The sequence below is a fragment of the Molossus molossus genome, unplaced genomic scaffold (assembly GCF_014108415.1).
Source record: "Molossus molossus isolate mMolMol1 unplaced genomic scaffold, mMolMol1.p scaffold_m16_p_2, whole genome shotgun sequence".
NCBI lineage: Eukaryota > Metazoa > Chordata > Mammalia > Chiroptera > Molossidae > Molossus > Molossus molossus.
This window is the reverse complement of record NW_023425355.1, coordinates 62,686,691-62,813,086: the sequence shown is the minus strand read 5'-3', so window position 1 is coordinate 62,813,086 and position 126,396 is coordinate 62,686,691. Positions and strand designations below refer to the sequence as shown.

The 126,396-nt window shown below is 41.5% G+C and overlaps 1 protein-coding gene across 1 annotated transcript; it reads right to left on the bottom strand.

Moving 5' to 3' along the window:
* Positions 1–49,340: 49,340 nt before the first annotated feature.
* Positions 49,341–124,992, bottom strand: OCRL (OCRL inositol polyphosphate-5-phosphatase). The gene is made up of 24 exons (XM_036270070.1): positions 124,988–124,992; positions 124,018–124,104; positions 118,840–118,919; positions 116,208–116,246; positions 109,467–109,577; positions 108,433–108,522; positions 107,324–107,444; positions 107,076–107,237; positions 104,769–104,870; positions 104,124–104,238; positions 100,789–100,905; positions 100,497–100,684; positions 97,865–97,976; positions 96,065–96,174; positions 85,672–85,807; positions 72,407–72,517; positions 71,587–71,752; positions 71,088–71,323; positions 56,844–56,867; positions 53,791–53,907; positions 52,329–52,413; positions 51,467–51,594; positions 50,597–50,708; positions 49,341–50,420 (listed from the first exon to the last, which is right to left on the bottom strand). Exons 1-24 carry the CDS (start codon positions 124,990–124,992, stop codon positions 50,296–50,298), a joined length of 2,679 nt encoding a protein of 892 aa, XP_036125963.1. The 3' UTR covers positions 49,341–50,295.
* Between the last annotated feature and the right edge of the window lie 1,404 nt (positions 124,993–126,396).

Here is a 126,396-nt window from a genome sequence, read left to right as displayed (position 1 = left end):
CATAATAGTTGTTAACAATCTTTTGTATTTCTGTGGTGTCAGTTGTTACTTCTCTTTCATTTCTGATTTTGTGTAATTGGGTTCTCTCTCTTTGTTTCTTGGTGAGTCTAGCTAAGTGTCCATCAATCTTGTTTATCCTTTCAAAGAACTAGCTCTTTGTTTCATCGATCCTTTGAATTCTTTTTTTTTTGGACTTGGTGTTATTTATTTCTGCTCTGATCTTTACTATTTCCTTCCTTCTACTTGCTCTGTGGTTTTCTTTCTGTTTGCTTTCTAGTTCTTTACTTTTTGAGGTTAGATAGCCTATTAGAGATTTTTCTTGTTTCTTGAGGTAGGCCTGTAGTGCTATGAACTTTCCTCTCAGAACTGCTTTCGCTGCATCCCATAGATTTTGTGTTGTTGTGTGTTCATTTTCATTGGTTTCTAGGAAGTTTTTAATCTCTTCCGTGATCTCCTCAACCCATTTGTTGTTTAATAACATGCAATGTAGCCTCCATGTGTGCAAATGTCTTTGCATGTTCTTCTTGCAATTGATTTCTAGTTTTACGCCATTGTGATCTGAGAAGATGCTTGATATGATTTCAATCTTTTTGAACTTACAGAGACTTAGATTGTGTCCTAACATGTGGTCTATCTTTGAGAATGTCCCATGTGAACTGGGGAAGAATGTTAATTCTGCAGTTTTGCAGTGTACTTCTTTATAAATATCTATGAAATTCATAGTGTTTCATTTATGGTCTCTGTTTCCTTGCTGATTTTTTGTCTAGAGGATCTATCCAGTGATGTCAGCAGGGTGTTGAAGTCCCCTGCTATGATTGTATTGCAATCAATTTCTCCTTTCAAGTCTTCCAGAAGATTTTTAATATATTTTGGTGTGCCTGTATTGGGTGCATATATGTTTATCAAGGTTATATCTTCCTGTTGGATAGATCCTTTCAATATTATTTACTGGCCTTCTTTGTCTCTAGTTATGGCCTTCATTTTGAAATCTATTTTATCAGATATGAGTATTGCTACCCCACCTTTTTTTTGCTTTCCATTTTCTTGGAAGATTTTTTTCCATCCCTTCACTTTCAACCTATGTGAGTCTTTTGTTGTGAGGTGGATCTCTTGTAAACAACATATAGATGAGTCATGCTTTCTTATCCAATCAGCTACTCTGTGCCTTTTTATCAGAGCATTCAATCCATTTACATTTAAGGTGATTATTGATATGTGCTTATTTATTGCCATTTTTGTTTAGTATAGTTATATTTTTCTTCCTATTTCTTCTACTAATTACAGCAGTTCTTTCAACATTTCTTGCAGTGCTGGTTTGGTGGTAATGTATTCCCTTCGCCTTTTTTTTTTTGTCTGGGAAGTTCTTTATTTGACCTTCTGTTTTGAATGATAGCCTTCCTGGGTAGAGTAGTCTTGGATTCAGATCCTTGTTATTCATGACCTGATTAACTCATGCCGTTCCCTTCTGGCCTGTAGTGTTTCTGTTGAGACGTCAGTGGAGAGCCTTATGGGGGTTCCTTTGTAGGTAACCTGTTGCTTATCTCTTGCTGCTTTTAGGATTCTCTCTTTGTCTTGAATTTTTGGCATTTTGATTACTATGTGTCTTGGTATGGGTCTGTTTAGGTTCTTCTTCCTTGGGACTCTCTGTGCTTCTTGACCTTGAATACCTTCTTCCTTCACCAAATTAGGAAAGTTTTCTGTCACTATTTCTTCAAATATATTCTCTATCGCTTACTCTTTTTCTTCTTTTTTGGTGACTCCTATGATGCGAATATTAGTATGTTTCTAGTCATCCCATAGTTCTCTTGAGCTGTCTTCCTGTTTTTTAATTGTTTTTCCTTTTGGTTTTCTGATTGGTTGTTTTTCTACCCTGTCTTCTAATTCACTTATCCGGTCCTCCACTTCCTCTACTTTGCTCTTTAGACCTTCCAATGTGTTCTTTATTTCTGATATGTCATTCTTAATTTCTTCTTGGTGGTTTTTAATTTCCAACTGGTTGATTTTCAACATTTCTATGTCTTTTCTCATGGTGCTCATGTCCTTACACATGCTGTTGAGCTTCCTCAAGATCATGGCTCTGAATTCTAGTTCTGTTAACTTGCTTAACAGCACCTCATTTATCTCATCTTTGGTAGAGGTTTCTTGTTCTTTCATTTTGCTTTTGTTTCTGTGTTTCACGATTTTGGCTCTCACAGTGGGCTTTGGAGTCTGCCAAATTTTCCCTGTGGGTGTCGGTGTTCTGCTGTTTGTGGCTCCCTCTCCTGGGTTTGGATGAGGGAGGGAGGACCCACATTAAACACCACTGTCAAGTCTTCTTTTCATGGTTAGAGTTGCTAGCCCAGGAATGGTAAAGTTATCCTCTAGGTTTTTGCCTGGAGGCTATCAGTAGTGGTTACTTGAAGAGCCTTGGCTTCTCAGTTGAATGAAAAACTCCCTCAGGTGTTCAGCATAAGGGGATTTCCCGAGGGTGGGGCAGATGCTGGTTGTTAATAGGCCTAAATTTGCATTTCAATGGCCACCAGGTGGGATTGAATCTCTGAGGGAGGGATCACCGCCTCTCCCCTGTTCCCTGGGAAGGAGTAAGATGACCACTGTCCTGTGTGGCTGCAACTCAGTAAAAGGTCTGAGGGCCCTCCTAATCCCTAGTGTCCCCAGACAGTTCCAGTCCAGTCTGCCCTCCCTCTGCTGGAGCCCAAGGTGAGTGGCTGTGGCTATTTTAGAGTCTGTCCTGGCTCTGTGCTATGGATCCACTTGGGAGTTTAACTTGAGGGCAGTGCTCACAGCTAAGGCCACTGCTATCTGTGGGCTCCCAGTCCCCATCTCGCATCTCTGCAATCCTACCAGGATTGAGTCAGTGTCCCTGGTTATATGTCCTCCAAACTGCTTTTCTGTTGCTTTTTCCTGATTATTTGTCTTTATTTTCATTGTAATTCCAGTTTGGTCCTGGGCGATGGTCTGTGTAGCTTCTATTCACACCGCCGCCATTTTGGAATCCAAATATTGCTGACTTTTAAACCCACTCTATGGGAGAGCGTAATTGCCAATGATATATCAGATATATCCCTCAATATAGAGAGAGTGCTTACACAACTCAACAAAAAGGACAAAGAACCCAATTAAAAAATGGGCAGAGGAAGTAAATAGACACCTCTCCAGATAGAACATACAAATGGCTAAAAGACATATGAAGAAATGCTCATCATCACTAATCATCAGAGAGACGCAAATTAAAACAACAATGAGTTATCACCTCACACCTGTCAGAATGGCTGCCATCAACAAATCATCAAACAACAAGTGTTGGCGAGGGTGTGGAGAAAAGAGGACTCTAGTACACGGCTGGTGGGAATGCAGACTGCTGCAGCCACTGTGGAAAACACTATGGTATTACCTCAAAAAATTAAAAATTGACTTGCCATTTGACCCAGTGATCCCACTTCTAGGAATATACCCTAAGAAGCCTGAAATACCAATCAGAAAGAATATATGTGCCCCCATGTTCATAGCAGCAGTATTTACAATAGCTAAGATCTGGAAACAGCCCATGTGGCAATCAGTAGATAAATAGATAAAAAAGCTGTGGTACATATACACAGTGGAGTACTATGCAGCTGTAAGAAAGATCTCTTGTCATTTGAGGTGACATGGAGGGACCTGGAAAGTATTATCCTAAGTGAAACAAGCCAAGCAGAAATAAACAAATACCACATGATCTCACTTATTTGTGGAATATAATGAACATAACAGTCTGAGGAATATGGTAGACCCAGAGATGCGGAAGTAGGGTACAGACTAACAACCCTGAAAAGAGGGGGTGGGGGGAAGGAAGGGATAAACCACAGAACTTATATGCATATATGCATTACCAATGGACTCGGACAACAAAACTGGGGATGGTGTGGGGGGGAATGTAGAGGAGGGTGTCAATGAAGAAAAAAAGGAGAAACATCTGTAACAAAAATAAAATAATGAATGAATAAATAAATAAATAAATAAATAAATAAATAAATAAAAGATCTCTTATACTTTGAGACAACATGGAGGGACCTGGAGAGTATTATGCTAAGTGAAACAAGCCAATCAGAGTAAGACAAATACCACATGATTCCACTTATTTGTGGAATATAATGAATAACATAAGCTGATGGACAAAATAGACCCAGAGACATAGAAAGGAGTAGGGTTCAGACTGACAATTCTCAGAGGAAGGGGTTGGGGAGGCAGGGAAGAGATAAACCAAAGTAGTTACATGCATATATGCACAACCAATGGACACATACAACAATGCTGTGGAGTGGGGATGTCTAGGGGGGGGAAGTAGAAACATCTGTGACAAAAATAAATTAATTAATTAAAAAAAATAAAGCCCTGGCTGGTTTGGCTCAGCAGCTAGAGTGTCGGCCCATGGACCAGAGTCCCTGGTTTGGTTCCCACTAAGGGCATGTATCTCAGTTGTAGTTTGTCCCTATCCCTGGTTGGGGTCGTGTGGGTGGCAATCACTCGATGTGTCTCTTTCACATCAATGTTTCTCTCTCCCTTTCTCCCTCCCACTCTATCTGAAGATAAATGCAAAAATGTCCTTGGGTGAGGATAAAAAAAAAATTAAAGACTCTCTGGAACAGCATTGGAAAAGACCTTACCTTATCAGGTGTCTAACCACAAATGGACATCTACCCCGTCTCTGACACTCTCCTCCATATACAGTAGAGATCAAAGACTTTCAAGGATAAGAAGCTGCCAACCAGAGAGGCAGACAGCTATCTCAAGATGTCAATGTTCACAAATTAATGCTGTTGAAACCTTGTTCTTATATCACCTAATTGTTATTAATTGAATATACATAAAATCATTTTTATATTGTTATTATCCTCCTTATGGTTTCCTAATGGAACCAATCTGTCTCCCCATACCCCTTCCATTATTAGATCCTAATCAGTGTTACTGATTTAATACTGTTGCTTTTGTTCCTGGTATGTAAATATTATACTAGATGCAAAAAAATCAAACTTAAGTTAAGCTGCAAAAAAAAAAAACTTGGATCATGGTAGCTGAATTTAGAAATGATCCAGAATATTTTTAAATAAGATATAGGATCTGGCTGCCTCCCATTCACCTGCCTTGTTATTTTGAATAATAACAATTTAACCTTGAATGCCATCTAAGGTTATGGTCTTGCCCCATCCCCAGTTGTCCATCCTGTTCAACAAAACACTAACACTGAGCCTTCCTAGAAATGAGCTTTCCTAGCACCATGGGGCCTTGTTATCCAACCAAAAGGTTGGTCATTAATGCATCCTTTGGATTGATTTATGACCAAAAAGGGGGCGTGTGTATGAAAAGGGACCACATACTACACCTGACAAGCTCAGGGGAGGCCTGCATGGAGGCCTTACAAACTCAGAGACCTAAAATAACCACAAAGGATGGTCTGAAATTAAAACTCTTTAACTAAAATCAGATTATGGTGGGTCATCATGTCCTAGGCTGGTATTTTATCTGACAAAGGTCAACTTTCACCTTAATTGAGCCTATTGTCTTTTTGCATCTACCTTTGGAATGTCAGGGTAACTTCTCTTTTCCCAGACCCCTCAAGGCACAACCAATGCTCCAGGGCAGAGACCACAAATCCCTCATTGTTACTATTATCATGTTAACTACCCTGTACCCATCTATGTAAAAGAAGCATGTGTCTATCATTTTACTTTTTATCTAATTACAGAGCCCACCCCTCTGCTTTGCTTTCTCCTGCCTCCCTAATCTATCACCAATGGATTTCATGTAACCCACTTATTTCTCCTCTTTTGACTGTAATGTATAAAATAAGGTGCAAAACTGCCATTCTCTGGAGCATTATCTCAATCACTGAGATTTTGTTTCCCAACAATTGTCATCAATTTTAGCTCAAATAACTCACAAAAATTCTTCAGTTTTGAATGTTTTTACGTTGACAATCCCAAAGGTGTTCGGGAAGATTTGTAACCAACAGTCATATAGAATCCCAGGGTTAAGCTATCATTAGATAATGCAAGCTGATATTTATTGAGCATTTATATGCTAGGTAGTGCTCTAAGTGCTCTACATGTTAAACTCATTTAATCCCCACAACAATCCCCTGGGGTAGAAACTCTTATCATCCCCATTTTACACACAAGGAAACCAAAGCTAAATAAACTTAAGTGAATTGCCCAAAGTCACATAACTAGTCAATTGAGCCAAGATTTAAAGCCCAGAGGTCTGGCTTTAGAACCTGTGCTCTTAACCATTGTGCTCTATGGTCTCTACACAATGCTCACTAAGCAGTTGTTTTGTCTCTGCTTGCATACCTTCAGTGATGGGGAACTGATTAGTTCCCAGGGTAGCCTGTCTTCTTCCATGTCTGGCCAAGCCTTTGGTGATTCAGACCACACAATGATCCCAATTCCCTGAAGACTTAAGCAGGGTGTAGGCTAAAAACAGGAGACTATAGAAAGCAACCATTTTCCCAGTACTACTGTCCACACACAGACCCTCTGATCCCATTCCCTTTGGCATTTCAACATCTTCTCAAATGGAGATTGAATCAGGAAGTAAGATACCCCCCTACCTCATTACTCCTCTTTCAACTGAGGCTAGTGAGTGAGCAGTGGTTCCTATAGTTAGAACCTAGGGCATACACAGCCTTCATTGTATTAATAAGTGCTCAATAAATGCTGAATGAATGAATAAATGAATGAATGGACAAGTGAATGAAGGGCAGGCTCACAGCCTCCTTTCCAGCAGCCTCAATCTCCTGGAGAAGTTAGTTTTGTGCTGTGCTTTTAGATACTTAAAAGCAGTATTTCCATGGTAACGAGGCATAGCTCTGCCACTGCAGGGACAAATTCTTTCCTGTCACACTGACTCTGAGCTCGTTCCAGAAAAGATCCCAACCTACCTTGAATGTCCGAGGAGTGGGACACTGTGCATTGAAAGGCCTGTAGATTGGGCACTGTGATGGGCAGAGCCCCCAGAGCATATCTCCTCAGGGAAGTTCCTAGGCTGAACCATCTTGCTGGGGTTTCCATGGTAACGACACTAGGCTAATGAGTTGCCAGGGTGATGGTGTGCTACTGCACCAATTGCAGGGGACCAGACCACACAAGGCCACTGAGTTAAAAAGATACTAATAACACCTTTCTGAGTCTCCATGGCAACAATACTCAAGCACTTGGTAGGATTTGTCCCAAGTGCAGATTAGATCCCCAACCTTCACACTCAGCAAGAATGCTCTGGGAGGTGAGCAATGGGACAAGTGTCCTGGGGGCTTGGCTTCTACCATTCCCTTCTAAGGGGAAAAGCCAGACAGGACTTGTTCCTCATCTGAGGCCTCCTCTCTTCCCCAGGCTCCCTCACCATACTGCTTCTGAGGTGTTTGGCCAAAGTAGCTGGGTTTGGGCATTTGGGACTATTAGGGAGAAGTGCTGGGGCAGGAAGGGAGCTCAAGTGGGTTGGCATGGGAGAAAATGGAGTTTGGGAAACCTTTTAGGTAGGGGGCATCTCTTGGTGTTGCTCCTCCCAGGCTGTGGGGCTCATGCACTCAGGCTGAGGAAGCAGCCAAGGCAACATCTTCCTCTAGCAAAGTCAGTGGCATGGGGCTAGAGTTATCTGTTTTTTTTTTTTTTTTTTTTCTTTTTTTTAAATTAATTTTTGTTACAGATGTTTCTCCTGTTCCCCCCACTGATTCCTCCCTCCCCCTCCCTCCCTGACCTGTGCCCAGCTTTGTTGTCCATGTCCACTGTTGATGCATACATGCATATAAGTTCTGTGGTTTATCTCTCCCCCACCATCCCCTCTTCTGGGGATTGTCAACCTGTACCCCACTTCCACGTCTCTGGGACTACCCCATTCCTCAGACTGTTATGTTCATTATACTCCACAAATAAGTGATATCATATGATACTTGTCTTTCTCTGTTTGGCTTCTTTCACTTAGGATGATACTTTCCAGGTCCCTCCATGTCCTCTCAAAGGATAAGAGATCTTTCCTTCTCACAGCTGCGTAGTACTCAACTATGTGTATGTACCACGGCTTTGTTATCCATTTGTCTACTGATGGACACTTGGGCCGTTTCCAGATCTAAGCTATTGTAAATAGTGCTGCTACAAACATGGGGGTACATATATTCTTTTCGATTGGTGTTTCAGGCTTCTTAGTGTATATTCCTAGAAGTGGGATCACTGGGTCAAATGGAAGTTCAATTTTTAATTTTTTTTTTTTTTATCCTCACCCGAGGACATTTTTCCATTTTTTGTTCAGGTAGAGTGGGAGGGTGAGAGAGGAACAGAGAGAGAGAGAGAAACATCGACGTGAAAGGAACACATCGAGTGGCTGCCACCCGCACGACCGACCAGGGCTGGGGACAAACTGCAACCGAGGTACGCGCCCTTAGCGGGAACCGAACCCAGGTCTCTCAGGACTGCAGGCCGACGCTCTAACCGCTGAGCCAAACCGGCGAGGGACAATTTTTAATTTTTTGAGGTAACACCATATTGTTTTCCATAGTGGCTGCACCAGTCTGCATTCCCACCAGCAGTGTACTAGAGTCCCCTTTTCTTCACACCCTCGCCAACACTTTTTGTTTGATGATTTGTTGATGGTGTCCATTCTGACAGGTGTGAGGTGATACCTCATTGTTGTTTTAATTTGCATCTCTCTGATGATTAGTGATGTTGAGCATTTCTTCATATGTCTCTTAGCCATTTGTATGTCCTGTTTGGAGAGGTATCTATTTAGATTCTCTGCCCATTTTTTAATTGGGTTCTTTGTCTTCCTTTTGTGGAGTTGTATGAGCACTCTCTATATATTAGAAATTAACCCCTTATCTGATATATCATTCGCAATTATGCTCTCCCATACAGTGGGTATCCTTTCCGTTTGGATGATTGTATCTTTCGCTGTGCAGAAGCTTTTGAGTTTGATGTAGTCCCATGTGTTCATTTTCTTCTTTGTTTCTCTTGCCTTAGGTGATGTATCAGTGAAAATTCTACTGCGTATGATGTCTGAAATTTTGATGCCTACAGTTTCTTCTAGGATTTTTATAGATTCATGAGTTACATTTAAGTCTTTATCTATGACGTTTATTTCTGCTCTGATCTTTACTATTTCCTTCTTTCTACTTGCTCTGGGGTTTTCTTTTTGTTTGCTTTCTAGTTCTTTAAGTTGTGAAGTTAGATAGTCTATTAGAGATTTTTCTGGTTTTTTTGAGGTAGGCCTGTTGTGCTATGAACTTCCCTCTCAGAACTGCTTTTGCTGCATCCCATAGATTTTGTGTAGTTGTGTCTTCATTTTCATTGGTTTCTAGGAAGTTTTTAATTTCTTCCTTGATCTCCTCGGTAACCCATTCATGGTTTTATGACATGCTATTTAGCTTCCATGTGTTCAAATGTCTTTGTGTGTTCTTCTTGCAATTGATTTTTAGTTTTATGCCTTTGTGATCTGAGAAGATGCTTGATATGATTTCAGCCTTCTTTAACTTGTAGAGACTTAGTTTGTGCCCTAACATGTGGTCTATCTATGAGAATGTCCCATGTGCACTTGAGAAGAATGTGTATTCTGTAGTTTTGGGGTGCAATTCTCTGTAGATATCTATTAAATCCATTTGGTCTAGTGCTTCATTTAGAGTCTCTGTTTCCTTGCTAATTTTTTGTCTAAAGGATCTATCCAGTGATGTCAGCGGGGTGTTGAAGTCCTCTGCTATAATTGTATTGCTATCGATTTCTCCATTGAAGTCCTCCAGAAGATTTTTAATATATGTTGGTGCTTCCACATTGGGTGCATATATGTTTATCAAGGTTATATCTTCCTGTTGGATAGATCCTTTCAATATTATGTAGTGGCCTTCTTTGTCTCTAGTTATGGCCTTCATTTTGAAATCTATTTTATCAGATATGAGTATTGCTACCCCAGCTTTTTTCCTTTCCGTTTGCTTGGAAGATTTTTTTTCCATCCCTTCACTTTCAACCTATGTGAGTCTTTTGTTGTGAAGTGGGTCTCTTGTAAACAACATGTAGATGAGTCATGCTTTCTCATCCAATCAGCTACTTTGTGTCTTTTTATTGGCGCATTTGATCCAGTTACATTTAAGGTTATTATTGACATGTATTTATTTATTGCAATTTTTGTTTAGTGTGGTTCTATTTTTCTTCCTATTTCTCCTGCTAGTTACAGCAGTCCTTTTAACATTTTTTGCAGTGCTGGTTTGGTGGTAATGTATTTTCTTAGCCTTTCTTTTTGTCTGGGAAGCTCTTTTTTTGACCTTCTATTTTGAATGATAGCCTTGCTGGATAGAGTAGTTTTGGATTCAGATCTTTGTTTTACATGACCTTGATTACCTCATGCCATTCCCTTCTGGCCTGTAGTGTTTCTGTTAGAAGTTGGGTGAGAGCCTTATGGGGTTTCCTTTGTAAGTAATCTGTTGCTTCTCTCTTGCTGCTTTTAGGATTTTCTCTTTGTCTTGAATTTTCGGTATTTTGATTACTATGTGTCTTGGTGTGGGCTTGTTTGGGTTCTTCTTACTTTGGGCTCTCTGTGCTTCTTGAACTTGAATACCTTCTTCCTTCACCAAATTAGGGAATTTTCTGTCACTATTTCTTCAAATATATTCTCTATCCCATGCTCATTTTCTTCTTCTTCGGGGACTCCTATGATGTGAATGTTATTAAGTTTCCAGTTGTCCCACAGTTCTCTTAAGCTGTCTTCCTGTTTTTATTGTTTTTTCCTTTTGGTTTTCTGATTCGTTGATTTTTTCTGCCCTGTCTTCTAATTCATTGATCTGGTCCTCAGCTTCCTCTACTCTGCTATTTAGACTTTCCAATGTGTTTTTTATTTATGATATATCATTCCTCATTTCTTCTTGGTGGTTTTTAATTTCCAACTGGTTGATTTTCAACATTTCTATGTCTTTACTCATGGTGCTCATGTCTTACACATGCTGTTGAGCTTCCTCAAGATCATGGCTCTGAATTCTAGTTCTGTTAACTTGCTTAACTGCACCTCATTTATCTCTTCTTCGTTATAGGTCTCTTGTTCTTTCATTTGGCTTTTACTTCTGTTTTTCACCATTTTGGCTATCGTAGTGGGCTTTGGAGTCTGCCAAATTTTCCCTGTGGGTGTTGGTGTTCTGCTGTTTGTGGCTCCCTCTCCTGGGTTTGGATGAGGCAGGGAGGACCCACTTTATTTTTTAATCCTCACCCGAGGACATTTTTCCATTTCTTATACAGATAGAGTGGGAGGGAGAGAGAGGAAGAGAGACAGAGAGAGAGAGAAACATCAACGTGAAAGGGACACATCGAGTGGTTGCCACCTGCACGACCAACCAGGGCCGGGGACAAACTGCAACTGAAGTACATGCCCCTAACGGGAATCGAACCCGGGTCTCTCCGGACCGCAGGTCGACGCTCTAACCGCTGAGCCAAACCGGCCAGGGCAGGAGGACCCACTTTAAACACCACTGTCAAGTCTTAACTTTCCTGGTTAGAGTTGCTAGCCCAGGGAATGGTAGTTATCTTCTAGCTTTTTTGCCTGGAGGCTATTAGTAGAGGTCATGGAAGAACCTTGGTTTCTGAGTTGACTGAAAAACTCCCTCAGGTGCTCAGTGTAAGAGGATTTCCAGAGGGTGGGACAGACACTGGTTGTTAAAGGGTCTCAATTAGCATTTCAATGGCCACTGGGAGGGGTTGAATATCTGAGGGAGGGGCTGCCACCTCTCCCCAGGGTCCTGGGAAGGAGTAAGATGACTACAGTCCTGCATGGCTGCACTCAGCAAAAGCTCTGAGCACCCTCCAAATCTAGAGTGTCCCCACACAGTCCCAGTTCCGTCTGCCCTCCCTCTGCCGGAGCAGAAGGTGAGTGGCTGCTGCCAATTTAGCCTCTGTCCAGGCTCTGCGCAGTGGAGCCGCCTGGGACTCTAACCCGAGGGCGCTGCTCCTAGCTAAGGGTGGCTAAGGTTGCGGCAGCTCCTAGCCAAGGGTGTAGCACCCAGCTGAGGTTGCAGGACCCAGCCGAGGCAGCCACAGGTCCCAGCCGAGGGCGCAGCTTCCAGCCGAAGCTGCTGGTCCCAGCCTAGGCCACTGCAGATCGTGGGCTCCTGGCCCCTTCTCATGTCCTCGCAAGCCTACCAGGATTGAGTCAGTGTCCCTGGTTATGTGGTCCTCTAAGCTGCCTTTCGGTTGCCCCTTCCTGACGATTTGTCTTTATTTTCATTGTAATTTCAGTTTGGTTCTGGGAGATGGTCTGTGTAGCTTCCATTCACTCTGCGGCCATTTTTTCTCTCTCTAGAGTTTTCAAATGACTTTTACAGTTGTGGCAAATATGAAGTCCATCAAAACAAGACTGGAGTCATCCATAGCCTCACCTATTCAGTCTTATCCCCCTTCGTACCACAAGTGTACCCCAAAGACCTAGGCTTCTGTGAAACATAATCTGAAAAATCTCTGGCCTAAGCCAGTCTCTCGTAGTCTACATGGAGAGGCTAACTGGGAACCAGAGAGGGAAGGTAACTTGCCCAAGGCCCTACAGGCAGTCATTAGTATAGCCAGGACTAAAACTCAGGACTCTCATGCTGGTATGGCCATTCCCAATAAACCAGGGTGACCTCTAAATTGGGCTCTTGAACTCCCAAGGACCTGCTGGGGCTTCTGTTACAACGAGGATCTGGAGAAGAGAGAAGTTTCCATTGTGGGGGTAGGCAAAAATGTTTAGAATGGATCTTCCAAGATTGACATTTTTGAGCACCTACTATGTGCTACACATTTTGCTAGAACATGTTTTCTGTGCTAGATGTCACCTTATTTATTCTTTATAACAAGCTATTTAGATAGGCATCATTATCTTTCTTTAGCACATGAGAAACTGGAGGCTTTGGGGACTGACTAAAGCTTGGATCTATTAAAGACTGAGCATCTCTTCAGCAGGGATGCCTCTGAATTAGCTCCAGAGGGGATTATGGGATAAATGATAGACCCATGGCCTATCTTTAGTGACATTGAGCTCAGGCAGATTGATGCATTCAAAGTATTATAAATCCTTTATCACCTGCACCCCCACAATTAATATTCACATCTAACTCTGACCATCTGGGATGACTGGAGCATACATTCAGTCTTGAAGGGTGGGTGCATGCTATTTCTTTACAGCTCCACAGAGCTGCTGGCCACAATAGGCAGAACATCTTATCTTGTGAGTTGGGATGGGAGGTGGTAGTGATAGTGATTCCCAGTTGCTATGGAGTCTCAGGGGCAGATGTCATGAACATCAAGTCTGTCAAGTGAAAGGTTTGGGGAAGCAGCAAGCAGATTTGCCTCCCAAGTTGGTGGGCCTGGTGGGTATGGCTCTCCTTTGGCTGCTGCAGGAACTGCCAAGTGTATGGGCTGCTGCCAAAAGCTTTCCTGGGACCTCATTGGAGGTCAAAGGGGACTGAACTCTCTCAGGTTGTACCACTTCCACTGGACACTTGTCCCCTCCTTTGGATTCCATGTCTTGTAGGATCACTTTTCCTCCAACCATACCTGCCTCACATTTCTCCTTCATTGCAAAACTCCCTTCCCTCATTGGAGCTTGTTTGCATTTGCTCTTATAGAAGTGTTAAGCACACTGGACCAGGAGTCTGAGCGCTGACTCTGGGTCCCAGCTCTCTGACTCACTGACTGTGTATTCCTAGGCAAATCATTTGATCTTTCTGGGGCTCAGTTTCCCTCTCTGGAAACTGGTCTGTGGTGAGAATCAAACAAGAACTCATTCAAAAGTGTCAGTTCTCAAGGAGTATTTCCCTGGCACAGTGGACTGAGTTTGGACTAGACCTAGGTTTGTTCCCTCCTTGGTGCCCCGACAGCCCTCTCACTGTCCCTCCTACTGGCCCTGTCACACTACAGTGTGAAGGCTAGTTGCTCTCCCTCTCCAGATTGTGAGCTCTCTGACTGCACGGATAGGCTTCTCTGGCCCATTGCTGTAGCCTCAGCTCCCATGTACAGGCACACAGTAGGTGTTTAATAAGTGTTAAGTGAATAGAAAGAAAGACAGGCTGCCCTGTACATTCTTTCTCCTTTACTTTTCCAACATTCCTGCCATGGCACAGTCTCTTTAGAGCCCTGCTGATCTTACAGAACTCTGAGAGACTTATGTCAAAACCTTCATTAATACCAATGGCTTAACAGGTCCTTCATTCAAGCACTTCAGGCCCCATGACATGAAGAGGTTGTGTGGAAATGTGTGGAACTTTGGCAACCCCAAATCATGTCCTGTTATGCCACCAGCAGTGGCAGCAACTCCACTACAAACTGCCCTTCTCAGCCAAAAGGCAGTGTAGGCTAGTGGTTAGGTACATGGGCACTAAAAGCCGATAACCACTTATTAGCTGTTTCTTGATCTTTAAAATGGAGGTGATAGTGCCTGCCTCAAAGGGATCGTGTGTGTATGTGTGTGTTTCTCACATTGCTTGGCACCAGGTAAGCACTCAAAAAAATTGAAAGAGAAAACAAGGGGGTGGGGCTCTTCATCCCAAGTAAGGGTGGGGCTTCCCTTCCTCTAACCTTCCCACATTGCCACCACCCAAGTTTCTGATCAGGGTTGGTTCACATGGGAAGAAAGCTCTGACTGGCTATTCCAGTCTCACTGATTTGGACCCAGCAGGACCCAGAGAGGGCAGAGTTTTCTAGCTCTGTGGCCTGGTCCTTCCCCCTGTAGTAACAATCATTTTTATTTATTTTTGATGCTTTTGTTAAGTACCTACTGCATGGCACTTCCAAGCCTTATGCATTGCTTCCATCAACTTCTTTACCTTCTGCTTAGAACTCTTGCCTTATTTGCACAACAGTATTGTCTTCCTTAGTATCCAGTCTCCTTCAAATAATGGCCCTCGCCCTGGCCGGTTTGGCTCAGCGGTTGGAGCGTCGGCCTGCGGTCCTGAGAGACCCAGGTTCGTTTCCCGTTAAGGGCGCATACCTCGGTTGCAGTTTGTCCCCGGCCCTGGTTGGTTGTGCGGGTGGCAGCCACTCGATGTGTCCCTTTCACGTCGATGTTTCTCTCTCCCCCTTCCTCTCTCTCCCTCCCGCTCTATCTGAACAAAAAAAAAAAAAAAGGAAAAATGTCCTCGGGTGAGGATTAAAAAAACAAACAAATAAAAAAAAAACAAATAATGGCTCTCCCCCTTGGCTACTCAGTAGCTTTGTGATCTTGGACCAAACCCTTCCGTGTTCTGTACCTCAATTTTCTTATGTTAAAAATGAGGCTCTGGAAGGTCTCTGAGAACCCTGTAGCTCAGGTGGTTCCAAGTGACATGTTGATTGTCATTGGCTCCTTGTCCCAGGCTCAGGGTGAGTTGTGTGTGTCCTGTGGCTCACAATGGGCAGGGTTTGGGTTCCCTGCCTGTCAGGAGAGACAGCCCCCAGTCTCAAGGTACTCTAGGTCTCATGGGGAAGGCCTAAGGCCATGGTGAGAGACAGGGTGGGGCCTGAGGCAGGGATTCTCTGAAAGGACACCACCATCTCCCCAGTGAGTTTCCAAATGTTGCCCAAAGGGGGTCAGGCTCCAGCTGAAAGGGGAAGACAGGCCATGGTGAGGCTGGATAAGAGCAGCTGCCCAGACCTCACTTGTGCCTTCTAGGGATGGATGGAAACTCTTACATTGGGCTTGTCAGCTGCGTGCAGAGCCAGTGTTGCTGAATGGCTGGGAGAGGAAATCATGGGAACAGCTCTTTCATAGTGAGAGTCAGCCTCCCAGGCTGTGTGTGTTCCCTGACAGGCTTTGCTTGGTCCACATGGACTTGGCAGCTCTCCTGCATACATACCGTCATTGGGCCTAAACAAAGTTCCATGGACTCTGAAGAATATATATCACCATACCACTCTGTAGGGTCTCTCCTACACCTCCTCACATGGACAGCTGGTGTATTTGTTACAGCCCCTTGACCTTCAAGGAATTCTTACTCTTGTCCAGCTATAGTTTGCCCTGCTTTAAACTAAAACTATAGTCCTCCATTTAGTCCCCTCGAGGTGAGGAGAGGTCCTCAACTTCATAGGCACAACGGAGCCAGGTTGGTTCTTGAGCAGTGGAATAGCATGCTGAAAGTGTTGGAGCCTAGTGAGGAACCAGCACTGAACCCGAAACACTGGGAGGTGGAATACCTGAATTCTAGTCCTGGCTCAGACATTGGCTATCTGATCTTGGGAAAGTCACTTTGCTTCTCTGCAACTGTTTCCTCATCTGTAAATGGGGATGATGTTATAACCTGCTTTGACAACCTCACCAGGTTGACACAGGGATCAAATAAGAATGTATATGTAAAAGTGATTTTAACCTACTGTGTGCTATATAAATACTCAGTGGTAGATGACAGGATGCCCTTCCTCCTGTTTTAAGGGTCTGGCTCCACCCTGGCTCCTTCCCCTTGGCCTTCAAATGTGATCCAAGATTCCCTGCCCTTCCAATGACATTCACTTTACTTTCACCACCAAAGTTCTGAGACATATGGTCTCTGCCAGATGCCTTCATTTTCTCAGCCCATAGTCCATCTATCCTCTTATTCCTGCTCTTTGGCAGTCACCCCCTACTCTTCCTCACCCTCCACTCTCCTTGATGTTTCTGCAGGCATTTTATTCCATTGACCTTGTGCCCACCTAAGTCCTCTGGCTTCTGTGGTAGGCAGCCTCTATGAAGATCCCCATGATCCCAGCCTCCTGGTATTCCCTTGTCTAATCTCTCTCCTAGTGCATGGGCTAGACCTATTGACTCGTTTCACACAAATAGAATATGGCAAAGGTGATAGACTGTCATTTCCAAGATTAAATTGTAAGACTGTGACTCCCACCTGTCTCACACTCTCAGCATCTCTCACTTGTGCTGTGGAAGCTGGCTGCCATGTTGTAAGCTGCCCTGTAGAGAGTTCCATGTGGCAAGGAACTGAAAAAGACTGACCACTGGCAAAAAATGAGGCTCTCAGTCCAACAGCCAGTTAGTACCTGAAGGCTTCCGCCAACAGCCTTGTGAGTGAGCTGGAAGCCACCCTCCCCCAATTGAGTCTTAAGGTGCTTGCAGTTCTTGGCAACACCTTGACTGCAGCCTATAAGAAACCCCAAGACAAAGCGTCCACACCCCATTTCTGAGCCATACAAACCATGAGATAAATGCTCATTTTTTAAGCTGTTAAATTTTGGGGTAACTTGAGAAGTACAAATCGTGGCTGTTACTTTCCAGCAGTTTGGGCTATGTGGCTAACCATATATCACCAGGGAGAAAACTGGTTGGGCCCAGCTAGTGAATAGGGCATAATGAAATCAACAGATATGGTTTGTTTCCTATTGTCTGGGAATTAGTAATCCCAGACACACAGGTGGAGGTGAAGAGAAATAATCATTTAGTATCTGTGTGCCTAGCACCAGAAAGCATTGCATCGTACTCCATGGAAGCAGGAATAAACATCCAGAAATCCAAACCACCTAAATCTATTATTAATAGGGGGAATGGCAACATATATTGGGACATAATTATACAATGAAATACTATAGAGTTGAATTAAAAGCACTATATGTCTCAACATGATAAATCTCAAAAACCTAATGTTGAGCAAAAAGAGCAAGCTGCAAAAAAATATGTACATGGTATTATTTATATAAAATTTAAACACTCATAAAGCAATCCTATAAATTGTTTATGCACCATAAAAGGATAGCCCTGGCCAGTGTGGTTAAATGGTTAGAGCATTGGCCTGCACACTAAAGGGTCATGGATTCGATTCCTGGTCAAGGGCATGTACCTGGGTTGCAGGTTTCATCCCTGGCCCCAGTCAGGGTGCATGTGGGAGGCAACCAATTGATGTGTCTCTCTCACATTGATGTTTCTCTCTCTCTCTCTCTCTCTCTCTTTCTCCCCCTCTCTTCCTCCCTTCCACTCTCTCTAAAAATTAATGCAAAAATATCCTTAGGTGAGGATTAACAACAAAAACAACAACAATAACAACAACAACAACAACAAAACCAAAAGCATAAAAACATGCATGGAAAAGGTATAGATCTCTCTCCTGAGTTCCAGACTCATGTACCCAGCTGCCCACACACCCTCCGTTTGGATGTCAGATAATCTCAAACCTACCCTATTCTCTACCTCTCTGCAGTAAATGGCAAGTCTAAAGTGGCTCAGGTGGAGACCTTTTGAGTCATCCTTGATTCTTTTACTTCTTTCACACACACACCCCACCCAATCCATCAACACATTCTGTTGACTCTACCTTCATAATACATCTAGATTCTTCCCATGTCTCACCACATCCACTATTATTACCGTGGCATAAGACACCATCACTTTTCACCTGGATTATTTCAAGAGGCTCCTTAATGGTATCCCTGTGTCTGCCCTTATTGCCCCTATAGTCTGTTGTCAACAGCAGCTGGAATAATCCTTTATAATTTTAAATCAGATCATGTCAGACCTGTGCTCAGAACCCTCTGGAGTTCCCAACTCCCTCATTACAATGACAAATAAGGTCCTACAGGATTTGGCCTTCTTTACAACTCCAGTGTCACCTCCTACTGCTTTTCCTTTGACTCCTCCACTCCAAATACACTGGCCTCCTTGTTATTCCTTGCTCATTCCAGGCATATTCCTACTACAGGGTCTTTGCACTTGCTACTCCCTTGTTCAGAAATGTTCTTCTCCTGGATATTAGCATGGTCTACTCCCTCATATCCTTTAGTATTTGCTTAAATGTCAATTTCTCAGTAAAGTTTTCCCTACCCACATATTTAAAATTTCAAATCTCCTTACTCACTCTTCCTATTTCACCCTTTGTTTTTTTTCCCAAAGTACTTATCACAATGCGTCATAGTATACATTTTACTTGTCTGTTTACTTCTCCTCTTCTCACACTGGAATGTAAACTCTAAGAAAGCAGGGTTTTTGAGCCTGGCACATTATAGGTGGGGGCCGGAGTGTAGGGTGTAGGGACAGCTTCCATCCAGTAAGGTTTGCCTCTTGTCAGGGAAGGCTTTTTGGAAGAGTCTCAGTTCATGCCCACGGCAAAAGTAGCTTCTGTCCCTGCCATACTTGACAGCTTCCCTAGAAGAATGAGTGGGGTGGGAGTGTGTATCTGAGGGCATGTGTGGAATTGTGCAGATTGGGAATAGGGGGTATGTCTGTGTGTGTAACTGGGGTAATTGTGCATAAGCTCAGGAGGGAGAGGGGAAAGATGCCCACCTGGGGCCTTTAGGATGAGCCTGTGAAACAGAGACCTAGTTAACCCCTCAGATTCCGTCTTTGGCCTCCAGCAGGTGAACTTATGGTGTGACAAGCCTAGTCAGACCCACTCAAGCAGTGTCCCTTGAGGGGGCAAGCATCTCTGAGAAGGTGGAGGGAAAGAAGCTTCAGGCATTTTCCTTCATGAGCCAAAGAAATGTCAGAAAAGCCCTGAGAACAATGAAGAGCTAACAGGCCCTCAGTGGACCTGTGACGTGGGGCTGAGGGGGTGCACAGGCTGCCTGCCAGAACCTAGGGCTGGAGAGAGAGGTTGGCGTGGATACAGAGGAGCTGTGGGATCCTTGAAGGAGGAAGCCGGAAGCAGCTGGGGATGACACTGATAGGCATTTCCTGCCTCAGGATGCCCTCCTGCTTTCTTCACTGCCGCTGCAGCTGCAAAAGCAAAAGGTGCAGCTTTCCTCTGGCCCCAAATGGCCGTCCTAGAGGTTGGGAGCTTTAGGGCCCCAGTCAGCCCCCACTCCCAGCCTCCTTTCCTGTCACTGAGGAAGTCAGGCAGCTCCCTCAACCCATAGCAGGGTGCCCCTTGGGCCTAAAGGAAAGCTGGGCTACTGTAAGGTGATTGTCTATAGCTCTTTCCCGGCCTGACCCCAGGCTTATGTTTCCTTTGTCCAAAGAGGGGCTGGTTCTGAGGGCTTTGGGGTCTGGAAGATGTGCTTGGTCTCTTGTCCTTAACTGGGGCCCACCCCAGCACAGTCTTGCTGGCCATTGCTCAGTCTCCATGTCTTCCATCAATCTTTTTTGCACTACAGCACACGCCAAGCCTGCTGCTATTGGCATACTTGAACTGTGATAACTCCCACCCCAAATTTGTAGTTATCATGGCCACATCGATTAGTGAGCCTTAATGTTTGCTCAAGGGTTCCAGATAGGCAACACAGGTGAGGAATCGTGTTATTCCCAGCACAGAAACTGTAACCCTGTGCTTTCTCTCCCATTTAAGAAGGCCTCCTGGAATAAAGGTGACCTTGTTTAGGGGAAATTCTGGTTCCATTCTTATTCATAATAGAAATAATCACTATGGAACACTTCAAATGTGGCTAGTGTGAAACAAGATGCACCATCAATGTAAAACACTAGAATTTAAAAACTTAGTATACGACTTCCGGTCAAGATGGTGGCGTAGGTAAATGCGGTATCGCGTCCTCCCACAACCACATCAAAGTTACAACTAAACTACAGAACAACCATCATTCAAAACCGCCTGAAATCAAGCTGAATGGAAGTCGTACAACTACGGAACTAAGGGGAAAAAAAAAAAAGCAGCTACATCCAGACCGGTAGGACGGGCGGCGGCGCGAGGGGGGTCGGCGGCGCAGCGGCGGCGGAGTGCGCAGCGGCCGAGACGGGCAGGTCCCACACCCAAGCGTGGTGGATAAAAATCAGGAGGATCCCGCGGCTGGGAAGGTCCTTCCTGAGGACTGAGGGGTCCCCGTCCCACACCAGGTGCCCCGCTCAGGGTTCCAGTGCCAGGAAGAGAATCCCCATAACTTCTGGCTGGAAAACCAGCGGAAACTGAGGCTCAGGGAAGCTGAAGCGGCTGGAGCCCCAGGCAGCTCCTTAAAGGGCCCGCGCACGGACTTATCGGACTCTCTCCCTCTAAGCTCGGAGGGGAGGCAGCTCGAGGGGCGCCAGAGACATACAGGGAAGAACTGAGCTGTTTGGCACTGGAGCGAGAGCTGGAGAGGGGGCTTCCTCGGGGACAAACGTGCTGTCAGAGGCCTTTGTTCCTTTGGTGAGCCCTTCCCGGGGGCGGCAGACAGAAGCCATATCTGGGACTCCAGCAACTTGGCTCACACTCGTAGCCCCGCCCTGCTGACTCCCTGAGGCCCCGCCCCGCCCCGCCCCACCCAACTTTCAAGCTGTTGCCACTTGCTTAACCATAGGATTGGCCGGTCTTGGATCCTGCTTCAGGTTTTTCCTAAATTCTTTCAAACGAGCAGCACCGGGTCTCAGCGAGCCCCATACCTCTCATTAAGTAATACACAGAAACAAACACAGGGAGGCAGCCAAAATGAGGAGACAAAGAAACAGGTCCCAAATGAAAGAACAGAACAAAACCCCAATAAAAGAACTAAGCGAAAGGGAGATAAGCAACCTAACAGATACTGAGTTCAAAATACTGCTTATAAGGATGCTCAATGAACTTAGTGAGAACCTCAGTGAACTTAGGGAGGGCATCAAGAGCATAAAAAGGTACCAGTTAGAAATCATGGATACGCAGTTAGAATTAAAGGAGGCATTAACTGAAATAAAGAATAATTTACACAGCTTCAATAATAGAGTATGTAGATCCAAGGAGCAAACCATCGATTTGGAATATAAGGAAGCAAAAACTCCCCAATCAGAAGAGCAAAAAGAAAAAAGAATCCACAAAAATGAGGATAGAGTAAGGAGCCTCTGGGATAACTTCAAGCGTGCCAACATTCGCATCTTGGGGGTGCCCGAAGGAGAAGAGAGAGAACAAGAAATCGAAAACCTGTTTGAAACAATAATGGCAGAAAACTTTCCTAACTTGGTGAAGGAAACAGACATACAAGTCCAGGAAGCACAGAGAGTCCCAAACAAGATGAACCCCAAGAGGCCCCCACCAAGACACATCATCATCAAAATGCAAAAGGTTCAAGACAAAGAGAGAATATTAAAAGCAGCAAGAGAAAGGCAGCTAGTTACCTACAAGGGAGTTCCCATAAGACTGTCAGCTGATTTCTCAAAAGAAACTTTGCAGGCCAGAAGGGAGTGGCAAGAAATATTCAGAGTGATGAAAACCAAGAACCTACAACCAAAATTACTCTATCCTGCAAAGCTGTCATTTAGAATCGATGGACATACAAAAACTTTCCCAGACAAGAAAAAGTTAAAGGAGTTCATCACCACCAAACCGTTATTATATGAAATGATGAAGGGTCTTTTTGAAGAAAAAGATAAAATGTATGAACAAACAAAATGGAAATGAATACATATCTATCAACAATGGAATCTACAAACAAAATGAACAGGAAGAACAGAAACATTCTCATAGATACAGAGAACATTTTGTTGGTTGCCAGTTGGGAGGGGGGTTGGGGGAATGGGTGAAAAAGGTGAAGGGATTAAGAAGCACAAACTCATTGCTAGACTGACAAACCTCAAAGGGAAAGGGGTTGGGGGGGTGGGAAGAAATAAACTAAAGAACTTATATGCATAACCAATGGACACAGACAATAGTGTGGGAAAAGGTGGGAGGGGGGCGGGAGTGGGGAGGAGGGGGTCAATGGGGGAAAAATGTGGAACATCTGTAATACATTTTACATCGAACAATAAAGATTTGGAAAATAAAAAAAAGAAAAAAAAGAAAAAAAAAAAAAACTTAGTATAATAAATGTTAAATAACTCAGTAATTTTCATATTGAATACATATAGAAATGACAATAGTACTTTTACATATTGAGTTAAATAAAATATACTACTAAACATATAATTACAAAGAGACACAAGGACACTTTTGGGGGCAATGGATATGTTCCCTATCTCAATTGTGGGGATGGTTTCACAGGTGTATACATATGTCAAAACTTAAACTGTACACCTTAAACATGTGCAGTTCATTATACCTTAATAATGTTGCTAAAAATTCCTTCAGTAACTCCCCAGTTGCTACCTGAAAGAGGAGCTAAAGAGATGGAGGAAGTCTTTGAGCTGTGTGTGATATGACCCCCAACCCAACACTCCCTCCACCTTCAGTAAAGTCTCCTCTCAAGGAACTGAGGAAGGCTCTAGGTTTGATGCTGTGGTCAGTGTGGTGAAAGCAGAGATCATGCCCAAACCTGCAGGAACCTGGGTGGCACAGGAGGCCATGAGAATATAAATCTCCCCAATTCCTCCACCCCCCCAAAAATTCACAAATACCTTGGACAGGGCTCTTGACTCACATGAGTCATGACACAGGGGTGGAGAGCAGTGTCATTTAGATCTCAAGGGGTATGTAGGACCCTGGTAACTCTGGCATACACTAGTATGATGAAAACTTTAAAAGTTAAGAAGAATATGATCAGAGTAACTGTAGCTTTAGTTCCCTCCTCCCACCCCTTAATTGAGCAATTGAATTAAAAAGAATTAAGAAAGACTCTACTATGTGTAAGGCCAACCCCCACAATACTAGGTGCTGTTAAGTATACAAAAAGCCCACTGCCCTGGCCGGTTTGGCTCAGCTGTTAGAACATCGGTCCATGGACCAAAGAGTTGCAGGTTTGATTCCAGTTAAGGGCACATATCTTGGTTATGGTTCAGTCCCTGGCCCTGGTCAAGGTCATATAGAAGGCAACTAGTAGATGTGTCTCTCTCACATCGATGTTTTTCTCTCTCTGTCTCTCTCTCTCTCTCCCCCTCCCTCCCTCCTTCCCACTCTATCTGAAGATAGATAGACAAATATCCTTGGGAGAGGATTTAAAAAAAAAAAAGCCCACAGAGAAATCATTTCAGTGAGCGATGGCACAAAGAACAAAAATAAGAATAGAGTAGTTAAAGGTACATGGGGGAGCTTGGGGCCACCAAGAAAATAGTTCAGCATCCTGGTAAGGCTCAAGTCCAGCCTCAATAGACAATGGGCCTGACCCAAGAAGGTGCTGGATGTGTCCATAATCCCTGGCCAAGAGGGATAAGAAGGAAGGAAAGTGAGCAGCATCTAGAGGCCTAAAGTTACCAGGAACTGGGTCAGTTGCATGGGAAGGGGAGCAGTAGGTTGTATTTTGAGGAAAGGAAATGTATGGAGTTTGGCTCTGAGTTCCTGATTGATCTAGCCATATTGTAGACTGAGAATCCCAGAATTAGCGTGGGCATAGAGCAGCCCATATGTGGTCCAGGGTACTTCAGGGCTACTGTCAGGAGACAACATGCTTGGTGTATCCCACCACGCTGTCCCCTGTGGACTTGTGCCATAGGCTTGCCCATGCTCATGAGGAAGGCCTGGTCAGGGAGTAGGGGTAGATCTATGTGAGCCAGCCCTAACTGTTTCACACATAATTTGTTGGTGATGGGTCCCTCACCTTCTGGTGGAGAGGCCAACCAGGGCTGAAGAGCAACTGTGCTCTCCCCTTGGGTCCTGTTATCCCCCCTTCTCAACTCCATTCAATCATTTACCAAGGATCTATTGAGCACCTACTAGGTTTAAGGTCCTGTGGAAGTTACAGAAGTGGTCCCAGCCCTCACATAGCTGATACCTATACATACATTGTTATGACACCAAGTAGTTAGTTTCCCAGGACAGATCCAGCTGAAAGGCTATAGGAAGTTAGAGGACAGAAAGAGCATTTCCACTTGGGTGGATCAGAAAGACTTCATGGAGGAGGTAGCATTTGAGCAGAAATTAGAAAGGGGGTAGGATTTGGATGTTAATTCCTAACACTATATAGTGCTTACTATGTACCAGATACTCTTCTAAGTGCACTACAAATAGTAACTTATTTAGGGCTAACCACAATCCTGTGAAGTAAGTGCCTTTATCACACCCATTTAACAGATATGGAAATGGAGGACAGAGAGATTAACTGACTTGTCCAAGGCCATATGGATGGTAAGCAATAGAATCTGGAATCAAACCTAGATAGAATCTATGCCCATAACCACTATACTATACTGCTTCTTGGATGGGCAAAAATGGTGGTAGTGGGCAGAGTGGTCCAAAGGACAGAATAAGCAGAGTCAGGGATACAAGAGAGCATGGCCCCCCCTCATGGAAAGCAGAGATGAGTCTATTATGGCTAGAGTGTTTGGTGCATGAAGAGGAATAATCCAAGATGGGGTACAGAAGGAAGGTGGTTTCAAGCTAAGTTTTCAGGCACCTGGGGGCAATGGGTCTTATGGCACTTTGAAGGAATGCAGTTGCAGCACTCACTCCAGGCCTGACTCAAGAAGGGAGATATGCCCCTCAGGCCCAGCTGAGACAGTGCTGCCCACTTCCAGGGGAGCTTGTGGAGCCCTACTGTCATTCACTAAGCTCTAAGGCGGGTATTCATTTGGGGACAAGAATGGAAAATCCATCATGTTCAAGGCAGGAAATTCCACAGTGAAGGCCCCTTGAGCTGTATCATTACAACAAGAGACATCCCCGTGCAAGGCAGGTCCTGTTCCTGTTTTGTTTGCTTGGAGACTGAATACTGTTATTCCCTGCTCTGCCTGTGTTTACATCAGGGGACATTTGCCATCAAAAAAACAAAGTCCAGGCAGCATTCCCACCAATGAGCTATCACAGATGGAGTCCTTCATGCTGGCATTTCCGGGCTCGATCCCACCTGATGGACTTCTCAATTGAACATCAAAGATCTTCTCTTCTGGCTTCCATCTCATCCTCAAGGGACTGGTGCTAAGAGGAAGTCATTTGATTCTGGAAGAAAAGCAACTTCTACACTTGGCATTTTCACCTATCTCCAGCCTGGGTGAGAAGTGAAACAACCCCTAGCAAACAAGAGCAGGGTACCCAAGGCCTGGCCTCTCATGCCTCCCCTCTGGGACAATCATCTGCAGGAGCCAACAGGGCCAAGGCCTGGGAGAGGAGCCCTTAGGCAGCAGTTCTTACTGAATCAGATTTCAAAATGAATGGAAAGAAGACTTCCAGTAAAGACGGCAGCGTAGGTGAACGCAGTACTTGCCTCCTTTCACAACCACATCAAAATTACTAAAATACAGAACAACCATCATTCAGAACCTCCTGAAACCAAGCTGAATGGAAGTCCTACAACTACAAAATTAAAGAAGAGGCCACATCAAGACGGGTAGGAGGAGCAGAGGCATGGAAGGGCTGGTCCCACACCCACATGTGGCAGATAAAAATCAGCTGGGCAGGTCGTTCCCAAGGAACAAGGGGTGCCTGTCTCACACCAGGCCTCCAAGCTCAGGGTTCCAGTGCCAGGAAGAGAAGTCCCCATAACTTCTGGCTGTAAAAACCAACAGGGATTGAGGCTGAAGGAATCTGAGGCTTCTGGAGCCCCATGCAGTTCCTCTTAAAGGGCCTGCACACAGATTTACTTGGACCCAATCCCTCCATGCTCCAGCATGGGGAAAGCAGCTTGAAAGGCACCAGAGATATACAGGGAAGAACTGAGTTGTTTGGCATCAGGGCGTGAGCTGGAGAGGCTGCAGCTTTCTCCAAGACGGACGTGCTGGCAGAGGCCATTGTTCCTTTGGTAAGTCCTTCCCCCATGGGGTTGGCAGACAGCCACCACATCTGGGACTCCAGAAACCTGGCTCATACTGTTTGCTCTACCCCCGTGAATCCCTGAGGCCCTACCCCACCCAACTTTTGGGCCAACCCAAGCTGTTTCCAGTGGCTTTACCATAGCAAAGGCCTGCCTGGGCTCATGCTTCGAATATTTCGAAAATCTCTCAAACAAGTAGCATCTAGCCTTAGTAAGCCCCATACTTCTCCCTAAATGGCCCCAGGCCTGGCACTAGCAGCAGCTGGCCTTGGTTCACAGCTTGGCTTTTGCTGGACACTTCCAAGCAGAGCACAAGAAGCAGCCATCAGCAGATCAATTTGTAGCTTATGCCTGGTGGCCCTGTGTAGAACACAGGCAGTGGCTGACCTTAGCCTGCACCTCTAAGAAGGCCCCAGAGCCAACACACCCAGTAGACAGCTTCAGACCACATCAAAGCACCACCACCCAACCACCTCCACAAGCAACACACTAAGGAGTGGACTCAGTGGGTACCAGAGCCCTGCTGAACTAAGTCTTGTTTTGTGTAGTGGGACCCTGCACAGTTGATCCTCCAAGGTGGTCAGAGGTCAGTGGTAAGTGGTCACAGCCAGTCCTTGCAGCTGATCAGCCTGAGTAAATCCCTCCCATTGATGTGCCAACAGCAATCAAGACTCAATTACAACTGAAGGGTATACAGTCCACATGGGGAGTGTTCACCTCGAATGCCCAGCTGGGGTGATCAGGGAGGCTGTGCCACTGGACCCTATAGGACACCGGCTATAATAGGCCACCCTACCAAGCTTAGGAGACACAGAAGCTCTATCTAATACATAGAAACAAACACAGGGAGGCAGCCAAAATGGGGATACAAAGAAACATGTCCTAAATGAAAGAACAGAACAAAACTCTAAGAAAAGAACTAAACAAAATGGAGATAAGCAACCTAACAGATGCAGAGTTCAAAACACTTGTTTTAAGGATGCTCAAGGAACTTAGTAAGAACCTCAAGAGCATAATAAAGGACCAGTCAGAAATGAAGGATGTACTAACTGAAATAAAGAATAATTTTGGGGGAATCAGTAATAGAGTATGTGAAGCCAAGAAGCAAACCATTGATTTGGAATATAAGGGCAAAAAACACCCAATCAGAACAGCAAAAAGAAAAACAGAATCCAAAGAAATGAGGATAGTGTAAGGAGCCTCTGGGACAACTTCAAGGGTACCAACATTCACATCATGGGGGTGCCAGAAGGAGAAGAGAGAGAACAAGAAATTGAAAACCTATTTAAAACAATAATGACAGGAAATTTCTCTAACTTGGTGAATGAAACAGACATACAAGTCCAGAAAGCACAGAGAGACCCAAACAAGATGAACCTGAAGAGTTCCACACCAAGACACATGATTATCAAAATGCAAAAGGTTCAAGACAAAGAGAGAATCTTAAAAGCAGCAAGAGAAAAGCAGTTAGTTACCTACAAAAGAGCTCTCATAGACTGTCAGTTGTTTTCTCCAAAGAAACTTTGCAGGCCAGAAGGAAGTGGCAAAAAACATTCAAAGTAATGAAAAGCAAGGACCTACAACCAAGCTTACTCTATCCTGCAAAGCTATCATTTAGAATATAAAGAACTTCCCAAAGAAGAAAAAGCTAAAGGAATTCATCAGCAGCAAACCAGTATTATATAAAATGTTGAAAGGTCTTCTTGAAGAAGATAAAAATATGAACAATAAAATGACAATAAATGCATATCAACAATTGAATCTACAAACCAAATGAACAAGCAGAACAGAAACAGACTCATAAATACAGATAACTTTTTGTTGGTTGCCAGATGGGAGGGGGTTGGAGGGATGGGTGAAAAAGGTGAAGGGATTAAGAAGTGCAAATTGGTTATACTGAGGAACCTCAGAGGTAAGGGGAGTTGGGAAGAGATAAACCAAAGAACATATATGCATATATACATAACTAATAGACACAGAAAATAGTGTGGGGAAAGCAGAAACAGGGTGGGAGTGGGGAGGAGGGGTCAATGCGGGGTATAAAAGGGGCCATCTGTAATACTTTCAACAATAAAGATAAATTTAAAAAATGGAATGGAAAGCAGGAGAGGTGACACCACCAGCCTTTGGTATGAACAGCCTTATTTTGCAGATGAAGTAACTGAGACTTGAAAGGGAGGAGGACCACAGAGAGACCAAAAGAGGGGGATGAGTAGGAGCAGTGAAGTCCAGAAAATGAAAGCTAAAAGGAGAACAGAATGAGGCTTGGAAAAAAAGCCTGTCCATATGGCCTCTGCAACCATCCAGCCAAAGATCCTTTTGTACATTTCTTCTGCTTCCACCTCTGGCCTCCATCTGGGTGTTTTACCTCTTGCCGGGTCTGACCCATATCTCCTTCACTCCTATGGCCTATTGGCCCCTGCTACCAGCCCTCAAACAGCTGACTACTGGTGGATATTGAGTCTGCCCACTGCCAACATAAGAAACAGTCATCCTGTGAAGAATTTTTTGAGACTTTATTTGAGCCAAAACTGTTGACAATTGCCGGGAAGCAAAATCTCAAGGAATTGAGATCATGCTCCAGAGAATGGCAGTTTTGCACCTTATTTTATACATTACAATCAAAAGAGAAGAGGCAAGTGAATTACATAAAATTCATTGGTGATAGATTAGGGAGGTGGGACAAAGCAAAGTGGGGAAACCTCTGGGATTGCATGAAAAGTAAAATGATAGACACATACATCTTTTTCTTTTCTTTTGTTTATCCTCACCTGAGGACATTTTTGCACTTATCTTCAGATAGAGTGGGAGAGAGAGAAGGGGGAAGAGAGAGAGAGAAACATTGATGACACATCGAGTGGTCACCACCCAAAGGACCGGGGCCGGGAACAAACCGCAACCAAGGTACGTGCCCTTAACGAGAACCGAACCAGGACCTCTCCGGTCCACAGGCAGAACCAAACCGGCCAGGCGACACATACATCTTTTACATAGATGGGTACAGGTTAACAGTTAACAATTAACATGATGACAATAACAATGAGAGAATTTATCCTCTCAATCCTGATGCACTGGTTGTGCCCTGCGGGGTCTGGAAAAAGGGAAATTATGCTGATATAGCAAAGGAATGTTCTGTAAATGCAAAAAAGACGCCCTGGCCGGTTTGGCTCAGCGGTTAGAGCATCGACCTGCGGTCTGGAGAGACCCGGGTTCAGTTCCCGCTAAGGGCACGTACCTCGGTTGCAGTTTGTCCCCGGCCCTGGTTGGTCTTGTTGGTGGCAGCCACTCGATGTGTCCTTTCACGTCGATGTTTCTCTCTCTCTCTCTGTTCCTCTCTCTCCCTCCCACTCTACCTGAACAAAAAATGGAAAAATGTCCTCGGGTGAGGATAAAAAATAAATAAATAAAAAAATAAAAAACAAAAAAGACAATAGGCTCAGATAAGGTAAAGATTGACCTTTATCAGGGAAGATGCAGGCTTGGGACATGACTACCTGCCATAAACTGCTTTTTGTCAAAAAGTTTAAATTTCAGATCATCCTTTGTGGTTATTTTAGGTCTTTGAGTTTGCAAGGCCGCCATGCAGGCCTCCCTGAGCTTATCAGGCTAGCATGTGGCCCCTTTTTGTCCACACCACCCCATCCCAATCCTTCCTCTCCTTCAAAGTCCAGCCCCAGTCCCACTTCCTCCACTGTAGTTTTCACTGTTCTTCCCCTCTTCTTTCATGATATAAAGTATAGGCTGCATAGTTTCACACTGGGTTATGTGCCAAATGTCCCTGTGTTTCCTTCCTCTCGTAGGAGATGACACAATCTACCAGTCAGGGCAGAGGCTAAGTCCTTTTTCCTTTTTCTTCTCTTACCCTCCTTCTACCTTCCCCTCTCCTCCTCTTCCCAATAACACCCAACAATAGGCCAATCATGCCCTGTGCACCAGTAAGACATCTAATGAGCTTCCCCATTGACATGAGGGATCCACTGACCACTGAGGCTAGTAGTGACTGAGAACAGGAATTGGAGAGTATGAAATCAGGGAGTGGGCAGGTGGCAAAATGAAAAGGGCAATATAATAGGAAGAGTCTCTGAAGAAGAGAGCAAGCCACTTCCCAAGAAAAGGTAGAGAGTGACGACAAATTGTAAGTGACTGAGATGCTGAGGAGGGGGAACTGAAACAGTGACCCAGTTAAAATCTGCACAGCACTGGCGCCTAACCCCTGGTCCCATGTACAACTGGAAATGCATGCCCTGCTCTGCCAGTGGTCTTGCACTCACACTCAGTTGTGGCTATGGCTGTGGTGGGAGTGGGGAGGATGGGGTGATGGGTGGCGCACCAAGCCAGTGACACTCTCCGGCCTGGACTATGTGGGACCCACACCAGGGGCTTGCACACCCAACTGCAAGGTTTCATGGCTGAGGTAGCTGGACTGAGGACTGGGTGAGGAATGGAGCCAAGTTGGCCTTTGTCTGACTCATTTTGAATTATTTCTCTTAACTTTCCCACACCCAGCACAGTGCCCAGCACACAGGGCTTGCTCAGCTAGTCCTTGCTAATTAACAGGAATACAGTTGCCTTTTATGGAACACCTGTTACGTGCCAGGCTCTGTGCTAGGTGCCTTATAAGGACTATCATTTAATTTTGACAACCTTATGAGGAAGTGCTGCTTTTTAGACTCATTTTACAGAAAATGCATACTCAGAGAGGTTAATCATGACCTGTCTCAGATCATAGAACAAGTATATGGATGGACTAGTACCATAGTCCCCCTTGCCTATGGTTTTGCTTTCCATAGTTTCAGTTACGCATGGTCAACCATAGCCCAAAAATATTAAAGGAAAAGTTCCAGAAATAAACAATTCATGTTTTCAATTTCATACTGTTGTGAGTACCATGATGAAATATTGTACTGTCTTGCTCCATCCTGCCTGGGATGTGAATTATCCCTTTGTTCAGCATATCCATGTTGTATATAATAGCCACCCATTAGTTACTTGGTAGCCAGCTCAGATATCAGATGGTTTATCAGAGAAAGAGAGAGACCACATTCACATAATTTTTATTACAGTATATTGTTATAGTTGTTCTATTTTATTAGTTATTATTATCTCTTACTGTGCCAATTTATAAATTAAATTTTATTATAGGTATGTTTGTACAAGAAAAAACATAGTATATGTAGAGTTCAGTACTATCTGTAGTTTCAGGCATCCACTAGGGGTTGGAACATATTCCCTGCAGATAAGGTGGGACTATTGTACTCAAATTCAAGATGACCTGGTGCTAGAGTCAGGCTTGTAGCCCTATGTTATAGTGTTGAATGGATAGAAGAAACTAGAACCCATGACTACGACCTCATTAGTCCTGTGCTCAAAGCAGACATGAATTGAATAAGTGTGAATGTCTAAGATACAGCTCCCTTTCCAATGCACAAATGTATGCACATACACACGTGCACACACACACATCCAGGGCTTTGGACACATCTTTAGTGTAAATGTTGTAACCCCCAGCAGGAAGGTGACTCTGCAGAGCACAGGATGCTGGGTGTTGGAGGAGGAGGGAGGGTCTATGTCAGGACTGCCTTCACACTAAAAATTCAAAGCCAGAAGGACAGACATCAGCTGAAGGTCTTAGCATAGAACTAATAATGTCTGGACAGGGGCATTGTCTATTTGAAAATTCTGGGGGAGTCTTGCCATTGCCCACCTGTCCCTTCGGTTGCAGGAGGGGCAAAGGGGTGGCATCATTTCAGCATAGCAGCTTCCAGAGCCCTGGCAGTGTGAGCACCTGGGGAATGAGTGGTCTTGGTCTGAAGTGTTTATGCCAAGCCCCAGCCAATAGTTACCAAACACACAAAGCCAAAGAGAGGAGATCCACCTCCTAGGCACTGGCAAGCCAGACCAACCCCCAGGGACTTATGTATACAAGGGCCTCCAGCTAGGCTGTAGGAACACCCTCACCTCCTTCAGATCTTTGCTCAAGAGTCACTTTCTCAGCAAGGCCTACCTCGTCCACCCTACTTCAAGTTGCACCCATTCCAGCTCTTCCTATTCTTCTATGCTTTCTTTTTCTCCAGTAGCATTTATCATCAAATGGCATTTTTTACCTATTAATTTTCTTTATTGTCTGTCTCTCTAACATTGTAAGGACCACAAAAGTAGGGGGTTTAGGCTGGTTTGCTCACTGCAGTAGTCCCAATTCCAAAAATCGTACCTCACAAAGAATTTGTTGAATGAATGAATTCACTAATTTCAATTATTTTGAGCACTGTATAAAATGTGATGATATTTACATTGTTATGTACCCAGCCATTCCTGAGGGAGAGATATATCATTTGGGAACATAGCCATTAAACTAGCCAGTGTGAGAACCTAAAACAAAGAAAAATTCTTATAGCTATGACTTCCCTGCCAAGATCAGTTATTGCAATTGCCACTTTTGAGGTAGGACCTCACTGACTCAGGTTCAAAGCTATTCAATCACATACAAAGTCAATGAGAAAATTCTGCAGTGCTCTGGGCACACATAGGTCTCCTACAGCATTGTTTGTTTATCAGCACTATCAGCAGACAGGATCTAAACTGCAATAGAAGTTGATGTAGCACTTCCTAAGCAACCTAGATCAACAACAACCACAACAAAAACAGAGGAATTCCTTGGTTAGTGACTAATAATAGCTCATTTCACACTCACTGGCTGTGTGACCTTGAGCAACTTACTTGGCCTCTCTGAGCCTCAGTATCCTTGTTCGTAAAAATGGAAAGGAAAATAAAATGGTGCCTACCTCATAGGGCCACTTTGAGGCTTAAATGGGTTAATAAATGTAAGGTGCTTGGAAAAAGGCATGGTATAGAACAAGCACTATAAAAGTATAACATTATTTGTACTGTTATTTCTAGATGGTGAGTGTCTCTGTAGGAGAGGGTCTATATCTCCCCAACCCCATGCCCAGAACAAAATATGTAAGCACAATATGAGTTAACTATTACTACTGCTATCAGTATAATGATGATTGATAACAATGATGAGTAGGAGTAGGTGGTGTAATTACTTGATTTGTGTGTCTTCAACCGGAACTGAAAGCTCCATGAAGGCAGGCAAGGACCCAGGCTGCCTAGAGCCCTAGAACTTAGTGAGTGCTAGACTTACACACAGTAGGTGCTCAACTGAATCTCATGTATGACTCTACCCAGGGCATTAGTAACTCTCCCACTACTTTAGGACTCAAATATTCCTAAACATGAGTCAGCAATGTCCCTCCCTCCTGTAGGACAGATAAAAGATATATAAACCTCAGTCCCTATTTTCCCTGGGGAAAATCACACTCTAGTAGGTCCAGCCGAAAAATCACTTCCAAGCCTTTCAGAAGTAAATAAGTCATCAAAACAGGCAGATGCAGACTGTGATCATTGTTATCAAAGAAATAAATTGGGTGATGACAATGAGTATATGTGTAGGTGGATGGCCAGGGGACTTTATGACTTTATATGGGTAGTCAGACCTGTATGAGGTGGTGGCATTTGGCCTGAGACCTGAAAGGTAAAACGAAAGCAGGCTACAAAGGTTTGGGAGACAGAGGAACAGCAAGTATAGGACAGCACAGAGCTTGGAGTCTCTTAGAACAGAGTGGAGGCCAGTGTGCCTGGGTTGTTAGGCAGAGAGGTGAGGTCAGAGTGGCAGGTGAGCCCTGTAAGCCACAGTAAGGTAGGTTGTTAAAGAGCAATGTCAGATGACCAAGATCTTTTCCTAAAACAACCTGTCAAAACATATTACTTACTCCATTACCTACATGCTATTGAAAGGGAGGAAAGATGTGGCATTGTCATGCATGTTCCCGTCATGGTTATGGACAGTTCAGAACAGCACAACCTCTCTATTGTGAACTTCACTAATTCAAACTTCGAAATGGTCCACATGGAGGGTGGACTGAGATGAACCAGAAATCATCTGTTTAAAAGAACAGACTCCCAGAAAGTTAGAAATCAACCATGGCTGTGCAGCCCACAGGCAGGCTTCTCTAGCTATTAAAGCAGGTTCCTGAAGATTCCAACTTCATAACACTTTGTTAGCCTTGTTCCTATTGATATGTAGTGGAAAATAATTTAAAAAGATTGAAAAAAGAGGTTTTTTGGGGAAAAGAACATTCAATATGTCCATTTTAAAAAATTGAATCAAGAGCCCGGTGTTGCCCAATTTATTTAAATTTCCTGAGCATCTATTGATACCTGTGTAATGAAATATTCGTGCTCATGTCCTGAGACAAGTTTCCTACCTTCCCACCCACACTCCCAAGAATCCTATTCAGAATTAGGTTCCAGGTCTTGACTCCTTGAAACCACCTGATAGACAGCCCCAGGCATGTGTGTGTCCCACCTATTTTTCAGAGCTGTTTATTCTGACCTTGAAGACTTTCCTTCTTCAGCAAGATTCAGCCCAGAAGAGAGTATGTGGCAGAGATTGTGCTCAACAGATATCCATTTCTTTCCCTAGATTTTCCAGCCTCCCTTGCAGTTAAGTTTGGGTCATGTGACTAATTCTGAACAAGAGTTGTCAAAAGTTACGTGCATCATTTTTTTTTTTTTTTTTTGGTACGTTCCCCTAGCAGGAACCGAACCCAGGACTCTCTGGTCTGCAGGCCGATGCTCCAACCGCTGAGCCAAACTGGCCAGGAGACAGTTAAGAGATGGTGAATTGTGTACTCCCCCTCCCCCATCCCCAAATTCATGTGTTGAGACCATGACCTTCAGTGTGGCTGCATTTGGATTAAGGAAGTAGTTAAGATTAAACGAGGTCATGAGAGTGGGACCCTGGTCTGACAGGATTGATCCCCTTACAAGAGGAGACACTAGAGAGTTCTCTCTGCCATGTGAGGACACAGTGAGAAGATGTCTGTCTGCAAGCCAGGAAGAGAGCTCTCACCAGGAACTGAACTGGCTGGCACCTTGATCTTGGCCTTCTCAGCCTCCAGAACTGTGAGAAAAATGACTTTCTGTTGTTTAAGCCACCATGGTTGTTGTATTTTGTCATGGCAGCCCCAGCTGATTAAGATACATGCTTCTCCATTTCTCTCTTCCCTGCTGTGGAAGTCCTGGAGATCACACATTCCAATACCCCAGCTATCTGTTGGTCCAACTTTCATTAGACTTTGTGAGAAAGGCAATAAACCTTTCTGGTGTTCAGCAACTGAGATTTCTGGGTTTCTGTGTTGTTGCAGCATAATCTAGTCAATCCTGACCAATGCACAGTGGCAGAGAAAGGATATGTATATCACATTTGTCCAAACAAGAGCAAAACAGATGGGTACCATTAGCTGTTCTCCTTCTGGCCCTGCTTGCTCCCAAGACTGAGTGTGGACCCAGTAAGCCCTGTGTATTCAAACAGAAGTAAACTTTGCTTCCTGGGTCCTGGAATTCAGCCAAAAATGAAGATGTAAACTGCTCAAGAAATCCATTCAGATTTCAAGTAGGAAAACAAGAGCTCCTGCTGCTCAGGGAGGGATCACAATACCGGGTATCAGGTTATATTACAAAGCCATTGTAATCAAAACAGCCTGGTACTGGCACAAAAACAGGCATATAGATCAACATAACAAAATAGAGAACCCAGAAATTGACCCAAGTCATTGTGCTCTATGAATATTTGACAAAGGTGGCAAGATCTTACAGTGGAGTAAAGCAGCCTCTTCAATAAATGGTGTTGGGAAAATTGGACAGCTACATGCAAAAGAAATGAAACTAGACCACCAACTTACACCATATACAACAATAAACTCGCCCTGGCCAGTATGGCTCAGCAGTTAGAGTGTCGGCCTGAGGACCAGAGAGTCCCAGGTTCGGTTCCCGCTAAGGGCACGTACCTTGGTTCCAGTTTGTCCATCAAAACGGAAAGGCTACTCACTGTATGGGAGAGTAAAATTGCCAATGATACATCAGATAAGGGGTTAATTTCCAAAATATACAGAGCACTCATACAACTCCACAAAAGGAAGACAAAGAACCCAATTAGAAAATGGGCAGATGACCTAAATAGACACTTCTCCAAAGAGGACATACAAATGGCTAAGAGACATATGAAAAAATGCTCAACATCACTAATCATCAGAGATACACATTAAAACAACAATGAGGTATCACCTCACACCTGCCAGAATGGCTGCCATCAACAAATCATCAAACAACAAGTGTTGGCGAGGGTGTGGAGAAAAGGGGACTCTAGTACACTGCTGGTGGGAATGCAGACTGGTGCAGCCACTATGGAAAACCATATGGTGTTACTTTAAAAAATTAAAAATTGAACTGCCATTTAACCCAGTGATCCCACTTCTAGGAATATATCCTAAGAAGCCTGAAATACCAATCAGAAAGAATCTATGTACCCCTATGTTCATAGCAGCATTATTTACAATCACTAAGATCTGAAAACAGCCCAAGTGTCCATCAACAGATAAGTGGATAAAAAAGCTGTGGTACATATACACAATGGAATACTATGCATCTGTAGGAAAGAACGATCTCTTATCCTTTGAGAAGACATGGAGGGACCTGGAGAGTATTATGCTAAGCTAAACAAGCCAAGCAGAGAAAGACAAATATCACATGATCTCACTTATTTGTGGAATATAATGAACAAAACAAGCTGATGAACAAAACAGACCCAGAGACATAGAAGTAGGGTACAGACCGACAAACCTCAGAAGACGGGTTTGGGTGGTGGTGTGGGGGTGGGGGGGGAGATAAACCAAAGAACTTATATACATGTGTGTGTAACCATGGACACAGACAATAATGTGTGTGGGGGGGGGGGGGCGATTGGGAGGAGGGTGTCAGTGGGGGGAAAAGGAGAAACATCTGTAATAACAACAAAAAGTTGGAAAGCCTTGGGAGGTAAGGCATTGTCTCTGGAAAGATTCCACTGAAAGGCATACCAATTCCCTGGAAGGGGTCACAAACATTTATGTACTAACAACCAGAAAGCACATTCTTAAGGATCAATTCTCAGGCCCAGGGCCTCTGGGGGCCACCCTGGGTCAAAAACTGGGGGCAGACCACACAACTTGGTCCAGGGTTAGCCCTCCTTTGCCCTGAGGAGGTTTGAAAATCATAGAGGACAGGAGGGCTATCTCACCACTTCAGTTTCCCTGTGACTTCCCACTGGTATACCTTTCTTGGGCCAGGCAACCTGCATAACCTTCTCTTTAGGCATCCATCAGGGAAGATGGAAGTGAACTTTGGGGCTTTCCTTTTTTTTAATGCTTGGCAAGACTTACCTTACAAGCATCTTCTTCTATCTGACCTTCCAAATTCCTCTCCTCTTTCAAAGTCAAAATCAAGCCTAATCTTCCCCAAGAAACCTTTCCTCACTCCCCCTTCTCTTTGTAATGCCTGCTTATCTCCTAATAACAATAGCCATAACCAACATTGATTGTATACCTCTACCTAGGAGCACTCTGCTAGCTTACATTTCTTATATGCTATCTCATCTGATTTGCTGAGATCCTGAAGGTGTTTTCATCTCTACTTAGTATCTGAAGAAACAAGTTTGGAGAGGGGGAGGGGCTTATCTCATGTTTCACAGCTAGTACCTGGCAGACAATAATTCAGTGACTGTGTAACTCGGAGCAAGTCTCCTAACCTCCCTGTGATTAATCTGTAAGAAACCAAACAATGTTTTTAACTACCTGAAAGCAGGTATTAAATAGAAATGGAAAGGATTTTTAACTAACTGAAAGCAGGGGGCTAGTTTGTATGGTCTCTTAAGGTCCCTTCCTGTTTTGGGTTTCTATGATTTAAAAACAAAACAAAACACCAACAAAAACTCCTTGGAACTGGAGAGAGGAAACAAGTGCCAGGGAGGCATGTTTCTGGACCACTCCCCCAACAAGCCAAAGGAAATTTGGGTTATTCTGCCCTCTGGTGTCCTCTTATGTCAGTGCAGTCACTGCTAGTGGCCCATCTAGGTTTCATTCATGACACACACATTTATTGAGTGCCCCACCGTGGGCCAGGCACTGTGCTGAACACTGTGGGTACAAAGACATATAGCACTAGGGCCCCTCCTTGAAGGGGGCTGGTTTGGTGGAGCAGACAGGCACACAAAGAGATCATTTAGAAAGTGAAATAAAGTGCTATTTTAAAGAGCAAGGAAGGCCCTGGCCTGTTTGGCTCAGCAGTAGAGCATCAGCCTGCGGACCAAAGAGTCTCGGGTTCGATTCTGGTCAAGGGCATGTAGCTCGGTTGCAGTTCGGTCCTTGGCCCTGGTCAGGGTGGTACGAAAGGTAACCAAGCGATGTGTCTTTCTCATGTTGATATTTCTCTTTCTCTCTCTCTCTCTCCCACTCTATCTGAAGATAAATGGAAAAAAGTAAAGAAGCATCCTCGGGTGAGGATTAAAAAAAGAAAACAAAAAGGGTGAACTTGGCTTCGGGAAAACAAAGACATGTTGGGAAGAACTTGGAAAGAAGAGGTGGTTGTTGAGCTTGATGACTGACTTTAAGTTCTTTAGGTGGCTGGGGAAAAAGCCTTCGGGACAGAGGTGTGTGTAAGGGACCCATCTCGTACTCTCTTACCATAGCCATGGTGGCTTAAACAACCCACACTATGCTGGGGCCATACCATGGGTTTGGAATGGCAGTGGAAAATGAAGTTGAGAGCTGGCTGGCTGATGGTCAAGGCATGGAGGGACCTTTGTGCCACGTGGAGGGCTTGGACCTTATACCTGGGTGGTAGGCAATCTTTGAAGGTCTTTGAGTAGGGTTAGTGACATGGCTAGATGTGAATTTCTGTGAGTTCATTCTGGATGCTTTATAGAGAATGGGTTGTAGAATTGTAAGACTAGGGAGATTCTTGGGAGGGTTGCCAGATTTAGAAACAAAAGAAAAAAAAACACACAGAATACCCAATGAAACTGGCATTTCAGATAGAGAACAACTTTTAGTATAAGTGTATCCCAAATATTGTATGGAATGTAATTAAAATTTATTTTTTGTGTATCTGAAATTGAAATTGAATTAGGCATCTACTATCTGGCAACCGTATCTTAGAGCCATCAAGAAGAGATGATGGAGGTTTGGACTAGGGTAGAGGTACAAGTGGGTTTGATAGAAATGGAGAACTTAAAAAGGTATTTGAGATAGAAATGGAAGAACTTAGGGGTGATGTGGATGAGGGAAGGTGAGAGAGAGGTGTCAAACATAACATCCAATCTCCAGTTTAGGCTGCTTGCTCTGCGTTGGGTCCTCTAACTGTGCCTCACCACATACACGGAGGTGAATGATCCTTCCTAAAATACCCCAGAAAACCCCTGAACCCAGGAGCCAATATATCATCCAGAGTTCCACCTGCCTCTTGCCTGGTTCCTCTCCTTTCCTCACCTGCTTGGTTTTGTATTTTGGTCTCACCTCTTGCTTGGTACAGCTAATCAGCCAGAGTCTGATGCCTGGAATCAAGTTCGGGCTCCTTTAGTTGGCTACGCTTTGCCTCTCTGCACTACTCTTTGCAACAGTTGGCATGAGGCGACCTATGCCTTCACAACTAAGATAGTTCCATCATACCATGGAAAAAAACCCCAAACACTGCAGAAAGCCATAGATTTCCCTTGGGGCTTTCTCACCCCTAGAAAGCTTGGACCAGAATGGTGACTTGGCTTTTGGTTCTTCTTGCGACCCAACAGTGCCTCCCAGTGGTCACATACACGCTGCAGGCTGAGGTGAGATGGGAGGTTGGTTTGTAGACCACTGGGAAAGCTTTACTTTCCTCATCTCTCCCTGACAGGGCATAGGGATCCTCCCCCTGCTAGTGACCATCCATCAGGAGTGCTAATGGCACTTCTGAACTCTTAGGGATATGAACAACACATCTGTTCAGTAGACCTGCTGGTAGAGAGGTGACCCAAGATGATATCAGAAGAATTGAACAACTAGGCCCTGAGGCCTCCGTTCTTGGCAGGACTTGGGAAGAAGCTTCAGGTAGAATATGTTAGTCTCCAAATCCCCAGCCTTCCAGTATTTGATAAATACTGCCCTACAAATAAAAGTAGTTGTGTTTGAGTAACCCCTCTCACCTGACTATGGACATCCCCATCCAGAAAAGTGGAGGAGTGGGGTGGTTCTCACAATTGGGTTGCCCACAGTGGGCATGTTGCCAGCCAGACAATGGACCTGGCCCCATAGCGGATGGCTGCCCATCTCTCCAGCATACCACCACCCCCTCTGGGATCACAGCCAGTCAGAAAGAACCTATCAAATGTCTACCCTCTCTCCCCTTGACACCAGAGCCTGTGAGTGTATGGTCAGGGCCAAAGTTCTATGTCCCAAGTAGGGCAGTTAAGAGACATCAGGGCCTCAGATGACCTTGTAAGCTGGAGTGCAAGGCTGGTTTGGAGTAACTAAAAGTCTTCTAAGGAACCAGGCTCAGGAAATGCAGCCCTCTGACTGTAGGCCAGGCTGTAGTGAGAAGGCTGAAGAGATCACTGACCCACTGCTGGTGTCTCTAGCACCATCTAACTGGAGCTGATGAGCCATCCCCTAGATATGTCATGCACTCTGCTTTCCAGCAGGCTTTGGCCATCAGCTTTTGTCACGGCTCCTGGGGGTCCTGGCCCCCATTTTCCTGGGCTCTGGACTTTGGAGAAATATACAACTGATCATGTGCCTCATCTGTAAAATAGTAATAATAATAATACTCACCGCACAGGGTAGTCACTCAGATTACATGAATTAATACATGTAAAGTGCTTGGTTGTTGTTATAATGAATACTTCTCAGAGTCTGAGATTGAGCCTCTGCAAGGATCTACACACCAGCTTGGGTCTGAAGTGCCTCAAGCCCTCTCCCTTTCCCTTCCCCTCAGGATCTCCAGTTGTCTACTTGTCAAACAGGCCTGGGGGTCAGCAAAGGAATTCTGTCCACTTTCTTCCATCATCTCATTTGCTCCAGAGACTCTAGTCTGCTCTCGCTGTTGTAACAAAGTACCACAGACTGGGTAGCTTAAACAACAGAAATTGATCCTGTCACAGTTCTTTTTTTTAAAACAATTATTTATTGATGAGAGACAAGAGAAGGGGGGGAAAGGGGGGAAAGGAAAGGGGGGAGAGAGAGAGAGGGAGAGAGAGAGAGATCAATTTGTTGTCCCACTTATTTATGCATTCATTGGTTGATTCTTCTATGTGCCCTGATCAGGGATGGAACCCTCAACCTTGGCATATCGGGACAATGCTCTACCTGACTGAGCTACTTGGCCAGGGTGATTCTCTCAGTTATTTTTTTAGTGAGAGATAGAAACATCGATGTGAGAGAGATACATCGATTGTCTCCCTCCTGCATTCCCTGCACTGGGGATTGAGCCTGCAATGCAGCATATGCCCTGACTGGGAATTGAACCCAGACCTCTCATTCCATGGGACAATGCTCATTCCACTGAGCTACACAAGCCAGGTCAAACATCCCCTTTTTATAAGGACACTAATCATATGGGTTTAGGCCCACCCTACTGCAATGTGACCTCATCTTACTTAACTACATGTGCAATGACCCTATTTCCAAATGTCATATTCATAGGTACTGGAGATTAGGACTCTAACATATGAATTTTTTTTCAGTGGAGGCACAATTCAACCCATAACAACCCTTTTGGTCTCCTTTCTTTCCACTTCCTCTCCAATCATGTGGCCAGGGATCATTCTGTTTCCTCCCATTCATATCTAGGCCTCCCCCTTCTCCAGGTGTTTCATCAACTCCATCTCTCCTTCCAGTTCACCTCTCCCCAGAGAAGATCTAACTCATCAGCTTTCAGCAGAAAAACTACCTCCTCACCCTATCTGAAAGTTTCTAAATAACTTGGAACATTAAGGGACAGTGAAGGAAGCAAGAGAGGTTTTTAGTGGAAGATAGAGCTAAAACCTCCATGGTCTTTAGACAATTTCAATCTAGTCCTGAAAGAAATGTTTTGTGGTTGTTTTTGTTGACTTTTCAGGCCACAAGTAGACTCAAGGAGACTGGTCAGTCGAATTCCTCAAAATAGAGGGAAATGATCATGAAACCAGAAAAGGGCAGCTTTAAATACCAGTTTTACAGCCGGGAACATCATTTTCCTCTGCCATCTGCTGGCCACAGCTACAATGGGCAAATAATCCTTTTCAGAGTCAGGGCCACTGTTCTGTGACCTTGTGAATGAACATGGCTTAGAATGCCAGGCCCTATGGAGCCCTGAGGCTGCCTGGTGGCCTGATGGTCTGACCTGTCAGAAGATAGAGGAGAGAAGCCTGCAGATGCAAGGAACAGAGCAGGCCTAGGAGCAGGCAGAGTAGGCCTGGCTCTGTGCCCATGAGGCCTTCTCCAGCCACCTCCATGCCTGAGCAGGACACTATGTCCATTCATTCCAACACTGATGTTTCTTTTATTTAATAATATGTTCTTTAATGTTTTTGATATAAAAGTAATGTATGCTCATTATAAAATATTTAGAAAACCAGATAAATATAAAAGTAAAAAAAAATCATTTAGCTTGGCAGCAGAGGGTGGTTTGGGGGCTTTCCATAATCTCCATCAGCATCCCCAAAGTCACTTGAAATATACATGCAATTTAAGGAAATATTCTGCTTGCTTTGTAAAGGCAACTGGCAATTTCAAGACAAAGCCCCTAGCCTCCCTTTGAATGACATTCTGGAGCCACCACAATGCCACCAGCTAGGGGGACTGTTCTTTACAGAATGGAGCATCGACTTCTACCATTTTTGTGCCTAAGTATTATAATTTTAAAATTTTTATTGAGATATAATTAACATAAATTAGTTTCACATGTAAAATATACTATTAATATGTTTATGTAGTGTGAAATAATCACCACAATAAGTCTAGGTAACATCCATCACCACACATACTTACACATGATCCATAAAATTCTATAATATGTTTTCCCACCTTCTGGTTCTGAAGGCTATCAGACTGTTCCGTTTTTTGCTCTAATGAATAACACTGGGATTAACCTTGATGAACTTACACCTTTGTGCTCCTCTAGAATAATTTCCTAGAAGTGGAATTACTACTATAAATGTTTCCAGGTTCTTGTTACATATTGCCATGTTACTTCTGGAAAGGTGACACCTGTTTACCCTTTGACAAGCAGCAGACATGCATGTTCTCGCTTGCCTTTGCCAACACTAGAGTTGTAGATGACACAGATTTTGAGTGCCGGGCATTAGGCGAGGTGCTGTAGTACCATAGTAAGGAAATGTGGTCTATGACTCCGCTGAATTCCTGAGCTGGTGGGAGTGAGTGACCTTGATCAAATAATTAATCTATAATTACAATCTATGATGCAGCTCTGGAGGAGGTGTGAGAAGAATGAAACACATAAGGAGTTGGCTCTGTAGTGAGAAGGAGCAGAAAGCAGTCAGGGACAGAGAGATGTCCCTCGTGGCCGAAGCCAAGAGAATGGGGGTGGCAGGATGTGGGAGGAGGCTGGAGTCAGTGACACTCAGAACTGCTGGGCCTTGTGAGTCCTACAAAAATTCTGGGAAGCCACTGAATGGTTTTAAACAGAGGGATAATGTGATCAAATTTGCCTTTTGAGAATCACTTTTTAAAAAATTAAAAATTTTAAGTTGTGGTAAAAAAAAAAAGTAACATAATTTACCACTGTAAGCATTTTAAAGTGTATATAGTTCAGTAGTGTGTTGCACACTCACATTGTTGAGCAACAGATCCCCAAAACTGTACACCCTTTACACAACTTCCCATTTCCCCCTCCTCCCAGTCGGTGGCAATCACCATTCTTTCTGTGTCTATGAATTTCACTATTCTAAGTACTTCATGTGGAATCATACATACAGTATTTGTCTTTTTGTGACTGGCTGGCTTATTTATCATAATGTCCTTGAGGTTCATTCATATTGTAGCATGCGTCAGAATTTCCTTTTTTTAAGGATGAATAATATTCCATGTTGTGCATATACCACACTTTGTTTCTCCATTCATCCACTGATGGACACCTGGGTTGTTTCCATGTTTTGGCTATTGTGAGTAATGCTCCTATGAACATGGGTGTGCAAATATCTGTTCAAGTCCTTATTTTCAATTCTTTTGGATATATTCCCAGAAGTAGGATTGCTGATCACATGGTAGTTCTATTTTTAATTTTTTGAGGAACCTTGAGAATCACTTTAAAAAGCAAATTCAGCAAGGCTGATTTTGTTGCCTATAAGACAATAGAAAATAGTGTTGGATGGCTGCTAAAAGCTAATCTCTTCTTGGACTACATCAATATAACTTACTAAGTACACACACATGAGTTTCTCTAAAGTTAATAGAGCTCAGTTTGAATAATTAAATGTATACACATTTCAGGAACACCTATTGTATACAAACTTGTGTCTTTTAAGTTCTTTGAGGGACAATATTAACCAAATATTGTTGTTGAGCACTTGCTCTGTGCAAGTCATCATGCAGAAACCCAAAACATGCCCAGCTTGATTTCTACTTTCACGAAGCTTTTAGTCCCAGGTGGGGCAGCAACACCCTTTGGTGTATGGTGTGTTAAAAATGGTGGTACAAAGGAAAGGTTCTAAGTGTTCAGGGGAGATAAGAGTCACAGGGAACGGCTTCCTGGAGGAGGTAACATTTGGGTGTGATAGGGCATGGGCAGGTGGAGTGGTAGGGTCTAGAGGAGTCCAGGTGGCTGGCACACACTGAGCCAAAGTGGAAAGTGTCTGTGAGTTTAGGAAATGGGAGGTCATTAGGAGATTGAGTGGGAGATTCAGAGAGTTGAGTGGAAGAGGCTAAGGAAAGCTCAGATGCTGGGGTGAACTCAAATTTCTGTGGAAAGTAGGGTTAAGGGGCCCAGAAGGGTTTTGATTAGGGGAGTGATGTCAAAGCAGTGCATTGGGAAGATTAGCCTGGCAGTGATATATGTAGGATAGACTAAAAAGGAAAGGTACTGGCAGCTGAGAAATTAGTGAGAAAGGAGTTAAAGGAGATACTCCAATATGCTAAATGAAGTTAGAGAAAGACTTCATTTGATTTCACCATATAATTTCACTTATATGTGGAATCTAAAAAACAAAAATAAAATAGAAACAGACACATAGATACAGGGAACAGACTGATGGTTACTAGAGGGGAGGAAGGTTGGGGGGAAGGGTGAAAAGGTGAAGGGATTAAGAAGTACAGATCGGTAGTTACAGAATAATCATGGGGATATAAAGTACAGCATAGGGAATATAGTCAATAATATTATAATGGCTATGTGTGGGGCCAGATGGGTACTTGAAGTATCGGGGGACCATTTTTTAAAATATGATTATCTAACAATGCAGTACACCTGAAACTAATATGGAATAATATTAAATGTAAACTGTAGTTGAAAATTTTAAAATGGGGGGGATACACCAGGCCTGAGGTAATGAGGGTTTGAATTTGGTGGTGGGCTGTGGCAAGTGAGCAGTGGAAGGAGGGGCCAGATAGAGGACACTGTGAACAACCTGACCTTGGCCCCTTTTCTGTGGGTGCCCCATCATACCTTTTCTCCCCTCCCCTCACTCTTCCTTCCTTCTTCCACCTTAAAAAATATATATTATATATGTCTTATTTTATGATGACCCCTCTTACTCATTTTGGTTTCCTTCAGAACCTTGCATAGTGGTGTACACTTACCAGATGCTTGATAAATATTTGTTGAATTGAAATTGGTGACTGATTAGAAGTGGGACAGGGACCAAAAATAACCAAGGGTTCAAGCCTGGGTGATAGGAAAGAGGATGCCAGGAGAAGCTATCAGGTTCAAAGTCAGGTTGAATTTGAGTTCCTGGAAGGTTATCCAACTGACTTGAAATCTTGGGATGTAGCTAGAAGAGAAAGGACTTTTAAGGAGCATCACCACTTCCACTTCCACTCAAGTTGGGGAGACAGTGGCTGTGTTTAAGGGTTAAATTTTGGTCTGGGGTCATAGTCTGATCTGCCACTAGCCAAGTAGCAAGTTAGGTAGTCTCTCTGAGCCTCACCTAATGAGAGTGGGATAAAGTAGTACTTTATAAGGTAGTTGTCAAAGATGAGTAAAATATATTAGTATACCACCTGGGATAAATGACAGCTATAGTTATTAGTTATTATTACTATGATTAAGGTTAAGGGAAGGAGCATAAATCATGTTACTCATGAGTAAGGCCATCCATGGTTTCCTGTTGCACAAAGAATGAAAGGCAGCCTCCTGCCCTGGGCTCCACTGGCCTGAGTGATCAGGCCCCAGCCCACCTCTCATCCAGCATCCCCTCTCACCCATACCCTATGTTCTGCCTGGCTGTCCCCTAAAAATATCAAGATGCTTTGCTGCCTTAGGACCTTTGCATCCACTCTTTCCTTTGCTTGAAAGGTTCTCCGCAAGATCTTGTATGGCTGGCTATTTTTTGGTGGGGGTGGGAGGGTGGGGGAACGTAGTATATACTGTGTAATCATTCGAATTAAACCTAAGTGATCTAAAATCTTTCATTGTCCCCTCTGAGCCTGACTTTGCCTATCAGAACAATGAAATTGAGTTAGATCATCACTAAGGTTTTCTCTCTAACACCTTGTAAGCCTACCGTGGCAGAGTGTGGCTTGAGATTATTAGGCTATATCAGGAACCAGGCCTTCAATGTACCCTGTAGTCAGAACGGCCCTAATGGTTCTCCTGGACAGCAGCCGGGGATTCAGTTTCTAACCTCTAGAAAGGTGGTCACTGAGGCTGCTCCACCACATTACCTGCTGCTGTGTAAAAAACTGCTGGGTTTCAGTCTCCATCCACTGGAGGGAAATTACACCTCCCCCCAAAACAAAACAAACAAACAAACAAACAACAAAACCCACCTTCTTCTGCTAAGGCTTTGGGTGGAGCTAGAAACACTGTTCATGACAATACTGAATCAGCCCATACATCAGGGTCAAACTCAGTTTAAAGGAACTAGAAGAGGGCCCTAGTTGAGAAGAAACCTCCAGCTGAGACCTCTTCAGTCTCAAAAGGAAATGGAATCAGAATGTGCAGATTCATAATAGAGATGGCAGGAGAATAAAGGTACAATGCTCAAGTTAGGAATTTCCTCCCAAAGTGCTACAGTTCATATTAGAGCCCCCCAAGTATTGCATTTATGAACTTTGTCACCTCAAGAGGTAAAGTTCAAAACCGGTTTTCAAAAGTTTCAAAATGAATTATGTGAAAACAGGCTCTTTAGGAGGCATGTTGAAACTACTGAGGCTATATTCCCAAGGACAATTGGGTTCTCCCAAAACGTGTATGTAGGGGTTTGTCAGATTTCTAGGCCTGGAGTGCTCATGGATCTGACCTGGTGTGACACTTATGTGCATGAAGAATCAACATTTTTTCTCCTAAAAGGGTTATTTCATTGCCTGAATCCCCAGGGTTAAAATAAGGATCCTTGGCTGGCCTCTGAAAGCACTGTGATTTCTTTATTAGCCTCTTAAAATATGCAGCTACTTCTCTCATCCAAGGGCAAATATACTGAGAATTCTTGATATTTCCATGTAAGACAGGAAATGGCAGTACAGGCATAGCCGTGGGGACTGCAGCAGTCAACGGGGACCTAGGGACATAAGCCTCTCTCCTCAGTTCTTCCTCACCAAGATCACATTTAGATTTTTCACACAACATACATTTATTCAGAAAAAAATTGCAATAAATTATAATAAAAAAGATGACATAAAATACAGAACCCCACTAGCAGCTTTGCTTAGTGACCAAGACATTTTTGGGAAATATAACAATTACAGAATAAGAATCAGAAAATAGTGAAAGGGAGACTAATGCAACATTACCACATGAGTTTGAACCGTTTCTTACCTAAAACCATAGATGCACAGTCCTTCGCTATCAGTTGGATCTGAACTCCTTACTTCAGAGGTGTTATGGAGTAGTACATTGGAGATACTTAGGAATTACAGGTTGGGGTGCCAGAGGAGGCCCAATAGGGCGGCAGATCTTTTTCCTCTGGTCTATTTCTTGTCCCTCTTATCTAGAGATTGTCAAACTCTCAGCCCTGTGTACATCCCAGGACCAGAGCTGGAAAAACGGTTGAGGCAATGAACTTAGTGCATTTGCCTTATGAGGAAAGAGCTAGGATGTTGCACACAGTTCCCACTAACCACATCCTTGATCATCCGAAGGTTTCAGGTTGGCAACATACTAGAATAATCTATCAGATCTATAGCTATTTGGCACCAATAACTTGATGCCTAGTTCCATAAGTCCCAGTCAGGAAAGGGTTTAACCAGTCTATTGCAGGGTTTCTTTAAAAAACTTAAGTTATCAGAGATGGCTCAACTGGAGAATCATTCAGCTGTGGTGTTTCTCTTGGTTCTCTCCTTTGATGCACCAGAAGAGTTAGGAGTCAAAGCCCAAGACTGGACACAATGCCTGTTCGTTAGGCTTCTTGGATTTAATGGTAACAGGCAAGAATAAGTTGACTCAGGGTGGTTTTAATAAAGGAAAGCCAAGAGGAAGTCAATTGCATCAGGCAGTTTTGTAGTCAGTGGCTGGTTTGCCAACAAACAGATTAATTTTTTTAAGGCTCTCCTCCAATAGAGCTTGAGTAAATGAAGAGCTCAGAGGGTTGTCTTAGGTGTGAGAGAAAGGTGCTTGGCTGGGAGCCAAGGGGAGCTGGCTGTATAGCCCAGTAAGCCTCGATAAAGGAGGGGATGACATTGGCCCCCTGTACATCAGAAGACCAGAGAGGGGGTTCCAAGGGTTCCCTTCAGTACTCTTGCTGGGGGAAGGAGCAATATCTCTAGAAAGGCCTGGCTGAGGTGCAGACTTATTTATTGATTTTAGAGTGAGAGGGAGAGATAGAAACATTGATGAGAGAGAACATCAATTGGTTGCCTCCTGCATGCCCCCGATGGGGATTTGGCCCACAATCTGGGCATGTGCCCTGACCAGAATTGCACTGGAGACCTCTTGGTGCCACACCGGCTGGGCCAGACTTACTTTTTGACTGTGGTGCAAGTGTTGCTCCAGAGGTGGATTTCTAAGTGGGGGATGGGTCCCATAGATACCCAGGATTAATTCTCATGTAAAATTTAAAAAAGAGAAAGGGATGGTGAGAAGCAGAACCTGTCAAACCTAAATGTTTTCATTTGTGACTACTCAAAGTGCTTCCACTCTGATTATGATTCTCTCACATCAATTGGATGTCATCTCTAATAGTCCCTAGAGTTCTGCTACTAAATGTGGTCTGAGACAAGAGAATATGGTTCCACCCAGTGCAGATTCATGAAACAGCCAATGTTACAGAGATATATGGATAGCACTGTGGTATAAATACATAAATGCATGTAACAAAAACATGTAGAATATTAACTCACTGTTGGGGACGCCCAAGGAATCACTAGCCTCACTCAGACTTCCTTCAACGTGATAGCACTACTGAAGTAGAGTGCAAAGGGGTGATGTGGGGATGGTAGGGCAAAAGTGTCTTAGTGGAAGGACTACACACAAGTCTGAGCTACACCAAGTAGTGCTTGTAGGCCTAGAATGGGAACATCTCAGAATCTAGGTCTAGGGTGCTAAGGACAATCATGACAGCTGGGCAGGGGGCAACAGACACATCCCCTAAAGGAGTGTAAATACAGATCTCTTTGCCTTATAAAGAGAGAACACAAAAACACCAAAATATGGTAACTTTGGCTTGGCAATATAAGTCTAATAGTAGTTTGCTGTGTAGGATATGGTAAAGGAGGGATTAGGAAACTCTTCCCTTTTCATGCCAACAGCCTGGAAATTCTGCAATAGACATTTCCTGTGGCATGACTTTGCAAATATTCTGAAATACTTGGTGTCCAAGATCTTCCACTTCTAGAATCTTGGAGAGTACTTAAGAGAAAAGGGCTTATTAATCTTCATCACTCCCAAGCAGGAAACCCAAAAGGAACTGGATAGCACGCTGGCGGTCACTTGAATTCTGTCTTGCCAACAAGTTAGGTGGAGGCCTTAGGAGAAGACTTGTGAAGAGAGTAGCTAGAGGGCAAGAGAAAGAAAAGGGGAAACCCCGTGTCAGATACAACCTAAGCAAAGCCTCAGGAATGGGGGTGGGGGAGCCAGGGAATGAGAGCAGTGGGAAGTGACTGTCCTTTGCCTGGACATTAAGGACGTCCTGACCAACACCCATTATGACCATTCGTAGGTAGTCTTACCGATCATGTTGGCACTGACATTGTTGTATTCGGAGAATTTTAAGAGTTCTCGAAGGAATGCCATCAAGTAACGGAAAACATTTCTATGGCATCTTGGAAGCTGGGAAATCACCTGTTTTTTTAAAAAAGGGGGTAGTCAGTGAGAACAAGTGGAAGAAGGGAGAAAGAAGAGCTTATGGCTGCCATAAACGTAGTTTATAATCCAACCTTTACAGGACCCATTCATCTGTCACAACCTTCCTTGATTTATTTACTCATAACCAACACAGTACCTGCCCAATGATAGTTTCCAGGTCAGAAATGTTCATAGTGTTTGGCCCCTGTCTACTCAATGACCAGGCCATGCTGTCATCACACATTCTCATGCACACTTCACATCACAAGCAGTTCGGTGTTAATCTGGTCTTTTCTCATTTCCCCAAGATGGGAAAATGGCAGATACCCATGGCATCTGCCAAGCTGAATAGTTTTCTCTGCAATGACATTTAGTATGGATGGGATCTCCTCCCAATACTCACTAGTCTTATTCAGAGATATTCTCGGCTACTGTAACATCAAGAAGACAAAAGGAAGAAAGGCTCACAAGTAATGTCAGCCAGAACCCCATGTAGGATCAGCTTCAGCAATCTTATGCCAGAGTAGAAGTATCCACCCTATTCAATGGGTCAACTGGAAGAGGGTGAAAAATATAATAGGAAATAACACAACCTAAAATTTAAAGGTTCTAACTTTCAATGCTGGTGTCAAGCCATGAAAAACAGATCCAGACCCATCCTAACATGTAGCTGGCTGCCCACTGGCTTTGTAAAATTGATGATTTCTGTATGGGAGAACCTGCCCCAAACACATCCTTAGAGCAATAAAACTTACCTGTCTGCAGACCCGGGGATCCTGAGCAGAGTCAAGGCATCGCTGATACAGCTCATAACAGATGACGGGCTCTGGCAGGGCTTCCAGGAAAATGAGCAGTGCTTCAGCTACAGAGTGATTACTGCCAGCTGAATAGACTAAAGTCAAGGGAAAGGAGCTCCAGGAAAAATAGCACACAGACATCTGATTTACTCCCCATCTCAAGCTCCCTCAGTGACTGTTTTCCCTTCCTCTCTCTCTCTCTCTCTCTTTTTTTTTTTTTTGGTACATGCCCCTAGCAGGAACCGAACCCAGGACTCTCTGGTCCGCAGGCCAACGCTCCAACCGCTGAGCCAAACTGGCCAGGGTTCCCTTCCTCTTATTCACGGCATACTGATCCTAATTGGGGTTTGATTATTTTACTGGTCTGTGTACACTGCAGCTTAGTTGTTATAAAATTGATCCAACTCTTGGGAGGTTTGGCCTAACTTTAGGGTCAGGGGAATATAGCCTGCAGAATGACAGTCCACATTAGATCAGTCCTGGAAGCTAGCCCCATTCTCCTCCTTGTCATAGTGACAGGCCCTGTGGTGGCAGGAGTAATCAATAACCCAAAGCAGAATAGCCTCATTGATGTGGGTCCTATTTTCCATACTTATTAAAAGTCACTGTTACTTACCCTTGATTCTTTTCAGTAAGAGTCTGATACAAAGAAAGGTCAAAATTTCCTAAAAGAAACAGAAACCATTGTATAGTCAATGATTACCTTATAATGAAAGACAGTTATGAAGAAAATATGGAAGCACAAAAATCAAATGTAGGTGGGAAGAAGAGCTTGGCCAAATACTCATCCAGTTTCCTAAGCCTTTGTTCAAAAGGATACGGATTGTCTCAGGAATGCTGGTATCCAGACAGTCTATGATCTGCTGTAACTCTTCCTGCATTCCAGGGGTTTGGAACAGGTCCTCCTAGCAAAGAGGCCACAAGAGATGGAACAAGGCAAGATAAAAAGTCTTAAGGTTCTGAAGACCATCCAGAGATCAGGAAAGCAGCAGGAATTAAAGGGAAGAGTGGTGTGCATATTCATGATTAGGAATGGAAGTGTGACAATGGTGCCTGTTCTCTTTATCATCTCTATAATCTGTGTAAAATCTTATTCCAAAATAGAAGATTATCTTCAAAGGTTTTAGCCTATACTTGATATGGCAGGGGACTAGATAGCTAGATTGGGAGATCAGGTGGTCCCACTTCTAGCATGTTGACAATTTGAAAGCAGAGATTAAAGAGCAGAACTGCATTCAAACACTGATACATGTACCTCCACGTTTTGAAACCTCGTTACACCACTTTGCTTTTATGAAAGACCTACGTTAGTACCTGTTTTTGCTAACCAAAAGCAATCAGAAGAGACTTTTCACTTTTATGAAAAAAGATAAAAAGGAGAAAGAGCATTTAGTGTTTGTTTTGCAGCATACCATTGTACAGGCATCATGCACTGGAGCAGTGAGAGTGGCCCCGCCAAGCTCCTTCCTCCAGGAACCACACTCAGCATCTCTGCATCAAGCCACCACAGTTTTGAACTGTTTGTGAGCATCTGTGCTTCATCTCCATTTATTTTGTGCATTCCTGATTTTACTGAATGTTAATGTTATTTTAGGTTTTGTGTGTTATTTGGTATGATTTGGTAGGTCATTTTTGGGGCCTGGGAACAATATAAAAAATATTTTCATAAAAATTAATGGTAATTACTTCTTCGCTTTACACCATTTTGTTTTATGAAAGGTTTCAAAGGAATGCTCTATGTCAGACAGCAGGGGAGACCTGTATTACAGAATGCTGGGGCAGGAGTAAATGGCATGTCCATAGCAAACCTTGCCCCTCAATTTGGTCCCAAGAAATTTCTCTTTTTGGGGGAAATGGGTTGGGGATGACTAGCATATTAGCTAGCACTTAAAGAAAAATGAAGACCACCTTTAAAAAACAGGATTGAAGTTTGCTTTGAACTTTAACATCTGCAATGCCTATGTGACAGTTAAAGCAAGCATAACAGCAGTGGTCCAGGGAAAAGCATGTGCAGCCAGGAGACAGGCATACTCTGTTCAGGACCCAACTCTGCCACTATACTTATGCCCTGGTCTTAGGTAAACAACTTAGCCTGCAAGCTTTAGCGCTCACATCTGTAAATAGGAATACTTCCATCTGCCCAGGCAATCTGAAAGTGTTGCTGTGTGGAGGTAGCTTGGGAGAGTTAGAAGCTCTATAGTCTGTATTGATGTGAGGGGTTATAATTTCCCACTGGACTCACACACGTTCTGAAGTTGTGGAGCAGGCCCACTCTCACTTACCTGGTGACAGGCGTGTTTGAATAAGTGGTCTACCAGAAGCCAGATCTCCTTGGGGACCTGAAGGGGTCTCTCACTGGTGCCTTCATCCAAGGGAACCATCTGTAGAAAGGATTTCTCCTAAGAGATGAAAAAGGATGAGGGTTTAAAGGGTCTCAATAAAAACTTCTGTCTGTAACTTACTCTCCTTCAAATTTTGTTTATATGGGTACAACTTGACTTTTTTTTCTCACTGGGAACACTCCTGGTCAGGAGGTACTTGATACTGATCCCCCCAGTTAAAGGATCTCCTTTTCTAGATGCTTCACTTAACTATTAAGCATTCCATTTGGGTTTATTAGGTTTATCACTTGGATGCATTGTGTGTTGTAAATCCTTTCAAGGGTGAAACTGAGAAGGAGCACTCCAGCAATTAATCACGGTAGAGTCCACATACTACCGGAGACTTGTGGACCATTAAATCACAATTGTCAACACAGTACTCTCAGAGAGCAGCATCTACTTACGTTTTTGTTGACTTTTAACTTATTCTTCTTTCAGTTTTTACCACAAATATTACAGTTTTCATTGTTGATTTAAATGAGGTTTGCTTGTCTTCATTAAAGACAATTCCCCACATTAGATCCACATGCATGAATTATTTTAGGCTTGACAGGGCTCTTTTTAAAAAAGTGTATTTTATTGTTGAAAAGGTCTAATCTTAAAGCACTGAAAGCCATAAGCCTTAAGATCCAAAAGTAGTAAATGGATACAGCATACCAAGAGCCAGAGATACTAAGAAAAGTCTAGGTTCTGAGTCTAGAAGTTATTCTTTATATCAATAGCTCAGCAAAAATTTATCAGGGCTTTGATTCCTTTCACCTATATTTCTACTATCTGTTAGATTCTCTTGAAAGAATATAAGAGAAAAACCCAGAAGTGACATAAATTGAATCAATAACTAAATCTGAACTTGAAAATGGCCGGGAATAAACTCAATTACCTTATGTTTATATAGTCAAATATAAATTATATCAAAAAGATGTCTGAAATGGGTAAAAAGGCATCTGAAGGCAGCCTTCAGAAAAATACTAGTGGAGAAAACAGTGACCAAATATATTATGTATGTTCAACTTTAGGAAATTCTGTAAATTCCATGTAGAACCCCAGCCATGTAACTTTAAAGGAAAGAAAAGAAGCATTTTACTACTTTCCACTACAGCAGAGCTTAGGGCTCTTTTTAACATTTTGTTCTTCAATAAGCACTGGTGACCTTTTAAGCACTGTGTCTTTCTAAGGGAATGAGAAAAAGAAGGGAGCGTGACAGATGGTTACCGTTTAAAAAATTTATTTTCTTCACATTTATTTTGCTTCCTTTCTTTATTTCCATGGGCTTCTATCACTTGATATTCACATTCCCTAGAGCTGCCAGAACTTTTATCAGGGGCTCATCCTCTAAATTCTTTCCAGTTGCGAGCATTAAATCTAGGCATCTACATGATATCTGAGCCAAAACACCGTTCATAATGCACTCTGCTCACTTTCTGGACCAAATGCAACATATGTACAGATTCTGTAGCAGATGCCACCAAACTTACCATATATAAATTATTCAGCATTGTATTCATGTACTTATTTAAAAAATCTAACATGAGCCCAGCTGGTGTGGCTCAGTGGATTGAGTGTCATCCATGGACTTAGAGGTCCCGGTTTGATTCCTGATCAGGGCACATGCCCAAGTTGCGGGCTCAATCCCCAGTGTGGGGCGTGCAGGAGCAGCCGATTGATGGTTTCTCTCTCACATTGATCTTTCTCTCTCTCTCTCTCCCTCTAAAAAAATCAGTAGAAAACATTTTCAAAAATCTGACATCCAATTGACACTTTTCACATATTAAGGCATTAAGGCAACATAAGGCACTGTCCAAGATGAAAAGATAGAGCATAACCTGCTATTAACAGGAAAAGGCTAGGAAGAAGAACAGTCACAATCCTTAGTGGTTTAAAAAGGTTAATAAAATATCAGTAGGTTAAATAAACCATCCACTATCCATTTTCAAATTCATGTGTGATAATACGAAATGTCATACTTGTGGTATCTGAATACTAAAGAAAGATCATGCACAAGAAACAATACTTTTTTAAAGTCCCACACATTATCCCGAACTCTAATTTTCAAAGGGAAACCAGGCACATTTTGTCTTCTTTAAACGAGACACATTCAGTGCCTGATAAGCTCACACATTGTAACCTTAGCACTAATAACTAAAGCACAAAAATAGTATGCCATCCCCACCATCAAAATGCCTTAACTGAACCAAATGGGGAGGTAATATTAGATACAGTGTGAAAGTGCTTTAAGAATGTTTTATAAGCCAGTTTTTCTCTACTTGATAGCCCTGTGTGGAGCCAAGCACTCTCCAGCTCAAAAAGGCAGAAAGCCGCAAAAGGGGAGCTTTACTAGGTTCCTTCCCTAGGCATTCAGGAAACCTGGGTTCTAGTACTCTCTGCCCCTAGTGAGTTTTTCAGTTGTGCTGGGCCTTAGTTGCCTCATCAGTAGAATGGAGAAAACACCTGACCCCATATGATGTCAGAGAGCTAGACCAGATGATCCCTTATGAACTCATTCAGCTCTATGATTCTATTCTTATGCTCTATTTCTTGACCATATCTGGGTATTCTTTCAGTAATTAATCACTATTACCACTAACCCAAATCACACTTAATGCAAGAGTATTCCAATTCTGGTTTTACTATCATTGGAGATGGAGGACAGCTAAGTGGTGCCTTCCTCTGTCTCATGAGCTTTCATATACATCAGAAAGCTCTTGTTATTTCTCATTTCAAAAATACAAGTCTGGAACCTTGAGTCCAATTGCTTTTATGTCCTTAGTCTCAATGACTTGACCAGAACAGTAAGTATCTTTCTTGTACTTCAGACACACTAAAAGCCAACTTTGGGGGATTTTCTTGGAGTCAGAGGTCTCTGATATGGGAAAGCCTAGGGACAAATTCCAAGGACCACAGTTAAATATTAATCAAGCACAGGGAAATGCATAACCACCAATAGATTGCATTACCTTTTCTAGGAAGCTGTCTTCTTCCTGAGAGCAGAGCAGGAAAAGAAAGTCATTGACAGATAGAAAATTATTAGAATTAATTTACAGAATTAGAAACAGATCAGTATTAGAACTCAACTAGCTTACTAGATATATACACTTCAAACAGTTTTAAATTCTTCAAATAAATCATGATTGTTGAAAAATGGAACACATTCTCATATGGAAAGTTCTTTATTATGCATATTAAAATTTTGTGCAGTTTACTGAGATTATCACTCAAGAAACATTCATGTGCAGTCCTAGACTTATGTGTCTTTTGGCAGCTGCCAGCTGACATGGTCAAATGCCCACTACTGTTTCCTTTTCCTGTGCTGCCCAGAGGCAGTCCCTGCTGCTGCACTGTACAGCTCCTTGCTCCATCCTAATGCTACTTCAATGGAAAAATTTGGTTGTGAGCCTGATGGTGGCCATCCAGAAAGAGATGGCAAATTTCTGTCCTCTCAAATGCCATTCCTCTCACCCTAGCTAGCCACACTCCTTTCCATCTCCCCATACCCACTCCTGTCCTCAAAGGACCCTAGAGTCCCCAAATATAGAGGTCTCTCTGAAATGTCAATTAATTTCATTTCAGATCTTTGCAGGCCAGAACACTCATCTTTATCCCCTGTTGTGCTACCTTATAGGGTATAAGAGAAAAAAATAAAAGCAGGAGAGAGGGAAGAAGCATTAAATTAAAAAGATTTTTAGGTGTCTCTGTCTTTCATGTTACTACTACAATCCAATAACAGCAACAATAACTACACCACTACTGCTTAGGGAGCTTCTGCCATATAGTGGGAACTGTGCAAAGTGCTCATATACAAAGCCATTTAGTCTACATATGTGTATAAAGTAGATATTATTCCCATTTTACAGATGAGGAAACTAAGGCTCTGAGAGGTTAAATTATTTGCCCAAAGTCACACTATTAGGTAATAAGTGGCAAAACCAGAATTAGAACTCAGGTCTCACTCCACGGTAGTTACCACTATGCTCCCTTAGACAACTCCAAAAGGACAATCTGACTGCTTCCTGGACAGAGAGGCAGGGAAAAGTGGTGAGAATGTATTCCACTCCATGGCAGGTTAAAGACAGTGAGAAACCCCAGTTACAAGACAGCGCAGTTAGCAGAAAGAGTACAGGCACTGGTATTAGACTGTCCTGGGTAGAGAGCTGTTCTGCCTCTTATTAATTTTGTGCAGATCTTAAGCAAGTTACTAAACTTTGTAAAGCCTTCATTCCTTCACCTCTAAAACAGGTATAACAATATTTACCTCATAGGGATGGAGAAATAGCCTAAACCCAGGGGTGGTGGGACAGGAGGCCAGCAGAAGGCCTGGGTCTCTCAAACCTCCTCATACCTCCCCAGCAACTCCCAACAGGAATCCTCCCAATCCTGCCATGGCCACCAAGAACTTGTGTATAAATCACACACATCTAAGGTCTGATAATAAAAGGAGAAATCTGATCTTGCTGTCAGAGATGTGCTGGGGGGGTGCTGAGGGAGCAGTGGAGTATGTGTTCTCTGGCACTTTGAGTGGTAATGCTGAGTGCATTTCCCCCAAATGACTATGATATATGGTGGGTAGGTTGTTAGTATTATTAGATACATTAATTAAACATTCTTTTGTGGATTTACCTAGACTTTTAAATACCACATATGAAACAAAATAAAAATAATCAGAATAACAGTGCTTTATAAAGTATACAGTGTTGACAGTATTATAAATCAATACTTTTTAATGTTAAAGTTAATTCTGAGCACCAAACATCTAATTTAACATAATTTTAAAGTGTAACCTTTTTTAAAAATTTAGATTACTTACAAGCAAAATAGAGACAGACTCATAGATAGAGAGCAGGCTGACAGCTGTGTGTGGGGGGAGGGGCTGGATTGGGAGTAAAGGATTGAGCAAAAAAGAAAAAAAAGATAAAACTCATGGACATGGACAACAATGTGGTGACTACCAGGGGGAGGGTATAGGGGGTATAAATGGTGATGGACAGAGACTTGACTTGGGGTGGTGAACACACAATACAGTATACAGATGATGTGTTGTAGAATTGTGCACCTGAAACCTATATAATTTTGTTAACCAGTGTCACCTCAATAAATTCAATAAAACTGAAAAACAATAGACTACTTAGTAATAGAAAATCTACCTCTCTGACAAACTCAATTTTCTCTCCCATGAATACATGCCACATTATATCATGAGTAAAATTAGCAGAGTTTTTATACGTTAACTTGTCAAACTAGGCCCTTAAAGCTTTGAGCAGTGATCACTAGCAGTGCAAGGCACTGTGCTAATGCCTTTAGGGGGTGGGGAGGATGAGAAATGAGGCTAAAAAGGAGAAAGACATGGTCCCTCACTTGGGTTTGCCACTGAGTTGGGGTGAGGAGTCCCAGAATGTATGACCTGATATTGTGATAATTTACAAATATGAGTTCTCAATAAATGGTTAAAAACAATCAACAAACAAAACAGGGTTCAAAGGAAGGATAGACAGCTTTCACCTGGGACTGTCAGGACATTTCACAATGGAGATGGGACCTAACTAGCCCTTAAAACATTCACAGAATTTTAAAGGGTAGCAGTGGCATGAAGACATTACAAGTGGAAGGGGCAGAAATAAACAAAGGTGCAGAGAAGGTAAATCATATGAGGTTAGATTAGGGAGCATTTAATCATCAGGTTTGTGGGGAGTGTGGGGGCATGTTAAGAAAAACAGTGGGAAAGAAAAGGTGTTAGTCAGACTTTGGGGTACCCTGAATGACAGGTAAAGAAATCTGGATTACATTCAGCAGGGATGGGGGAAGTGATAGGCCTCAAAGCTGTATTACAGAAAGATCAAGCTGCCAGCCCTGAAGAGAAAAAAATGAAAGGGTAAGGATACAGAGGCAAAGGAAATGTCAAAAGATTATCAAGGTATGTCAAGAAGAGAGTAAACACCTTAACTAAAAATCAGAAAATAATATATTTTTATTATTATAATTTTTAAAAATTAATCCTCACCCAAGGGTTTTTTTTACATTGATTTTTAGATAGTGTGGAAGGGAGGGGGGTGAGAGAGAGAGAGAGAGAAAAGAGAGCGAGAAAAAAGAGAGAGACATTGATTGGTTGCCACCTGTACGACCTTGATCAGGGCAAAGATAGAACCTGAAACCCAAGTATGTGCTCTTGACCAGAAATCGAACCCATGACCCTTTGGTCCACAGGCCAATCCTCTAACGGTTGAGCCAAACTTGCCAGGGCAATAATATATATATATTAAATGAATGTATACACAAGATAAATCTCTGAAGGAAGAATCAGAAGGATGGGCAGTAGAATTACATTGTGAGTTTACTTCCCTAGCTACAGGCATAATAAAGTAGATGTAAATCACAGTTATTTCAACACTAGACTTAAGTCTGAAAATAGAAGTACCACTTAGTCCCCCCGCCCCCCGATAAACTTTCCTGACCCCAGTATTCACCCTTAGAGGAATTTTCCACTGGTAAATGCAGCTAAATAATGTAAAAGAGTCATTTAGAGGCAGATTCAAATTTAAAAATTAAAGGCAGAAAACTGAATGAATACTAAAGTTTTAGAAAGAATTACTTCATGTGAAATTGAACAGAAGAAACAAAAACCATACACCTAACAGGATAAAAAATGGGTAGTTAGATCAGTAAGACAAAGGAAACACCTACTAGAGAAATCACTGGAGATGAATTAACCACCAAGTTGTTATTCCTATTATTCTATATTTCTTATATTGTTTTCTTAATGGACATGTCCCCAAGAAAGTACCATTTGTCCACCCATCCATCAACTTTTCTCATCTCTGTATTTACAAGCCAAATGTTTAACCAGATCTGGTGTATTCCAATCTGGTCTCCTCCCCATCAGTCTAGTCTACAATTAACACTAATGTTTCTCCCAATGTATCCACTTACAAGCTCATACAACTCATCAAAGCCTCCTGCTGATTCTAGACCTTCTCTGGCTCTAGCATAAACTCATCTGTTAACTTTAAGATTCTCTATACCCTGCCCTCAGCCTACCTAACCACACATTCTTATCCTTAATATCCACTCTAATCAGAGAAATCTTATAATTTCCCCCTTTTTTTTGCAGTAAATTTTTGTTTGTTTATTTATGTTACAGATGTTTCTCCTTTTCCCCCATTGACACTCTCCTCCCCCACCCTCCCCGCCCTGTCCCCAGCTTTGTTGTCCATGTCCATTGGATACACATACATGTGTATAAATTCTGTGGTTTATCTCCCCCCCCCCCCGACCCCTCTTCTGGGGATTGTCAGTCTGTACCCTACTTCCACGTCTCTGGGACTACCCTGTTCTTCAACTGTTACGTTCATTATATTCCACAAATAAGTGAGATCATATGATACTTGTCTTTCTCTGTTTGGCTTGTTTCGCTTAGGATACTTTCCAGGTCCTTCCATGCCATCTCAAAGGATAAGAGCTGCATAATACTCCATTGTGTATATGTACCACTGCTTTTTTATCCATTCGTCTTCTGATGGACATTTGGGCTGTTTCCAGATCTTAGTTATTGTAAATAGTGCTGCTATGAACATGGGGGTACATACGTATATTCTTTCTGATTGGTGTTTCAGGCTTCTTAGGGTACATTCCTAGAAGTGGGATCACTGGGTCAAATGGCAATTCAATTTTTAATTTTTTGAGGAAACACCATATTGTTTTCCATAGTGACTATACCAGTCTGCATTCCCACCAGCAGTGTACTAGAGTCACCTTTTCTCCATACACTTACCAACACTTGTTGTTTGATGATTTGTTGATGGCAGCCATTCTGACAGGTGTGAGGCAATACCTCATTGTTGTTTTAATTTGCATTTCTCTGATGATTAGTGATGTTGAGGGTTTTTTCATATGTATCTTGGCCATTTGTATGTCCTGTCTGGAGAGGCGTCAATTTAGTTTCTCTGCCCATTTTTTAATTGGATTCTTGGTCTTCATTTTGTTGGGATGTATGAGCACTCTATATATTTTGGAAATTAACCCCTTATCTGATGTATCATCGGCTATTATGCTTTCCCATAAAGTGGGTTGCCTTTCCATTTCGGTGGTTGTTTCTTTTGCTGTGCAGAAGATTTGAGTTTGATGTAGTCCCATGTGTTCATTTTCCTCCTTTGTTTCTGTTGCCTTAGGTGATGTATCTGAAAATTCTGCTGTGTATGATGTCTGAAATTTTATTGCCTGCATTTTCTTCTAGGATTTTTATGGATTCATGAGTAACATTTTAGTCTTTTATCCATTTTGAGTTTATTCTTGTGTAAGGTGTACACTGGTGGTCAAGCTTAATTTTTTTGCATGTAGCTGTCCAATATTCCCAGCACCATTTATTAAAGAGGTTGTCTTTACTCCATTGTATGCTCTTGCCCCCTTTGTCGAATATTAATTGAGCATAATGTTTTGGGTCCATTTCTGGGTTCTCTGTTCTATTCCATTGATCTATGTGCCTGTTCTTGTGCCAGTACCAGTCTGTTTTGATTACAGTAGCTTTGTAGTATAACCTGATATCTAGTATTGTGATCCCACCTACTTTGTCCTTCTTTTACAAGATTGCTGTGGCTATTCGGGGTCCTTTTTGGTTCCATATGAACTTTTGAAATATTTGTTCTAGTTCTGTGAAATATGTTGTTGGTATTTTGATGGGGATTGTACGGAATCTATAGATTGCTTTGGGTAGTATGGACATTTTAATGATGTTAATTCTTCCAATCCATGAACAAGGTATGTGCTTCCACTTTTTTATATCTTCCTCTATTTATTTTTTAAATGTCCTATAGTTTTCTGTGAATAGGTCCTTTACTTCTTTGGTTAAGTTTATTCCTAGGTATCTTAATTATTTTGCTGCGATGGTAAATGGGATTTTTTTTTTTTTTTAGCTACTCTTTCTGTGACTTCATCATTGGTGTATAAGAATGCCGACAATTTCTTGACATTAATTTTGTATCCTGCTACTTTGCCAAATTCATTTATTGAGTCTAGTAGATTTTTGATGGAGTCTTTAAAGTTTTCTACATATAGTATCATGTCATCTGCGAATAATGACAGTTTTACTTCCTCCTTTCCAATTTGGATGCCTTTTATTTTTTTTTCCTGTCTGATTGCTGTGGCTAAGACTTCCAGTACTATGTTAAATAAGAGTGGCGAAAGTGGGCATCCTTGTCTTGTTCCTGTTAAGGGAAATGCTTTTAGTTTTTGCCCATTGAGTATGATGTTGTCTATAAGTTTTTCATATATGGCCTTTATTATGTTGAGATACAATCCCTCTATTGTCAGATTGCTGAGGGTTTTTACCAGAAATGGGTGTCGAATTTTGTCGAATGTTTTTTCAGAGTCTACTGATATGATTACATGATTTTTGTCTTTCATTTTGTTTATGTGGTGTATCACATTTATTGATTTGCTAATATTGTACCAGCCCTGCATCCCTGGGATGAATCCCACTTGGTCACGGTGAACAATTTTTTTGATGTGTTGCAGGATTCGATTTGCTAGTATTTTGTTCAGGATTTTGGCATCTATGTTCATCAGGGATATTGGTCTGTAGTTTTCTTTCTTTGTAGTGTCTTTTTCTGGTTTTGGAATTAAGATTATACAGGCCTCAGAAAATAAGTTTGGAAGTCGTCCTTGTTGAATTTTTTGAAATAGTTTTAGGAGAATGAGTATTAGTTCTTCTTTGAATGATCAGTAAAAGTTCCCAGTGAAGCCTTTCAGGGGTGGGCTTTTGTTTGTTGGAGAGTCTTAATTACATTTTTAATTTCCTTTGTTGTTATTGGTCTGTTCAAGTTTTCTATCTCTTCCCGGTTCAGTTTTGGGAGAGTACGTGTTTCTAGAAATTCGTCCATTTCACTTAGATTGTCAAATTTGTTGCTTTATAATTGTTCATAATATCTGTTAACAATCTTTTGTATTTCTGTGGTGTCAGTTATTATTTATCCTCTTTCATTTCTGATTTTGTGTATTTGGGTTCTCTCTCTCTGTTTCTGAGTGAGTCTAGCTAAGGGTCCATCAATCTTGTTTATCTTTTCAAAGAACCAGCTCTTTTTTTCACTGATCCTTTGAATTGTTTATTTGGTCTCCATGTCATTGATTTCTGCTCTGATATTTACTATTTCTTTCATTCTACTTGCTCTGGGGTTTTCTTTCTAGTTCTTTAAGTTGTGAGGTTAGATAGTCAATTAGAAATTTTTCTTGTTTCTTGAGGTGGGCCTGTAGAGCTACGAACTTCCCTCTCAGAACTGCTTTCACTGCACCCCATAGATTTTGTGTTGTGTGCTCATTTTCATTGGTTTCCAGAAAGTTTTTAATTTCTTCCTTGATCTCCATGGTAACCCATTCATTGTTCAAAAACATGCTATTTAGCCTCCATGTTTTCAAATGTCTTTGCATGTTTTTGTTGCAATTGATTTCTAGTTTCATGCCATTGTGATCTGAGAAGATGCCTGATACCATTTCCATCTACTTGAACTTGTAGAGACTTAGTTTGTGTCCTAACATGTGGTCTATCTTTGAGAATGTCCCATGTGCACTTGAGAAGAATGAGAATTCTGTAGTTTTGGGTTGCAATTCTCTGTAGGTATCTTTTAAATCCATTTGGTCTAGTGCTTCATTTATAGTCTGTGTTTCCTTGTTAATTTTTTGTCTAGATTACCTATCCAGTGATGTCAGCGGGGTGTTGAAGTTCCCTGCTATGATTGTATTGCTATTGATTTCTTCTTTGAGATCCTCTGGAAGATTTTTAATATATTTTGGTGTTCCTATATTGGGTGCATATATGTTTACCAAGGTTGTATCTTCCTGTTGGGTAGATCCTTTCAATATTATGTAGTGGCCTTCTTTGTCTCTAGTTATGGCCTTCGTTTTGAAATCTAATTTATCAGATATGAGTATTGCTACCCCAGCCTTTTTTTTTCTTTCTGTTTGCTTTGAAGATTTTTTTCCATTCCTTACTTTCAACCCATGTGAGTCTTTTGTTTTGAGTTGGGTCTCTTGTAAACAATATATATGTGAGTCATGCTTTTTTATCCAGTCAGCTACTCTGTATCTTTTTATCGGAGCATTCAAACCATTTACATTTAAGGTGATTATTGATATATACTTATTTATTGCCATTTTTGTTTAGTGTGGTTCTATTTTTCTTCCTATTTCTTCTACTAATTCCAGCATTCCTTTTAACATATCTTGCAGTGCTGGTTTGGTGCTAATATATTCCTTTAGCCTTTTTTTTTTGTCTGGGAAGCTCTTTATTTGACCTTCTATTTTGAATGATAGCCTTGGTGGATAGAGTAGTCTTCGATTCAGATCCTTGTTTTTCATGACCTTGATTACGTCATGCCACTCCCTTCTGGCCTGTATTGTTTCTGTTGAGAAGTCAGCTGAGAGCCTTATGGGGGTTCCTTTGTAGATAACCTTTTACTTATCTCTTGCTGCCTTTAGGATTCTTTGTCTTTAATTTTTGGCATTTTAATTATTATGTGTCTTGGTGTGGGCCTGTTTGGGTTCTTCTTACTTGGGGCTTTCTGTGCTTCTTGAACTTGAATGCCTTCTTCCTTCACCAAGTTCGGAAAGTTTCCTGTCACTATTTCTTCAAATATATTCTCTAAGACTTGCCCATTTTCTTCTTCTTCGGGGACTCCTATGATGCGAATATTATTACGTTTCCACTTGTCCCACAGTTCTCTTAAGCTATCTTCCTGTTTTTTTAATTGTTTTTTCCTTTTGGTTTTCTGATTCGTTAATTTTTTTCTACCCTGTGTTTTAATTCATTGATCTGGTCTTCAGCTTCCTCTACTCTGCTGGTTAGTCCTTCCAATGTGTTCTTTATTTCTGCTATGTCATTCTTCATTTCCACTTGGTTGGTTTTCAATGTTTCTATATCTTTACTCATGGTGCTGATGTCCTTACTCATGCTGTTGAGCTTCCTCAAGATGATAGCTCTGAACTCTACCTCTGATAATTTGCTTAGCTGCATTTCATTTATCTCATCATCGATAGAGTTCTCTTGTTTTTTCTTTTGCGATTTGTTTCTTTGTTTTACCATTTTGGATATCTCAGTGGGTTTTAGAGCCTGACAAATTTTCCCTGTGTGTGTTGGTGTTCTGCTGTTTGTGGCTCCCTCTACTGCATTTTGATGAGCCTGGGTAGGCCCACATTAAACACCACTGTCAAGTCTTACTTTCCTGGGTAGATTTGCAAGCCCAGGAAAGGTTCAGTTATCCTCTAACTTTTTGCCTGGAGGTTATTAGTCTCAGTTACTCAGGGCCTTGGAATGTAGCTCTGGTGTTCTGAGTAAGAGGATTTTCAGTGGGTGGGACAGATTTAGGTTGTTAATGAGTCGCAATTTGCATTTCTTTCCTCACCTGGAAGGAGCTGAATCTCCAAGGGAGGGGCTGCTGCTTTTCCCCACAAGTCTGGGAAGGAGCAAGCTGGCCACTGTCCTTTGTGGCCGCGACTCAGTAAAAACTCTGAGTGCCCTCCAAATCCCGGCTGTCCCCAAAGAGTCCCAGTCCAGTCTGCCCTTCCTCTGCCTGAGTCCCAGGTGAGTGACTGTAGCCAAACCAGTGCTCTGTTTTGGCCCTCTGCACTGTGGAGCAAGCATAGTCTTTTATCCCCTAGGGCACTGCTCACAGTGCTGCTCTCCGTGGGCTCCCAGCCCAGCACCCTCTAGTGCCTCTGCAGATCCTTCTGGTGTCCCTGATTATATGGTTCTTTCCCGCTGCTTTTCTGTTGCTTTTTTCCGATGATTTGTCTTTATTTTAGTTGTAATTCCCATATGGTCCTGGGAGATCATCTTTGCAGCTTCCATTCACTCCGCCGCTATTTTTGCATTCCTAATTTTTCACTTTTAACCTTAATTCACTATGTCCCTTATGCCTGGAAGAGCTTGCTCGCCTAATATAAGAATACATTTGGACTTGACTCAAAATCCTTCTATAATGAACCCCCAAACACTTTCCTAGTCCACTTTATTCTTATATGCTGAACTAATTTCTAGTTATGTTAATGCTACATGCATTAAATAATCAATAAGTTTTTATAGCATAAAGGGCTTGAGTAAACAGCACAGGAAAGGAATCTATTGTTAACAAAATTACAAGCTCCATAACTCTCATTCTAAATGACATTCCAAAATATTGACTTCTTAAACACACTGGACATTAGCCAGTAAAAGTGGCTAATGTTATCTCTAACTGAACTCCCTATTAACCTTGATTTAGAATTTAGCCATAGTGTACATACAAGTAAATTTTTATTACCATTAAATTACAAAACCCACATAAACTCCATAATAGTTTGTATCCAATATGTAGTGAATAAATATTTATGATTATATGCTAATTATATGCTAGTTTATAAACCAAAAAAAGTCTATCTTAATTCTGGAAAAGAATAAAGATAATTACAAACAGATTCTCCTGTTTGCCTCTTGGGCTAATCCCAAATATTCTAGGAGTAGCAAAATCGTTGTCATTGACACGGGCATGAAGAATGAAAGGACTCGTGCCAAGAGAGTGTGGCACAAGAATCTTTCTGAAATGTTACATGGAAAGTCAACACAGGCACTGAACTCATTTCTGATTTCACTATAAATTTAGAGTAAATAATACAATGACAACAACAAGTACCATTATTAATAGCATTGTTCCATGGGATATGAAATATCATCTTGGGTCTCAGAACAAACTAAGATAGCACTTCAGAAGGGCAAAATCAAGAATGGGGAAGGCATTATGATTAGGACACAGATGTTAGATTTCTTGTTTACTGTCCCACACTAATATGGATAATTTCCTCATCAATGAAATACAGGAATTTAATTAATGCAAAAATGCAACAGGCTGTGAAAAGAATCAGCACCCTAAATCCTATAAAATAAAAGCTTTAAAAGAATAAATGATGACCACACATATACAATTTAGTAAGTACTCAGCAATTTTGTAATGAAAAAATGATCAGGGTTCTATTTTTTTAAACACTGAATCATTTGTGCATAAAAAGAAGGAAAGGGCTTCCTACAGAGCCATTAACTCCACTAAAGATTTTGGCTACTTCCTATTCATGGTCAAACATGGCTGAATTACCTGATAATATTTAAAATAAAATTTTTAAATTTTATGCTTGTTGAGCTCTTTCCAGTCACTTTAATATGGGACAAGTATAGTAAAGGGTATTATAATGCTTTTGCCAACTCGGACCAAAAGTAAAGCTAGATTCCAGTTTATGGGAAATAAGGTGGCAGGAGGGAGTTTCAAGGAATAAGTTTAAAAAATTATCAAGCCCGCCAGTGTGGATCAGTGGATTGAGCATTGTCCCATGGACTGAGAGGTCCCAGTTTGATTCCTGGTCAGGACACATGCTGGGGTTGCTGGCTCAATCCCTAGTAGGGGGTGTGCAGGAGGCAGCCAATGGATGTTTCTCTCTCACATCGATGTTTCTATCTCTCCCTTCCTCTCTCTCTAAAAAAAAATCAATAAAAACATATTTAAAAAAATAAAAATAAAAAATTATCAAGAGGAAACAATCAGACAAATTTAGAAAATACTGGATTCTTGACAGGAAAAGTGTACTGGACTCTTAAAAATTCAATGCCACTAAAGAAAAAAAGGTGAACACTGTTCTATTCCAAAAGAGACTAAAGAGACCTCACCAAATGTACTTACTGTATGAATCCAGACTGGATTTAGGCTTCAAGAAAACTATAAAAAAATTATTGGGACAATTGGAGAAATCTAGATATGGACTGCCTAGTTTTCTTAGGTGTAATAATGGTACTATTGTGCTTATACAGAAGTTGTCCTATTCCTTAAGAGCAGCTGGCTGAAATATTCACTGGTGAAAGTGACATATTACCACTCAATTTCAAATGTACAGCAAAAAATAATCTCTATCTATACAGGAATGGGCAAAAGTATGTTTACAGTTGTGAGTATATGACAGAATTTATTCTTGTATTATTTTTTGTATTTCAACTGTCAACCTACTTTTGCTCACACCTGTATGTATGTAGAGCATGTGGGTGTTCATTGTACTTGTCTTTTTTTTTTTTTTTTTTTTTTTCAGTCCTCACTTGAAAATATTTTTCCATTGATTTTTTTAGATAAAGTGGGAGGGAGGGAGGGAGAGAGACACATTGATTGGTTGCCTCCTGCACGACCCCAACCAGGACCAGGGATCAACCTGCAACTCAGGTACGTGCCCTTGACCAGCAATGAAATCTGAGACCCTGACACTAAATGCTAAGCCAAACCAGCCGGGGTTTTATTTTTTTAATCCTCACCTGAGGATATGTTTTTATTAATTTTAGAAAGAAAGGAAGGGGGAGAGAAAGAGAGAGAGAAACATCAATGAGAGAAACATCAATTGGTTGCCTTGACCGGGGATCGAACCCGCAACCTTTTGGTGTCTGGAACGTCACTCCAACCTACTGAGACACGCATCTGGGGCTATACTGTTCTTTCCATTTTTCTGCACATTTGCCATTTTCATAATATAAATTGGAAAAAAAAAGAAAGCTGGAAAAAATAGTGTTTGGAATGGAGAGAAGAGGGTATGAAAAAAAGAAAAACAACTTCATTTACAATATATTCTAAAAGGTTAAATATTAAATTTGTTGGTAGAAGAAAAAACAAGTATCATGAAAAATAACAGAATGTTAGGATATGAATTTCTGAAGAAAATGGTTCTCTCTTGGACAGAGGTAATACATTTAGTCATAAGGGCCCTAGGGAAACAAGTATAATTCCAAGAAAGAATGCTGGGAGTGGACTCAAGTGTTTTAATCTGCCATCTGAGTCATAGCTAAAACAATTCCATGGCAACAGAACAGATCACAGTCAGACAAGCCAGCAGCAGCCTGCCCACTGACCTAGTCTTCTGGCTAGATGATACAATCACTGCTCTGGCCAGGGCAAAAGGATCAAGTGAATGTAATGGTAGGGATAACGTAAGGTTGTCATATCATCTAAATTTCTTTGGCAAAAGATCAAGGATATACTTTTATAGCCTAAAGAGGTCTGCACACAAATGCAACAATACATTCATTTAGAAGAAAACAACAGGATGAACTTGTTACTAAATCAATTTATGTTACAATAGATAAGCATTTCCTCCATAAGGATACTAATATTACAGTTTAGTGACAGGAAGGGAAATCCTCCTCCTTTCCTTTCTTTTTTTTTTTTAACATCACCTGAGGACATTTTTCCATTTTTTGTTCAGACAGAGTGGGAGGGAGAGAGAGGAAGAGAGAGAGAGTGAGAAAGAAACATCGATGTGAAAGGTACACATCGAGTGGCTGCCACCCGCACGACCAACCAGGGCCTGGGGAAAACTGCAACTGAGGTATGTGCCCTTAGCGGGAACTGAACCCGGGTCTCTCTGGACCACAGGCCGACACTCTAACCACTGAGCCAAACCGGCCAGGGCCTTCCTCTGCTTTCTTAAGGGAGTCACATTAAACATGTATCAAACTTCCATGCACATTATAATCTTCTGGAATGCTGATAAGTGCAGATTCCTGGGACTCACACTCTGAGATTCTGATTCTGTTGCTAGAGGTTGGGGGAGGGATCTGCACTTGCGTAACAAGCCTGGGGCTTCTGAGGCAGGTACTCTGAAGTTCACATATGGGTCTGGGCTGCAATAAGCAGCCAAGTTTGACTTAGATTAGATAAGATATAGTGAGGAGCAGTAGACTGGAAGTCAGAAAATCTAGGTGATAGATTTGTCACTAACTTATTCTACTTTGGGCAAGTTATTGTCTCTGTGCCTCAGTTTTCTCATATGTTTAATGGGCATAATACTGCCTCTCCTATCTACTGTACCTCACATACATGCCTATTTATACAAAAGTGACTTGGAAGTATGAAGAGTGTAACAAACAAGCATTATATCTTTAAGAAGGGAACCTTTAATCTAATTCAGTGAATTTAATATTACCTATTATGTTCCTGACAAGAGCCAATTATAGATTACCCTTTCTTCTTTCCTTTTAGTCTTAGTCCTAATGAAAGTAGTGCTTGAGTAAGTGACAGTCTTATTCTTATCTTTCACATGAAATCCCTCACAGTCCACCTCACCCCCCTCCCGACAAAAAAAGAAAGCAAAGAGACAATGAGGACATCACTTAAGTATTGTAAAAATTATATCTAAAGGAGGTTATATCTTAGGATGTTTCTTACCAAGTCTATAAGTTTGGTAACAGGAACTTCTCGGATTGGCCTTTTCATTCGGCACAAAGCCTCTAAGGATGTGCCAAAACAACTTGGGAGGTAATTTCCACTGATGGTCAAAAAGTAATCTTTGCCTCGATGCAGGTGAAGGACAAGGATATCTTCAATTTTATCTTCCCCCGAGTTCAGGATGGTCACTGAGTCTTTGCTGACATAAACATCAAGGGAAATGTCCACTGCCTCATCTGAAATGTAAGAGATGTACGTGGTAACAGAAACCTCCAATAGGAAAACAAAATGGAGATGAGAACTAACAGACGTGTCCTCTAAGAAAGCATCAAGTGACAAAGCAGATATTGGACACACAAAAGAGGTATTCCCAATGTAATGACAGTGAAGGTAAGAAACATGTGGTTAGAGAACAAGAAGTTAAACAAAGGAAGGTGACATGGGAGTCATGAGGGGATGGTACATTACAAGCAGAGACAATGGTAAAGGAAAAACTCACTTGGCTCCAAGTAGCCCTCAAAAGGTTCAGCCCGAAGCCATGGCTTGCAGTATTGGCTGTCATTAAGTTTAGGGATGAAAGAAAAATGGCAGGGAACCTGTCCATTGTTGGTGATCTGGAACTTCTCCTTTTGTAGTTGCCGAAACTTCACATTCTCAAACACAAACTGGGGAATAACAGACAGACACAAACATGCATCACTAGTAGGGGAAGTAAGTCAGTTGGATTATTCCACAGAAAATATGAATAAAGAATGAGGTCATTATTAACCAGGTGTGCAACTGCCATATAAACTCACCAACCGAGCCAGCTGTACACTATCCCCTTTCATATATTACTATACTCCCACCAGCACAGGAGGACTTAGGCAGTTCTTGCTACTTCTCTAGGCTACTCTGATTTTTCTGGGATCCTAACAAGATAACCCAACCTTGGGTCAGGGCATTCATCTCATGACCAAGTCCTGGTTCTTGAGATATGAATTAGCCAGCAACTCTAAAGTATTAAATAAGAGTAGCTAAAAATCTGAGGACTTAATTTTGTACCAGGCGCTGTTTTAAGAGCTTCACATGTATTGACTTATGTAATCCTCACAACCACTCCTATATTCAGAAAAGTAAATTGTGACTCAGAAAGGGTAAGATACTCGCTTGTGGTCATAAATCTACTAAATGGCAGAGCTGGGATTGGAATAAAGGCAATCTGATTTCAGCAGACATTGCCTTCACCACTTTGCTGTGTTGCCTTCTCTAAGTCACATGGTTTTCCCTGTGCTAACCATGAAGGGTAGCAGAAGAGGGTGTCATGTACTTTTGTTTACCTCTCTCCTGCTGAGTTCTAAGGAAGGAAGAAAGTCATTTTCCATTCTGTCCATGATGCGTACAATATCTTCAAACACTTTCCGATACCTCCTTTCATCGACAACTTTCACCTGACAGAAAACAAACCCTCTTTTCAGTCTTACATGAACTCATCTTCTTTTGAGATTATCTAGCAATTAAAACTTGTCATTACAACAATCATTTAAAATAAACTGTGGTTCAAACAACATCCTCAAACATTTTCTTATATTTCACAAAACTTTTGCATCAGAGAAAACAGATCCTTATTTTAGACTTATGGATTCTTAAATATCTCTAAGAATCTAACAATTTTTAAAAGATCACTAAAGCAAACATAAATTAAACTGAGAGTTAAATAATCACACACTTCAAGATGAAGGTAATGTTAATTGGTTAACTTTCTGTAAAAGTGAAACCTCTGTGCTAAGAAGCTTAGCAATACTAAAAAAAAAGTATTCGAGCCCTGGCCGGTTTGGCTCAGCGGTTAGAGCGTCGACCTGTGGTCCCGAGAGACCTGGGTTCGGTTCCCGCTAGGGGCGCGTACCTCGGTTGCAGTTTGTCCCCGGCCCTGGTCGGTCGTGCGGGTGGTAGCCACTCGATGTGTTCTTTTCACATCGATGTTTCTCTCTCTCTCTCCCCGTCCCTCTCTCTCCCTCCCACTCTAACTGAACAAAAAATGGAAAAATGTCCTCCGGTGAGGATAAAAAAAAAATTAAAAAAAAGTATTCGAAAAGAATTTTTTCTCTTTCCATGGTTATTTGGTGGTGGAGAAAATGTGATGATATTTAAAAAAAATATGTTTTTATTGATTTTCTTTTTACAGTGAGAGGAAGGCAGAAAGAGATAGAAACATAGATGTGAGAAAGATACATTGATCAGCTGCATCCTGCATGCCCCCTACGGGGATCGAGCTGCATGCAATCCAGGCATGTGCCCTGACCAAGAATCGAACTGGGACCTCTCAGTCCATGGGACAATGCTCAATCCACTGACCCACACTGGCCGGGCAACTGTGATGATTTTGTAAAGCAATTTCCTGCACTATAGAAAATGACAGTGTCAAAACATACCAATTATTGTTTCTAAAAATGATCATAAAGTGTTAAAACAGCAGAAAAAATGATTAAAGCATTTAACTCTATTAGCTGCTATGCACGATGCCAAGAATCATAATATCAACAATCAGATTATACATGACAAAAGTATGCTAGTAAATGGAGCTTATGGCCATTTTAGAAAACAGCTGACCCAAAATGCCCAAGATTAGACTAAAAGCATGATAGTAGACAAACAGGTCATCCTGACCAAGAGATCAAAAATCCTCCTATGGAAAAAAGATGGTGACGGGCAGGATCGGAGGGAGGGTGAGTGTGTGAGAGAGTGACAGAGTGTGTGAGAGAGTGTGAGTGGATGTGAAGGTGGACGACCAAACCCAAGCAGTGCAAAGACACGGAGCAGAAAGTTCCTGTGCTGTGGACAGAGCAGCAGGCTACTGAGGTAAGCAGTGCTTTAGGGTGCTTCTCCCTGCGCCTCGGAGAGGTCCCACCATTTTGGAAGATCTTGGGCCTTCCCTGAGAGAAGGCAGTGGGAGCAGCTAGGGCCCAGCAACCAGAGCCCACAAGCACACCTGGCACCATCGGACCAGTGGACACTCTGTGTCAACACAGACCGGTGCACAGTAGTGGAGCTCCCAAGGTGCTGGTCTCGGAAGCCGCAGACAGCCCAGAGCCCAGCACCATCTCTCATAGTAGCAGCCTGATCAGAGTCTAGATATACCCCCAGCAAGAGAGGCTGGGGAGCAGACATCCATCCCCAGGCAACAGAAGCACAGACCGGCAGCTGAGACCCATCTACAAAAACTACAGCAAAAGCTGAGCAGGAGTTGAGCCCCACGGGGCAGCAGCACTCCCCACCTGCCAGCTGTGGGACCTGGGGCTCCAGAGACACCTGTGTGGTCCAGTAGCCCACAAGAACAGTGGGAAGCCGGAGACCCAGAGAGGCCTGTGCAACCCAGCAAGGACTGTGCCATCCAATTACTTGCGGGATGTGCGGGGTGCTGAAACACCAGAGAGCCCTGTTTGAACCAGCAGGCACTGCGCAATCTAGTTACCCATGGGGCCTGTGGGGTGTTGAAGCACCACAGAGGTCTGCGCGACCCAGCAAAGACTGTGCCATCCACTTACCCTTGGGACCTGTGGGGTGCTAAAGCACCAGAGAGGCCTGTGCGACCCAGCAGCCCATAACACAGGCATAGAGCTGGGTCCCCAAAGGGACTGTGTGATCCAGTTACCTGCGGAACCTGCAGGGTGCAGGGGCACCAGAAAGGGCTGTGTGACCCAGTTGCACAAAAGATAGGCATAGAGGATGTGAAAATGGAAGCGGAGTGAACAGAAGCTACACAGAGGATCTCCCAGGACCAAAAGGGAATTACAAAAAAATAAAGACAAATCCTTGGAAATAAGAAACAGGAACACAGCAGGACAGGACAATATAACCAGGGACACTGGGAGGATCTGCAGAGGCGCGAGAGGGTGGCGGGCTGGGAGCCCACGGACAGCAGCAGTCTCAGCTGTGAGAATTGTCCTTGGGGAATACAGACCAAGCCTGCTCCACAGTGCAGAAATCCTGGACAGAGTGCTAAAATAGCCACAGCCACTCATCTGGGAGCTATAGTTGAGGGAGGGCAGACTGGGCTGGAACTTTGTGAGGATGCCGGGAATTTGGAGGGCACTCAGTGTTTGCTGAATTGTAGCCACAAAGGACAGTGCCACTGTGCTCCTTCCCCAAGATATGGGTAAAAGCAGCAGCCCTCCACCTTCAGAGTTTCAGCCTTTCCCAGGTGAGGCAAACAAATGCAAACTGTGGCTCATTAACAACCAGCATCTATCCCACCCTCTGGAAGTCCTCATACAGAACACCAAGGCTACATTCCGAGGCACTGAGTAACTGAGACTACTAGCCACCAAGAAAAAACTAAAGGATACCTGAACCTTTCCTGGGCTTGCAAATCTACCAGGAAAGAAAGACTTGACAGTGGTGTTTAACGTGGGCCCAGCTAGACTCATCCAAACCAAGTAGAGGAAGCCACAAACAGCTGAACACCAACACCCACAGGGAAAATTTGGCAGGCTCCAAAAACCAATGAGATAGTCGAAATGGTGAAACAAAGAAACAAATCCAAAATGAAAGAACAAGAGAACACTATCAAAGATGAGATAAATGAAATGCAGCTAAGCAAATTATCAGAGGTAGAGCCATCATCTGGAGGAAGTTCAACAGCATGAGTAAAGACATCAGCACCATGAGTAAAGATACAGAAACAAAGAAAACCAACCAAGTAGAAAAGAAGAATGACATAGCAGAAATTAGGAACACACTGGAAGGACTAACCAGCAGAGTAGAGGAAGCTGAGGACCCGATCATTGAATTAGAAGAGAGGGTAGAAAAAAATCAACCTATCAGAAAACCAAAAGGAAAAAACAATTAAGAAACAGGAAGACAGCTTAAGAGAACTGTGGGCCACTGGAAACATAATAACATTCGCATCATAGGAGTCCCTGAAGAGGAAGAAAATGGGCAAGGTTTCAAGAATATATTTGAAGAAATAGTGACAGAAAACTTTCCGAACTTGGTGAAGGAAGAAGGCATTCAAGTTCAAGAAGCACAGAGGGCCCCAAGTAAGAAGAATCCAAACAGGCCCACACCAAGACACGTAGTAATTAAAATGCCAAAAATTAAAGACAAAGACAGAATCCTAAAGGCAGCAAGAGATAAGCAGTAGGTTACCTACAAAGGAACCCCCATAAGGCTGTCAGCTGACTTCTCACTAGGAACACAATAGGCCAAAAGGGCTTGAAGTAATCAAGGTCATGAAAAACAAGGATCTGAATCCAAGACTACTCTATCCAGCAAGGCTATCATTCAAAATAGAAGGTCAAATAAAAAGCTCCCCAGACAAAATAAGGCGAAGGGAATATATTACCATCAAACCAGCACTGAAAGATATGCTAAAAGGACTGCTGTAATTAGTAGAAGAAAAAGGAAGAAAAATAGAACCACACTAAACAAAAATGGCAATGAATAAGTAAATATCAATTATCACCTTAAATGTGAATGGTCTCAATGATCCGATAAAAAGACAGAGAGTAGCTAACTGGATAAAAAAGCACTGCTCACATATATATGATTTGCAAGAGACCAACCTCACAACAAAAGACTCACATACGTTGAAAGTGAAAGGATGTAAAAAAATCTCTCAAGCAAACGGAAAGCAAAAAAAAAAGCTGGGGTAGCAATACTCATATATGATAAAGTAGATTTCAACATGAAGGACATAACTAGAGACAAAGAAGGCCACTACGTAATATTGAAAGGATCTATCCAACAGGAAGATACAACCTTGGTAAACATATATGCACCCAATATAGGAGCACCAACATATATTAAAAATCTTCTGGAGGACTTCAAAGGAGAAATCAACAGCTATACAATCATAGCAGGGGACTTTAATACCCCACTGACATCACTGGATAGATATTCTAGACAAAAAATTAACAAGGAAACACAGACTATAAATGAAGCACTAGATCAAATAGATATCTACAGAGAATTACACCCCAAAACTACAGAATTCACATTCTTCTCAAGTGCACATGGGACATTCTCAAAGATAGACCACATGTTAGGACACAAACTAAGTTTCTACAAGTTCAAGAAGACTGAAATCATAGCAAGCATCTTCTCAGATCACAATAACATGAGACTAGAAATCAACTGCAACAAGAACATGCAAAGACATTTGAAAACATGGAGGCTAAATAGCATGTCATTAAACAACAAATGGGTTACTGAGGAGATCAAGTAAGAGATTAAAAACTCCCTGGATACCAATAAAAATGAACACATAATAACACAAAGTCATTGGGATGCAGTGAAAGCAGTTTTGAGAGGGAAATTCATAGCACTACAGGCCTACCTCAAGAAGCAAGAAAAATCTCTAATAAACTATCTAACATCACAACTTAAAAAACTAGAGAGCAAAGAAAAAGAAAACCCCAGAGCAAGTAGAAGGAAGGAAATAGTAAAAATGAAAGCAGAAATAAATGACATGGAGACCAAATAAACAGTTCAAACGATCAATGAAACAAAGAGCTGTTTCTTTGAAAAGATAAACAAGATTGATGGATGCTTAGCTAGACTCACCAAGAAACAAAGACAGAGAATCTAAAAACACAAAATCAGAAATAAAAGAGGAGAAATAATAACTGACAACACATAAATACAAAGGATTGTTAACAAATATGAACAATTATACGGCAAGAAATTCGACAATCTCAGAGAAATGGACAAATTTCTAGAAAGACACAGTCTCCCAAAACTAAACTGGGAAGAGATAGAAAACTTGAACAGACCAATAACAACAAAAGAAATTGAATATGTCATCAAAACTCTCCCAGCAAACAAAAGCCCAGGTCCACATGGCTTCAGGAGGGAATTTTACCAAACATTCAAAGAAGAACTAATACCATTCTTCTCAAACTATTTCAAAAAATTCAAGAAGAAGACTTCCAAATTTGTTTTATAAGGCCGGCATAATTCTAAGTCCAAAACCAGAAAAAGACACTACAAAGAAAGAAAACTACAGACCAATATCTCTGATGAACATAGATGCAAAAAATCCTGAACTAAATACTAGCAAATCGAATCCAGCAACACATTAAAAAAATTATTCACAATGACCAAGTGGGATTCTTCCCAGGGATGCAAGACTGGTACAATATTTGCAAATCAATAAATGTGATATACCACATAAACAAAATGAAACATAAAAACCATATGATTATATCAGTAGACTCTGAAGAAACATTCAACAGAATCCCACACCCATTTCTGACTAAAACGCTCAGCTATCTGGGAATAGAGGGATCATATCTCAACATAATAAAGGCCATATAAGAAAGACCTACAGCCATCATCATACTCAATGGGCAAAAATCAACAGCATTTCCCTTAAGAACAGGAACAAGACAAGGATGCCCATTTTTGTCACTCTTATTTAACATAGTACTGGATGTCTTAGCCACAGCAATCAGAGAGGAAGAAAAAATAAAAGGGATACAAATTGGAAAGGAGGAAATGAAACTGTCATTATTCGCAGATGACATGATACTATACGTAGAAAACTTTAAAGACTCCATCAAAAATCTACTAGACTCAATAAATGAATTTGTGAAAGTAGCAGGATACAAAATTAACGTCAAGAAATCGATGGTGGACTTCCGGTCAAGATGGCGGGGTAGGTAAACGCGGTATCGTGTCCTCCCACAACCACATCAAAGTTACAACTAAACTACAGAACAACTATCATTCAAAACCACCTGGAATCAAGCTGAATGGAAGTCCTACAACTACGGAATTAAAGCAGCAGCCACATCCAGACTGGCAGGAGGGGCGGCTGCAGAGGCGCCGGCGCAATGGGCTGGTTCCCACACCCACGTGTGGCGGATAAAAATCAGGAGGATACCTCGGCTGGGAAGGTCTTTCCTGAGGACTGAGGGGTCCCCGTCCCACACCAGGTGCCCCGCTCAGGGTTCCAGTGCCAGGAAGAGAAGTCCCCATAACTTCTGGCTGGAAAAACCAGCGGGAACTGAGTCTCGGGGAAGCTGAAGTGGCTGGAGCCCCAGGCAGCTCCTTAAAGGGCCCGCGCGCAAAATTATTGGACTCTCTCCCTCTAAGCTTGGAGGGAAGGCAGCTCGAGGGGCACCATAGACATACAGGGAAGAACTGAGCTGTTTGGCACTGGAGCGAGGGCTGGAGAGGGGGCTTTCTCCGGGACAAACGTGCTGTCAGAGGCCTTTGTTCCTTTGGTGAGCCCTTCCCTGGGGTGGCAGACAGCCACCATATCTAGGACTCCAGCAACCTGGCTCACACTGGCAGCCCTGCCCTGGTAACTCCCTGAGGCCCCGCCCCACCCCACCCAACTTTCAGGCCCACGCAAGCTGTTGCCACTTGCTTAACCATAGGATTGACCTGTCTTGGATCCTGCTTCAGGCTTTTCCTAAATTCTTTCCAACAAGCAGCATCGGGTCTCAGCTAGCCCCATACCGCTTGTTAAGTAATACACAGAAACAAACACAGGGAGGCAATCAAAATGAGGAGACAAAGAAACAGGTCCCAAATGAAAGAACAGAACAAAAAGCCAAGAAAAGAACTAAGCGAAATGGAGATAAGCAACCTAACAGATGCTGAGTTCAAAATACTGTTTATAAGGATGCTCAATGAACTTAGTGAGAACCTCAGTGAACTTAGAGAGGGCCTCAAGAGCATAAAAAAGGACCAGTCAGAAATCTTGGATGCACAGTTAGAATTGAAGGAGGCATTAATTGAAATAAAGAATAATTTACACAGCTTCAATAATAGAGTACGTAAATCCAAGGAGCAAACCATCAATTTGGAATATAAGGAAGCAAAAAATGCCCAATCAGAACAGCAAAAAGATAAAAGAATCCAAGAAATGAGGATAGTGTAAGGAGCCTCTGGGACAAATTCATGCGTGCCAACATTCACATCTTGGGGGTTCCAGAAGGAGAAGAGCGAGAACAAGAAATCGAAAACCTGTTTGAAACAATAATGGAAGAAAAGTTTCCTAACTTGGTGAAGGAAACAGACATACAAGTCCAGCAAGCACAGAGAGTCCCAAACAAGATGGACCCCAAGAGGCTCATACCAAGACACATCATCATCAAAATGCAAAAGGTTCAAGACAAAGAGAGAATCTTAAAAGAAGCAAGAGAAAGGCAGATAGTTACGTACAAGGGAGTCCCCATAAGGCTGTCAGCTGATTTCTCAAAAGAAACTTTGCAGGCCAGAAGGGAGTGGCAAGAAATATTCAGAGTGATGAAAAGCAAGAACCTACAACCAAGATTACTCTATACTGCAAAGCTGTTATTTAGAATCGATGACCATATAAAGACTTTCCCAGACAAGAAAAAGTTAAAGGAGTTCATCACCACCAAACCGTTATTATATGAAATGATGAAGGGTGTTTTTAAAGAAAAAGATAAAACATATGAACAAACAAAATGGCAATGAATACATATCTATCAACAATAGAATCTACAAACAAAATGAACAGGTAGAATAGAAACATTCTCATAGATACCGAGAACATTTTGTTGGTCGCCAGTTGGGAGGGGGTTTGGGGGAATGGATGAAAAATGTGAAGAGATTAAGAAGTACAAATGCATTGCTAGACTGACAAACCTCAAAGGGAAAGGGGTTGGGGGGGGGGTGGGAAGAGATAATCCAAATAACTTATATGCATAACCAATGGACACAGACAATAGTGTGGGAAAAGGCGGGAGGGGGGCGGGAGTGGGGAGGAGGGGGTCAATGGGGGAAAAATGTGGAACATCTATAATACATTTTACATTCAACAATAAAGATTTAAAAAAAAAAGAAAAAAAGACAACAGCCAATGTAACAATAAAAAAAAAAGAGAAAAGAAATCTATGGCATTTTTATACACCAATTATGAACACACAGAAAGAGAAACTAAGAAAACAATCCCATTTACAATTGTGGCAAAAAATTAAGATACCTAGGAATAAACTTAACCAAAGAAATAAAGGACCTATTTGCAGAAAACTACAGATCATTGCAAAAAGAAATATAGGAAGATATAAAAAGTGGAAACACATACCTTGTTCATGGATTGGAAGAATTAGCATCATTAAAATGTCCATACTACCTAAAGCAATCTAGAGATTCAATGCAATCCCCATCAAAATACCAACGATATACTTCACAGAACTAGAACAAATACTTCAAAAGTTCATATGGAACCAAAAAAGATCTCGAATAGCCACAGCAATCTTGAAAAAGAACAAAGTTGGAGGGATCACATTACCACATTTCAGGCTATACTACAAAGCCACTGTAATCAAAGCAGCCTGGTACTGGCACAAGAACAGGCATATAGACCAGTGGAACAGAACAGAGATCCCAGAAATGGACCCAAAACATTATGCTCAATTAATAATCGCCAAAGGGGGCAAGAGCATACAGTGGAGCAAAGACAGTCTCTTTAATAAATGGTGTTGGGAAAATTGACACCTACCATTTGATCCAGTGATCCTACTTCTAGGAACATATCCTAAGAAGCCTGAAACACCAATCAGAAAGAATATATGGACCTCTATGTTCACAGCAGCACTATTTACAGTAGCTAAGATTTAGAAACAGCCCAAGTGTCCATCAATGGATGAGTGGATAAAAAAGGTGTGGTACATATACACAATGGAATACTATGCCGCTGTAAGAAAGAAAGATCTCTTATCCTCTGAGACGACATGGAGGGACTTGGAGAGTATTATGTTAAGCAAAACAAGCGAAATAGAGGAAGACAAATATCACATGATCTCACTTATTTGTGGAATACAGTAGTCCCTCACCACTTCGCACTTTGACTTTTACTGCTTCACTATATTTGAAAAACCTGCGATAGAGTGAAGCCACGAAATTGAAGTGCAAAGTGGTGAGGGACGAGTGTATATAAATAAAGAATCCTACTTCGCGGAAATTCATCTATCGTGGTAGAGGTCTGGAACTGATTAACCGCGATAAACGAGGGCCGACTGTATAATGAACAAAACAAGCTGAGGAACAAATAGCCCCAGAGATGGAAGTGGGGTGCAGACAAACCTCAGAAGAGGTGGATGTGGGGGGAGGGAGGAGATAAACCACAGAACTTTTACGCATGTATATGTAAACAAGGACATAGACAATAATGCTGGGGTGGGGCAGGATTGGGAGGAGGGTGTCAATAGGGGAAAAAAGAGAAACATCTGTAACAAAAATAAATAATTAATTAAAAAAATAAATAAGAACATCAAAGGTGAGTAAACATCTTGAAGACTGGGGAGGTTTTTATATATCTGAACTATAACTCTTGAGAACTGAGGAACAAGCAATCACTAGTGTCACTAGGGTCTATATTCCAGTGTCAGGTTAAAAGGAATGTTACACTTTTACAAAACTTTGCAGCTTTTTATTTCAAAAAGTATTTTACATGTGTCATCTTATTTTCACAACAACATGTGAGGCTACCAAAGCAATGATTTTTGTTCTTATAGTTGATAACATCAAGATACAAAAAGATATTCTAAGCTACTCAGTGCCACAGCTAATACCAAAGGTTGATACCTGGACCTCCAGTGTAAGACTCTTTCCAAAACACCAGGTGTGCAACAGGATCAACTCAGGTAGGTCTTAAAAATGCAGATACCTCAGCCTACTAATCAAAATCTCTGGGGCTGGGGTCCATGCATCAGCATTTTTTAAAGCTCTCCAGGCAATTCTTATATCCACCAAAGACTGAGAACCAATGCAACAGATCCCTTTACCAAACGGGAGGGTGGGAACCCTATCTCAGCTTAATCTCAGCCAGCCCACAGCAAGTCTTCTGAAGTTAATTGGCCATTGAGTGCTTGGTCCCTTTGTTAACAGTCATTGATGCCAATGGTGGCAAAAATATGTGGTTTTTAAAGCCTCTAAGCATGCCTAAGAGTCCAAAACGGGATGGTTACTCAATACAAGAAAAGATTCTCATCAGGTTATCATGATCACAGCCTATAATGGCACATTAAGGATAAAGAAGGGGAAAACACCATAGAATTTCACCACCTGAGAAATCCATTTCAAAAAAGGAAATTATTGACAAAATTAGGAATTAAGAAAAAAGTACAATGATCTAGATCTTTATGCAATAACATGGAGAGCTCTCCAAAACATACCATTGCATTAAAAATAAAAGCAATTTGCAGGTCAACACATACAGCATGAGACCATTTATGATATACACACACCGACATGCAAAACAATACTATATTGTCTGTGGGTGAACAAAGCATATGCAAAGGTCTAGAACTGTGCTGTTCAATGTAATAGCCAGTAGCTACATGGGGACCTTTCAATTACTTCAAAGTAAGCAGAATTGAAATTCAGTTCTCTAAGTCACACTAGCCAGACTTCAAGTGATCAATAGCTGCCTGTAGCTAGTAGCTACTGTACTGGACAGGATAGATGTAGAACATTTCCATCATTACCGAAAGACCTGTTGAACAGTGCTGGTCTAGAAAGATAAATTCATAAGGGTAGTTGGCCTAGCTCAGGAGTTGGGGTTTGGTCAAACGGGGAAACGGGATAGAACAGGAATTGAAGATCTTCAGCCTCATCTGTACATTATGCTTAAATATTTTTAATTTCAAAGATAAAGCACTTTATCTTTGTGTTAATTTAAGAAGTATTAAATTAAGTTAAATTAAAAAGTATTAAAAACTACAACGCCCTGGTCGGTTTTGCTCAGTGGTTAGAGCGTCGGCCTGCGGTCCAGCGAGACCCAGGTTCAGGTCCCGCTAAGGGCGCGTACCTCAGTTGTGGTTTGTCCCGGGCCCTGGTTGGTCGTGCAGGTGGCAGCCACTCGATGTGTCCCTTTCACGTCGGTGTTTCTCTCTCTCTCTCTCTCCCTCCCACTCTATCTGAACAAGAAATGGAAAAATGTCCTCAGGTGAGGATAAAAAAAAACACAACAAAAATCTAGAAAGATAGACCTTTATCAAAGATACACTAAAATATACAGGAAGCATGGAAAACATTTAAATATCCTGCTGGGAGCTCTGAATTAATATATATGGAATATTACAAATAGGCCAAGGTTCTGAAAAGAAATACGAACAAAAAAGTCAAACATAACTAATTAAATCAAAAAGTGTTTCAGGAAAGACATCCTTTAAAAAATGGATTAAGAGAACTCAAATAATAAAACAGGGTAGCCTACAAATACAAACTAGAAATTAGGTGGGCTAAAAGTAGTTTCTGAAGGCATATATAGCCAGTAAGTTCTTTAGTACAGAAGTGTTGTGAGATAATGAAAAGAGTATCTATAGGCTTGGGAGTTAAACAGAGGTAAGATTTGAATTTCAACAATCCTTCTAGCCGAATGCTCTTAAAGAAGTTACTTAAATGCATTGGTTCTCCATTTGCTCATCTGTTAAATGAAAAATATTTAACTCAAAGCATTATTACAAGGACTAAATGAGATGTGTGTAAATTGCCTTGCATAGTCCCTGGCACATACTAGCTACTATTTGATGAACATTTACTATTATTATTCATTATTATTTTAAAATTTCAAAATGTACAAAAGTCAAGTCATGATTGCCTCAATAAAATTTAGAATCTATTCTAAGATGAAGAACTAATTTTGTACATAAAAGAAAAGTCTCAAATTCACTTCCCTTTAAGACAGAAGTAGGATAAGACATTAGTGATAGCCTATCTCAGAAGCCCCCCAAATTGACATATACACAGAAGAAAGTAACTATTCTCTTAATAATCCTCATAAGTAGGTACTATTTTATCCCCATCTTGTAGAGGATAAAACTGAGGCGTAGGAATGTAACATAAATTTTCCATGCTTACACAGGAAGTGGTTGAGCTGGGAAGTAAATTTAAGCAGTGAAGCTATAATGTCCATCCTATCAAGCACTGCACTATATAGATTCTGACAGATTACATGACCACAGGTCTGGAAAATCTACGAGAAATAATCTAAATGTACTAGCTGCAATAAATCAAGATGATCACAAGATATAACCTGCATATTAATAACATGCAGCTAGAATATACAATGTGAAAAAAATTTTACTCACAACAGAGACAAAAAGTTAAATAACTGGCCATTAATCCAGCCCAGGGTACAACAGAGTTAAAGAAAAATGTAAAACCTGTGTTCTTGGATGGGAAGACTTCACAGTAGGGTTAACAATATACTTACAGTATATACAAATTTGGTTATATTCTGACCAGTCTGTGCTTTTGCTCCTGCTGTCCCCACCACTCCACCTGGAACTTCTTTGCTAATGCTTCAACTCTACTATTTATCAGAAGAAAAGCTACTCATCTTTTAACACACCTAGCTTCTCTTTTTGATGTATAAGGACTTTAGGAGGCTAAGGTTACTACCCCACCGTTATGCAGAATGAGAAACATCTGTGTCACTAAAAGGCCTGGAGTGTAAGAGCCATATAGACAGCATTTAGGAGGATCGAAGGTACTAAATTCTCAATGCTGCAATGGTTATGAAAACATTTATGGCTCACTGAAATACTGATCTGTCTGTTTCTAAATAATGCTCTAAGAATAGCTACTTAACACACAAACGAATAAATAAACACGTGTTTACCCCAATATGGAAGAGGGCGCTAACAGGCTTGTGGTCACTTGTTTTCAGTTCCATGTGACTCCGGTAATGAAGCTGATTAACATTTGTTCCTCTCCAAAGAATTCGGTCACACCAGGCTGGAACCCGACATTTCCCACTGCAAATATAGAAAGGGATTATAATGAGAACACACCATACAAGAATGTAATACTTACCACATTGGTTCAAAACATGGGTTAGGATACTTCTCCTTAACAACATCAACTATATCACCCCTAATATATTGCAAGCTCTGTTAAGGGACTGTGTCTGCTTGTTTGCCACTGAATTCCCAGCCCCTAGCACAGTATCTGTTGCAAAGTAGGTGCTCAATGAACACTTATCTAATGAATGAATAAACAGTGTTCCTAGATTGGGACTACATCTTCAATAACATTGTCCTGGGGGAAAGTATAATAGTAGCTTCTTAAAATATCCTCACAAGGTCAGGATTATATACAGAACACTTACTGTTTCTTTTCTCTATAAATTGCAATGATACTTCACAACAGATATACAATAAAATCTAAAAATCCAATCCTATAATCCTAGACTGGGTTAAATCTCTGGAGATGAGGAATTGGATTTCTCCTTTAAACCTGGATTTTTATGAACAAGTCTAGTTTCTTCTAATAGAAATGAACTAATATCTAAGGATGTAAGTCTGAACACATAAGAGCCCACAGATTACCAAGGGTAGAGAAAAAGCCCATTCGTCATTCTATTAAAATAAGCAACAACTTGTACACCTGATCCAGAAGGTGACACAAATAAGTTCTTATCAGTAGCTCTTCAGTTGACTCTCAAGTCAGGTGAGTGGAAGAAACAAGGCCAAGTGTACAGATCTTCTGTCAGTGTCACTTTTCACTTTCTGACCAGCTCCTGTGGAGCACAGATTCCTCCCACCCACCCTAGAGCTCTCTGAATATGCCCAGGGAGTCTCTCTTTCAAGCTTCTGGGTTCAGCTAGCTAGGAAACCATAGGAAACAAATAGATAATAAGTAGAAGAGAAACAGTTACCAGACATGTACTGACAATGGCACTTGACTAGAGGTAATTAGGAAATCAAAGGGGCCCCAGACAGTGGGTCTCAGCTTTCTCTGGCAACTGCAGATGTTGGGCCCAGGTATCAGTATGTTTTAAAGTACCCCCAAGAAATGCTAATGTATACTCAGGATGAGGACCATTGTGCTAGAACTTTTAAGGCTCTTTGTTTCATCTTCTGGTATCGTGAGTCAAACAATTAAGAAACAGTTTGGACACTTGGGTCCCCTCCCCACTGTGGGGTGCCCGTCTATTTTTCAAATACACTTTCTTTCACTTACCCTTTGTCCGTGAACCCATTCTTTGATTTTGTGAGACAACGAATCCGAACACAGCTGTGTGGTTTCACCTTTACATAGCTTACCCAACATTGCCTAATATCTCAAAACTGAGATAACAAGAACTTTTTCTTGTGGTTCATTCTGTGGAATTACTATGAAAACCTGGCATTTAGGTGAGAAGGCAGAAGAAATAAAGAGGTGTGAGTGAAGGAGCAGCATGGTCTCTGAGGCATTCTGACTTAGAAATATCCAAGAGGGGGATTCCAAATCGGCAGCGGAGTGAATGGAAGCTACACAGACCATCTCACAAGACCAAACTGGAATTACAACTAAAATAAAAATAAATCGTTGGGAAAAGCAAGAGTAAAGCACCTGGAAAGGACCCATATAACCAGGGACAGGAAAAAAGACACACCGAATCCAGCTGGGTAGGATCTACGGAGGCAAGAGAGGGTGGGATAGAAGCCTACAGACACAGCTGTTTTAGCTATGAGCAGTTCCCTTGGGGTTAAAATCCCAAGCCGGCTCCACAGCTCAGAGGGCCAGGACAGAGCACTAAACTAGTTACAGCCACTCACCCTGGGCTCTAGGAGAGAGAGGACAGACTGGACTGGAACTCTGTGGGGACACTCGGAATTTGGAGGGCGCTGAGAGTTTTTTGCTGAGTCAGGTCATCACAGGACGGTGGCCATATTACTAGGAGAATCCCTTCCGAAAGCCCTAGAGAGAAGCAGCAGTGCCTCCCTCCGAGATTTACCCCACCCAGCTGGGCCAGGGGAATGCAAATTGAGCCTCATTAACAACCAGCATCTGCCCCACCCTCTGGAAATCCTTTTACCCTGAACACCTAAGGGAGTTTTTTTATTCAGTTCAGGGCTACAAACCAAGGCTCATCAAGTAACTGAGACTAACAAGTCCAGGCAAAAAAGCTAGAGGATAACTGAACCTTTCCTAGACTTGCAAATCTACCCAGGAAAGTAAGACTTGACAGTGGTGTATAACACGGGTCCTCCCACACTCATCCCAACCCAATAGAGGGAGCCACAAACAGCAGAACACCAACACCCACAGGGAAAATTTGGCAGGCTCTAAAATCCACCAAGACAGCCAAAATGGTGAAACAAAGAAACAAATCCCAAACGAAAGAACAAGAGAATGCTACTGAAGATGAGATAAATGAAATACAGTTACGCAAGTTATCAGAGATAGAGTTCAGAGCCATGACCTTGAGGAAGCTCAACAGCATGAGTAAGGAGCTCAACTCCATGAGTAAAGATGCAAAAACACTGAAAATCAACCAAGTGGAAATGAAGAACAACATAGCAGAAATAAAGAACACATTAGAAGGAATAAGCAGCAGAGTAGAGGAAACTGAAGACTGGATCAGTGAATTAGAAGAGAGGGTGGAAAAAAACCAACCAATCAGAAAACCAAAAGAAAAAACAGAAAGATAGCTTAAGAAAACTGTGGGACTACGGAAATGTAACAACATTCGCATTATAGAAGTTTCAAAAGAAGAGAAAATGAGCAAGGGTTAGAGAAGATATTTGAAGACATAGTGACAGAAACTTCCCTAACTTGGTGAAGGAAGAAGGAAATCAAGTTCAAGAAGCACAGAGAGCCCCAAGTAAGAAGAACCCAAACAGGCCCACACCAAGACACATAATAATTAAAATGCCAAAACTAAAGACAAAGAGAGAATCCTAAAGGCAGCAAGAGATAAGCAACAGGTTACCTAAAGGAACCCCCATAAGGCTCTCAGCTGACTTCTCAACAGAAACACTACAGGCCAGAAGGGAGTGACATGAAGTAATCAAGGTCATGAGAAACAAGGATCTGAATCCAAGACTACTCTATTCAGCAAGGCTATCATTCAAAATAGAAGGTCAAATAAAGAGCTTCCCAGACAAAAAAAAATTTAAGGAAATATATTAGCACCAAACCAGCACTGCAAGAAATGTTAAAAGGACTGCTGTAATTAGTACAAGACATAGGAAGAAAAACATAACCACAATAAACAAAAATGACAATAAGTAAGTACATACAATAATGACCTTAAATGTAAATGGACTGAACACTTCGATCAAAATCAGAGTAGCTGACTGGATAAGAAAGAATGACTCAAGGACTTCTGGTCAAGAAGACGGCATAGGTAAACACAGTAATGCATCCTCCTACAACCACATCAAAGTTATAACTAAACTACAGAACAATCATTATTCTAAACCGCCTGAAATTAAACTGAATGGAAGTCATACAACTGTGAAATTAAAGAAGCAGCAACATCAAGACTGGTATGAGGCGTGGAGGCATGATGGGATGGTCCCACACCCATATGTGGCGGAAAAAAATTAGAAAGGTACCTCGGCTGGGAAGGTCCTCCCTGAGGACAGAGGGGTCCCCATCTCACACCAAACGCACAGCTTAGGGTTTCAGTTCCAGGAAGAGAAGTCCCCATAATTTCTGGCTGGAAAAACCAGTGGGAACTGAGGCTGAGGGAGGCTGAGGTAGCTGGAGCCCTAGGCAACTCCTCTTTAAGGGCCCACGCACAGACCTACTCGGACTCACACCCTCCAGGCTCCAATGCGGTGGGGGAGGCAGCCTGAAAGGCACTAGAGACATATGGGGAAGAACTGAGTTGTTTGGTATTAGGGCAAGGACTGGAGAGGCGGCTTTCTCCTGGACAGAGGCCTTTGATCCATATCAGAGGCCTTTGATCCTCTGGTGAACCCTCCCCTAGGGGGGCTGACAGCCGCCATATCTGGGACTCCAGCAACCTGGCTCACACTGTTGGCCCTGCCCTGGTGATTCCCTGAGCCCCCACCCCAACCAACTTTCAGGCCCACCCAAGCTGTTGAGGGTTGCTTTACCATAAAATTGGCCTGTCTTGGATCCTGCTTCAGGTTTTCCTAAATTCTTTCAAACAAGCAGCATCTGGTCTCAATTAGTGCCATACCTCTCATTAAGTAATACACAGAAACAAATACAGGGAGGCAGTCAAAATGAGGAGACAAAGAAACAGGTTCCAAATGAAAGAACAGAACAAAACTCCAAGAAAAGAACTAAGCAAAATGGAGAAAAGCAACCTAACAGATGCAGAGTTCAATACACTGCTTATAAGGATGCTTAATAAACTTAGTGAGAACCTCAATGAATTTAGTGAGGACCTCAAGAGCATAAAAAAGGAGAAGTCAGAAATGAAGAATGCACAGTCAGAAATGAAGGAGGAACTAACTGAAATAAAGAACAATTTACAGATTCAATAATAGAGTAGGTAAAGCCAAGAAGCAAACCATCGATTTGGAATATAAGGATGCAAAATACACCCACTCAGAACAGCAAAAAGAAAAAAGAATCCAAAAAAAGGAGGCTAATATAAGGAGCCTCTGGGACGACTTCAAGCGTGCCAACATTCGCATCTTGGGGGTGCCAGAAGGAGAAGAGAGAGAATAAGAAATTGAAAACCTATTTGAAACAATGGCAGAAAACTTCCCTAACTCAGTGAAGGAAACAGACATACAAGTCCAGGAAGCACAGAGAGTCCCAAACAAGATGAACCCCAAGAGGCCCACATCAAGACACATCATCATCAAAATGCAAAAGGTTCAAGACAAAGAGAGAATCTTAAAAGCAGCAAGGGAAAGCAGTTAGTTACCTACAAAGGAGTTCACATAAGACTATAAGCTGATTTCTCGAAAGAAACATTGCAGGCCAGAACAAAGTGGCAAGAAATATTCAGCGTGATGAAAAGCAAGAACCTGCAACCAAGATTACTCTATCCTGCAAAGCTTTCATTTAGAATTGATGGCCATATAGAATTTCCCAGACAAGAAAAAGCTAAAGGAGTTCATCACCACCAAACCATTATATGAAATGTTGAATGGTCTTCTTGAAGAAAAAGATAAAAAATATGAACAAACAAAATGGCAATGAATACATATCTATGTACAATTGAATCTACAAACAAAATGAACAGCCAGAACAGAAGCATTCTCATAGATACAGAGAACATTTTCTTGGTTGCCAGATGGGAGGGGGGTTAGGGGAATGGGTGAAAAAGGTGAAGAGATTAAGAAGTAAAAATTGGTTATTAGACTGACAAACCTCAAAGGGAAGGGGGCTGGGGGTGGGAGGAGATAAACCCCCCAATTTTTTTTTTTTTTAATCCTCACCCGAGGATTTACCCCTTTTGTTCAGGTAGAGTGGGAGGGAGAGACAGGAACAGAGAGAGAGAGAGAGAGAAACATCGACGTGAAAGGGACACATCAAGTGGCTGCCACCCTCACGACCGACCAGGGCCGGGGACAAACTGCAACCGAGGTACGCGCCCCTAGCGGGAACCGAACCCGGGCCTCTCGGGACCGCAGGTCGACGCTCTAACCGCTGAGCCAAACCGGCCAGGGCGATAAACCCAAAAATTTATATGTATATATGCATAACCAATTGACACAGACAGCAGTGTGGGGAAAGGCAGGAGGGGGGCAGGAGTGGGGAAGAGGGGGTCAATAAGGGAAAAATGAGGAATATCTGTAATACATTCAACAATAAAGATAAAAGAAAGCACGCATGACTCATATATATGTTGTGTATAAGAGACCCACCTCACAACAAAAGACTCACATAGGTTGAAAGTGAAGGGATGAAAAAAAATCTTCCATGCAGAGAGAAAAAAATAGTTGGGATAGCAATACACATATCTGATAAAATAGATTTCAAAATGAAGGCCATAACTAAAGACAAAGAGAGCCACTACATAATATTTAAAGGATCTATCTAACAACGAGATATAACCTTGGTAAACATAGATGCATCCAATATCAGAGCACCAAAATACATTTAAAATCTTCTGGAGGACTTCAAAGGAGAAATCGAAAGCAATACAATCAGAGGAGGGGACTTCAACACCCTGCTGACAACACTGGATAGATCCTTTAGACAAAAAATGAACAAGGACACAGAAACTCTAAATGACACACTGGATCAAATGGATTTCATAGATATCTACAAAGAATTACATCCTAAAACTGGAGAATTCACATTCTTCTCAAGTGCACATAGGAAATTCTCAAAGATAGACCACATATAGGAAACAAAGTAAGTCTCTACAAACTCAAGACGATTGAAATCATATCAAGCATCTTCTCAGATCACAATGGCATGCAACTAGAAGTCAATTGCAACAAGAACATGCAAAGACATTTGAAAACATGGAGGCTAAATAGCATGTTATTGAACAATGAATGGGTTACCATGGAGATCAAGGAAGAAATTAAAACCTTCCTGGAAACGAATGAAAATGAACACACAACAACACAAAATCTATGGGATGCAGCAAAGGCAGTTCTGAGAGGGAAGTACATAGCACTACAAGCCTACTTCAAGAAACAAGAAAAATTTCTAATTGACAATCTAACCTCACAATTTAAAGACCTTGGAATTAATCAAACAAACAAAAAACCCCAGAGCAAGGAGAAGGAAAGAAATCTTAAAGATCAGAGCAGAAATAAACAATATAGAGACCAAAAAATGATTCAAAAGATCAATGAAACAAAGAGCTCGTTCTCTGAAAAGAAAACCAAGACTGATGGACCCTTGGCTAGACTCACCAAGAACAAAAGATTGTCAACAAATACTATGAACAATTATACGGCAACAAAATTGAACAATCTAAGTGAAATGGACAAATTTCTAGAAACACATAGTCTTCCAAAACTGAACTGGGAAGAGACAGAAAACTTGAACAGACTAATAACAACTAAGGAAATTGAGATGTCATCAAGACTCTCCCAGCAAAGAAAAGCTCAGGCACAAACGGCTTCACGAGGGAATTTTACCAAACATTCAAAGAAGAACTAACACCCATTCTCCTCATACTATTCCAAAAAAATTCAAGAAGAAGGAAGACTTCGAAACTCGTTTTATGAGGCCAGCATAATTCTAATTCCAAAACCAGAAAAGGACACTACAAAGAAAGAAAACTACAGGCCAATATCCCCGATGAACATAGATGCCAAAATCGTGAACAGAATACTAGCAAATCGAATCCAGCAATACATTAACAAAAATTATTCACCAAGTGGGATACACCCCAGGGATGCAAGGCTGGTATGATATTGGCAAATCAATAAATGCAATGCACCACATAAACAAAATGAAAGTTAAAAACCATATGATCATATCAATAGACACTGAAAAAGCATCTGACAAAATCCCACACCCATTTCTGATAAAAACACTCAGCAATGTGGGAATAGAAGAATCATATCCTGACATAATAAAGGCCATATGTGAAAAACCTATAGCCAACATCATTCTCAATGGGAAAAAACTAAAAGCATTTCCCTTAAGAACAGAAATAAGACAGGGGTGCTCACTTTTGCCACATAGTACAGGAAGTCTTAGCCACAGGAATTAGACATGAAGAAAAAATAAGAGGGATCCAAATGGGAAAGAAGAAAGTGAAAGTGTCATTATTTGCACATGACATGATAGTATACATAGAAAACCCTAAAGACTCCATCAAAAATCTATATTTTTAATAAACAAATTTGGCAAGGTAGCAGATATAAAATTAATGTCAAGAAATCAACAGCATTCTTATACTCCAACAATGAACTCACAGAAAGAGAAACTAAAAAAACAATTCCATTTACCGCTGTGGCAAAAAAATTAAGATACTTAGGAATAAAGTTAACCAAAGAAGTAAAGGACCTATTTCGAGAAAACTACAGGACATTGAAAAAAGAAATAGAGGAAGATATAAAAAAGTGGAAGCACATACCTTGTTCATGGATTGAAAGAATTAACATTAAAGTGTCCATACTGCCCAAAGCAATCTATAGATTCAATGCAATCCCCATCAAAATACCAATGACATATTTCATAGAACTAGAACAAATACTTCAAAAGTTCATATGGAACCAAAAAAAAAAAAAAAAAACCCAAATAGCCACAGCAATCTTGAAAAAGAAGGACAAAGTAGGTGGGATCGCAATACCGGATATCAGGTTATACTACAAAGCCACAGTAATCAAAACAGCCTGGTACTGGCACAAGAACAGGCATATAGATCAATGGAACAGAACAGGAACCCTGGAAACTGACCCAAGATATTATGCTCAATTAATATTTGACAAAGGTGGCAAGAGCATTCCATGGAGTAAAGACAGTGTCTTTAATAAATGGTGCTGGGAAAACTGGACCACTACATTAAAAAAAATGAAACTAGACCATCAACTTACACCATACATAAGAATAAACTCAAAATAAATGAAAGACTTAAATGTGACTCATGAATCCATAAAAATCTTAGAAGAAAAGGCAGGCAACAAAATTTCAGACATCATACGCAGCAGTATTTTTACTGATACATCACCTAAGGCAACAGAAACAAAGGAAAAAATACACGGGACTACATCAAACTAAAAAGCTTCGGCACAGCAAAAGAAATAACCATGAAAATGAAAAGAGAATCCACTATATGGGAGAGCATAACTGCCAATGATACGTCAGATAAGGAGTTAATTTCCAAAATATATATACAGTGCTCATACAACTCAACAAAAAGAAGACAAAGAACCCAATTAAAAAATGGGCAGAGGACCTACGTAGACACCTCTCCAAAAAGAACATACAAATGGCCAAGAGACATATGAAAAAATGCTCAACGTCACTAATCATCAGAGAGATGCAAATTTAAACAACTATGAGATATCACCTCACACCTGCCAGAATGGCTGCCATCAACAAATCATCAAAGAAGAAGTGCTGGCAAGGGTGTGGAGAAAAGGGGACTCTAGTATACTGCTGGTGGGAATGCAGACTGGTGCAGCCACTATGGAAAACAGTATGAGGTTTCCTCAAACAATTAAAAATTGATCTGTCATTTGACCCAATGATCCCACTTCTAGGAATATACCCTGAGAAGCCTGAAAGACCAGTTAGAAAGAATATATATATCCCTATTCATAGCAGCACTATTTACAGTTGCTAGATCTGGAAACAGCCCAAGTGTCCATCAATAGATGAGTGGATAAAAAAGCTATGGTACATATACACAATGGAATACTACGCAACAGTAAGAAAGAAAGATCTTTTATCCTATGAGACGACATGGAGGGACCTCAAGAGTATTATGCTAAGCAAAATAAGCCAATCAGAAAAAGACAAATACCACATGATCTCACTTTGTGGAATATAATGAACAAGGTGGGCTGATGAATGAAATAGACTCAGAGATATAGAAAGGAGTATGGTTCAGACTGAGAAACCTCAGAGGAGGGGGCAGGGTGGATGAATGAAATGAATCAAAGAACTTACATGCATGTATGCATAACCAATGGACATAAACAACAATGCTGGGGGGGATGGGGAGGAGGGTGTCTAGGTGGGGAAAAGGAGAAACATCTGCAATCAAAATAAATTAATAAAGATTGGAAGAAAAAAAAAGAAACAGTTTGGAAAAAAAAGAGAACAGGACAGCCCTGGCTAGTTTGGCTTGGCAGTCAGAGCATCAGCCAAAGAGTTGTGGGTTCGATTTCAATCAGGAGCCTGTACCTCAGTTGCAGTTCAGTCCCTGGTCCTGGTCGGGGTCATGCAGGAGGCAACCGATTGGTGTGTATCTCTCACATTGGCATTTTTCTCTTTCTCTACCCGTCTGTCCCTCCCACTCTATCTGAAAATAAATGGAAAAATAGCCTCGGGTGAGGATTAAAAAAAAAAAAAAAAACAGAGCAGGGCAATAGGTAAGGAAATTGGGGTGAGATGAGGAAGGTCAAAATCTAAGCAAGTCTGCTGGGGTGACAGAAATAAGGTACTGCAGACAGCCCATAAAACTTCAACAGCTCTGATATAGAAGTTATACTTTTGATAGATATACACTCACCTTTGAGTACACATGAATTAAAAACTCTTCTGTAATAGCATTGAGCCACTAGGTCTTTTCTATCTGTTTCTGGCATGACCTAAAAAATCCCTACCCTTTCACCAATATGGAGGGACAGAAAGATCAGGCTTTAAGCTACTCCATGAGGAGGTTCTTGCTACTTTACCTGGAATCCCATCGGTCTGTTTTAGAATCATACTTATAAGTGGGGATAAACTTGATTTCTCCTTCAGTGAAGTCAGCAAAAGCTTTTTTCTGTGTGCGCTGAATATTTAGCTAGAAATAGAAAGAATCATCACATAAGCAGGGTAACACCATCTTAATATAAGTGACAATCGGGTTGATTGGCCATTTCTAAGTAGCTAGTTCCACAGCCTTTGTCACTGTAAGAGTATATAAATAAAATTTCTATACTTTATGAATTAAATTATACCATTTCCATAGTACCCAAACTCACCAACAGATAGGATGTTCATTATGAGCACATCTCTAATTATTTATTGGTAATAGTGGTCAGGTAAAATGGAAAAATGGAATATGAATAATGTTAAATTCCCTGAAGTTGGACAAGAACCATCTATCACAACTTTACACTTTAAAAAAGCACACAAATGTTGAATGGATAATTCCAAAAGTCAAATTCAGTGAATAGCTACAGATAGTTTTGGAAGTTAACCTTACTCAAATATTTAACCAGAATTATACACAACTAAGAATTTATTCCAACTGAACCCCCTTTGGAGGCAGAACAGAGGAAGCCATGCAAAGAAATTAGCCAGCCAACCTCAATGTGAAGGAAGACACAGCCAAGAAAGGCTCACCATAAAAACCATTCTACTGCAAAACACCTGAAATTTGATTATGTAAGAAGGTCAAAAGTCTCACGGAAGGATTTAAAGACATTCAAATCGGGTCGAAACATTTTCTTCCCTTAATAAGAAGCATTCACTTTTAGCATCCAGTATCCATAGCTGAAACAAAAATTCAAGTCATATGCTAGGTTCTGAGGCAAATTTACAGAAAACTAGATTCTGGAATATCAAGTTTTATATAAATGTTATGAATCAAGGGTTTCCCCACAAGTTTTAACAACTGTAATCCAGCTAGCCCCAACTTCTCAATCAGTTTCCATTAAACCACAGTCTGTGTTATTTGTCCCAGACAAACTTCTTTTCTGTGCCTCTCAATACCCTTCCAGGGCCTCCCTCTTTTACCTCCAAACTGTTACTGAGCCTGCCAAATAATCACAGAGCAGCTTTCCCTGTTCCATCTGCCAAACCACATCAACATGGCCGAACGCCCACTTCCTCCAGGAAGTGTTCTCTAATTCATCCCACCCATTCTCCAACTCACTGACACAAATCTCTTCTTGATAAAGACTTAATGAATAACCCTTATATTTACTCTTTGAAAATTTTTTATCTTATTGTCGAGAGTATTACAGATCTCCCCCATTGCCTTCCTCCTCTGGGTTCCCCACCCTGTCCCAGGCCTTCACTACTCTATTGTCTGTGTCCATGGGTAATGCATATATGCATATACATTCTTCAGTTAATCTCTCCCCTCCTGCCATCTAGGTGCTTAATAAAAGCACTATAAACCTTGTGTGTATTCACTGCATCACACTGTAGCCACACTGATTCTCTAGAGCAGTTCTCAACCTGTGGGTCGCTACCCTTTTCGGGGTTGAATGACCCTTTCACAGGGGTCGCCTAAGATATAACCGTAGCAAAATTACAGTTATGAAGTAGCAACAAAAATAATTTTATGGTTGGGGGGGTCACCACAACATGAGGAACTGTATTAAAGGGTTGTGGCATTAGGAAGGTTGACAACCACTGCTCTAAACAATGACACCTTTCCATCTATTCCTAGAGTAAGACACACCTCTCACCGGTCTAATTCATAAACCTAACAATTTTATCTGCTATCTAGGAAAGTACCTATAAAATGAAATTTTACTTACCTGGTCAAATTTCAGGAGTCTCTGAAGGTCATTCTTGTTAATAAGACTCTTCACTTCATTGGCATCAGGCATGCAAAGTCTGTAGTTCAAATCTCCCAGCCAGATGACAACACTGAGGATCAAGAAATATATGAACAGAAGTAGCCATAATTAGCATAAAAATCAATCAGAGAACAGAGGGAAGAAAAATGGGTATTGATAAGGATTTGTTTATCACTATCTGTTAAGGGGCTGAAGCTGTAACTATCCTCTGCAGGCCAGCACTATCAACAACTGAGAGGGACTAGAGATTACAAAATAGGCAGGAGGCCCTGGCTGGTTTGGCTCAGCGGTTAGAGCTTCAGACCATGGACCGAAGAGTCACGGATTCGATTCCAGTCAAGGGCACATACCTCAGTTGTGGTTTGTCCCCGGCCCTGGTCAGGGTCATGTGGGAGGCAGCAAATCAATGTGTCTCTCTCACATCGATGTTGCTTTCTCTCTCTCTCTTCCCCTCTCCCACTCTACCTGAAGATACATGGAAAAATATCCTTGGGTGAGGATTAAAACAAATAAACAAAAAATAAGCAGGAGGATAGGCCCGCCAAACATGAAGAACAAAGACAGGCAAATAATACAGTGCATATATGGGATTCAGAAGCCCAGGAGTTAACTGCCTGAGAGGCATGTAGTTTATTTGCTGGACTAGCTTCAAAATTTTGCTTGGCTGCTTGCCAGGTCTCTAGGGGAGGAGAATCTGAACGTTTTCTACCTCTATGAGCCTTGACATTGCGCAGGCTCTCCGCTAAAGTTTGCATGGTCTGAATGATACCTATCCCAGTCAGGGCTCACTAGGAAAAGTGGGCCCAGGGCTCTTTGCTGCAGCCAATCTATCTATCCATGCCCTAGATTCACACTCCAAAGGAAGAAAATAGAATGGAATATGTTGGGATCCATATGCTCCCATGAGATCCTGAGGCTCCCAATCACATAAACAGGCCCCTAGATGTGCTGAGAACCCCACAGGTGGGACCTTGAAATTACCATACTAAAATGGATTCTCCTGTGAACTATCTCAAGCACTGAATGAATCTCTTTGCCAATCTTAAGTGCAACACAAAATTTCTTGAATCTTGGGAAAATAATTTCATGGAACTTCAGGGCAACTTTATGACCATTAATGTCAAGGCCTTGACTTTATCACCGTGAAACAGAATTTCATATGATCCTAATTGTTTTTAATTTTTATTCCTCACCTGAGGATATTTTTCTACTTATTATCAGATAGAGTGGGAGGGAGGGAGAGAGAGAGAGAGACAGAGAGAAATATCAATGTGACAGAGCCACATCGACTGGTTGCCTCACGCACGACCCAACCAGGGCTGGGGACAAACCTCAACCAAGGTACATGCCCTTGACCAGAATCAAACCTGTGACTAATTGGTCCACAGGCCGACGCTCTAACTGCTGAGCCGAACCAGCCAAGGCTGATCCTAATTGTTGAGACAATATGGAAACAGGCCAACATCACTATCCTTCCCTACTCTTTTCTCAATTACCCTACTCTCTATTGATTCTAATATCCCAAGATTATCTTTTATTTTCCTACAATTCCCATTTAAAACCACTTATTCTAAACCACATCATCCTCTCAGAATTTCAATTACCAGTATTAGTTTCTTTACGACTAATCATTTTCTACCACCCAATCCATTTCTCAATTGATTTCTGCTTCTATCCTTATTAAGTCCCATTCTTCACTAACCTTCTCTCATATTGATCCATTGGGGTCTTGAAATCTCCACCATCCCTATTCTTAATGATTCACAGCTACTAAAAGAACAATGTAGATCTATATATACTGGCTTGAAAAGAGATTGACAATGACAGCATAATATAGTCCCATATAATGTGTTTGTATGTGAATAGAGAAAAGTCTAGAACAGCACTATTCAAAAGTAATACAATGCACATCACAAGTATAATTGTAAAATTTCTAGTCATTGCCTTTAAAAAGTAAAACAAGTGAAAATAACTTTTAACAATAAATTTCATTTAACTTAATACATTCAAATTATTATTTCAACATGTAACCAATACTAAAATTTTTAGATATTTTACATGTTTTCCCAAATCGCTGAAATCCCCTGTATAGTTTATGCTTATAGAACATCTCAGTTCAGCCTAGCTGCTTTCCAGGACCCCAGCCACCCATGGCTACTGGCTGTCGTATTGGACAGCATAGACCTAGAAGGATACACACCAAACTGTTAGTAGTGGTTTCCTTTGGAGAGAAGGATTGGCTGGGGAGAACAGAGGATAAGAAATCAGGGATTTTTACTTTTAATTTTATCTTTTATTACATTTACAATAAACATTTCTATTTTATCATTAAAAAAACAATAAAAACTGACTCCAATCAATAGATCCCTCCTGTGTTACTCTAGGTGCCCTCTAACAGAACTAACCTTTACCTCTGATAGCATCTAATTTCTCTGCCTCAAAATGAATCTGCTATTCCTCCAAATCCTCTCTTCTCTGTAACCCCATTCCTAAATGGTAATCCTTTACTCTTCACAGTTCTACTTTCTCAACACTTTTATTCTTTGTTCAGCGCCACCATTCCAAGGCTAAAGGAGACTTAACTACTCACTCATGTTTCATGATATTCAGCTGCGGGAGGGCCTGATTTGGAACCACAAAACTCATTCGTGCACAGATGTCCTTATAATCTTGATTCCTTCTCTCAAAGTCCTCCACATGGGCAGCCAGGTGGGAATTGACAATGCAAAATGTAGTGTTGTGAAATACAAATCTCACAGCTACCCCACCTTTGTTTCCCTATTGACAAGAGTAATTATTCACAGTTAGTACAAAGATACAAATAGTAATTGAATTTCACAGGTATATACATAATAATCAAGCTCATTTCCAAAGGCACTCACCATTTTCCCCATGATTCCAGTTCCAACCGTTTCTGTAGCAACATCACGGATATACTGCCACTGATCCTTTCTGGCAAATATCAGGAGCATCATCCCAACAAGGCGAACTAGTTGAACCTATGAGATCCGAGGAGTTAGAAAAGGTTCGTGTTAATACAGTACCACTCTTTTAAGATACCACATATCGAACTTCGCACAACTAATTTTCCACCTAGAAGACATAACAAATGCCCAAGTCTGAATCCAAATCATCTGATTTCTCAGTGGACACCTACAAAGAGGAAACAAAATTTCTCTGGGGAAGCTCTAATATGGCTATGACCAACATGAGTTAAGTCTTTAAGGGACAATGAGTACACTAAGCTCTAGAGCCATTCTTTTACTCCCTTTTTTAGCCTATCAGGAGCAGGGAGCACTAAAAATTCAAACAGTCAAGAGAAAGTCTATCCTGCTTGTTCCTTTTGCCCTCCTTCCTAGTTTCTGATTTCCAATTTCCTAAGAAATGAATATTTATTACCTACATCAACTGTAAGATAGATAAAAATTACTCAGGCTAATGACTCCTTTTAAAGGTCTTAGTGTGGCCCTGGCTGGTTTGACTCAGCGGTTAGAGTGTCGGCCTGTGAACCAAAGAGTCTCGGGTTCGAGTCCAGTCAAGGGCATGGACCTCGGTTGCAGTTCAGTTATCGGCACTGGTCGGGGTCGTGCAGGAGGCAACCAGTCGATGTGTCCCTCTCATGTGGATGTTTCTCTCTCCCTCCCTCTCTCCTTCCCACTCTACCTGAAGATAAATGAAAAAAAAAGTATCTTCAGGTGAGGATTGATAATAATAATCACAATCATAAAAATAATAAAAACAAAGGTCTTAGTGTGGTAGCCCTGAAATTAAAATAACTCTTCTGGCAGCCTCTACCTTGTTCCTTCTAAAGACCAACAAATTGGCTCACCTTGCTAAAGTCAACTGTACTCTTGACTTACAACCAAGTTTAGAACTCATTTAAATTCCACAACACTTGTATTCTTGCTCTGATTCCAAAACACACCCTATGCACCCACATGCTTCAAACTGCTTTTCTGTGAAGCATCCATTTCTGACCATGTCAGTGAACAACTTCAACCTTAAACTCTTACTACACAAATCAGTGACCTTATATATAATTACTTTGAGTTAATTATTGTTATAAGAACAAAATTCTTTTTTTCTCTCCTAAAAGTTACCTGAGCAATGAAAATATAGGATTAGAAAACTCAGGGAATTTTTTCCCTAGAAGATAGGTATAAAAAGGATTAGTCTGCCCTGTCCCGATATTATACAGGAGAAAAAATTTAATTAAACTGTTCTTTTGGAACAAGTTACAGTCATCCCTCACCACTTCACGCTTTGACTCTCGCGGCTTCACTCTATCATGGTTTTTTCAAATATATTCATTAAAAGGTTGATCGAGACAGTGAAAATGATACAGCGCGTGCTCGGTTGTCTGAGTCAATTATATACCCCTGTATTACAATTAAAATGAAAATTGCTGTACGTATGGACTAGGCCTACATATTCGAGCACCCCTGCAAATCCTTCAAAGCCAGGTGCAACTGCTCGACCACTCCTTGTGTGTGGGCGATAATTTTTTTCCAAAAAATCAGTTGTGGTGAAACCAAGCCAATCAGAGCGTTCTGTTCACTGATTGGCTATCCTATCCTCTTCCTATCCTGGCCAATGATTGGCTCAGCCTCATGCAAGTTTGTTTCTCTCATACATGCTCCTACATCACTATGCATCAAAAGCATCTTTGCTCTTGTAAGTGTTTGCGATTTCTGAGAACTTTATCTAAGCCCCACGATGGCTCCTAAATGTGCTGCTTCTTCTAAGCCTTCTGACGATGAAACTAAGCACCAGAGGAAGATGCTTACCATCCAGAAGGTGAAACTCGGATATGATCAAAGATGGCAAGAAAATCATAGAGGTTGCCCGCCATTATGACTTGAATGAGTCTATCGTTTGCTCCATCCGTAAAGATGAAAAGAACATCCGTGCAACAGCTACTGTCTCTTTCAACAAGGAAGCAAAGCGCATCGTGACAAGTCATAATAAGTTCATAGTGAAAACGGAGTCTGCCCTAGCTGTCTGGATCAGCAACAGCCGCAAGAAAAATATTACACTGGATTCACTGGTCATCCAGGAGAAGGCGAGGCAGCTCTATCAGCACTTCACGGCGGACAAACCTCAACCAGGACCCTCTTCATGGATTTCAAGGTAAGCAAGGGTTGGTTCTAGAAGTTCCAGAAGAGGTATCATATGGAGTGTTGTTCTCCATGGAGAAGCTGCCTCTGCTGACCAGCCTGCAGCAGAGGACTACGTGAACAACACGTTCCAGAAGATCCTTGAGGAGGGTGAGTATCATCCAGAACACGTGAATGAGCTGCTGAAGACACATTCGGATCCCTTAACTGACGAGGATCTGGTGGAGATGACTAAGTCTTCGATTGAGGAGGAGGAAGAGCAGCCAGAGGTTCCTGGGGGTCAGGAGGAGGAAGTTGGCCTTACACTTGAGCGTCTCTGGCAAGTTGTGAGAACTATTAAGGTAGTACAGGACATGATTGGCAAATGGGACCCACAAATGATGTGTGCATTGCGGTCATGGAATGCACTTGATGGAGTGATAGAACTCTACAAAAGCCTCCTCACACATATGAAAAGACAGCGCCAGCAACTGCCTATCACGATGTTCTTCAGCTGCACACCCAGACACCCACTGTCTACTCCTAGTACTCCTTCAGCGGAAGAAGATGACGACGCGCCTGCTGAAGATACTGCACCACCTGAAGACTCTCCTACTGAGGTCGTGCCTTCAGAGGAGCAGTAACCTTGCTCTTCTTTGCTGTGCAGTATATCTCTTCATCTTCATCGCTTCATCATTGAACAAGATGCACTATTTTCATAGGTCAGTGGTGATGTATAAGAACTGTTTGTGTGTGTAATTTTTTTGTGTGTGTGTGTGTGTAATTAAATGTACAGTAATAATATGATATTTGTAATGTCTAATACATCTTATTTTCTTTTATTTTGTCTAATATATTGAGTAATACGAGTGTAATGGTGACTAAAGGGTGTTATTTCATGTCTAGAGGGCTCTAATAATGTTAAAAAAACATATTTAGAAGGTTGTAAACAGGTTTTCTATGCTCTAACTGCGAAAATATTCGACTTTGTGGAAATTCGTTTATTGTGATAGAGTCTGGAACTGATTACCCATGATAAATGAGGGCCAACTATATACATAACAATCCTAGGGAGTTCTATTTAGTCACATACTAAAAAAAGATAATTAAATGTGACTTACTTTCTTATACTTGGCTTTGGAATGCAAAGCCCTTTCCACAGCTATGGACCACTCTTGTTCCTTCATGGATTCAAAGTAGAAAAAGGCTTCTGTGCTCAAGTCCAGCTCTTGGAATCTGAGAAGCAAGAGGATGTGAAATCTGTATGTATCCCATAATTATCTCTGACTACTTGCTGTCCCACTTTGGGGTATTAGGTGAAAAAAGGAATGGGAGAAACAGAAATTTTATGAAATTGCTCTGTTGACCCAGGTGATCTGTAAGGATAAGTAGCTTTCTTTTCAAAAGACTCCCCACAAGTATATGCATGGACTATGCAAGATGTAAACACAAAAACCTCCATAAGGGATAACAGTAGAACTCTGCTTATATATCCTAGAAATAGTCACTGTTAGAATTGACCCCATGTCTCAGTTTCTGTGAAGAATACAGTTTTCTATGTGTTTCGAGAGGACTAGATGCTTCCTTATACCATTTTAGGTATCTATTCCTTTCTGATCTCACAAATTTGACCCACAAGTAACTCTTATTTATAGTCATTACAGCAAGTTTTTACCAAATAGCTTTTTTTACAAAAAGGAAGGCAAAATGTCACGTAAACAAACACCAAACATAAGCCAAAAGGAAAGTCCTGACATGTTCTTTACCCAATGCAGTAGATATCAGGAGGATTCGGATCACAGTTCAGCCAGGGTTCTAACCCACTATCTGGAGACTGGCCATTCACATTCCAAGTTCCAACAAAAAATCTAATACATAATACAAAAAAAAGTGTGAAAACAAAGGTCAAGAATGAACAAATGGAAGTTCTCTCATCACTTCTATACAAGGGTATGTTCACATCAAGCCAACACAATTTCTTAAATGTTTTGCCACACCCATAAGAAAAACCACTTGCATGTAGAACACAAAGGCAGTGAGTTTGTCCTCTCTTTAAATTTTACATTAGGTGAACCTGCAGAAAGAAACCAAGTCTCTATTTATTTTTATTTATTTATTTATTTACTTTTTTAATCCTCATCTGAGGACACTTTTTGCATTCATAGAGCGAGAGGGAGAGAGGGAGGAAGAGACAGAGCGAAGAAACATCGATGTGAGAGAGACACATCGACTGGCTGCCACCCACACAACCCCAACCAGGGCAGAGGATAAACTGCAACAAAGGTACGTGCCCTTAGCAGGAACCGAACCCAGGTCTCTCCAGACCGCGGGCTGACGCTCTAACCGCTGAGCCAAACCGGCCAGGGCACCAAGTCTCTATTTAAAAAACACAAAGTCAATTGCTCTGCCATATTTCCTTTCAATTCAACTCCATCCAAACTCATACTTGAAGGGAGAGCTTGTTGATGGGGAAGAGGTATCTTAGAAATGCTGTAAGCATATCTAATATGATAACTGTTGTGTAAGGAACTGCAGTTGAATCCAAAAACTTAATTCCAGGATTACAGGATATCTGTGTAGGACATTCTGCTGAGGCAGATATAGTTTTATTTTTTATTTATTTTTTATCCTCACCCGAGGACATTTTTCCATTTTTTGTTCAGGTAGAGTGGGAGGGAGAGAGAGAGAGAAACATCGATGTGAAAGGAACACATCGAGTGGCTGCCACCCGCACAACCGACCAGGGTCGGGGACAAACTGCAGCCGAGGTACGCGCCCTTAGCGGGAACCGAACCCGGGTCTCTCAGGACCGCAGGCCGACGCTCTAACCGCTGAGCCAAATCGGCCAGGGCGAGGCAGATATAGTTTTAAGGGGGAAAGCAGAAGGGAAATCTTCTGACTGTCTTATCAGGGATGGGGAACCTTTTTTCTACCAAGGGCCATTTGGATATTTATAACATCATTTGCAGGCCATACAAAATTATCAACTTAAAAATTAGCCTGCTATATATTTGATCAGGCATGTGATGGTAGGTGGTATTGATTTTGTGAGCCTTACATAGCCCTGGGGCCGGACGTTCCCCACCCTTGTCTTAACTGTTTAAATACAAATATAATCATCATGGGGAATATTAGAAACTGGAGGTTTTAGCATAGGGATATAGTTATGATTGAATTAGAATAAATGAGGCATAATGGGATAGCAGATGGGGCTGGAATCTTGGAATAGAAGGGTACATGTTGTTCACAAATAACAAAGAAAAGTGTTACTGCTTTGTACATTGGAATATACATTAGAATGCCATACCACACACACTGGGTCCAGAAAAGAAGATATCAACAAGTAAAGGTGACACGAAAAATATAATACAGAGGAGAGAATCTAAGAAAGATCTCCCCAGCAAGAGGATTAGGTGAAACTTTCTTTAGTTAACTACCAAAGTTAAGAAAGTTAAGATCTAGTGGTTATGGTAGACTTTAATTGTCTAATATTGGAGGGTAAAAATTCAGCAGGCCAGACAGATAAACACACTTGTATATGGACTATACTAGGGGATAATTCACTAGTACAGTGGCTTTCAACCTTTTTCCATCTTGTGGCACACACTAATTACTAACATTCTGTAGCACACCAAAAATATACTATATTTTTGGTAATCTGACAAAAAATACAGGTATGGTTTTGAGTCATTCACACCGGACAGCTTTGTTGTGTTGGCTGTTGTCATTTTTTAATTTGACAATCTAACAGAAAAGAGGTCACTATTCCTGACTAAATAATCAGGTATTGCATGTTTTAAAAATTCTTGTAGCACACCAGTTAGAAATCGCTGCTCTAGTACATGTGAGCTTGGTCTGGTTCCCTTAGAACAGACAGAAACATTAGTAGACATAGTATCATTAGTAGTTAGAAAATCCAAAGGAAAATGTAGTATTTGCATTATTTTGGATAGAGACAGGGGCTTAAATCAGCTGACCATTCCTTTTCATTATGCTTTGATTCTTAATTAAACTAATACCTTAAATATCAAGACCATTTTCTGCTATACTTCAGTACTACAAGAGAAACTAACCTGAAGGTCTGAATGTTGACATACTCTTTCTCTCGCTTTGCCAAGATATGTTTGATGAGGCCCTCCCGCTGCACAGACTGGTTATTTGGTACAAAGAGCTTCCGCATGGTGTTGGTCACTTTGGGCTGTTCCTTGTTAGAAGCTTCTTTGTCACGTGGAGGTCTAACAAATAAATGAGAAATTTGAAAGTGAAACTTCCTAAAATAGAAGTCTTCTACATGGGAAATGTGCTGTGACATAGGACTTACATTCTGTTCACTGAAGAGGGTGGGGGTGGAGGTTCCCTACGAATCCCCATAGGCTGATTTTGTGAATTTATTTTCTTGTCCAAATTCATAGATGAAAAATTATCCTCAAATCCAAGAAGCCCTAAAGGACACAGAACTTGGTGTCAAGGTGGGTTGGGGGGAATGGATAACATGCAACTTATCCAGGACAAATAGGGCTTTGCTTTGATCAGTGGTTTTGATTTAATCACTACTTAGTCAGTGGCAAATTCCAAACCAAAAGGTAGTGATAACTTAGACTGAGGGAAGAAACACATCTGTCCCTGAAGCACTGACATAGTAACTAGAACAGTAGTAAATTACATTAATTTGACCCTTAAATAATGAATGCTAACATTTATTGAAGACTTAGCACAATGCCTGGTTGATAGTAAGGGATTATATCTTATCTTAATCATCACAAAAACCCCATGAGGTCAGTGCTATTAAAAATCTTCCCATGGCCCTGGCTGGTTTGGCTCAGTGGTTGGAGCGTCAGCCCATAGACTTAAGGGTTGTGCGTTCAATGCTGGTCAAGGGCACATAACTGGGTTGCAGGTTTGATCTCTGGCTCGGGTCGGGGTCATTTGAGAGGCAACCAATTGATGTGTCTCTCTTATGTCAATGTTTCTCTCTGTTTCTCCTCCATTCTTCCTCCCTCCCTTCCACTCTCTCTGAAAATCAATGAAAAAATATCCTCGGGTAAGGATTAACAAAACAAAAGGTTAAAAAAAAATCTTCCCATGTTACAGAAAAATAAATGGAAGCTCTGAGTTATTGAGTAACTTGACCAAGGTCATATAACTAGTAAATTATAGAATTTGGAATTCAAACCAAGGAAGTATGGCCCTGGAATCTGCAGTGTTTTATTGTTATTGTTACCACACTGCTAAGTTGGCTCCTGAAGAGCTAACCTGCCACAGAAAGAATCAGGAGTGCACCTTGGTCAGTGGGCATAGACTCCATAAAACCACTCCATAGGAGATGCTTGACACTGATATTAATCCACATTTTATTATCTGTCCAGATAAAATCTATTGACTCTGCAATCGTCAAAGCAACTAGGGAAAAAAAAAGAATCTTTTCAGTACCTGAAACACAAGAAGGTTTGTCCTTAGTGTCTAATTTCTGGTACCAGCTGGATGAGTCCTTTTGTTCTGGAACAAGAAGTTGTGAGTGTGCTGGAGAGATAAAAGTCATGGTCAGAAACTGGGCAGCCCATCAATGAGTGGAATTTATGATAACCAAACGTCATTCACTCAGCACTCCTCAAATTCAGGGCCAGCATTCTTGAATGTAAAGGAAGAGACTAAGAAAATGAGAGCAGCTTAGAGATCATCTGGGGGCAGAAGGCAGATTACATTCTGTAGTAAGCTGTCATGCCATCACTGAAGATTCTGGAAACTGGCTCAGTGTCCTTAAAGCTGAATAGACTTGTGCCATAACCCATCCCTGGTTTCATTCCTGAATTTTAAAAAGTCAGCTATCAAGGCGCAGGGGGTGAGGTACTTTGCTCATGGTCATTTGCCTCTGTATTGGCATGTCAGAATTTCACTTCTAATCAAATTGTAGAAAAATGCTTCCAGATCTTAGCTATTATAAATAGTGCTGCTATGAACATAGGGGTGCATATATTCTTTCTGATTGGTGTTTCAGGCTCAGCAGTAGATGAGTGGATAAAAAATCTCTGGTACATATACACAATGGAGTACTATGTAGCTGTAAGGAAGAAAGATCTCTTATCCTTTGAGACAACATGGAGGGACCTGAAGAGTATTATGCTAAATGAAATAAGCCAATCAGAGAAAGACAAATATCACATGATCTCACTTATTTGTGGAATATAATGAACAAAATAAGCTGATGAACAAAATAGACCCAGAGACATGGAAGTAAGGATCAGAATGACAAACTTCAGAGGAAGAGGGTGGGGCAGAAAGAGATAAACCAAAGAACTTATATGCATATACACATAACGAATGGACCTAGACAATACTGTGAAGGAGGGGCACAGGAGCAGGGAGGAGGGGGTCAGTAGGAGAAAAAGAAGAAACATCTGTAACAAAAATAAATAAATTATTTAATTTAAAAATAAAAGAAAGAAAACTGCTGAGTCTTGGGTTACCTTCCTGAGCAGCAAGGACCTCTGACAGGAACTTCAAACAGTGTTCTTCATTAGGGATTTCAAAGCAGCGTTCTCTGGTCCAGTCCCCCTGAACCCGAATTTTGCAGCCACCTAAAATGAATTGAAATTCATACGCATATAACTATGGAATACACTGTTTTCTTGGGATCACATTCTCAACTTACCAGTTTAATAGGAGAAGGTCCAGATCACAACCAGACCTCTAATGTAGGAAGTATGGTGGGAAATCTAAGGGGCTGGTGAACTGTGTCAATGAGCAGCTCAATATAGTGATAATATATACTAAAATCATAGTTTTCTATGTTCTGATATATCTCTCAGATGTTAATGCAGGGACCTCTAAATTCTAGAAGATTAATTTTGCAACCACCTTCTTTCCATCTCCTAGCTGGAAATTCCTACCATTTCAAATCTAGATCATATAGTAAGAGTATCTGAAGTGTGATGTAAGTAAAATAAACAGGATGGTTGTTCCTAGGTACAGATTGCACCTAGGCAATTGAATTCATAAATTAGTTGAAAAGAATATGAGATTGGTTTGAATTATTTTGAAAAGAACCATCTATACCTCATTACTATTAAAAAAAAGTGTCTTCTTATTTGTGGAATATAATGAACATAACAGCCTGAGGAACAGGGTAGACTCAGAGATGTGGAAGTAGGGTACAGACTGACAATCTTCAGAAGAGGGGGTGGAGGGGGTAAGAGATAAACCACAGAACTTATATGCATGTATGCATAACTGATAGACATGGACAACAAAGCTGGGGATGGTGTGGGGGGGGATGGGGAGGAGGGTGACAATGGGGAAAAAAGGAGAAACATCTGTAACAAAAATAAGCTAATTAAAAATATATTAAAAAAATTTTAAAAATAAAAATAAAAAATGTGTGTCTTGAATAAACTTACAAAAGCAATTAATGACCTATGTTCAGGAGTGGTTTGGTTCAAGTACAACCACTTGGAAAACAGCGTTATTACAAGCAAAGTTATCTAGGACTTTAATTTCTTGTGTATACAACATACAATCTCCCTTTTTCTAATGCCGTATAGTTACCGTCTATATCAATCATCTGGATATGGTGATCTAGGAAACCTATGTACTTGTTTATATTTTTATTTTAACTAATTTATTATATGTATTGCTTTCTCATGCCTCTAGAAACTATAAATTCCTTGAGAGCAAGAGGCAGCAAGCACATACTTTTGATGGTCTCCCGAGGTTGTCTGCGATTGAGGGGCTTCTCAGGACTCAGAACTTTCAAAGCTAGACCAGGAAAGTCCCAGGCAAACAGAGGTGGTTGGTCACTGTATTGGCGACAATGACATGATGACAGACTTTGCAGACAGAAGGCATTTAACAAACGACTATTTAAGTGGACTCTTTCACACTTGTAAATAACAGAGATGAGAAAATGAAATGAAAATCTAGTTTCTTAATGTAGAAATCCACTGCTGAACCTTGGTACTCTTGTTCCTTTACATTTCCATAAGTTTCTATCTCTACAGATTTAGTGATCAGAAAAGAAAAGAGGTAAAATAAAGAAATAAATGAAAAAGAAGGCACCCAAGTGGATCAGAAATAAGAAAATTAATGACGGTGCCACTGTAAGGAAGAGAAAAAAAGAGGGGGCATGAATAAAGACTGACAATTAAGAGCAGCCATGAGATACAGGGAAAAACTCCTCCAGTGCACAAGCAGTCCTTTCTTTCTCAGATAGTTTATATTAAATGCAGTAAAAAAAATAAAAAAGAGAAGTTTCAATCTGATAGAAACTTAGAACAAGAACACCCAGTCTCCTTTTCCCACAATCCCTGATAGATATACTTTAGCACATACAAAAATAAATTAACCCATTTAATGGACAGAAGATTCCAGAAATTTACAAAATAACACTAGATGCTCTCTCACCATGTTGCATGGCAAAGAGAACACATTATCCCATGACCCTACCTTCTACTTGGCTTCCTTCTAAAACCCTATGGACTCTGTGATCAGCAAACACTTAGATCCTCAACTTTTCTCAACAGTCCCTGCAACTCTCAGTGGTTTCCAGTTATGGCTGGATTAGAATTACCAGAGGCACTTTGAGAAAATACTGACACTTGGGCCCCACTCCAGGCCAATAAAATTGAATCTCTGGGGCTAAAGCCCAAGCACTGGTAGTTTTTAAATTACTCCCTGAGTGATTCTATGTGCATCCAGATTGAAAATCAGAGTCACCTGCAAACTGGCCAGTTCCTGAGAGCAGCACTCCCCTATAGCCTTCTGAAATGGAGGCTGTTTGTAGCATCCCACACCCTTTGTAATTTAAGATTGGTGTCCTTATTTGTCCTAAGGCCATCTCCAGGCCATTTGCTCTCCTCCCTCAAGAAAAATCCTGTCTCATTTGAGGCTCACTCATTGGGCTATCTCAGCATCTTCCCTTCCTTCCTCCATCAGATCATTTACCATCTTCCCAGAAATTTCTGAATCCATGGTTCAATACTTGACTCATAAAACATCCTCTCCACTCAAACCCCTGCCTTAATTTTGGGTCCTTTCAAAATTAGCACAGAAAATCCAGCCAATGTCTTCAACTTCTTTTCCAATGACCTTGCCCCTCCACTTCGGCCACCTACTCCTTCAGTTTCTACTGGGACTCCCTCAGTTATACCCTGGACCTTTTATTTATTTTTTTATCCTCACCCGAGGATATTTTTTCATTTTTTGTTCAGATAGAGTGGGAGGGAAGGAGGGAGGGAGAGGGAAAGAGGGAGGGAGGGAGAGAGGGAGAGAGGGAAAGAGAGGGAGGGAGGGAGGGAGAGAGGGGGAGAGAGAGAGACAGAGAGAGACAGAGAGAGAGAAACATCAACGTGAAAGGGACACATCTGGGGACAAAATGCAACTGAGGTATGTGCTCTTAGTGGGAACCGAACCCAGGTCTCTCTGGACCACAAGCCGACACTCTAACTGCTGAGCCAAACTGGCCAGGGCTACCCTGGACCTTTTCATCATAGAAACACCATCACCTCATACATCTCTAATTCAAATATCTTACTCTGACCTCTTATTCCTTCTAGCTTACTTGTTCATACAGGAACCTCCAGCCCACTGATCCCTGCACTTTCTCAGCACCCACTTACTCACTCCCTTCTGCTTTCACTTCCCTTTTCACGAAACAGATGCCATCATTATGCTCTGTTCCAAAAGCCCAGAACTTCCTTTCCATTCTGTTCTTCCACAGTACTTACCTGGCTAACATCCAACCCTCAGAAATCCAACTATCTTCTCTTTACTTATACCTGAGCAACCAGAGGGACAGACAGACACACACACACACACACACACACACATACACACACCATTATAAATTGACTGATAACCTCAACTGGGCATTCTATGATAGGGAGCAATCTAAGTTTCCGTAGTCAACTAGTCTCCTACTACCATCTAGAACAACTATTTCACAGTTTTTCATTTATCCTCAATCTTTGCATCCCCCTCTTCTCAAGCACTGTCATTTCAAGCTGATTGCATCATCTCATACTTCAGAGAAAATGGAAGCCATCACATGGAAACCTACCTGTATTTGTACTCATCTTCTCCTTTCCCTTCTGATACAAGGAAGAAAAGTCCACCTTTTCTTTGAATTACAAACCCTTTGATTCTCACAGGAATATTACACTCAATCATTTCCTGATACCTCCCCCATCCCAATATTTTTAACCAGTCCCTTTCATAATTCCCCAACATTAAATTAGACCATGTTTTAAATCCTCCCCGTTTTAAAAACAAACAACCTTCCTGGACCCCATATTTCCCTCCAACTCTAGTCCATATCTATATTCCCCTCCACAGTCAAGATCCTTCAAAAAAACAAAGTTGCTACTTGCTCATCTCCCATTTCTCTCTTTAATTCACTCCAATATGACTTTGGTTCCCACCACCCCTATGAAATGGATTTGTTAAGGTCACCAATAACCTCCATATTGCTAAATCCAATGGGCACTCTTCAGTTACCTCATTTGATCTATTAGTAGAAATCAACAGTTGACCACTCCTTGAAATAATCTCTTCCAAAGGCTCTGACATCCTATTTATCTAGTTTATCTCTCTCTCTGGTCACTTGTTTTCAGTGTCCTTTGAGGTATCACCTTCTCTGTCTAACCTTTAAAAAGTAGAGTCCCTGTATGCATGACCAATGAACACAGACAACAAAGCTGGGGATGGGGTGGGGGGGGAAGGGTGTCAATGGGGGAAAAATGAGAAACATCTGTAACAAAAACAAATTAATAAATAAGTAAAAAAGTAGAGTTCCTTAGAGTTAAATCCTAAATCTTTTTCTCATTCTGTAACAGCATTGTCATTGGACTTACTGTGATGAAGGGCATGTTCTATAACTGCACTGTCCAATATGGTAACCAATGCCCAACCACATGTGGCTAATGAGCACTTAAATGTGACTAGTGCAATGGAAGAACTGAATTTCTAATTAATTTAAATAGGCACATGTAACTACAGGCTACTATACAGTACACACACACACACACACACACATATTTACACTAACAAACCCAGGTCCTCTTCCTACAACATGCTGTGTGATCTAAAGTTTATGTATGAAACCCAAGGATCAAGATAAAATTTTATTTCAGTGCAAATATTACTAAATGGGTAGAAATAACAAATAATTTTATTCAAATGGTTACTTAACTACTTTCTCTCTATGATCCAGTAACTTGAACTCTGGACAGAGACAGACACATGGCTAATTTCCATGCAGAAGAGGCCAGCAAAACTAACGCCACAGACTTGGTTTTTATAAGAGAAAAGACACAGTTCAGTTTAACTTTTCAGTTTTCAATGAAATACCTATTTCCACACTAAGAACAGGACATTTCAGTATCGTCTTTCAGCAGCAATGTCAGTCACTGCTGAACTACCTTTGCTCCTTTCTTTAGTGTTCTTTTTACCTTCTTTCTAAGCACAGGAAGACATAGATATTAAGCTATTTGCTCCCTTGGATACCTGCAGTAGAAGTCAGAAGCTGAGTTTACTTAGCTTTTCAGGATTAGTCCTTAAGACTTCCAAAATTCATGACCAAAGAAAAGAACAATAAAAACCAAACCAGAAAAAGCTCACCTAAAGTATTCAATGCAAATTAATGGTGCCAAGGACAGGGACTGTGTGTCTAAACAAAAGTGTGTACAATCCACAGCCCCAAGATAAGAGCCAAGCCCCACTCATCCAAGGACTCGAACAAGAGATAAGGCAACCAGTTTGATTCAGATTCATGTGGTCACACATTCTTTTCCACAGCAACCAAACAATGTCCATTTTCTCCTCCCCATATCACAGTACAATTAGGTAAGCAAAGAACAGCTTGCACAGAAAGTCAATGATGATTTGCTTCAAACAGATGCAAATGAAAGAATGAAAACAGGGAGAAGACGATGTTCTTTCTAATAAATGGATGCCTTGAGGGGATGAGGCTTAAATAAAGCCCAAAATTATTTTAAGATAAAAAGGTATGCCTGGTACAAGAGAAACTCTAACATCCCAAAGTAATATAACAAGGGCAACATTATGATTTAACACGCAAAAACAATAAATGATTTAAAAAAGCTTAAAGCATAACAGCAGTTAAAAAAAACAAAAGTCCTGGCCAGATGGTTGGTTGGAGAACTATCCGGTACACCAAAAGGTGGTGGATTCCTAGTCACAGCACATACCTAGGTTGTGGGTTCAATCCCCAGTAGGAGTGTATATGAGAGGCAACTGATCAATGTTTCTCTCCCACATTGATGTTTGTCTCTTTCTTTTTTTATTATTATTTTTTTAATCCTCATCCGAGGACATTTTTCCATTTTTTGTACAGACAGAGTGGGAGGGAGAGAGAGGAAGAGAGAGAGAGGGAAACATCGACGTGACAGGGACACATCGAGTGGCTGCCACCTGCACGACCAACCAGGGCCGGGGACAAACTGCAACCGAGGTACATACCCTTAGCGGGAACCGATCCCGGGTCTCTCCGGACCGCAGGTGGACGCTCTAACCGCTGAGCCAAACCGGCCAGGGCGATGTGTGTCTCTTTCTCTCCCTCCTTCCCTTTCTCTCTCTCTAAAAATCAATAAACATATCCTTCGGTGATGATTTAAAAAAACCCTCATAAACCTTATGTGCTTTTAAACATTTTCTGGCCCTTCCTATAATTATCAATTCCATAGCAATGATTTAACTGATAGCAATAATACTGGTAGCTCAAAGAAGTTCAGCATTAGAGAAGCAGATCATACTTTCAACTTTTTAAAAAATATGTTTTTACTAATTTTTTTAGAGAGGAAGGGAGAGAGAGAAACATTGATGAGAGAAACATGGATCAGTTGCCTCTTGCACACCTCCTACTGGGGATCAAGCCTGCAACCTAGGCATGTACCCTGACAGGGAACTGAACCAGGACCTCTCAGGCCATGGGCTGATGCTCAATCCACTGAACCACACCAGCTGAGCATATTTTCAACTTTTTAAAAGATTCTTGCCAGCCACCTGCTTCTTCTTAAGCTTAGCCTAAATGTTTTTGGGAAACAATGCTAATCTGTATGGCTGTCTGAAGAAAATGGCGAATATAGGATAAGATGGTAAAACAAAAAATGTGGCAAAAAGGTGTCTTAAATATACTGGGTATTCAAGTAAATGTTTGTTGAATGAAAATCAACTCCATTCAGAAAGATACTCACTGTTTGAAGCTATATCAATCAAAAGATTTTCTTCTGCTTCTAAGGGAAAAAAAGAACAGGATCAGAGAAGAGAATATCAGTGATTATAACCAAAAGAAGTATATGCCTAACTAAATAACTGCTTCTCTCAATCACCACTCCTGGTCTTAGAATACATTTTTTTAAAATCCTTTGCTTTTTTGTGTAGAATTTTAAAAAGGGATTTTAATAGCACTAGATACTAAAGATTATGAGCAACTCAAGTAAAAGATAAATGAACTGAACAAGTAACCAAATGGAATGTCTCAAAGCAAATCAAGGAATTACAATAGTAGGGAACATAACATGTTAATTCAAGTGAAGATGAGTTTAAATCCCCCCCAACTATAACATACAAATTTTATATAACCAGCGGCATTTAGATAATTTTTGTAAAAAGCCAGGAAAGTGACCCCAAAAGCCCAGAGGTGAATTACTTTAACTCAGATCTAATCTCTGAAAATTTCCCAGTGATCCCATTACCTCCACCCCTGCCCCATTTAGAAACAGAGAGTACCCAAAGTTCTTTACCTTCAGGCTACAACTAATACCTGTGGGTCTAAGGCCTCCCACACCCAAAAAGGAAGTATAAGTTGGGGCAAAGCACAGTCTCCAAGTTCAGAGTTCTCTTTTCTCTCCATGGCTCTCCTGGACTTCCTTTCTTACCTTTGGTGTCTAGACTCAACCTACCTCTTTTTTCTCTCTGACTTCCCTGGATTTGGCCAACAGTACCTGCCAGACCTTTCTGGCTAGTTGCACTCTGGGTACTGACTCCTTGGGATTAGCCTGGACCTACTGTGCTCAGATGGCGTAGTCTCAGCCTTTTCTAGTTCCTTCACAAGCCTGGATTGTATATTTGGCTCCATTATTCAGGCACAACAGAAGCAACTGGTAAGGAACTAAATTGTCTAATATTAGAAAACAGTCTCAATATTCTCACTAGCATGATGAAACAAGGGACGATAGGGCATAGCTATTATATATTTACCACTGTTCTTCAGTAGCTTTAATTCTTTAAAACCTGAGTATTTATACTTTTCAAAATAGAAGCAAAGGTCATGAAACAGAAAACATGAAAACTTGAGGTAACTGTTTCTTTTGTTATGGGGAACTACTGTGTGTGCACACACATATTTTCCTAGATTCCAACCTAACACTCTGCTCTGTATTTATTAAAAACAACACTAAGAGAAACAGAGTTAAAGAGACTAGAAGTAGTACAAAAAGGTATAGAGTTAATAGGATACTAATCTAAAGCCATGTTCTTTGGCTTTTTTCCTTAAAGGGCTGGGTATGTAACAAAGGTAACTTATACCATGGAAAGTGAAGTGACTACAGCAACTTGCATGGCATGCAGGTGCCTTATTAAACGTCTCTCTCACACAGTGCAAGCTAAATGGTTATGGCTTCATTCTCCTCTACAATGTGGACACCAGTCATTGCAGGTATTTTAAATTCTCAATACATGCTGTCATAAAAAGTCGTACCCACTTAGTACTTCTACTTACAAGAATAAATCCTAAGGAAATAAGAGATGTGTAGGAAGATTTATGTACAGAGATGTTCATCATATTACTATCTATACTAGCAGAAAATAACCCAAATGTCAAATGCAGGGAAATAATTACATTATAGGCCATTCATAAAACAGAAGAGTATATGGCTATTAATGAAATGGAAAAGCACTCATAATATGATGGCATTCGGAACAGACCATATATAGTTTGAGTCCCACCTACTCTAAAAGTTACATGTAGAAAAAGGGGAAATGTTACATGTTTATCTCTGAAGGATGAGAATTTGCTTTGCTTTATACTTTTCTGTTCTTTCCAAACTTTTTGTAGTATATATTACTTTTGTGATCAAAAAAGTTTAACGTAGTTTAAGAAAGAATCCATGCAAGGAAGAATTCAAGTTTTCCAAGGAGATACAGCTGATACCGAATGCTTCTGCCCGATAAAGCCAATGGACCCACTGGAAACATAATGCATTTGTTCTCTAGTAATCAGTTTCCTTTCGAGTGCAATGTGAGATGACAGAAGCAAAATCTCCTACACAAACCTCCCAATTTTTTTTATTCTCATTGTAGCAGTTGAAACAGGATATTCTGTTCTCTGTCCCTAAATTTGAGAGCAGGAAGACAAATATATCCTCCCCCGAGTTGATTTTCTTATGCTTCACCAATGTCAAGGTATACTGCCAAGTGATTTCATTTCAAATAGTGAAGGGATCAAGTGCTGAATGTGTGTAAAACCAAGCAACCTTGATATTTTACAATGAGCAGTTTGTCAGTTAACCCAAGAATGTCACTTAAATCCACATAGGGGTCTGTCAGCATAAAAGACTACCTATGTAGGTAACAGACTACATACATTTCTAACTCCTAGCCAAAGAAGCAGGTGAGAATACATACATATGTTTTCCTTCTTTCCCCCCAATATAACCCTTTAGCTCTCTTAGTTAAAGCATTTATCACGTTCTCAATAGATTTATGCAATGAGTACTATGTTTAATTTTACATACAGTAACAAATCGAAATATGTATGGTACTACACAAGGCAATAATGACTATGGAAAAACATTATAAAACTAGCTAAGCAATTAAAGCTAGTACCTTGAACACATCTAAAGTGGCTATTTATAGGAATGATATCTTGAACATGCTGTTCCTTCCCGTGCAACTGGATTATTAACCTAGGAAACAGAAGAATGCATCAACAAATAGCTACTGAAAAATCCAAACATTTAACAAAATACACTGCTGTGTTGTTACATATATCTAGTCTGTATTGATTAGGCTTGCTGTATCTTGTTCCCTGGATCTGAGCATCATGACAGCTAGATTCTGTTCCAGGTCTAAAAGGATATAGGTGGTGATCAATATTTGAATACTCATACTGTTCTACACCATTAAGAACATAGAATAATAGTCTATGTCCTAAAAACAGTTTACAATCTTAAGAGCATGAATTACAGCACATATACCTTCAGAGTATGCATACCAGAGTGAAGAACTAATAAGTATGTGTAAACTCCCTGAGGGCAGGGACTATAGTTGTCTTTTTACCATAGTATTTCTAGCACTTAGCACAGTGCCTGGCACATAGCAATTGCTCAAGTTTGTTGAATGAATGAATTAGAAATTTCATAAATTAGATTTCCAATTATATCTCCATGGCTTTTTACAAAGAATGGTTCTATCTCTTTAGTCAAGTATACAAGTTCTTAGAAGAGTAAGAGGAGATGCCCAGCCAGCTGGATTGGTCAAAATAACCCCAGTGACCAACAAAGTAGCAGATATCACCAGACTGCCTTTATATCCCTTGTGTTTTTACTCTGGTTTCCAACTTCATTCTGGTAGTTCTAGGTAAACATGACTGAAAAACTTGCCCCCCCTCCCAGTATAAAATATGAGACTTCTAAATTCCTATGTACTCCTAAAATATTACTTTTCATTGACTACTTATGCATTATAACCTAGAATCAAGGTAAAACCTACTGATAAATGGCACATTCCTGCTTCCCCCCAATCCAGCATTCTTCAGGTGGTTCTTGTTTTGCCAAGAACACTCCTCTTCCTGAGACCCACCTCAAATATCACCTCCTGTGTGAAGCTTCCCCTATTATCCCCAAGCAGAGCCAGAAGCCTCGTCTTCTTTGCATGTCCCTGTAATAGAGTACTTACATGCTCCATTATAATTACATTTATTTCATAAACTGATGTGAGCTCCTTGAAAGCAAAGACCCTATTGTATTCACTTTTGTCTCATGCCTAATACATAAATATTGGTTGAATAAACAAACTAGATTAAGCTATAAATAGAGATGCACTTCTAAATATAACTATTTAACATCTGATATTGAAAATGTTATTGTTTTGAAGGGTTTGATTCCTATTTTGTTATCTTTTGGGGAGCTTGTTGTTTTAGCTTTATGAATTTTTTCAAAAGTGTTAACTTTTAAGGAGTTAACCTGGGGAAAGAAATTGGTTAGACAGAACTAAGGGAAATAAACCAAGAGAAAGAATGCTGTTTTTCTGTTCTGATCCTAATTTGCAAAAGTTTGAATTTTAACGGGACTAGAGGAATACAGGACTCTTTCAACCTGCAAAGTTCATGAGTCGAGCAGAGAGTCCTATAAACCCAGATGGAGACCAGAAACTTGATAAAAGCTGACACAGCAAGGATCAAGGAAGAAGAACTTACTTTGAGGAAAAGGAACACATACCAATATAATCTTAAAGTAAATAGACTAGAAATAGTGTTAAACATTAGCAGTAAAGCTCCAAATGAAATGTATTGTTAAAAACTATCACAAAACAGGCAACATGGATGGGCCTTGAAGGCATTATGTTAAGCAAAATAAATCAGAGCAAGACAAATATTGCATGATCTCAAAAACAAACATAAAACAAACTCATAGAGAACAGGTTGGTGGTCCCCAGAGGTGGAGGGCAGGAAATGGGCAAAATGGGCAAAGGCAGTACAAAGGCACAAAAATCCTGTTATAAAATAAGTAAGTCATGGGGTTGTATGTTACATCCCCATAACTTATTTTTAAAAATAGTAACTATGTGTGGTTATCATTTTTTTAAAAATCCTCACCCGAGGATATTTTTCCAATTATCTTCACATAGAGTTGGTGGGGGGAGAAACACTGATGTGAGAGAGACACATCAACTGGCTGCCTACCGCACAACCCAGACCAGGGCCAGGGACCTAATTGCAACCGAGGTTACGTGCCCTTGATCAGGATCGAACCAGCGACTCCTTGGTCCTCGGGCCGACACTCTAACCGCTGAGCAAACTGTCCAGGGCATGTGGTGATCATTTCTCAACACATACAAATATTGAATCTTTTTTGTACACCTGGAACTCATATAATTTTGTATGTCAATTATATCTCAGTAAAAGAGAAAAAAAAAGCAAACCCCCATCAAAAAAAGCCTGTCAGAAAGCAAAGATAAACTAGGAATTTAAGTCAATTCCGCAAAAATTTACTGAATTATCTGTGTTAGTCACTAAATACATTGTAGCAAGAAAGTAGGACTAAGAATAATCATAAAAATGCTACCTAACCATTTCTTCTAGAACAGAAAGATGAAAATTAATAGGTACATGGCAAAACAATGGAAATCGGAATTTGGCAGTTGTCAAACAGAACAGAGTGACAAACTGTAAATGTGGATTTAGCATTATCCCTAGGAAATACTTGATTTGTTCAAGGAAGGTTAAAAATGAAACAACAGGTTGCATCATAATCTATTTTCCTTGAACAAATGTTAGTGTTTGATTCTGTTTCCAAAAAACTTATTTTTAACAGTAATGTTAGTCTTTCATGTAAATTTCTCCATGGTCAATAGCTGTAACTACAGAACTAAAGGTTAAAATAGACTGACAAACTTCAGATTAGGGGGGTGGGGGGTGGATGAGATGAACCAAAGAACTTATATGCATGTATGCATAACCAATGGACATAGACAATAATGCTGGGGGTGTGGGGGGGAGGTATCTAGGGGAAAAAGGAGAAATATCTGTAACAAAAATAAATTAATCAAATTGGGGAAAAAATAAAATAGGCTTCAAGTTCTAGGATAGTAAGGCCCCAAGTAAAAAAGTTCTGGATACCCAATTCAGAGAAAGAACCCAATAGGTAAGAATTTGAGGATTATAGATGGCATGATAGTATTACGTGTCTCTAATAAATGATTTCTAAATAAACTTCTCTGACAGTATAATTGTGAGATATGTTACATGGATTTAAATCTTTTTTTTTTGTATCCTCACCCGAGGATATTTTTTCATTTTTTGTTCAGGTAGAGTGGGAGGGAGAGAGAGGAACAGAGAGAGAGAGAGAGAGAAACATCGATGTGAAAGGAACACATCGAGTGGCTGCCACCTGCACGACTGACCAGGGCCGGGGACAAACTGCAACCGAGGCATGTGCCCTTAGCAGGAAACGAACCCGGGTCTCTCTGGACCACAGGCCGACGCTCTAACCGCTGAGCCAAACCGGCCAGGGCTGGATTTAAATCTTGACTGTTCAACATCCTAACTGAGAGCAAGTGACTTAACTTCTCTGTGCTCCAGCTTTTCTATCTATAAGAAGGATGATGATGAAAATATTACTATTTCACAGTACTGCTCACATGGGGGTTAAATGAACTAATTCATGAAAAGTACTTAGAAGAGAACCTGGCACAGATCAAGCCTTTAAGTGTCAGGTGTTGCTTTACCCCCATAACTTATACAGATATGGAACACAATAATTTGATTTTATGTGGGAAAGACACAAATAGTCAGGAGAGCTACCACTGCCAACTTTAAAAGTTCTTCTAGTACAAGAGCTCAGAGTAAGACATTTATCTCAAGGCCAGCTGTTAACTCCCTTATTAGCTGAATAGAGTTCCAAACCCACAAAACCAAGGGACCAGATCCTGGACTGTGATGATCTCAACAATATAGCAATTTTATTTAATCCTCATAAATTTGTTTTTATGTAAGAGAAAACCAAGGCACAAAAAATTTACTGATTTGCCCAAGGGTCACATTTCTCCACCCTTTTCTAGTCTTTGAAGTGGCAGTGGTGGTCCACATTTCAATTCACATTTCTGTTAAACTGACTTTTATTAAATTGGTCTTCCAGGATTTGATGTAATCTGGGAAAAATAATATGAGCTGCCTACATCAACAGAACTGACCAATAGGACCTAGGGAAGAGCTACTTCATGGAACTAGTGATATGCAGTTAGGGTGGCACCAAGTCTCAGAAAACGGCAGTGGGGATTTCTTCTGTATACTTAGACAGCATAGATACAGACTAGTCTGGACAATCTAAAAACAGGGACTGGACTCAGAAAAAAAAATTTTAAGCAAAATTCAATGTTGGGCAAGGGCAGGATTTAAATGATCAACAATTTTAAAACTCTACTGTCAAGAAACCTGTGACCAAGAGAGATGGCTTGAGCACACAGGGATAGGGACCTATGAAATGTAATGGTCACCATGGATACTTTTAAGAGGAGGCATTAGTGGCAAGGGAGTGAAATCAGCAGCTATAGTGATAGCTTATCAAAATAATCTTTTGATCCATCAGTCAACAGTGTTTACTGAGCTCCTATATGCATGGCAGAGTGGCAGGTAACACACTGATAAAATGTCGTGTCATTTATATTTCTGCACATTTCATTACTTTTTCTAACAGTCAACTCCATAAATGAGACAGTTACTGGGCGACACTAAACCATTACTGAATTATTGAATATGCCTTCTAGCAAGTGGACTAAGGGGGTGAGGAGACTGGAGGAACCAGTTGAGTGGGCTTAAAAAAAGGCACTTCTGTCAAGGTTAACAATGAAGCGATTCTATAGCACTTTTACTTTTGGTAAACCACTTTCACATTTATTATTCTTTTCAGTTCCAACTCCAAAGGCAGTAAGGTAAGCAATTAATGTTTTTATTTAACTGATGAGGGCACTAAGACTCAGAACGCTTTAGTGACTTGTCCATGGTTACACAACACATGTCATGTCAGTTGCAGGGGCAGGAACTAAGAACCCAGGCTTCCTGCTTCCCTGCCCATTGAATCCTTCCACTGAACCACACTGCCAGGAGCAATCCAGCGGCTTGGAAGTTGGGGACAAAGCCCAAGGACTGAGCACTCGCACTTCACACCTGGCCCTGAATCTGTTGCCCAAGCGGCGTCAGTGGGAGGAGGGTGTTTGGCTCCTCTGGTTTGGGGTCGGGAGATAATGGCAGGCTACCCGCCTCTGCGTGAATCAGGTGTTACTTACTCATATTGCCCGTTCCTCTGGGCTAGGGTCAGGGCGCAGGGCTCCCGGAGAGGACCCTTCGTCTCCATACCCTCAACAGTATGTGGACTTCAGTCAAGGGTCTGCACTAGAAACGCGGCCAGGGACGGATAGCGCGGGGGTGGAAGAAGACGGCCGTCACTCTGCCCATCCGCCCCTGACAGAGGCAAAGCCTGCTCCCGGCCTCTCCACCGCTAGGCCCGGCCCTGGGCCCGACCGTTCCCGCTCGCCGCCTCAGCCGCGGTCCGCAGTCCCTCCGACCCCCACCCCGCCCGGCGCGGCCTCCCCTCCCCCTTCTCTCTGGCGGATACTGCGAGGGGCTGGGCTCCGACTGGAAGCGGCGGCTCCATCCGGGCGGCCTCAGGACTGGGCCGGACTGCGGACTGCAGACGGATCCGACGACACTGCCTCCCGCGTCCTCCCACCCACACGCCTCAGCTGCGCGTCGTTCTAGGGAAAGCTCCACGCCGCGCGCCGGGAGCCGAGAACCAAGAGCCTGATCCGAGAGAGAGCGGCGACTCGCGTCCCCGCCAGTTTTCCAGGCCGCCACAGAGCCCGCCCCCTGCGGCCAACCTGCGGAACTGCAGCAAGACACCCGACGGACCGGGGCGTCTCCACCATGTCCAGCGAAGAATTCCTTTTAAATGCTGCCCTTGACACCATAATAGTTCTGGGGACTTTTAAGATCGCCACAGAAACAAAATATAGTCATACCTATGAGGGAACTCAAAGGTGTTGGACCAACAGGACCCACATCATCCATTCAAAATATCCTTATTACAGTGCCCGGTGCTGATTATCCTCTCTCAGATGTTCCTTCCTCCCCTTCCTCTTATTCCTTTCACCCCCCTATATAGGAAAAATCTCAAAAGCTCAGACCTTTGTGCCCCTTCCAGGTCACCTCTATGCAGGCAACGACCAAATATATATCCCTATCCCTTGCCTAATATACCCCATTGTTACCACAAAACCGAGTAACAAAACTAACTCATAATTTCACTCAGCCACCAGGCTTGAACTTCAAAGCCATATGCTTTCTTCCCCTCTCCTCATTTCTCTGTATCCAATCAGTCAACAAACCTTGTTAACATTTCCTTTGGAATTACTTTTAGACCCCGTGGTTGCTCTCTATTCGAACCACCATCACTTTATTGTAAACCCTGTCCTTGACCATTTTACTCTGTTGACAGTCATAGAATATTATTCCCAGAGAAATGTTTCAATTGTTATTCATTTGTTCAAGAACCTACAATAGGACTATATAACAAGACTGATTTTAAACCTACAGTAATTTAGCCCTGGCCGGTTTGGCTCAGCGGTTAGAGCGTCGGCCTGCGGTCTAGAGAGACCAGAGTTCGGTTCCCGCTAAGGGCATGTACCTCCGTTGCAGTTTGTCCCCGGCCCTGGTTGGTCGTGCGGGTGGCAGCCACTCGATGTGTCCCTTTCGCATCGACGTTTCTCTCTCTCTCGTCCTCTCTCTCCCTCCCACTCTATCTGAACAAAAAATGGAAAACTGTCCTCGGGTGAGGATTAAAAAAAAATAATAATAATAAATAAACCTACAGTAATTTAGACAGTGTGGTATAGAGGTAGACAGACCAGTGGAACAGAATACAGAGCTCCAATACAGATCACACATATATGGAACTTGATACGCAGCATGTGACATTTGAAATCAGTGGGGCAAAATGGATCATCTACTAAATGGTGCTGGGACTACTGATCATCCAGATGGAAAATTATAAAATTAGATCCCTACCTCACACCACAGAAGGGAAAAATCAATTCCAGATGGATTAAAGATCTAAATGTGAAAAGCAGATCTTAAAACTTTCAGAAGAAAATAGGAGAATATCTTTATGACCTCGGAATAAGGAATGAGAATGATTACTTAAGATACTAAAAAGCACAAACAATATGGAAATTGACTGACACATTTAACTATATTACACTTCAAAAAGTATGTACTCCAAGACAACATAAACAAGTTCAAAGACAAGCCATGGACTGGGAGAAGATATTTTCAATACATATAACTGACAAATGTAGAACCTATGAGGTTCTACATTTCCAGCTATTATCAACTCTCTGACTTCCCCTTCCACCATTCTCTCCAACTCACTCTGCTTAGATTCACTGTTCCTTGCTATTCCTAGGACTTGCCAGACACACTGTTGCCTCAGGGCCTTTGCACTTGCTGTTTATCCTGCCTGCACTTTCACTTCCTTCAGGTCTTTGCTTAAATGTCACTTTCTCAGTGAGGCCTTTCTAGACAACTTTATTTAAAATTAAAGTTCAATAATCTCCTTTCTCAATCTCATACACACATGCTACCTATCCTTCTTCCCTATTTATTGTTCT

Excerpts from the sequence above, each read along its gene's own strand:
- OCRL (XM_036270070.1), bottom strand. Across the intron at positions 107,238-107,323 it reads CCCTCTTCAGTGAACAGAAT|ACCTCCACGTGACAAAGAAG; the intron begins GTAAGTCCTATG and ends TTTATTTGTTAG. Across the intron at positions 85,808-96,064 it reads ACAGACCGATGGGATTCCAG|TGGGAAATGTCGGGTTCCAG; the intron begins GTAAAGTAGCAA and ends CTATATTTGCAG.